The sequence below is a fragment of the Crocodylus siamensis genome, chromosome 5, assembly GCF_052110815.1.
Source record: "Crocodylus siamensis isolate JL-2025a chromosome 5, ASM5211081v1, whole genome shotgun sequence".
Classification (NCBI taxonomy): Eukaryota; Metazoa; Chordata; order Crocodylia; family Crocodylidae; genus Crocodylus; species Crocodylus siamensis.
The window spans coordinates 155,836,675-155,980,853 of NC_143399.1; the positions used below are offsets into that span (position 1 = coordinate 155,836,675).

General features: G+C 43.2%; 1 protein-coding gene across 4 annotated transcripts; it reads left to right on the forward strand.

Moving 5' to 3' along the window:
• Positions 1 to 39,206: 39,206 nt before the first annotated feature.
• On the forward strand, positions 39,207 to 96,052 carry MACC1 (MET transcriptional regulator MACC1). Of its 4 annotated transcripts, none has more exons than XM_090046812.1 (6): positions 39,207 to 39,320; positions 66,137 to 66,275; positions 67,467 to 67,589; positions 71,933 to 73,977; positions 79,058 to 79,246; positions 88,017 to 96,052. In XM_090046812.1, exons 3-6 carry the CDS (start codon positions 67,475 to 67,477, stop codon positions 88,230 to 88,232), a joined length of 2,565 nt encoding a protein of 854 aa, XP_089902938.1. In that variant the 5' UTR covers positions 39,207 to 39,320; positions 66,137 to 66,275; positions 67,467 to 67,474; the 3' UTR covers positions 88,233 to 96,052. The 4 variants fall into 4 exon arrangements, with proteins under 4 accessions (XP_089902938.1, XP_089902939.1, XP_089902940.1 ...); XM_090046813.1 differs by having other exon boundaries at positions 67,470 to 67,589; XM_090046814.1 differs by lacking the exon at positions 66,137 to 66,275.
• The last annotated feature ends 48,127 nt before the right edge of the window (positions 96,053 to 144,179 follow it).

A 144,179-nucleotide genomic window follows, 5' to 3' on the forward strand; every position in this document is an offset into this window, starting at 1 on the left:
AGTGGTGGACAAATTGGGGCGACTGCCCTGGGCCCCGTGCTTTGGGGGGCCCTGTGGTGGAGCTGGGCGGAGTGGCTGAAGTAACTCTGTGCTGCTGCTGCCAGCTTTGCATCCGGCCACTTGCTACAACACCCCCTCTCCGTCACCACCACTACTGCAGCTGATGGTGGCAGCAGCTTCTTTGGGTTCAAGGTGTGCAGGATTGGAGTGGGGGCAGGGCCCCGTATGGGCTGATTTGCCCCAGGCCCTGCACCCTGCTCAGGTCAGCTCTGAAATTAGCCTTTAGCTCAAGACTATAGGTGTGTGCCTTTGCATAAGTTTTATCACAAAGAAATCTGAATGAAATGAACCGAATACAGTTACAAATCTAGAGTCTATGGATGTTTTTACTGTGACTTATTTCAGTTGTAGACTGTTTTCAGTTGTTTATTATTGTATTTACTCAAAAACAAGACAAGGTTTTTTCCTCCCAGTCAGCATGGAGAGAAAACCCCTCGTCTTATATGTGCGTACAAGGAAACCTCTTTAAATACATTATCTATCTCTATCTTAAACTGCTGTGAAAAGCAGCATGTGCTCAGTCTTCTTCACTGGTGTCTCTCCAATCCAACCTTTCTATATGGTCTGTTCCCAATATTCTGTACAAGCCACTGCTTCTAATGTTGGTGTTGCCAGATCTTGTGGGGTGCACTGTGGTGCTACAGGGCATCTCAGGCAGTGACATACTGTGGGTCTCCAGCTCCTGGGGACCAATGCTTCCACTCCTGCTTTCCTTTGCACCAGGAACTCCTCTGCTTCTGCCCCAGCCCTGTTTGGTTACTGTTTCGGCTGGGAAGGAAAACAAAGTCCCAGCACACCAGATGCGGCGGTGGGGTGGCGGCTGGAATTTCCAGCTGGAACAAGTAAGTAAACACCCAACCTGTGGGGCGGGCAGGAGGGTTAAACAACAAATGTGGCCACCACCCACATGATAAGAACTCTGAAGGCCCTGGCTGGCCAGCCCAGGGTCTGTGGCTCCCCCCGTGTTGGTCCGCCGCTGATTTCAGGAGATGTTCCATAGTTTGCTTCTCCTGACAAACACATTGGTCGGTTGCATAGGGGCCCCATGATTTCATAAGAAAGTTGCATCTTCCGAGACCCATGTGCTTAGTAATTATTACTAATTATGAAGTTGATTAAATGCAGCCAACACTGAGCATGACAGTAAAATACATGGACCGTATTAGGCAAACATACTGATAGGAACCTTTTATTTTTATAATGATCATGTTAATTATTTTTATTATAATAATAATTATTATTATGAAAGCATAAAAAACTTAAAAACCTGCTTTTATCAGTTTACACTGTTACAAAAAACTACATCAATTATAGGCCAACAAAACAAAGTATCAAAACTTAAAAACCATTCTTCCATCAACTTTCAAAACTTAGACAAATAAAACCAACAAAAAACACACAGAACATTTACACATTATCCAGCGATACCCATTAATCCACAGGCCTAGATCTTTTCATTTCTTAATGCTGCATTATTCCCTGTTGCCTTCCAAGCTCATCTATTAACACTGATCACCTCTTATCCCATATATGTCTTATCTTGGCTCCTGTCATGCCTTTCCCTAGCCAACCCCTGGCCTGTGGCTATACCTCTGCTGCCTCTCAGGCCTCATCATCTTTTCATCCTCTTACATCTATTACATATCTCCATTCTTCTCTTTTCCATAAATCCATGACTTTCTCTTTACATAGTTCTCTACCCAGTCTCTTCAAGCCGAAACACAAGGTATCTTCTACCAAGAGTTACAGTTGTTACAAGACCAGTAAGTTTCTTGCTTTCCAAAATGTCATGCAGAAGCTCACTAGATCTTTCCTTACTCTTCCTCCGTCCTTCCTCTGGGCCCCAGCCCACATGTTGTACAGAACTGCTTTTAGTGAGTTGGCTTTTAGCACCCAGCTACTATAGGAGTTTCTCTACCTTTTCCCAGACCATTCTGGTGAACTGACATTCCCATATCACATGCTATATGTGTTCTTCCCCATGACATGTTTGTCTGGGTCATTCAGGTTTTCTACATAGTCCCCAACTATAATGGAGTCCCCATCCTGGTACAATCCAATGTGCTAGCAGCCAATCAAGTCTTGGTGATGCTTCTATAAGCTTTTGTCAAACACCTCCTTCCAAATTGTCTGTGCTTCTTCCCCTATGAACCTTCTCACTTTTCTCTGACATAGGCCTTGATGTTTTTACAGCCCACCAACTCTGTTTCAGTTATTGTCTGCATCCTGTACAGATTCACAAATTTTACGATCTTCTCATACATCATCAGCATTATCCAGGCCCAGCTGTGATTGCAAAGCCCTTTTTCCAATATCAACAAGACCCAGCAACAGCCACAGCACTACTTGAATCTTTGGATACTGTGAAGAAGCGAGCATGGGTGAGAGAGTGAGTGTGGGTGAGACAACGGGGAACAGAGAGTGTCGCTTCTGGAACTGCTGCCTTTTTAGGATAGAAGTTGTGAGACAGGTGGAGAGCAGTGGGACACAAGGTCTGAAGGAACTGTGAGAGAAGAGTCTAAGAAAGAAAAGGGAACATCGAGGGATCCTTCAACAGAACCGTGAGGAAACCAGTTGAGCTTATTTGATTTTGGAGGGGACAGGGAGGCGGATTCCCAGAAAGGCTCCAAACGGCATCGGAACATCAGTCTGTAACAAAAGAAAAAGGAGAAACAGAAAATAATCTGGTTTAAAACCAGTGAAAAAGAAAAGACAAGGATTTATATTTAAAACACTGTTTATATTAAGAGACGGGGGTTTTTTGGATCATCAAGAACATTCAAGATTACGTATAAAAGCGACATCTGATTGAAGACTATTTTATTAGTATAAATGAATGAATTGTGCAGAGAGATCTGAGGAGACAAGTTCTCTCAAAGTTAAAAAAGAAAAGAAAAGGAGAAAAAGAAGACTTCTAGGATTGAGATAGTCATTAATACTAAGTTTGGTTACTTTACGTTGTGTCTGTTAAACAGCACCATTGTTTTGTGTATGAAGACTTACAAAGTTAAGACTCTAATAGGCATTTGAAAGGCATGCAATTAACATCTTCTGCCTGACTGTGTGTGGAATTTGAACATATCTGTAAAAGAAAAATAAAGAAAAGTAATTGATCTTAAGCAAATTGCGTTTGAACATCTACTTCAAGTTCTGGTGTCTATACGAGTAAGTGGATTGAATGATATATGATATATACAGCCTGCATGTGAGCCCCATTAAAAAGTTGCGGTAAAAGAAAACTAAAGAAAAATAACCCTCCCAATTAATAACACTTAAAATTAAGATTAATAATAATAACATCAAAGACATGGTAGGAAAGAAAGTCGGGGCATACTGCCAGCTCAGAAAATAGCAGCAGGCACTATGGCTTATGATAAAAGGACATCATAAGCCATCACAACAGATACCTATAGACAACAAAGCTATCTGGACTGCATGGAATCCATAGACTTTATGCACTCAAGCCATCAGGCCTGGAGCCTCCTGAGGAAACTTGGAGCATCAAACCCAGCAGAGGCCGTTAACCCACAAGTCAGCACAAATGCTGGCACTGCCAAATTGGTGGTCAACTCAGAGGGATCCCTTGATAAATGATACAAACAGAAGGTTAAGAAAAAACTAAGAGACACAATGGCTAGTTGTCCAGAATCCTTTCGACTGTCAAACCATTTCACTCTTGCAGAACTGGATGCTGGCCCAGCATCCACAAAGAAGGGCCAAACTGCCGGGAAAGATGTATTCTACTGGAATTCCTCCACCATCTTGGCCTACTGGCCAAACATTGGCTTCTGGATCACTTTTCAACTGTGATGGAGAATGGCCATATTCTACAAATCTGGTGTGAGGCAATGGTGATAGCCCTGACAAAACCAGGAAAACTAGTACATGACCCTGGGAGCTACAGGACCATCTCTTTGCTCTGCACAACCTATACGCTCCTGGAGTGGCTCATCTTTTTAAGAATTATCCCTATCATCAACCTGTCACTCCCCAAGAACAGGCTGGCTCTAGGCTCCATCATAGCTGCTGTGAACAAGTCCTTGCCATCACTACAAAAATCAAGGCTGGTTTTCACCACAAGCTCAAGACTGGGGCTGCCTTCATAGATCTTACATTGGCTTATGATACTGTGTGGAAATATGGACTGATGCTCAAACTGTTCCTGCTGTTGCCATGTGCAAAATTACTCCAGCTGCTGTGGACTTTAATAAGCAACATAAGGATGAAGGTCTACCTAAGAGATGAGGTCAGCACTCCAAGAATACTCAACAATGGCTCCCAAAGGATAGTGTTCTGGCATCGACACTTTTTAACATTTACATGAGTGATATGCCCTATACATCATCGCAGAAATTTATCTAGGCTGAAGATATTGTTTTGACCACACAAGCAAAATCCTTTCAGGATACTGAAGTCACATTGAACTCTGACTTATTAATAGCAGCTGAATACTGTCATAAGTGGAGACTATGACCAACCAAGTCCATCGTCTCTTCATTTCATCTTGACAACTGCACTGAACATAACACCCTCAGCATCACCTTTTCTGGAGAAAAAATACATCACAACTTGACTCCTACCTACCTTGGGGTGACCCTTGACCACTCCCTAGCCTACCATTATCATCTCCAAAAAACTGGCATGAAAACAAAGGCACAAGTGAACATTATCCAAAAGCTTGCCAAGACAAGCTAGGGTGCAAAAGCCACCGTCCTCCATACTTCTGCCATGGCTCCATGCCTCTTAACAGCTGAGTACTGTGCACCCTTCTGGGTCTCAGGTCAACATACCAAACTCATCGACACACAACTCTACTCAGTGATGAGGACTATCTTTGGAACTTTGATATAAACTTCAGTGCAGTGGCTACCAGTATTTTCAAACATTACTCCCCCCTCTATTAGATTGGAGGGGGTTCCCCTGCAGCCAATCCTGCCAACCGGGTGGGGGGGGTTCACAAAGTCCCTTTAATTTCCCTGTAACTCACTCTGTGGTGAGTTAAGTGCTTAAATACCTTTTAAATCAGCACTAAAGACCCAAAGGGACATGTTGCAGAGTGAACCCAGCAGCAGAAATGGATCCAGCAGCAGGAGTAGCACCCATTCCTAGGCTTGGCTCCCTTGTTCTCTCTACTGCCACCAGTAATATAGGCCCAGCTTTCCCCAGTGTGCTAGGGGCAGGTGCTTCTGGGTTGGGCAGTACTGGCATGCAGCAAGGAGAGGGTGCAGGATCTTTTCTCACAGGTGGATATGTGAGCTGAGGTCCCCCTGTGCTGGCATTGGTGTTGGGGGTGGAGAGGGAGGAGGAAGGGGACACATTGAGCTCCAGCCATGTCCAGTGCAGTCTGAGATCATAATAAGCATTGCTACTTCGAACATGTTCTAACTTTTAATAATATGGCACAGTAATGCTACACTCTCAGATAAAACACATGCTAATTATCCTAATGCTCCCTTGAGAGTCAGGTGACTTCATATATGAGAATCCAAATGCTCAGGTTAACACAAAAAATCTGGAGCAAACTAAAGCTCTGGAATTCTACACTAGGGCTCTACCCTGAGACACCCTTCCTGCTCTTCCCTGAATACATTATTTTAGGAACAGCTTAAATCCTTTTCAGAAAAAATAGAATGTATGTTCTGTAAAAACAAGCATACCGGAAACCCTCGCTATTCGCAGGTTTGGCATTCACAGTTTCAAATATTCGCAAATGCCAAACCCGCATTCTAAATACACTTTATACACTTACAGGAGCTCCTCAGGAGCTCCACGTTTGCTGCTGCTGGACTCCCACCGCCACTGCTGGGCTCCCGCTGCCACCACCAGAACCATACCTCCCCCCACCAGCCACCAGGGGCTCTGTGTTCATGAACGCAGTGCCTTATTTGTGGATTTTGCCATCTGCAGGGGATACGAGAACGTATCCCCCATGAATGGCAAGGGTCGCCTGTATTTAAAAAGGTCTGATCCTGAAAGATGCTAAGTGCCCTCTATTCCCACTGACTTCATTGGGAATTGGAAGTGAAAGTGCACAGGATTTGGCAGGACTGGGCTCCCAATTTGCTCATTTATAAGAGGATTTTTGCAGGTTTGAATGCTTCGCTATTGCTGTTGATATTTAGGAATGTGTGCGTGCTTGTCAGTCTGCCAAATGAAGGTATGATCACTATACCAAGGATTCTTCAGTGTTGGCTGCAAGAGACTTTCCAATCATGTATTTTTGTCGTTCTTGGAATAAAAAGCTTTGTATCTAGATTTTCCCCAAATCCTAAACCTGCTGTTCTGTGGAAGGATTCAAGTCATTCTACATGCACACATACACACAGTAATTAGGTACAATTGTAATTACTACCTATATATATTTCAGGGGTGTAATACCCCTTGCTCTCAGAAGCAGCCCTCCATATTTTAAATCTTAGTGATGGACCTGACAAACTCTACTTCCAAATTGTTTATTTAGCATGCTTCAATAAAAATAGCTCTTCCACTGTGATTAACATTGAGAGATCCTTTAAAAGACTTCTAATTCAGTTCGATTTAGTATAATCACCTAAAAGGTGATTAAGATCAGTGTTATTTGAAATAGCCTAAAATTTACTATTAGAATTAACAGCTCCAAGCAGCCAAAAAGGCCAAGCATTCTTACAACAGATTTAACTGTAAAGGCAGGCTGATAAATTCCTCTAACATTAGTAAGGGGTCTGGCCAGTCCCTCCTATCCATCAAGTATTATCAGATGACATACTTCTCCATACAGTTACATCTGGTGACATCCTGGTAGGCCCACTTCCTCCTTTTTTATCATTTATTATTTCATTAAAAACATGATTCATCATTTGAGTCAAAGTGGAGCCAGAGGTATTATGCTAGACTGTATTTCCCAGCTTCCAGATAGTGTCCATGGGAGCTACTATTACAAAAGCCCCCAAACACCTCTGGTCAACATAATTTAATTATTTACCAATGTTAGGCACACTATACCAGTTGATGATGTTACAGTCTTTTTGGCCATCACCTGCAAACAGTTTTTAGGTACTGTAATATTTCCTCTGCCTTCAAAGGAAGTTCTATAGATGGAGTGATAGCAGGCCATAGGCTCTATGCTACCTGTTCTGCATTAAATGTTGTTTGATTGTTTTAAATACAAGTCAGCTCTTTTAGTTAGTGAAAATGTGGGCCTAAAATTGTAAACAGATTAGAAAGGCTATAAATTCCAAAATAATATCAACAAACTAAAGTAAACTATATTTTGAAAATTCAAAAGTGCTTACGGACAATGATTTAACAGCTTCATTCACATTACTGTTATTAGTTCCATATGCAGTGATTAGCATAAGTCCTTCATTTGTTGACTGTAGTACAAAATAATATTTTAATAATTTATTTTTAAATCGTATTTTATTGTTACGGTCTGTAGAAATCCATATTCTTTTCTGTTGATTAAGTGTACTGTGATCCAAATCTTGTATTTTATAGCAAAAGCTTTTCAGCCTTCATAGGAAAAAACTGGCAAAGGAATATCTTCTGGAACAGAATTTATTCCACTATCAAACTAACGTTAGGTTCCAGCTGCTTTTCCCTCCCTCCTGCTCTCTTTTATGTACATGTGCAATAAAGTCCTTTTATAGAAGTTTTTATTGCAAAAGTTTTAAAATATGAATCACTGGTATTTCGTCAGTGGAAACGTGTGTAAAAGATGTTAGAGCTCTCATTTAAAGCTGTGTCTGTTAACCTCAATTTCCACTGTTTATATACAGATCACATTCAATAAGCTCAAGATGCAAATCAGTCTGAAAATAGCTCACCATAGATAAAAATCATTTCATCATATCTTTTGTGAAATATTCCATGTGGCATCTATTACTGTAGAAAAGTATTTCTGCTGACGTCTGATGCTGTAAAGGCAAATTTCCCTTCTGGCTGTACTGCCTTTTCAGATGAAGAAGAAACTAAAGCATTCAGTAGGTCATCAACAAAAACAAGTAAATAATTAAAAAGTTGTATTTTAATATTTCACTTTCTTTTGTTTTTTAGAAACAATAAACATGATACAGATGCCAAGTAGAAGAATGCTACCACTTTAATGAATTTTTGGGCCGTATCAGTTGGAAAGTTTAAATATACAATTGAGAAGAATAGTGGTGAAGACATATTGGGACTGAGCAAATCTGGCTTCAGTTTCCCAGGTCTACTAACATAAGTATGACTTATTATTGTTTAAATTGAGACCTGTGCAAAAAAAAAGCATCAAAACATGACTTTTTGATTAGATAAAAATATTTTGCAAACAAAAAGTTTAATAATTTTTGGTGGTGTGTTTTTTTTTAAAATTTTGGGGCCAAAAAAACTGATTTCACAAATTTCAGGACTAAGAAAAGACACTACAAGTTTCCCTTGCTTTATGTGGGTTCTGTATGTGCAAATTTGCTCTTATGCGATGACCCTTTTTATAATAAAAATTAATTATATGCGAAGTAAATTCACCCTTTTGTGATCAGTGTGGTGGAAGCCCACAGTCAGCTGTTTTGTGTGGTGCACTGTGGGAGTGATGTGCACCAAAATAGTGTCCTGTGTGGATCTGTACTCCTCGCCCATTGTCTGCAACTTGTGTTTCTGTAGTTGCCATCCCCATTATGGTAACATTCACCACAACCCTGTGCTTGTGTGTACTGTCTGCTGTTAGTGAGTACCAAAATTGTCTTGTAAAAGTGGTAGAAATGGCTCTGGAAGTCAGTACAGTCAATATCTTGGAACATATCCCTACTTGTTACATTGTAAAGTGGGTTCCCTTTATGCTAATTCAAGGTATGTGCCATTTTCCAGGAACACATATATAACATAAAGCGAGGGAAACGTTCATTTCTATAACCAAAACAGGACCCTAACATATTCAGCAAAGCCTATGTGGTATCAACAGATTAGGCCCAGGAAATGTAGTAAACTTCATCTGTCCTGAAGTGGGAAGGATGTAGTTGCTTGTGAAACACCAATACACAGGCCACTGCTTCCATGAAGCTCCAACCTATTAATGGTTCTGTCTCTCTCAATGGTTACATGGCTCCCTAAAGGGCTGTGAAGCCACTGGTCACTGTAGCTGTAATTGAATTAAATTTTCATTCCCTAAGGCAGGAACAATATGAAAGGAGTGTGAATACTGCTCCCATTAACAGTAACATAGACGGTTTGCTGATAATGCTAAAAAGAACATGGTACACTAAGTGAATACTTCATTGCCCTGATCATCTTGTCTGGGCCTCCAGAATTTTTTTATTTTATTTTATTTTATTTTAGTGTTGTTACTCTTACCCTTCTCAAAGTGAGTCATTCAGGGCCTTGCTGGTTTCTTCTATGAAGAGAAGAAACCGATGACAGCTCAGATATTTCAATTCCTGTAGAATATACACAAGTTTCTGGGTTTTTAAACACAAGAGAAAAAACAACAGGGGACACATTGCCCAAAGCTTTCTCTTGCTATCTCCTAGCTTTCTGCTTGTGCAATTGCTTGTTCACATTCATGCACATCCTCATGCTCTCTCTCAAGTATTTCATGCTTGCCCCCCTTCTAAAACAGATAATTCCACCAAAGGAAGGGCAGGTGAAGGAAAAATGAGGAGCCAAGGGGAACAGCAGCCATGTGGTCATAAGGTGGTGTCATGGCCATGCCTGGATCATGGTCCTGTACAGAGCCCAGCACTGGACACAGTACCCCAGGTGATGCCTCACCAGGGCTCAGTAGAGCAGAAGAATCACTTCTCTTCATTTGTAAATGACACTCCTGTTTATATAACCCAGTAGATTATTGGCCTTTTTTGGCAACAAGAGCACACTGTTGGCATATATTTAGCTTATGGTCCACTGTAACCCTCAGGTCCTTCTCTGCATAACTGCCTCCTAGTCAATCATTCCCCAGCCTGTTTTATGTGTATGTGACTATTCCATTCCAAGTACAGGGCTTTGCACTTGTCCCTAATGAATCTCAACTGATTAATTGTGGACTACTTCTCCAGAATATCTGCAACTGCACCCAACTTAGCATGTTCCACAAATTTGCTAAGTGTGCACTTGATCCCATAGCCTTAATCAATAATGAAGATATTAAACAATATGGGACCCAGAACAGGCCCCTAGGGAATCCCACCTGATCCCTTCTCTTCATTGACCCATTAACGACTAATCATTTGGTATAGTTATCCAAGCAGTTATGTATCTGTCCTGGAGTACTTTTGTCTAGTCTGTATTTCCTTAGCTTGTGCATGAGACTGTCATGAAAGAGTATTAAAAGCCTTGCTAAAGTCAAGGTATATCACATCCACTGTTCTCCCCCCATCCACAGAGTCTGTCACCTTATCACAGAAGGAAATCAGGTTGGTCAGACATGACTTGTTCTTGGCAACTCCAGTGCTGGTGGTTCTTGATCACCCTGTTCTCCCCTAGGTGCTTCAAAATAGATTCTCTGGGGAGCTGTTCCATGATCTTTCCAGGTATTGATGTCAGACTGATTGGCATATCATTCATTCTTCTTAAAGACAGGCACTATATTTTCCCCTTTTCCAATCAACCAGAACTTCATCTGACCTCCACAAGTTCTTAGAGATGACCCATAATGACTCTGAAATTACTTCAGCCAATTCCTTCAGTACCATAGGGTGTATCCTGTCCAGCCTTGTCAACTTGAAAGCATCTAGCTTCCCTAACTAATCCCTAACCTGTTCTTCTACTACTCTAGGCTGTTTGTCTTCTTTCCTAAATAGTATAGGAGGTACATCTCTTGTCAACCTTTAAGCCCTTCTCCTGACAGATGCCCTGTCCCCTGAATGCCATCTTGGCCACCATCTTGGGACCAGAAATCTCACCATTACCCCCTAATCTTTGCCATTGGAACATCCACCCCTTTGCTCCAGAAGTACTTCTTTTGGGAGGGGTTTGAACCCTTCTAACCAGAAGTCCTGCTCTGTCACATGGTCCATAACATTAGAAGTCCTGCCCCCTGGCCACCATTTTGAGTGCCATGTTGGCCACTATGTTGGTCCCAGAATCACCTGCCACAATTGCATGGCCTGTGAAATCAGAAGGTCCACCCACTCTGCCTCAAAACCTGCCCCCTCACCATCATGTTGGCCTCCATGTTGGTGCTAGAATCCACTGCCCCATCACATGGCCTATGACATCAGAAGGTCTGCCCTTTGACTGGGAAACACCATGCCTCATGCTGCATAGCCTGCCCCAGGATACCAGAAGATCTGCCTCTCCCCCTAGGCCCTGAGATATTGGCACGACTTATCAGGTAGTAAATGGTTGTGACCCCTTTAATGACTTGTCACACCACCCTTCACCAACTGACTGTGGTTTTGGGGCTGTCAGACCTCCAAGAATGGCACCGAACCAATCAGAGCATGTATACGGGTGGGACATAGATTGGAAGCCCCTGGCCTGCCTCTTTTCCAAATCTGGTTCAGAAACCCTCCAAAGCAGGCTGCATGTTTTCTGAGACCATGCTAATGCAGACAGAAGCAAATATGGATTCTTAAACTACACTGGTAAGGCCCTTCATTCCTGCTTTACCACCAAGGCTTTCCAGATGTCTGCTAAGAAAATGATGCTGTAGTGATAGTTCTGAGGAGGGAGAGATTAAGGATAGTAGCCTCCTAGCCCAAGGGTTGCCTGAGATGCCTGAACCAGGGAAGGAAGCCCATTTAAGCATCCACCACATTGGTGAGCTTGATGCCCAGACTTGCAGAGCAGACACTGAGGATTCCAGAGAAGAGGGGTACCTCATGCTGGACCCTGAGCGGGAAGAAGATGTTTATAAGGGAGCAGAGGTCACTGGTGAGTGGCTTTAACTGGGGATGTAGGGCCCTTAGCGGAACTGATGGTAGGGGTTCATAGGTAGTGGGGCAGGAATTAGCTATGAACTCATTAAACAGTGGCTAACTAGTTTTTCCTTTGAAAACCCTCTGCAGCTAGCCTTTCTAATGACACCAGTAAGACAGCAGACCTGTAACTTTGGTATTGGAGACTAGAAGCTATTTTTGTAACAAACATAGGCCCACTGTTTCAGGAGACGCTATTAATTCTCTGGCTTTTAGAAGACAATTAGGAAAAGAACTAACATGTCCTGTTTTGCATCAAGAACATAAAAGGCTCACAGAAGCTCTTATGCATGTTTGTTGAGAGGGAGAGAATTTTTGAAGACTGCATGGCAGTCCAGGGCAAGGAAGCCATGAGTGTGTTAACATCTTTATCAATGACTTGGATGAGGGAGTGGAAAGCACAATGATTAAGTTTGTGGATGACACCAAGCTGGGGGAAATGCAGGCACGTCTGAGGACAGGGTAAGGATCCAGGATGATCTTGACAGACTGGTTCTATGGGTTGAATGCAATTGGATGAGGTTTAACAGGGACAAGTGTCAACTCCTTCATCTGGGTAGGAAGAATCTTCACTATAACTATGCGATGGGTGGTGGTCCACCACATCTGAAAGGGACCTGGGGGTGACAATCAGAGGATGAATATAAGCCAACAGTGCAATGAAGTCACCAGCAGGGCAAATAGAACTCTGGTGTGCATCAGCCAATGTGTTGCCAATAGATCCTCCCCCTCTAGTCAGCACTGGTGAGGCAACAGCTGGAGTACTGTGCCCAGTTTTGGGCACCGCACTTCAAGAAGGATGTGGATAAGCTTGAAAGGGTACAGAGAAGGGCCACCCATATGATTAGATGCCTGGAGGATAGGCCTTATGAGGGGAGACTCCGGGAACTGTGTTTGTTCAGTCTGAGTAAGAGAAGACTGAGAGGTGACTTGATAGCAATTACAATCTCAGTTCATTTTGCTGAAGATGCGAATGTTGGTCTATATGGAGAGGATAAACCTCTGGTACCCTACAATGAATACTTAATTGGGACAAGAAATTATAAATTCCTGCTCCAGAGAAAGGTTTAGCCAGGGTATAGTATAAAACTAGCATAAGCAGTACATTTGATGGAAATAAAGACTGGTTTAAAATGAATTCTCCCTGCTGTCATGTGTTGTTGTTTTAGTCTCTTGGGGAGTGGGGCATGGGTGAATAACCCAAGAGGGTATGGATGGATGTAGATTCTATGGACCTAAAAAATAACAAAAGGTTAGCTGGGGCATTATACTGTACCATTCCTACACAATTAGGGTAAAACAGGGTCCCTTCAAAAGGACATGCTGGAAATCTATGGAAAATTTTGATGGGTAACCGTTTTCAATTAAACAGACCTATAGACTAAAACAGAGTGATTTGTTTATACCTAAGAACATTACAATGGACCTGGTAGGGTGGTACTACACCAAAATTGAACTAATTTAATTCTATCACAATGGCTCTACATTGACCAACCACAGAACTGAACACAAAAATTAGCGCCAGTCAGGATCATGTGTCCCATCACTATGCGAATCAGGCCTCATAAATATACAAAACAGAATCAAAGGCTCAGGCACCACAACTAATCAAACTTGAAACTAAATAAAAAAGACAAAAAAAATCCATCAGGGCATAAAACCTGCAGTTTGGGTTAGAAAAAAACCCCTTTTCTCTGGACGCTAATCTGCTTCAGGGCAAGACCTTGGTATGTAATCATTATTTTTACTTTTTATGCATACAGACAACTTTTTTCTGTTTGATTACACTATATTTTACTTAATATTTCTTTTGGTCTTTATTATAGAGGGCCTATTTATTAGGAAAACATCAAATAACTCTAATTTCCCTTGTGACACCTTCCTCCAGGTGGTAAATCTGCTTGGGAAGAGAGCCAGGTATACAAGGTGTGTTCAAAAAGTATCAAGAACTGAACATGTATTTGTGGTACAAAGTATTGGGTAGGGGGCATGGCTTTGCTGAACATGTCTGGGCATGTTGGGTTTCCTCTAGACAGGTTTGCAGCTCATGGTGGTTCCCCAGTTTTCTGTGGCCAGTGGTTGAAATGAGATTGTTTGTGTCTTGCATCCCCTTTCATTATGTCAGAGTGTCCAGAACAACGCGTGTGCATTAAATTTTGCATGGAAAAAAAAAAATCAGTTGAAAGTGATGAGTGTACTGGACACCCTTCAATATCACGATATGATGAAAATGTGGCAGCAGTTTGCAGTTTGGTTCAAAATGATAGGGGACTGACTGTCTGAGGGACAGCAGAAGAAGTTGGAATTTCTGTTGGTTCTTGTCATTCAATTCTAACTGGCGATTTGGGAATGAAATGACCAGAAAAACGACCAGAAAAGTGGGTGTCTGAATCTTGCATGCTTCACCACGACAACGCACCTGCCCACTCAGCACAGTGTATGATACAATTTTTAGCCAAATTTTAGCCAAACACCATATCCCACAAGTGCTGCAACCTCCATATTCTCCTGATATGGCCCCATGCAACCTTATTTCTCTTCCCTCAACTAACGAAAACCTTGAAAGGAAGATGATTTTGTGATGTGGAAACCATAAAACAAAACGTGACTGAGCAGCTTCTAGCAATTCCACAAATTGCTTATCAGAAGTGCTTCCAACAATGGCAGAAGCATCGGGAGAAGTGTGTGGTGGCAGAAGGAGCATACTTCAAAGGAGATTAAGCTGAAACCCCTGTAAATAAAATATTTTGTTTCCTACAGCAACAGTCTTGATACTTTTTGAACAGCCCTTGTATATTCATTATTTTTACTCTAATGTATATACATGCACTTTTTCGTTTTAGCACACTATCTTACCTGTATTTTTTGCGTGTATTATAGAGGACCTATCTAGAAAAGAAGCAAATATGACAAGAAATTTTACCACAGAAAGGTAAAAATTAATTCTAAAATTGAAGGGTCATCTGTGACTGTGTTAGGTCATAAGACTAGTTGTAACCATTTGTTTCCAAACATAATACTTCTCCCAAAATGGGAAATCAGAACAAACATGTACCTCTATGCCTTTACCCTGTAGTGAAACCTACATTTTTAAAATCAGGATTTTAAAGGAAGGTGTGTGTGAGTGTGTGTGTGGTATTCATTTTCTGAAATCAAGATTTTAAAACTCTGGGGTTTTTTTGAGTAGGTGCTCTTCTACATCTTTTAACAACTAGTTTTGGATATGGTTCTGGGGTTTAATTTTGCCAAGGGCTTTTTAAAGCATTGTGGTTTCTTTCAGACTTGTAGCATTTATATGAAGGTAAGGTTCATTGGGCTGGTTTTGTTTGATATCTTCATCAATGACCTGGAAGATGGCACAGTGTACCCTCAGCAAGTCTGCAGATGACACCAAGCTGGGGGGAACTGTAGATATGCTAGAGGGCAGTGTTTGGGTTCAGAGAGACCTAGACAAATTGGAGGATTAGACCAAAAGAAATCTCATGAGGTTCAGTAAGGATAAGTGCAAAGTCCTGTACTTAGGATGGAACAGTCCCATGCACCAGTACAGGCTGGAGACTCACTGGCTAAGTAGCAGCTCTGCAGAAGAGGACCTGGTAGTTACAGTGGACAATAAGCTGAATATGAGCCAACAGTATGTCTTTGTTGCCAAGAAGGCTAGTGGCATACAGGGCTACATTGGCAGAAGCGTTGCCAGCAGATCAAGGGAAGTAATATTTGCTTCTATTCAGCACCAGTAAGGCCATATCTGGAGTACTGTGTCCAGTTTTGGGCCCCCCACTATAGAAAGGATGTGGGAAAATTGGAGGGAGTCCAGCGGAGAGCAAAAAAAATGGTTAGGGGGCCAGGGCACATGACTTCTGGGAACAGGCTGAGAGAACTGGACTTATTTAGTCTGCAGAAAAGAAGACTGAGGGGGGACTTGATAGCAGCCTTTAACTACCCCAAGGTTGTTCAAAAGAGAATGGAACTAGACTGTTCTCAGTGGTGACAGATGACAGAATAAGAAGCAATGGTTTCAAGTTGCAGCAAAGGAAGCTTAGGTTAGATATTAGGAAAAACCTTCTCACCAGCAGGGTAGTAAATCACTGGAACAGGTTACGTGGAGAGGTTGCGGAATCTCCATCCTTGTAGTTTTTTAAAACCCGGCTAGACAAAGCTTCAGCTGGGATGATCTAGTTGGGGATGGTCCTGCTTCGAGCAGTGTTGAACTAGATGACCTCCTTCGGTTCTTTCCAAGCCTAATTTTCTATGATTCTAGGCTTAGACATTCATTTTGTGGAAAGTGAATTTTCAGTGAAGGCTGAGATATAAATCTTATATTTCCAGAGTGATCTTATGCAATACCACCAAAGAAGGAAGTGGTACTTTGGAGAACCAGTTCCTAGAAAGACTGGAGGGGTGGGAATCAGACCAAAGGTCTCTCACAAGTCTAACACAAAATCATAGAAATGCCTGAGCCTGAGGATTGGCACACCTGAGGAACAGAATGCTAAAAAGAGCACAAAGATACAGCAAAAAAAGAGAAAAGACTGCCTGTTCCTCAGAGGAAAACACACCATGAAACCCTGAGAAAACCACAAGAATTCACAGTTCCAAGGCTGGTGCTGGGAATAAGAAAAACAGGACTGGCTGTGCACACACTTTAGAGAAGTCTCAGAAGGCAATTTTTCATGTTTTTGAAAGACCATGATTATTTTTTTTATTAAAAAGAGGGAATCTTTGTGGGGGCTAGACAGATGCACACACTGCAGAAAGAGCGTACAGTGTGTTTTGAAAGATCATGATTATTGTTGAGGCAAAAGGACAGATGGTAAAGTGATCAACACAGGGTTAAGAAGCCTGCAGGACAAAATGTCAGGGCCTGGTTAAAAATGAGACTCAGAAAAGCCAAATGTCTGAGAAAAAAAAAGTGACCCCCTAGTGATGGCAATTCAGAGGGCCCCACAAATGCTCCCCCTTCTCCTGAACCTGTGGAGTTGGAGAGTGGGGGTGACGGATGCGATTCAGGGAACGCATGTTTCCCTTCCTCCTGAGCCTGTGGAGGCTGTTTGGTCAGATGTAAATATGGTAGGGGCCAGAGGTGGGAGTAACCTATAGCAAGGTTTCGAGCCTGGAGCTATGTAGAGGAATTTTGCTTTTTTGAATCTGGAGTTGGTGCCATTACATATCGCATATGCAGTCAAAAGGACGGGATTAGAGCAAGCTGTAGGATATCTCCACAGTTATGTTGCAGGTTGCAAGCCCACTGGGGTGGCCGTGACACTCCCTAGAGGAACTGCAACTCCTGTCTGTGTCAAACTCTATGGCCTCTCCCTCTAGCTCACTCACCTACCATGCCTTGATCTTACTATCAGGCCTCAGAGTGAGCTTCAATCTGAATAGTTCCCTCCCAGCTTGACTAGGCCCCTGTAGGGCACCTGGAGCCTTAGGGCAAATTGCTTGACTCCTTTCCCTCCCCTACACCATGCCCCAAGCCTTGCAGATGTTACAATATAGTTGTTCTTTCTTTGGGGCCTGAGCTTCCCCAGCCTCCACCCCTTTTAATCTTGCTAGGCCTGTTTGTCTAGAACCACTACGTTGGACCTGGCTTTGAGGCACAAACTTTAATCTATCGCCTTCATTCTTTGGGACCCAGGCTTCTGTCTGCCAGGCCCCTGACTGTACTGTACTCCTCTGGTGCCGGGCCCCTGGTTCCCATCTCACTGTGCCCCTCTTGCCACCAGGCCCTTGGCCCACTTCTGCCTGTGCCCATGGTTTCTCTGGTCTTCCTCTTACTTTTGCCATACTTATAGAATTCCTTTTTATTGTCAACGATGTCCCTGGCCAGCTGCATCTCAAAGCATGTTCTGGCCTTCCAAATTTTCCATCTGCATATAGTTTCATAGTAGTTTGGGGTCAGAAGGGACCTGAACAGATCATATAGTCTGACCCTCCGCCACTGGCCGGAGCACACAGTGGGATCACATGACTCCAGTCAGGTGTTCGTCCAACTTCTTTTTGAATGTACCCAAGGTAGGAATGAGGACCACTTCCCTAGGAAGTTGATTCCAGATCCTAGCCACCCTCACAGTGAAACTGTGCCTCCTAATCTCTAACCTGAACCTATTCTCCAGCAGCTTCTGGCCATTGTTCCTCGTCACCCCAGGTGCTGCTGGGGGGAATAGGACCCCCCCTAACGAGTTTGTAGGTAGCCACCAAATCCCCCCTCAGCCTCCTCTTGCTGAGGCTGGACAGGTTCAGGTCCCTCAGCCTCTCCTTATAGGGCCTGCCCTGCTACCCTCCAACCAAGCGGGTGGTCCTCCTCTGAACCCTCTCAAGGCAGGAAACATGCTTCTTAAAGTGTGGTGCTCAGAACTGGACGCAGTACTCCAATTGTGGCCTGACCAATGTGGCATAGAGGGGGAGTGTCACCTCTCTGGACTGGCTTGAGATGCATCTTTGGATGCATGACAAAGCGCGGCTGGCTTTGCTGGCTGCGGTCTGGCATTGGTAATTCATGTTCATCTTGGAGTCAATGACTCCAAGATCCCATTCCACCTCTGTGCTCACAAGGGGGGAGCTCCCCAGCTTGTATGTATGCTGTGGATTCCTTCTTCCCAGGTGCAGCACCCTGCATTTATCTACATTGAAATCCATCCACCCACTTCTGTAGTCTGTCTAAATCTATTTGCAGCCTCTCTCTCCCTTCGAGCATGCCTACCTCCCCACATCTTGGTGTCATTAGCAAACTTGGACAACGTGTTTTCCACCCCCTCGTCCAAGTTGCCGATGAAGATGTTGAACAGTGTAGGCCCCAGGGCTGAGCCCTGGGGGACCCCACTATTCACATCCCGCCAGGCTGAGTACCACCCGTCCACCACCACTCTCTGGGTGCACCCCATCAACCGATTTTTGACACATCCAACTGTGTAAGTATCAATGCCACAGTCACTCAATTTATTAATGAGAATGGGGTGAGAGACAGTGTCAAAGGCCTTCTTAAATTCCAGAAAGACTACGTCCACGGCAACACCGTGATCCAGGGATTTAGTTACCTGGTAATAAAAGGCCATCAGGTTGGTCTGGCAGGACCTGCCTTTGATGAACCCATGTTGATTTCCCCTGGGCATGATCTCCCCTGCTGGCCCCTCACAGATGTGATCCTTGATAGTTTTTTCGAGGATTTTCCCCAAAACCGATGTGACTGGGTCCTCCTTTCTCATAAATGGGGACCACATTAGCTGGTTTCCAATCTCCAGGCACCTGGCCCGTGGACCATGATCACTCGTGTATCCATCTGATATTCTTATACTTCCCTAGTACTAACACCAAGTTTCCACTTTTTATAGGATTCCTTTTTGTGTTTCACTCATTGAAGATATTGCTGTCTATCCAGGCTGATCTCCTGTTGCACTTCCCACTTTTTCATTGCAGCAAGATAGCTTGCTCCTGTACTCTTAAGAAGGTCTATTAAAAATACAACCTGTTCTCCTGAACTCCTTTTCCCCTTAGACTTGTCTCCCTGGGGATCCTGCTTACTAGTTCCCTGAGCTTATTAAAGTGTCCTTTTCTGAAGTCCAGTGCTCTTTATCCTGCTGCTCTCTTTTCTGCCCCCCCACTTAGGATCTTAAGCTCTATCATTTCATGGTCACAAGACATGTTAACATGAGATGCTGACTGCTCAGTAGCCCAAGACTATTGCACAGTAGTGTTGCATGGCAAAAAGCGTGATGCAACGCTACAAAAAAGCCGTTCATCAGTGCTACTGCACAGTAACTTGAGTTACTGTGCAGTTATTTAGTGCTTGTTTATACACATACTAAATGACTGCACAGTAATGACTGTGCAGTCAGCATCTTGTGTAGATGTGGCCACTGTACCCAATTTACTTCCACCTTCACATCCTCAACCAGTTCCTCCCTGTTTGTGAGCAGGAAGTCAAGCAGGGCTTCCCCCCTTACTGGCCTCTCTACAATCTGTGTCAGAATGTTTTCCCTTATACATGCCAAGAATTTCCTGGATTGCTTGTACACTGCTGAGTTTCAACTGATGTCTTGATAATTACAGTCCCCCATAAGAACCAGGTCCTGCAATGTGGAAGATTCTTTCAGTTATTTAAAGAAGACTTCATCTACCACCTCCTCCGCCTGGTTTGAAGATCTATAGCATACACCTGCCATGACATCCCCTCTGCTGCTCTCCCCTCTGAACTTTACCTAGAGGCTTTCAACAGGTCTACCTTCCACTTCATACTGTACTTTTGAACACGTGTACATCACTTTTGTGATATGGCAACACCTCCTCCTTTTTTACCTTGCCTATCCTTCTTGAACAACCTATACCTATCTATGACTATCTTCTAGTCATGTGAAATATCTCACCATGCCTCCATAATCCATTTACATTATGGACTGCATTACATTATAATCCTGTGCTTCTACTAGGACTTCCAGTTACTCCTGTTGGTTTCCCATACTTCTTACATTAGTGTATAAACACTGTAGGTATCTGACTGTCCTATCATACCCTTTTCCTGAGAATAACATTAAGGCTTCCATTATTGTTTTGCCCTTACTCACTTTTTATCCAGATCCCAAGACTCTTTACCTACCTTTTGTTTCCATCCCCCAGTTAGCCTAGTTGAAAGCCCTCACTAAGACATAGGATTATAAATTTGGTTACAAATTGCTTTGTTGCAATCTAATCTATTCCCATATGTCACCCGAGCTGCCAGCTATTTGAAAGACCACAGATTTCTTTAAAAAACTGGGCTCCACTGACAGGTTCCCGCAAGTGATATATTAGCTACCATGGTTGTCATGTCTTGGTATACCAACAGCCCTCATGAGGATGGATTATAAATGATAAAGAACATTATTCATAATGTTAAAACTGCTTCTGTTTCCATCACACTCTCCCACTTTGATTTCATACACACTTATTTCAGATCTGGGGACTCCCTATACCTACAAGTGAATGGCACTGCCATGGACACAGGTATGGCTCCCCCGTATGCCAACATATCTGTGACAGAACTTGAAGTCCTTTTCCTCCACAACTACCTTCTCATCCCCCTTGTATACCTCACGTACACTGATGAAATTTTCATAATATGGACACATAGAAAGTAATCTTGAGAAATGTCACTAGGTCTTTAACACCTCTCCATCAAGCAAACTCTGTGTTGCAGGGCACTAAGGTGCCTGCTCCTATTAGAGCAGAGGTTGCCCCGGGGGGGGGGACAAAGGGCCGGATAAGAGCCCAGGTGCAGGTTGCCAAGACAACTGGCTAATGAAGGATTGGCCGCACCTGCACCTGGTTAGCTGGCTGGGACCAGACAATTCAGTTCCCTGCTGGCAGCCAGAGGGGAAGGAGCCTCCAGGGAGGAAGTGCCCAGTGATGCAGCAACGGTCTAATATTCTGCACCCAGGGCTAACAGGGCTCCATGAGCTCTGCAGGTATCCTTGCTCACTAGTTACTTAGTGCCAGGGATAAAGTTCGATGCTTTTAAAGAGGCAGAGCTCACCCTTGTCTTTTGTATTATGTCATAGCCCAGGGGCTTGTGTTTTGTTTGTTGTTCCATAACACCGGAGGTTTGGGTGAGGCTATTTAGGGACGGAGGAGACCTCATTGGGGGCTCCCTGCAGCGTGGGGACCCTGGCACCAGAGAGGGTGCAGTGATAAGGGCTGCGGAGAGCCCAGTGCCAAGGGGCGCAGAGACAGGGCTGCAGAGAGCCCAGTGAGGACAAGGGGCCAAATTATAACGAGGACTAGGCAAGACAATGCCAGTACCATCTGCAAGACTTGGGGTGTGGTAAAGAGACAGTTGGAGCCACGCATATAGCCCATAAGGCTGGGTTGTCCAGGGACATCTATTTGAAACGGGACTTATAGGGCCCAGGGAAATCCGTCAGGACCATGCTCAGATAGGCTTAAAGGTAGCATCCCTATATCAATTATTCCAACAAGATGTGGCGGGCAAGAATAGAGGGTGCCCATCAGACCTAACTGGCACGGTCAAGGGGCCTTAGGGGTAACACAGCCATCCTTAAGGACCCCATCCCGTGACACTCTGGAATACTCCATCCAGTAAATTCATTTCCTAGACACAACAGTGAAGATTTTCAGTGGCCACATTGCCACCACACTGAATTAGAAACCAGCTTACTGCCATAGCTACCTTTGCACTACCAGTTTTCACCCTAAGTATGCCACTAAATCCATCATCTACATCCAAGCTCTATGTTACAACCATATCTGCTCTGATCCCATCAACCAGGATGAACACCTTAAGAATCTAGAGCAGGGATTCCTACAGTTACAATACCATTCCAAAACTGTAGCCACTCAGATTAACAAAGCCAGACCCAGACCTTGTTCTGACCTGCTACAATACCTGCAACACAGACAAAAGAATCCCCATGGTCTTCAACTATAGCACCCAGCTTGAACACTTTAGACACATCACTAATGACCTCCAACCCCTCCTGAAAAAGAAGGACTGCTTCAAGGTAGTCATGGGGAATACATCTGTCCAGGCTTACTGGGAGAGGGAGGTAAGGCTGACAACAGAAACTCAGGATTCCTACACTGTCTCTTTTTAGATTTTATATATTGTCTCATCACTTCTGGGAGTGTCAAAGGGCCTTTATCTGCAATCACTTTTGAAGACACTTTCCTCGTTAGAGTCTCTAGAAAGTGAAAAAACCAGGGGCTGCAGTTCAATCAACAAATCAAGTTAGGCACTACACTTTTTTTTCATTTTGCTGCGTGACAAATAATATAGTGGCTAATTAAAACCAAAAGGTTGGCTAAATATTTCAGGTTGACAGAGAGCATTGTGTGCTTGTTAATTTTGTAACTGTACATCGTTCTCACTAAGTGAAGTATAAAGCAAAGCACATATTGTCAACATATTAAAATAAAAACTATTTAAAATATGGCTGGTTATAAAGCAGCAAGCAAAACGTCCAACAAAAAGTGGATTCGCTTCTCCTGGTTGTAGTACTGAGTTGTCTCCACCATCATCTACAAAAAGATGCCAAATGCCATTTTTCTGATTCTGTGAACATTTCTGAGACACCTCATCAACCACAACTGAATCTTTTTTCCCCTGTGTATAAGTCATTCCTTCAGTGCATCCTGGTTTGATGGTTTCCAATGGCTTCATTATTCTGAAGCTTCTGACAGCATACATTGTTTTCTCTGTTGTATAGCTTTTATACATAAGCAGCTTTTGACTAAGTACACAGAAGAAGCCCTCACACAGTCTAAATTCTCCAAACTGGAAAAAAACCTTGAGACAAATATGAGAGATGCCAAGTTCTTCATGTCAGCAGAAAGCTGCTGATGTTCTTCATAATCTACAAAGAATGGTGGTGGCATGCCAAGCATTAATATTCACAGAAGAAAGAGAAAAGCAAAGAAAATCATAACAAAAAATACTAAATTGCATATCTTACCTTGTGTTGCAAGGACGTGTGTTGTAAGAGTGCTGTACAGAATTGTAACAGGGAACCCTAGCCCTGCTACTAGGAGGCAGGGCAGCCCCTTTAAGACCGGAGCCTTCAGAAACACCAAGTACCAGAAGCGCAGGGGTTAAAAGCCCAACCACACAGGCCGGTCAGCTGACCGGAAGGAGATAGGGCTCTGGGCACATATAAACCCCAAGGCTGAGGCTGGCAGGGATTAGTTCTCCAGCAAGCTGCCAGGGGAACGAGTTCCTGCAGGGAAGAACTACCCAGGAGCACTATGGCTGCTGGACAGACTGTTTACATGGCTAATGATGCTCTAAGAGTCTACAAAGTACCCAGGGCTGGGAGGCACTCAATATTCAAGCAGCAGTTTGGGGTTTTAAAGAGGCAGAGTGTGGCTTGCATTACTCATATTATGTTATAGCTCAGGGGCTCATTTACATTGCTGTTTTTCACTGGTGGACCAGACTGAGGCTATTGGGGAAGAGGAGACCTCATATGGGGGCACACTATGGTGTAGTGCTCCAGCGCCAGACAGGGCACAGAGACAGGGCTCTGGTGAACCCAGTGCCAGAGAGGGCGCAGAGACAGGGCTGCAAGGCTAAATCAGAATGAAAGGTGCTACAGTCTTTAGTACCATCTGCAAGCCATGAGCCACTGTGTAGGGGAGGTTCAGAGCAGCGGATAGAAACCCCTGGTGTCGGGGTAGTAAATAGGCAACTTCCCACCTCAGTGACATCATAATTATTGTTCCATCAAGGTGTGGCAGGTGAGGAAGATGGGTGCTTAGCCCAGAAACAAAGGGTCAGGCCAACATTGGGCAGGCCCAGAGATGGCTCCATCACAAAAATAAACTGAAAATATGTCCATAAATGGACAGGTTGACTGCAATTGCATTCAACTGGCTTTGCAAGTACAATACAATCCTAATGTTTTAATGCGACTGAAAAAGTATTATGAAAAATTTACAAGTCCTATTAGTCAGATGAAATGAGTAATCATCACACTTAGAATTGTGAAGGTTGTTTCTGTGAATTTCTGGGAAAGGGGTATGCAAGTATGACTGATTAACACAGACTTCCTCAAAGAGCAAGTGGTTATACATCTGTGATATGACAGTGCCATTGATGTTAGAGTTCACTGTGATTATAAAATGCAGACTGTACATTAGTAGAGATAATCATACAAGTAAAAAGATATTATTTTGTCTAATTCTATGATCCACAATCACTGTGGATATTGCTACCATGTCACCATTAATGTGGCTGCCTTAGTATCAGCAAGAGCAACTGGACTGTAACAAATTCATGAACTACATTGCTAAGGGTATGCTTTGAATTTGACATGCCAGGTCACTATAAAAATAATATCATCCTAAGAGATCTTGAAACTGTTAATCAAATCAATTTTAAAATTACTCAAATGAGATACTATATATACAAAAATATGAAGTATTAAGTACATCAGGCATCTGTTCAAAGAGATGAACTCTCTATATAGAAATATTGGTTTAATTTCTGGAGAATTACCTTGCGCTATGCAATTTGGAGCTTATAAAAGATACTACGGAAGACAAGCAGAGAGAGCTTGAATCTATGGTGGTGGAGCTCAAGTAGAAAAGTTTATCTACCTCTTCGGTTCTGGACTATGTTAAAAGGTTGCAAATGTGGTGAATAATGTATTCAAGGATTTGCAAGTACTAGATAGTTCAGAAGTAGAAAGCTAGTTTCATATTAAAATGACATTTAGTTTACTTCAGTTCATCCAATGAAGCTATAAAGCTATCGGAAGCCAATCCATCAGAAAAGTTTAAAACTTGAAATAGCTGAAATACCTGATTTTCCCCTGAAAAAAATGTATCCAAAATAAATAAATAAATAAATCACATATGGACCAGTGAACCCAGTCACCATATTTGGCAACGGACTTTTATATATTCTAGTATGTAATAAAAATTTGGACATAAAGGATACAAATTATTCAAAACCTTGAAACTCTCACAGCCACTCCAAACCTAACAAACATAAGATCATGACTTCTTATACTTCAGGTGTATATTCCCCATTTTAACCATGATATTTACACCTCATACACAGCATGTAAGCCACATGTCTACATAAAGAAAGATGTTTGAAGTCAGAAATACTGGTCAAATTGAGCACCAGTTGTTTTCCAAAGTGGCAGAATCAATTAAAGTAAATGATTTTGGGGGTACTGACAAACGATACACAGAATCATAGGGTTGATTCTGAAGGGACCTTGAGGGTCATCTGGTTTAATCCTAAAATGAACCAGAAACCTTTAGATCAGAGTGGCCAACCTGTGGCACACATGACACAAGTGGCATAGGCTACTGCTCTGTGTTGTTCTTACTGGGAATCAAACTCACAGGGCCAAATTCACCTTTGTTGTAGTATCTGAAGCTGAGACTGTTCCAACCACTAACACTAAAGCCATATTGGCCCACAGTCTCAGTTCCATCAACCTGGAGTAAACACATCTTTCTTACTGCTTCTCCACAGGGTATATGTTGTTCTTTTGAAAAATCACTTCAAAATTGCTAAGATAATTGTGCACCACACTGAAAGATGTTAGCTTCACAGATCCAATTGCATTACCTTGTAAAATGTTCTCTGAAACTATACATGCCATTTAATAAAAATCTAGGTAGCAAATTATCTTATTTTATCCCCGTCTTGTAGATGTCTACAAATATAAATCAAAATCAATCAATGGATTTTTTAAAAAACCCTACACATGAAAAGGTTTAACTACATTCTAAGGTCAGTGGTACTTGAAAGCAGTTCAGCAGTTCTGCAGCTTGCATCAAAACTATTGAAGATGAGCTCCAGGCTTGTTTATTCTTAACCTGTCATTAACTTTGTAGGACCTGTTTCTATATACATTATCAGAGATGACTTCTGTGTATTCTGAACATGCAAAAATGGCTGCATACAAGCATCACTTCATCCTCGGGCCAGGAAATTTTTTTTTTTTATCATGTAACTCTAAATAATGCAACTTGTTTGAATGCAATTGACCAGAAACTGCCTGACAATATACATTAGTTACTTCCATTATAATAATAAAAGAGCCTCTGCAACCTGTCTCAACCAGTCCTACTTTTGAGGATTTTGCATACATTGTACCAAAAGGGCAGCTCTACACCCCAAAAGAAATGTAATGGAGCTCCTTTGGAATAATATATGGAATAAAATGGTGGCATCTGTGAGGGTGCACATTTCCTCCTGCCTATGGTTGTATTAAGAACTGTATTTTTAAGTGGTTAAACTTCCCAGAGACAAGGGATAAGTACAGACATTCAAGAAGGCCGAGGTGGAAGGGCTCTAACTCTAAATGCCCAAGGTTAGGTCGGGAGCAAACAGAACACATATTAGCCCTTGTGGGGGGCACAGCTCAGAGCCTGCCTGCACAGCCTAAATCCAGCAGGTGTGGGGGGCCTCTCGCATGCAGCCTAGTATGCCCCACAAACTCTCCAGGCTGCCAAAGACTTCTAAATGGAGCCAAATGGCCAAGACACCCCTGATTGGCTGGTGGGGACATCATGGCTATCCATCTGGACGTGATATAACAGCAGCTCATCATGGCATGAGCCCTCATGACCACGAATCACCAGCCATCTGTCCCGCACATGGCCACCAAGTATGTGTGTATCCTGGACATCTGGGCTGTGCGTGTGTTTCATAGGTTCATTGTTGTTAGGGTCGGAAGGGACCTCAATAGATTATCAAATTTGATGCCCAGCCCTGGGGAGGAAAGAGGGCTGGGGTCATATGACCCCAGCCAGGTGTTTCTCCAGTCTCCTCTTAAAGATCCCCAAGGTATGGAAGAGCACAACTTCCCTTGGAAGCCCATTCCAGTTTCTGGCAACCCTTATTGTAAAGAAGTTCTTCCTGATGTACGACTTAAATCTGCTCTCTGTCAGTTTCTGGCCATTGTTCCTGGTTATTCCAAGGGGTGCCCTGGTAAACAGAGCATCTCCTATTTCTTTCTGCCCCCTTCCCCACCCCCACCCCGCCGATGTAAATGGCCACAAGATCCCCTCTCAGCCTTCTCTTGCGCAGGCTGAAGAGATTCAGGTCCCTCAGTCTGTCCTCATAGGGCCTTGCCTGCAGGCCTCCAATTGTATGAGTGACTCTCCTCTGGACCCTCTCAAGGTTATCCACATCCCTCTTGAAGTGCAGCATCCAGAATTGGACACAACTGCGGCCTGACCAATGCCACATGGATGGGAAGTATAACCTCCCTGGCCCTGTTCTTGATGCACCTGCTAATGCATGATAGGATGCTGTTAACTTTTCTCATCACATTGATGGCTCATATTCATCTTGGAGTCAACTATGACTCCGAGATCCCTTTCTGTCACTGTGCTACTGAGAAGATCTTCTTGTAGCCTATTGGTGTGTTGGTGATTCCTTCTCCCTAGATGCAGCACTTTGCACTTGTCTTTGTTGAACTGCATCCTATTCTTTCCTGCCCATTTTTCCAACCTGTCCAGGTCTGCCTGGATTCAATCCCTTCCCACTAGTGTGTTTACTTTACCCCATAATTTCATGTCATTTGGAAATTTGGACAGAGTGCTCTCCATGCCCTCATCCAAGTCCTGATGAAGACACTGAATAGCACAGGTCCAAGGACCAAGCCATGGGGGACCCCACTGCCCACATCTTTTACAGGTCAATACTGACCTCTCCACCACCACTCTCTGGGTGAGACCCTTAAGCCAATTTGCCAGCCACCTGACTGTGTAATCATCTCTGTCACAGCCACTAAGTTTGTTTATGAGAATAGGATGAGATACCGTATTGAAGACCTTCTTAAAATCCAAGTAGATGACATCTACCTCGACTCCTGCCATCTACGCATTTTGTGACGTGGTCATAAAAAGAAACAAGGTTGGTCAGACAGGGTCTACTTGCTATGAACCCGTGCTGGTTGCCCTTGACCGTTATTTTTTCTGCTGGGCTCCTACAAATGTAATCCTTGATAATTTTTTCAAAGGTTTTCCCAAGGATAGAGGTGAGACTAACTGGTCTATAGTTACCCTGATCCTCCTTCCTATCCTTCTTGAAAATAAGGACCACTTTGGCCCTTTTCCAGCCCTCTGGGACCTGACCTAAGCACCATGAGTGCTCAAACAGCTGTCCCAGTGCTCTGCTATCACACTGGCCAATTCCTTCAGCACCCTTGGATGAAGAACATCTGGGCCTGCTGACTTAAACGCATTCAGCCCCTCCAAGTGTCCCTTTATTAGGTCATTGCTGACCACTGGTGAGCTGGTGTTCCTTCTGTGCCTATCTATAACGCAACTGGGAGATGTGTGTGTGTGTGTCCCAGATGCCTTGTGTATATGTGTGTCCCAGATGCCTGGGTTGTGTGTGTGTGTGTGTGTAACTGCTCCCCCTCTGACACACACAGAACCCAGGTGTCCTGGACACTTACACATACACACTCAGAACTCGGGTGTCTGGGGTACAACTGGGCCACTGACTTTCACAAGGCCAATGAGGACAATGCCTGCCTCTTAAGCAACTCCCTGTTCTCTGGGGATTAAGTGCTATGCTCCTGGGGTCTCCCCGCCATTCCTCTTCAGGGCCCCAGCCTGCCCCCTTGTACTGTGGCTCATGAGGCCCTATGCGGGGCAGCTGCACCACTAGAAGGAATACATCAGCTACGGACCAGGCCTGGAACTGTGAACATGCATGACATAAGGATGGGGGAGAGTAGAGCCCCCCGCAGACATGTGTGGCCCTGACCATGCACTATGGTTGGCTGTCAAGAACCATGAAACCCTGGCCAACTGCCTCCACACCTTCATGGACCAGGAGACCTCCCTAGATGAGTAGGGCTGGAGGTTTTGAAGTGTCAGGCCATGGTGCCAGGCCATGGTTCTCCTGCCATGGGCTCCTTTGGTCCTGCATCATGGGCACTACTGCACACAACCCAGGCTGTCTGGGCACTGTCCCCCTTCCCCTTCCCCTCTCCTTCCCTAACCCCTCCAAGAGGCCCACACTGGGGTAAGGGGGAATGAAGTGCCAGGAAGAGAGGTGCCTCAGTTTAAAATGTTGTGGTTGCCAAACTTTTCCTGTGTTTAATAAAGAAAACCGGTTGAATATTGCCCGCAGCTCATAGTTGCATAGTAGCTAGAGGCAGGAGGGACCTGAACAGATCATCTAGCCTGTCTTCCTGCCACAGGCAGGAATGAATGCTGGGTTCACAAGACCCCAGACAGGTGATCATCCAACCTCCTTTTGAATTTGCCCACGGTAGGGGCTAGGTCCACTTCCTTGGGAAGCTGGTTCCAGATTTTGGTCACCCTAACTGTAAAAAATTGCCTTCTGATCTCTTAACCTAAATCTATTCTCCATCAGCTTATTACCATTGTTCCTTGTCACCCCACATGGTGCTGGGGAGAAAAGGGCTCTACCTATTCACTGTTGATCTCCCCTGATGAGTTTGTAGGCAGCCACCAGGTCCCCCCTCAGGCTCCTCTTGCTGAGGCTGAACAGGTTCAGGTCCCTCAGCCTCTCCTCACAGGGCCTGTCCTACTGCCCTCTCACCAAGCGGGCGGCCCTCCTCTGAACCTTCTCCAGGCTGGCCACATCCCTCTTGAAGTGTGGTGCCCAGTACTGGATGCAGTACTCCAACTGCGGCCTGACCAAAGTCGCATAGAGGGGGAGTATCACCTCTCTGGACTGGCTTAATATGCACCTTTTGGATGCATGACAAGGTACGGCTGGCCTTGCTGGCTGCAGTCTGGCACTGGCAGCTCATGTTCATCTTAGAGTCAATAATGACTCCAAGATCCCTTTCTGCCTCTGTGCTTTCAAAAGGGGAACTCCCCAGCCTGTATGTATGCTGTAGATTCCTTCTCTCAAGGTGCAGCACCCGGCATTTGTCTATGCTGAACCCCATCCTATTCTCATCTGCCCACTTCTGTAGTCTGTCTAAATCTATTTGCAGCCTCTCTCTCCCTTCAAGTGTGTCCACCTCGCCCCACATCTTAGTGTCATCAGCAAACTTGGACAGCGTGCTTTCTACCCCCTTGTCCAAGTTGCTGATGAAGATGTTAAACAGTGCAGGCCTGAGGACTGAGCCCTGGGGTACCCCACTGCTCACATCTCACCAGGTTGAGTACAACCCATCCACCACTACTCTCTGGGTGCGCCCCATCAGCCAATTTTTTACCCATCCAACTTTGTAGGCATCAATACCACAGTTTCTTAATTTATTGATGAGGATGGGGTAAGAGACAGTGTCAAAGGCCTTCTTAAAGTCTAGAAGGACTATGTCCATGGCAACACCATCATCCAAGGATTTAGTCACCTGGTCATAAAAGGCAACCAGGTTGATCAGGCAGGACAGAGAAAACAGAGGGGATTTAATAGCAGCCTTCAACTACCTGAAATGGGGTTCAGAAGAGGATGGAGCTAGACTGTTCTCAGTGGTGATAGATGACAGAACAAGGAGCAATGCTCTCAAGTTTCAGCACGGGAAGTTTAGGTCAGATATTAGGAAAAACTCTCTCAATAGGAGGATAGTAAAACATTGGAACAGGTTACCCAGAGAGGTGGTAGAATCTCCATCCGTGAAGGTTTTTAAGACCTGGCTAGACAAAGCTTTGGCTGGGATAATCTGGTTGAGGATGGCCCTGCTTTGAGCAGGGGGTTGGACTAAATGACCTCCTGAGGTCCCTTCCAGCCCTAATTTTCTATGATTTTGGCAAGGCGACATACCCTGCATGGGCTGTAAAGTTCAAGATTGCCCATTTTCACCCTTTTTCCCCCCCCAACATCCTTTACTGGCACTGTACAAAGTCTTTGTCTGGAGGATATTTCAATATGAATATAGATGTCACAAGTGAGAAGGTGCAGAAGCAACACACTGACAAGTGGTTGTTTTGTACTATTATGAATCTATTTCAATATTAAAAAATAGATATATACATCTAGATATGTAGTTTATAAATCTGAGTAAGGTAGAAAGTTGGGATGACTCATGGTGGCAGATACAGTGTGGACAGATACGAGATTTTTTAAGGAATAAGATTATGAAGGAGGTATGAAGCAGATATTTTTTAGAAAGATACGATACAAAGATATGGAGAGAACATCTCCTCTTATTATTTTCCTACATCCAGAGCTGTAACCCTTCAAGAACAGACATAAGCAGAACTATTCTAGTGTTGGAACCAAACCATATGCCAAGTTCAGATCCAAGACTCTAATGCAAACACTCATCTAAATTGAAATTTCATATTTAAGGCTTTATTCCTTCTAAGTGAAAGTGATTTTTCACTCACTAGGTAAATCTACAGAAGTTTTGGTTCATTCACCCCTGAATGTGCTGTCTTCTCTTTCCCTTTCCCCCTGAACTGTAGACTGTTTGAATATGTATAACTGCTCTTAATGAGTACCCACGTATGGATGTAATTTTCTCCCTCTCAGGCAATTTCTCTAATTCACTGAAGGAGACAAAACAAGGGAAGGCTGGAGATATACCTTATAAACTAAGCAGTACAGTACAAAGATCCACTGCTGCTTCATTTGAAATCAAAGGAAAATTATCCTAATTTCAGGAACCAACAATGCCATGAGGTTCTCACTACAAAAAAAAAAAATTTTTTAGAAGTTATATATTGCAGATTCATACAGACCAATTCAGATCATACTGGGATATTTAGATTTCTAGAAACTTTTCTGATTCAATTAATAAATGGCCCAACTGACACTTTCAGGACTCCAACAGTATCTTTTTATGGCAAAATACTGGTGGAATTGATAGATGCATTCCATAGATTAGATTCCAGTTCAGAAAAACACTGCAGTAAGTAATTAAAATTAATTAGGATATTTCTATTCCTAAACTACAACACAGAACTAACTTTAAATGCATACTAAAGTTGCATTGACTTCAGTGGGATAAGGCATGTGGTCAAGAACTTTGCTGAATCCTAATATCAATTTCTGAATACTTATGCAGTTCAACCCAGTTTGCATCAAAGGAACTCAGGGTTTTTTTTCTCTTTACATTGATAGTAGAGGTTTACTTTTTGTGCTGCAGCCATAGCACCTACTCAATAGACCCGTTTATGTAATTAGTGCAGTTTAAAAAAAAAAAAGAAAAGTAATCATAGTCCTGCATTTTATGACTCTGTGATAGACACAGCATAATTTAATGCAGCAACTTTCATTTTTTTGGAACCACTGTTATTATAAATATGATTTAATTATCTAAGGAAAGTAAATGAGCACTCTGTGAGTACTCTGAGTAGTTAATCTATTAAATTGATGTGTATATCGGACCAGTTAATCCTGTCTCTGTTCTTCATTTAGTGCTAATTTTGCATATAATTTAATACATCCTCTTAATGCTATAGAAATTATTAAAACCGTTATTCTAAGAAATTTAGAAATTATAACCTTTATTATTATGAGTTGAAACTAACATTTCAAAGACAATCCTTACAGTGTCTTAACTAAAACACCTACATGATAAATATGACTAATGAACAGTTAAGGTATTAGGTATCTAGCTGTACACAACAGAGTAAGTAAAAAATAATCTCTCATTCCACAGGCAGAAATCTGAGGTTTATTCATTCTAATTAAGTAAATTACAAATTTGCATCAGTGTAACTGACAGCATTATTTGATTAAATATGTCAAGTCATTGCAGAAAGAGACTGGGAATGAGCACTCAAATTCCATTTACAACTTCTCCATTTGCTGACTTTTGGAGAAGTCATATCAATACTGGCTCTGACAATCCCAGAACTCCTGCCAAGAAACAAGCCCGGCCACTTGCCCCTGCTTTATCCATACCCAACAGTTAGACAGTGTAGATGAGTCAGAGTGATTGAGCTCATACACCAACGCTGCTCTTAAGTCTGTCTCAGGCTCTGTAGTGGGGAGTAACGTCCTAATCACTTGCTTTCTATAAATACAAAATTAAAATAATCTGAGGCAGGACAGGTTTATTGATGTTCACCCAAGGTTGTCAACTCCCCCTGCATTTTTATTCCTGACAATCTGCAAACTTTTTATTGACAACCAAACTTCTTACCTGACGTGTTTTACATAATGTAAATGTAACTCTTCTGCTAGGCCCTGAATAAGGACCAGGTTCAAACTTAGGGGTTTAATGCCAATGATAGTAAAAAAAGTTTGGTTGTTAGTAAAAGGTCTGAAGACTTTAGATTTTACACCTTACTGTCCCTACACCAGCAGTCCCCCTACTCACCCAGATATCCCCAACTGCAGCCTGTACTATGCTGTCAGCCTCCCTTTCCCCAGCTTGGCATAGACCTTCACCCACCTCTATGTAGCTCTGTCCTACCCACATACCCCCTCCCTCTCCTGCACAGGGCTATTCAGCCCTGCCTACCTGTGTCCTGGCAGTGTTACAGGCTGGGGACTTGACACAGCACCAGGCATGTGTGGACTGAGTTAAGGAGGCAAAAGGACATTCTTCAAAAAATGGAAGGTGTACCCAAACGAGGAAAACAGAAAAGTTCACACATTCTGGTAGGGAAAGTGTAGAAGTGAAATAAGGCAGGTCAGAAAAGAATTTGAGGAGTATCTAGCAAAAGATGATAAAGTTAAATTTAAAAACTTAAAAATACATCAGAAGCAGAAAGCAAGCTAGAGAATCAGTGGGACCATTAGACGACCAGGGTGTAAAAGGGATGCTAAGGCCATAACAGAGATGCTAAACAAATTCTTTGCATTGGTGTTTACTGCAGAAGATACTGGGGAAATTGTGTACTGTTCTGGTTCCCACATTTCAAAAAGGATATAGAAGAATTAGATAAGGTACAGAACAGGGCAACCACAATGCCTGAAGCAGCTGCCATAGCAGGAAAGATTAAAAAGGCTAGAACTCTTGAGTTTGGAAAGGAGAAGGTTGAGGGAGGATATGACAAGAGGTCTATAAAATCATGAAGGGCATGGATCATGTGAACTGAGAACTAAGGAAGCAAGCACTGAAATTAGTCAAAAATTAATTTAACACTAACAAGAGAGATTCCCCCCCCCCCAACATGTAGTTAACTTGTGGAATTTATTGCCACAGGAGAAGGTGGAGGCAGATATAGTCAGGTTCAAAAAAGGACTGGATAAATTCATGGATGGTGGATCTGTTAATGGCTATTGAACAGAACAGTTGGAAATGGTTTCTCTGGCACTCTAACCCAATAAATGGTGGATACCAGGGAGAGTATCGAATAGGGGATAGATCACTCTAAAGATAACCAGTTTGATGCTCTACCTGTATAGCTTCCCCTTCTCTCACAGCCAGAGACAAGATACTGGGCTAGATGCACCATTATTCTGATCAAGTATGGCACTTCTTATGTTACATTACTGGCATGTTTTTATGGACAGTTCTGTTTATGCTCTATCTACAACCATAACTCTGGAAAAATCTTTTTTTTGTCTTCATTTTGCCTTTCACAAACAAGACGTATATTATATTCAGGGACATGTATGTAAAAAAAAAATACAAGTACAACAATTTTTGACACCTGCTTTTCTAACGTTTAACAGCTCATCCTGCAGACTATTTTTCTGAGACATTTCTACGCATGAAGTAAAGTGGTTTCTTATAGGTCATACATACTGTTCATCGAGAAAGGTATTTTTGCCTGGCTGGGTAGTGTTTATCTATAGGTAAGTCAATATGGAAGCTTTTACCAGTATTATAGTATCATTTAAGAATGTGATTTTTGGCAAAGTTTTGAAACTGGCAAAAGCTCCTAGAGTAGAAGGAGTACTGGCAAAAAAGTGTTTTTGTTGGTGCAGGTTTAGCTCGGGTATTTACAATAATTAATACCGGCAAAAGTACTTTTTTTGCCAAAAAAGCTATGTTGGCAAAGATGTTCTAGTACAGACCTGGCATAAGGGTGATTTTCAACACTTTACCTGTTTTGGTTACTAAATATTATTTTATTGGCCGTCATCTTCAGTGTGTATGAATAAAACATGGTTGCACACAATATATACTCTGCCATAGGCTTTTTTTGTAGGGATTTTTTTTTGCAAGTTGGGGAGAGAAGAAATGTGTTTTGGACTGTATGAGAGAAACATATTTTACCCATGGTAAATATCTGCAGTTACAGTGCTTACTGTTTTTGCCTATATATGCATGAATATACATTTTGCCTATATATGCATGAATAAACAGTGGCATAATGGCCACAAATATTTTTCATGGAAATTGCTGCATAGCTAACCATTATGTGACTTTGAGCTTGCTGAGCCACTTTGTTAAAGTCATGCTTGGCTGGAGGCAACATGTTTTTATTTGTTTATTTTACAGCTAAAGATAAATGGTAGGAACAGCTGAGTAAGTTAGAAAACTAAAATCTACAGTAGTTCCCACTCTTTAGTGCTCATCTGATGGGAATCAAAACAAAGATGAGCTCTTGTCTAAAATGTATTCTCCCTTTAGTTACAAACCACTTGAAGTTGGTGGGGTAGGTTTCCAGGCATAACAAAACATCTCTTTGGCCTTCTGTTGTTAGCTCTAAAGTAGTCTAAAGAAAAAAAAAAGCGATTGCCTATACCATAATTAAAAGCACGGCTGCCACTGCACATGTGTGATTGGCAGAAGGCAGGGGTAGTTTCTGGGAGCTGGCATGGCCAGGCAAGGCAGAGGATGTGGCTTTGTGGCATTGATGTGCTTCCAAAGTAGCACATTTATTCCAGAATACAGCTACTTTTATTCTGGAAGCTAGTGTCCCCACAGACAGCTCTTGCTGAATAGGTATTGCAGAATACTGCATTCTACTTTTTCTGCGGCTGTCAGCTTTCCCAAATAAAGGGGAGGAAACTAACTGGGAGCTGAGTGTTCAGTTCTTGTCACTTAAGTGTTAAATGTGCTTGGTCCCAACTTTCAGGCTATGTGAGCTGGAATTAAGCCCACAGATTCCAGTTTTGTCCTGAAACATCCACCCTGCAACTCTGTGATTGAACTATATAAACCTATCTGAGAACTGAATTGAGCTGCAGTGAAGCAAACTAAACTATGAAAAAATACACTGCCAAATAAATCGGTGACCATCTGCTATTGCTTTTGTCTGCATGTACATGTGGGTTTCCCCATGTACACAAACCCTTTGGTTAATTAAACACAGAAAATAGCTTATTAGCTACCTACATAATACTTAGCATTCCTTAGGGCTAACAACTGAAATAATCTTTACAGAAGATTTTGTTTAGAAAATGAGTCAAACTGTGGAAAACTACAAGAGTCTCATCGACTGGTTTTCAAAATAAAAAAATAGTTTGGGGAGAGCATAGATTTCAGTGATGTCTGGAAACAAGAGCTGACTGGTCAAATCTATTTTTAGAAAGGTACAAAGAATATGGAATCTTTTGAAACACCTACCGGAGACATCTGCAATGTAAACATCCAGCACACAATGATATAAAAACACGAGCCCATTCAGGCATTGTAATGGATTGATAAAAATATGTACATACCTAATAATCATTCACTGCCATGCAGAGGGCCCACACAAAGCCCATACACTACTTACATCCTGTTTTGAGGCTATAAGTAGAACTGAAGTGATGTGCATGCTTTCTTCCCCCCTCAGTCCTCTCTCTGCAGCTTAATTTCGAGATTTAAGGATCAATCCTAACACCATGGGGTAAAGTATGTTTGGATATTTACAGCTCTCATATATTTTGATGGATTTATTAACACACTGAAAAAGATATACTAGTTTGATTAAATAATTTGATTAGTTTTTCTGGAAAGAGACAATATAGGGTCTAAACCTAACATCCTTTCATATACAGAAAAAAGCTATCTTGGATTTAGTAGGATTTTTTTTTAATATATGGAAGAACTGAAAGATTCTTAGGACAGAGATGGCCAATCTGTGCAAGGGTGTCACAGTTGACACAGGAAGCTTCTGTGTGTTATGCAGCAGACTGGGGAAGGGATAGGTAGCAGAGTGGCAGATTGGGCAGGGAGCACAAAGCAGAACATCAGAACAGGCAGGGGGCACAGGGCAGGAAGTAGAAAGCTGAGCAAATAAGGGAAAGAGATGGAGTGGTACTCAAGAAAGCTATGGGGTTAATTTGTAGCACACCAGCCAAGAAAGGTTGGCCCCCACTGTTTTAGGACAAAGATACCTCTATTGTGATGTGTGTAGTAAGGGCAGATTCCTTTTCTTTTTATGGCTATGTCTCAAAGTGACAATCAGAGTGAATCTGATTTAAAAAAGAAATTAAACTTTAAATGGTCTCACTGAGACGCAGGAAAATTGCTCACTGGTGAAGGGAGATACTTTCATCTTAAATGAGGGAGTTTGCCAGCCTTTTAAAACCATTTCAGTAATCTCTGAATATAGTGGAATTAATGAAGTTCTGCTGAGTGAACATGGGCAGAATACCCAGGGCTTCTGTGCACTGTGACTCTGTAACTGTTGATGGAGGACAGTTGATGGACGGGACATGGCTAATGTCCTGCTACCACCTAAAATCCTCCATCAGGTAAAAGGAAGAGGCTTGGTGGGAACAGAAATTCCATTCTCCTGATTCAGAGTGGTCAAATAAAGGAAAGGCTAGGCTCAACACAACAGATTATGCCAGAGACTTCCTGTGTTGCCTGGCTTGGGACAGAGGGTTGTGGGGGTAATTGATGTTTCTGTGTGGTCACTGAACCAAAAATTGGAAAAAGTTGTCCATAACCAAAATATATATTTTTAGTCTTTTTCTTGTCAAAACAAAACAAACTTATTTCCATTTTAGGAATTTACCATTAAAGCAAAATAACGAAGGACTGAAACACTGTTCACAAGAACAAGAAGCAGGATGAGGTGCTTCCACTGTCACTTCTTCCCAATAATACAACAGTGACTGCACTCATTCAGGAGGGAGGCCAGTCTTCTTCTACCTGTCAAACCCACATCTGCCATCTCCTCCCTCTGGGGGGAGATATATTCAACATCTCAGACAGTGTCTGTCTTTCTCGCCCTATTACACCTCTTTTCTATTTGAGGCAAGAACTACAGCCTCCTAGTACAGGAGGCTTTGCTCTCAGTCAGGGATCCCACATGCCAACATAACATATGTTACAAAAAAGGTAGGTGAATTATGTCCTCCATGATTCATGATGAAAACCCCTATGCAGAGACTGTGTAATTGGGCTCTGCATGGGAATAAGGATTTGCTCCAATTGTATAGGTATGTGGCTGATGTGTTCTAACTAGCTATAAAATGTTATGCCTGGATAACATAACTGTTGGTTCCAGAAGCACATGGAGTTAGAAAAACTCTGTTCTCATTCCTTTAGTATCTGTGAACTTCCTCCTCAGTTGTTGACTACAGATTTTGGTGCCGCCCATAGCTCACAATGAATAGCCTCTTTCTGCCTCACAGAGGAATGAGAGATTCAAAAACCAGTTATACAGGTTTGTTCTATTTTGGACATAGCAACTATTGCCTTTCACTCCTATCATTTTAAAGCTAAAGTTTTACCAAAACCCACCCTTTTTTACTCTTCCATATAGTTCTGCAGCATGGTGCACAAAAAACAGAAAGTCAAGAATTTTTCTACACTGAGGACATGCATCCTCTCTTTCTAGAAGGCGAAACTCCAGCTACCACGCAAGCTCTCCCAGTTTCAGGTGTAATCATGGGCAGGCTGAGAGCAATTATGGGAAATGTAGTTTCTTCTTTCCCTACAGTCAGTTCAAACAGGTTGTGCTAAGCACTAGAGAGACTGCAAGTCCCAGAAGGCATTGCTACAAGCCTTGAGCTACACAAGGTGTGTGCTAAGCAGCGAATCTTACCTGTTGCAGTGACATTCCTCAAAGCCAGCACGGAAAGAGGAACTAAATATATCACAGATCTCCCAAACAATGCCATAATCTGGACCTGAAGGAAACCAGTTACTGCCAGTGAGTTTTTAAAATTAAGTTTATTATTATTTATACTTGGGAAGTGGTTGCACCATAGGGTGATAAGGGACTGTTTGCATATTGAGACAGCTGGATTAAATATTGGGAAAAGTTGTGAAATTTTATAGAACCAATCAATCATAAGGGGTTTTCCTTCTATCATGAATCCTATCTAGTGATGCTTTCACTCCCTTGTTAGCTTTCTAGTGGTCATATGCAGAACCCATGGGAATCAATTAAAAGATTCACGTGGTCTTAAACATACTTTGGGTCAGCTGAAAGTTTAGCAAGCCAGTGGTTTGGAGTACCCATTGAGAGACACTGAGCACGCTACTAATCTATATGATTTTAGGAAGAGGCACCCTGGAAGGGCAGCTTTAAAGGAAATAAGTAAATATGAACTTCAAAATCCTTATCCTTCATTAAAGGAAGGAAAGGTTAAAAGCTAAATATTCTCAAAAGCAAAAGATGGGAAACGGTAAGATAATGAAGTCATAACTTAGGCTAGGGACACAAACTAAACATAAATAGGTACAAGCAGTCAGAAGCCAATTCAAGTCCATAACACAACAGAAGTTTCGTGCACATAAATTGCTTTCAAAATTTCCAAAAACTGTTTAAGATAAACTTGGATGGATGTAGCATCAGAATTAACTGATTTCTGTTAATTTAGTTTATTGAACTTCTGACCCAGATCCTCTCCAGATTCAAGTTAACTCACAGCCCTCCCAGCATCCCAGGATGCTTTGCACCTCCCCTGCAAATGCCACCATGAAGCCTGGGTGGGCTAGCCTTGGCCCAAGCTGTTTGCTTCAGCCAAGCAGGGAGGCTTGGTCTAGCACCCCACAGCTTCTGGCTGGAGCCACTGCAGGCATGTGGCTGCATTTCCAGAATCAAAAGTGAATGTCTGTTCACTACGTATCTATTTATCTGTGCAGTTTAGACTAATCTACAAAGATTGAATCAATTCAGCCTTGGGCTTTTTGACCGTCTGTACATGGCCTTAGTGATTCTCAACCAGGTTGCCATGGCACCCTGGAGAGCACTGAAAACTTTTCAAAGCTGCCATAGGGGGCTACACTATGTTAACACAATCAGGTATGCAAACATAATTCACAAGATAAACCCACCAATTTCATATAGGAATACATAGTGCTAAAAACATTCTGACCTGTTGTGGTTGTTCTAAGTTCTTTGCAACAGAAGAATTGTTCTGTTATTTTAAAATATAATGAGCCGAGCTGGTCATTTTTTTTTCATATTTCAGTGAAAAATGTTCCTAAATTTCCCCCTATTTCTTCCAGTCAAAGAGCCAATTACAATTCTATTTAGAACTGCTAAAATTTGAAACACTGAATATTGATGAAAATCTGAAAACAACTGAGACTTCTTTGATTTTTAGACTGGCTTTGATTGTGATCTTTTATGGAAGACTATTGCCCCCATCTCTCAATTTTCAAGAATGAAATAGCTTCCCACTGAGTGGATTTAGGGTTATAGGGATTGTTGTTCTGGATCAGATGGACAGTGGCCAATGCCAGACACTGTTGAGGAAGGTATAAGGCTCTAGGTATACTAAATTGCACAGTCTACTGCTAAAGGGCATTATAAGTGGACATAATGACAGGTGATGCTTCAGGGCATGACATTTTTACCTTAGAAATATTAAAAAATGGATCGACATCTGCAGTTACACTAGTAATAACACAATGATGTCTTTGATCACTGATTGTTTGCCAAGCTAAGAAGAAGTCAGTGGGCATGCCTACATGTGGGCTTTAATGCGCAGTAGCCTATTTTACTGTGCATTAAAGTATCATTTAAAAAATTGTATGATTATGCTAATGCATAGTAAAATAGGCTACTGTGCATTAAGTGTCACTTAAAAACCGTGCACAGTCATTACTATGCAGCCTAATGCACCTTTCTTTATTACTTCACATTGGAGGTACTAAATTTAATGCGCATTAGGGAAAGTGCCTGAATGCACATGTAAATGCACCCAGTATATATTTAAATATGTTGCACTTGAAAATGTAATGTCCTTGTTTCCTTTTTATTATGGGGAAGGATTATTGGAGGATCAAATTGAACTTTTTTTTGTTTTTCAGTTTTGAGTACAATCTTCTACCTTTTATTTTCTTATTTCTTTTTTTCATACTAAATAGTACATCAGATTCCTGGATTCAGACCCCATGCTGGTAAATAAGGTGTGAAGGGTAGGGAGACTGCAGGAGGGGACAAATGGGGAACTTCCACCAGGCTCCATCCCCTGCCTGCTCCCCCAGCCCCTCTGAGCACCCCCAAAGCCCTGCCCACTCTCAGCCCCATCAATGGCTGTCCCACCTGGCCCCAGCATCTTGGCACTTAAAAAAAAAGCACCCTGCACTCACCAGCTACTGCAGTGACTGTTGGGGCCTCTGGGGGCTCATGGCAGAGCCCCACCACACAGTGGGGGCAGCAGAGATCGCCCCCACCCCACCTGGCAGGAGCTGGTGAGTGCAGGGGGGGGGAATCTTTTTAAAGTGCCAGGACACTGGGGTCGGGCAGGGGATGGAGCCTGTTCGATTCGGAGATTTGGCGGTGACCGAATCTCCAAATCAGATTTGGCCAAATCAGTTCGGGACAGTGATTCAAATCACCAAATTGAAACACTGTCCCCTGAATCAGTCGAATCTGAATCCAAAGCAAGTACTAGCCACTTTGCACAGCCCTAAGAATTTACTACAATAAAACCTCTGCCATTGAGTTGCAAGGATGCAGTGTGGGGAATAGTAAGTAATTTATACATTGCAACAGGATAGATGAGGTTACCTAAAAAGAACCAGAACCAAGCACCCAGAACATCTAGTCATCAGCTCCCCAGAAAATTTTTCACCAGTAGAATTCCTATTGCCCAGAAGCAGGCATCTCTCCCTGCCTCCACAGTGGAAAATTCAGAGAGACTGAAGGACAACATGTGATCTCCTCAAAAGTGCCTCTTTCCTGAGGTGTGTGACGCTATAACTGCACTTATACCGTTGTATAATTTGTTCCTTCATTTTTAAAAAAATTCTCCAATAGAGGCCTCCTTGCCTACTTACTACCCTTTTTTATTGCACTTCTCTCTACCTTTTGCTAAGTGTTTTCTGGAACATATTTTCAAGAAGCTGAACTCCAGGGTGAAGGTGGAGCCATTCAATCAATCTTATGGAGCAATCACTTTGTAATATCTTACTACTTATTTTTTCCACTTCTTAATACAGCCTAATATTGTATTTGTTCTTTTGGCTGCACTGCACATTGAGCAAACATTCTTATTAAAATGTCCAAGATGATGCTGAGACTCTGCCTGAGTAGTTGCCGCTAATTCAGAACTCAGTGTGGTTGAGTAATGTAAATTGCTCCTTCCAACAGTGCCTTTCCATGTACTTATCTGCAGTGAATTTAATCTTTTTCTGTGTTGCTCAGTTACCTAGCTTTGTTAAGCTTTTCTGTAGCTACTCAGTTTCCCCTTGTTTTAATACCGGTAAGTAATTTTCTTGTCCAAAAATTTCAGCCTTATCTTTCATGCCCTTTCCCCCAGAGTTTAAAGGCCTATATTATATTATGGTTAGATGAATACCAAGCTCAGCTCATGAGGTACTCTTTTAAACAGGGCCTGGAACCAATAAAGGAAGGCTTTCCCCATATCCTTTGAGAAAATATAGCCCTACTATCACATTCTCTTAAAACAGTAGGGGCTCAATTCTCAGGTGCACTGCAGATGGTTTACCATTTCAGTACCCACTCCAGCACTTCCCCTTCCACCTTGAATTTAGGAAAAACTGTTCACACCCCTGGTTCAAGCTGAAGCAAGTTCATAGATCCTTCAAACTGTAACAGTTTGTAATTCCCCTAAAGGGTCTGTTTATTGGCAGAGATTACCTGAGCACAGCACGTTTAGCCTTGGCTCCCTCTGCCATGTATCTTGGGTTGGGTTAGGAGACTGAGTTGGTTATACCAGATGCATGGCAGCCAAAGATTCACCACAAAGGCCTGGGGACATCTTCAGATAACACTGCAGGGCAGTTCTAACTCTTCTGTGCACTAATACTTTGTCCGGGCTTGTCTATACTGCTTAGGTGGTAAGCATGGGCCTGCTGTAGCGAAGCATGCCCTGCACATTTCTTTCTGATCTGTATTAGACAAATCCAAGAAACAAAGCAAGGAAGCTTCCCTAGAGAGGAACTGACCATGTGTCCAAGACTGATCCTGGGCTTTCTCTCTGGACCATGTTTATTAGAATGGGCTCAAGTTTGCTTTAAGGCAGTGGTCACCAACCAGTGGATCTTAATCCACCAGTAGATCTTGGAGGCTCTTGCGGTAGATCTCAGAGACTCTTGGAGTCGATCTAAGGGATGTGGGGGCTGACTGCTCACGTGAATGCCCCAGCCCAGCAGATCAGTCCATGGGCGAGGGAAGGGGAGGGAACTAGATCAAGGCCCACATGGTGAGGGACAGTGCTGCAGAGGCAGGAGCAGGGGTAAGTTTGGTGGGGCCCCAGCCAGGTGGGACTTACCTGCTGGGGTGGTGTGCCCCAAAATAATTTTTTCTCCCTCTGTCTTGATCTGTCCCCCCCTTCCTTCCTCACAGACTTACCTGCTGGGTGAGGTAGGGGGCAAGGTGGTGGTGGCGATATACAGTAGATCTTGGATTGCTTTTAAATGCCAAAGGTAATCTCCTACTTAAAAAGGTTGGAGACCACTGCTTTAAAGTGACTTCACTACCTTATTTATGAGATTTAATGGTTGGTGGGCAGGATTGAATGGAGGCAGTCTTGGGTTCAAGGACAGAGGCAGCACTGGCATGCCTTCAGTCATCCTCTGTGTAGAAGACCAGCAAAAAGGAAGCTTAAATTCCCCATAGTAGCTATTTTTGTCTTGATTTTGTGGCCACTCTCTCCTTCCCTCTTCTCGGTGTGAGGAGGTTGGGGCTTTACATTTGGGTTGACATCTGTACATCTGTAGCAAATGCCCATCCCAGAGGTAATCATGATGCCCCCTGGTCCTGTTCCACCCATGCCAGTCTGGCTCCCCTTGGGGCCCTCTCCCTTTTACTAACCTGTCATGCTCTGATGTTATACATTTCAGTTAAAAGGGAATCTGTCCTAGGGTTTCCCAAGTCTGGTCTTATTCTTAGGATCATAGGTGCTTGTGGTCATAGCCTTAGGGACTAGTATCACGGGCTCCATCCCCCCCAGTACCCATTCCCAAGCCTCACAGGTAATCTGCTAATACAACTCTGTGCCCTCTAATAGGCCCTTGGCACTGCAGCTTCCCTCAATGTACCCTAGTCCCTTCCCCCGGGTACTGGATCCTCCTGGTCCCCCCAAAGCCCTAGATGTTCTTGCTCTAGTCCCCCCTGGGCACCGGACCTGCCTGGTCCCCCTGGACAGACACTGGATGTTGTCCCCAATTACCTAGTTCTTTCTGAGCTCTATAGCTCTCTCAGGGCCCCAAGCCTATCTGTTCCAAGGCCTGGCCCTCCCAGCAATGGGCTCACCTGCTCCTGTCCCCAGTCTTGGTCTGTTCCTGAGCTCAGTGCTGCTTACCTCAGCTCAGCAGTTATCAGGAGCCCCTCTCACACAGTGGCACTCCAGGGTAGCCTCCTTGACCACTTTAGACCCTAGGCTTATGTGCCTCAAACCCATCTCCCTTCTGATCAGCTGACTCCCTAATTAGCCCAGTCATACCTGCAGGCTGCTTCTTGGGCAGCCTGGGCTCTTCATGTGACAGGGGCTCCAAGCACCCTGACACATCTTGCAGTTTTTCAGTCAGCACACACACACAGCTTTTACAACAGGAGCCCACAGACAAAAGCCTTTCAGCTTATAGCCCTGTTCCACAGTGAGAACAGATCCGTCCTCTGCACTGAATGAGCTCCTGCAGAAAAAGACCCAGAATGCAATTATGTAATTAAGCACATACACATGGAGAGCAAATTAAGGCTGCCCAGCATTTGCAAGTTTAGATTCTTTCTAGCTTCACTGAATGTTCCTCAGCCTCAGGCACATCTGTCTCTCTAACATATCATGGCAATCGCTCCAAGCTAAAACATCACATGACTACATAAGTACTGTAGCCATCTTAGTGTGGTTCTGAGAATGGGCTTACCTGCTCTGCTGAGAGATAGAGAAGGTAATGCATGTATCTGGTAGGGGACGGTAGTATCCATGAAGAAGCATGGTGTTTTTTTAGCATCCTGTCACCTCTGACATAGCTAATAAGCAGTGTAGGCATGCCCCAATAAATTGCTTTTGGGTTTGCCGTAAGTGATGCACTTAAAATGGACTCTTCACTGTTATTAGATTATTTTAGATCTAGAATTCCTCTCATTTTTCTCAATCCCCATTTACTCACTAGCCCCTTCACTTTATCTGTTCTTCAAGTGCATGATAGTCTTGAAAATATTGAATGTAATTTTAAGACACTATTGCCCATAGTATTGGTGCACCTCACCAAGTACCTATGTGTCTTTGGGGAAGTCATTTGATCTCTCTATGCCTGTTTCTGAGAATATAGCAGTATAGAATGATACTCTACCTCACAAGAGAGTTAATGGCAAATTCATTAATGTCTGTGTGAGCTCATGGACTAAGGGGGTGGGAGTTCAGTTAATACTTAGACATGCTTTCACCACGGGCACAAGTTGCAAGGAATTTAGGTTAAGAAATAACATTTTAATCTGTCTTTTACTTGTGATTTCAAACTGTTGCTGTACAGATTCACTAGTAACTTAACCAAGGTAACCAATTTATTTCAGATAGGAATTTGCAAAGGCAAAGCACTATATAGATACAGCTTATTAACATTACCATATTATTGACATTTTAGTTTACTGTCATTCTGGCCTACAACCAAGCTTGTGACTCAGAAGTGACAAACTTTATGTCCTAGGGCCAGTTCTCTGGTACATCCAGTACCAAAAACTGTTGATTTTTTAAAATAAAAGTAAATTATACGTTTCCCAGCATCAGAATGTGTAGTTAAGGGGAAATGTCTTCACCAGTAATGATTTAGAAAATAAATTAGCAATTTTTAAAAATTAATTTATTTACTTGCATATGATCTCATGCAAAACCAAACCTGGGACTCATCAAAATGTTCTCAACCACACCCATGACCTACTAGTCCCAAAGTAATAGGATTGCTCTAAAAGCAGCTGTTTGACAAGCCATCAATAATAAATTTCTCAATATATTCATGGAACTAGTGCAGTTCAGAGAACACAAATTGCTGTACATCATTCAGGTTGAAAGTTCAGCAATGTGAAGATGAGCAGGTTTCCTTTTTAGGTTCAGTTGCTCCTCGTCCTCCCAACTAATATGGTTGAATGTGGACTCCTATCTACACAACCAGAATCATGGTTATTAGCACTCTCTTTTCACCCAACAACCATCAGGCTGAAACTGGACTGAAAGTAGAAATACAGGTGTGAAAGGCTCGTTACTAATTTCCCAAACTTTTTAGTCCACTCCCAGAATTACTCTAGCTGAAGAGGTTTGCAGCCATGTAAATAAGGATAAAACACAGTAGACTAGAATAGAATCTACAGCACGTTAAAAAAAAAATTAAAAATAGTCTCCTAAGAGGGAACGGTTATCATAGAATCATAGAAGTAGGGTCGGAAGGGGCCTTGTAGATCTTCAAGTCCGACCCCCTGCCTGGGCAGGAGAAAAGACTGGACTCAAATGAGTCCAGCCAGGTAGGCATCAAGCCTCTTCTTAAAGATCCCCAGGGTAGAAGCCAGCACCACTTCCCTAGGAAGTTGGTTCCAGCTCCTAGCTGCCCTAACTGTGAAGTAGTTCTTGCGGATGTCTAATCTAAATCTACTCTCTAATAACTTGTGTCCATTGTTCCTTGTCATACCAGGGGGCGCTAGGGGAAACGGTGTCTCCCCTAAACCCTTCTGGTCCCCCCTAGTGAGTTTATAGACAGTCACCAGGTCCCCCCTCAGCCTTCTCTTGTTATATTTTAATTGGAGAATGTTTGCCAGTTCTTTTACAGTGCTTTGAACTACCTATATCTTTAAATAGTTTCTAATATGGGTGCTGCCTGAATTCAGGCAGAAGTGCTCCATTAACTAGGAAAAAATATATATACAAGAAAATTCCTGTGATAATCTACTCCTTGCAGTTCTAAAGCATTTTTGACACCTCAGTGAGGTTTTTGCCACTTGCAGTGAAGCCCTAAACTTGTAATTGAGACAAGACAGCTTAGAATGTCAAACACAGCATTAACTTGCATCCTATAACATCAGTTGTTTCTTAAAATGTGAACTTTTGAACTTGACAAAGGGCCTTGGTACATGGTAATTTCAGGTAGCTTCTGGAGTTCTTAACCCCTGAATTGACTGCATGTTAACACCTTTATGTGGCTTAAAGCACTCATTATTTGGCTCAAAGGTATACTGCTTCAGGACAGGATTATCTCTAATCCGCATAACCTTGCTCCTGTTCCATTAAGGTGTGGCCACTCTCCACAGCTATTCCACCCAAGCTGAAGTCTTCCAGTATCCCAGGATGGTGCAGGGCTGCAGTGTTGCTCTGTCTGGCAGGAGCAGTGGATCTCCTGCTGCTGCCCAGACTGGCTCACTGCTCCCACGAGGCAGAGTTAACACTGCACCCCTGGAATCACCCGGTGACTGTGGTGCCTCCTATGTGACCCCCCACCATGGCCAGCAATCCCCTCCCTCAGCCATGGGTGCCCCAGCCCCTGCATGCATCAGGGCCTGGTATCATCTTGGGTTGCCAGGGATGCTTCAACCACCTTTTACACCCCCAGGTTGAAACAGGCTCAGATTTAGGGGGCTCAAAGTGTTTTTAATCACAGAAAAAACATGCAAGGCAGCAAAGGGTGCTGCCTCCTCCTGGGGCTATGCATAGCTCCTAGTTCTGCTCCTGCTCCCCAAGCCTCTAATGGCAAGTCACAGCTGTGTGGGTAGAGAACAGTCCAAGATGGTTTTTCACTTTAAGGTGTGACTACTCCACTAAGCTGATTAACACTTGTGTGAGTTACAGCAAAGGGTGTAGCAACTCCACTCTCCACAAAGTGAAGTCAATTGTTTGTTTCAAAGGGTGCTTGGCATGAGAGTCAGTAGCAACACTACAAAGCAAAGGAGAGCCACAGAACCTCTATGTCCTGGCAGCTTCTGAGCCGATTTAGAGCTAAATACATATTTTTTCTAGAAAATTATTAGATCTGGTTTTTAAATATATTGTTTACAAGCAGCAAAATATTTTCTTGAATGAAAATGTCTACCTATATGAAGCATTTACTTCTGGCAGCTCTAAACCAATGGTAGTGAATGGCAGGGAAGGTAATGAATAGGGAACTCCAGATATACTCGGTAATGCTCTTCCTCTGAGTTATCCACTCCTACTACTATTGGAGACAGGATATTGGTCTAGATGGACCATTTTTATGGCCCAGTTTGGCACTTCTTATGTTTTTATTTTGCTAAAAGCACGCAAGCAGTCAATAGACTTACGTAGCTGTGGCACCACCATGTAAGCACACTGTTCTTGCTTCGCTCTGACCTCTATGTCTAACTCATGTAATCAATAAATGCAGCATTTTGCCTTATCCCCCTTTATAGGATCTTGCCCTTGATATGCTAAATTGGAATTCAAAGTAACATCCTCCCCTTCCTCCCACCTTCCATGCCTTGATGGAATTATTTAATTTGGCAAAGGGAGGCTGCCCAGAGTGAGCCCTCAGGCAATGACCTAGCATGCAAATCACCTTAAGGGCTAATTTTGTGGATTATGACCTCCCTGTAGCAACATCTATGCCTCACAGGTAGGTGTTGCCATCCAATCGATCTCCTTTGTTGGGGGTCTCAGCCTTCTGAGCTTCCATCCCTTTTCTTTCTCTGGGCCATCTAACCAAGGTCCACTGTGCTGGTCTTGGCTTCTGAGCTTCAGCTCCCACCCTACCCTGTGCTGGGCCCCCTGGCCCCATCTCTGCCCTCCTCTGGCCCCATCTCTGCCCTGGGTTCTCTGGCCCTGGTTTCAACCCTCGCACAGCTATGGGCCACTGGCCTGGTTTCTGCCACTCTCAGCCTTGGGCTCCAACCCTCTCAGCCTCATGTCAGCTATTGCCCCAATCAGGCTTGTGCTCCAGCCATTTCAGCCTCAAGCCTGATATCGTCCCCTTGGGCTTGTGCTCTGGCCCTCTCGGTCTCATGCCAGCTATTGTCCCCTTCGGTCCCGTACCCCATCCTGGCCAGTTTCCAGACCTCACATGCTCTGTAGGCACTAAACAGCTGTGCACCCCTCAGGCACCTCACTGCAGCTCTTCATCGGGCATCTCCTGCCCATTGCTACTGCTGCTGTTCCCAGCTAAACCCAGCCTCTGCACAGCCTGGTTAGAGGAGGCAGGAGTGTGGAGAAGGGGATGCAGTACACATGGCTGCTCCCACACCCTCTTTTGCTAAATCCTGGATTTGCCCCTGTCCTGTGCTATTGGGAAGCTTAAGAGAACCACCAGCTCCTCCAGCTACATCATGCATGGCTTGATCTGTTAGGTGTGCCTCCAAAACATCTTCCAGGTGAGGCCCTAAAGGGAAAATAGGTGGAAGAGCTCTTTTACTTTGAGTCCCACCAGAATTTAGGTGTGAAATAGGCGTCAGCTGCTCAGCAATACCAAGGCATAAGCAGTTTGAGGAATGTCCAGAAGCTGACATAGGGGTACCCAAGCAACTTTATCAGACAGACACTGTAAAGACTTCAGCACTTCCACAGTTAGGAAACAATCTGAGCCCAAAATACTGAGGATCTGGATTTTGGGCTTGGATACCTTCACTTCTAGTTAGGCAGCAATTGGGTAATGATGGAATTTTATAATCTTGCTCCAGCCTCTCATTGATTCAAATGCTATTATTTCTCTCCGATGTAAAGTGCCAGTCACTATAGAACTGAGTTGCATTAATGTCAGTACAATACAGCTGTATGATGCAAAGTAGTGCAATTATTGATATTTCTCTTAAAAACAACTCCTCTTGTTTTATTTTTAATCAAAGCTAATAATACTTATCTCCTGTGACATCTGATTTGAGATTGCTCACTATTGTACATTGAAAATATTATGAATTTTTAAGTTGGCTTGGTACTATTGATTAGTAATGTTATAAGTGGCAGCACATACAAACTAGATTGTTTTCCATTAGATATACCATCTCTCACTGATGTGAATCAGGTGAGACTATAAACAGCACTTACAGATTTAAAAATAAAGAAGATTTTTCTGCTAACTCCCACATGAGAAATGGCTTCTTCATTGACCCATCCACTTATGTACTTATCTGTACATTTGTGTATTTTTGAGGGAATTGATGTTTGTACTAAGACAGGGGCTGCTTGCACAGCAAAAGGCTAGTTCTGTTACTAAAAAATAATATTTTGAGTCTCAAAATCAAGTAATAAACTTATTTTAGACTGCAGGCAAACTGCCCATTTATATCTGTCTTGCTAAATGCTGCAAAGTTAATACATTCATAACTTGAGTGCAAGTTAATACATTCAGTATGCTTTCAGTAATATTCCTCTAATTAAAACAGGCTAAACAAATAAACTGAACTCTCATTTCCCATTGTTGTGATAAATAGTTTGAATTTAGAGTTCTGTGGTTGGGTGTCAGCATGGTATTCTTCTTAGATAGATAAATATCTAGGAGAGAGAAAGCAATGGTGTCAGTGCCATAACAAGCAGAGTTGGTGCCTGGGACAAACCCTGTTGGAAAGGGTGGAGGATTGTACTCATGCAGGGAATTCTGAAACAGTCCCTGGCTGAAAGGCTGCTGCTACCACTGTGTCATCTGCCTGTCTAAGCTGTTGATCTTAAAGTAGCAGCAGCAGCTGGGGACTGTTTAGGAATTCCTGGCATGGGACTACTGCAGTGGCGCAGACTGAAGGGGAAGGGGAAAATTCCAATGCCCCTCCAAACCTGGTGCCTGGGGCAGGTGCCCCTGTCGCTTACCTTTTTTACACTACTAACTCAGATACGCTAATACTTTGTTATGCATATACTCTTCTCTGATCCTAACAGATGGTTCCCTGTCATTGCTATAGGAAAATGAAATCACTTGCCTGTCCCATATTTCAGCCCATTACCCCTGATTCCTGTCAATAGGCTGCAGAAAGAAATTCATCCTCTTACAGTGCAGACTCACTGAGTCCAAGACAGCCTCTTGGCATATACATGTGAATAACTCAGTAAAGCCCAGATCCTGGGAGGAAAATTGCCCTTGTGATTAAGATACTGGACTATAAACCCAGATTTGTGCACACTTCCCAGTTCTAACACAGGTTTCCTATACAGTTTTGGACAAGTCACTTAAGGCCAGATTTTCCAAGTGCCCCTGTAACTTGTCTTTTTTATTATTTAAATACCTAAAACAGCCCTGCTGAAATCTAGCTATTAGCTTCTCCTTGTTTTACAGTTGGGAAACTGAAGCAGAGACACTTTTATCCTTTTCTTGCTGTTTTTCTGCCTTTCCCATTTAGCTTAAGTAGGGGTCTATTCAACTTATGGCAAGACAAAGCAATTTTTGTGGCTTGGTCACAGCATAAAGAGCCAATTTTGTGGGCATTTCTTCGTGGTCCAGCTCCTCACTACTGATTTGTGGAGAGGCATATATCATATAATTTAATAGGAAATTCTGCAGAAAGTAAATGCTATCATAACTAGTTTTTTATTTCTTTTCACTCATCTTCAGACTGCAGCATTGTATTTGATTTCTTAAAAGATGGCACCAAAACATTTTCACTTCACTAACCGGTGCCTTCACTTAGTCTATGTTATTTAGCAGACAGTAACTCTCAGTCACATAATCTATGGCTACAATGATTGTTGTGTTGCCTTTGTATCGCAGTTAACATTGGGACATTCTAAAACAGTGTATTATATGAACACTTTTTAAAGAGGTTTTTCATAGGAAATCATGGCCAATGTAATATTTCCAGGTGAGTGCAGACAACAGTTTTTTTGTGGTTTCTGCAAAAACCTTGAAACTGAGAATTAAATAGACCCCTAACTATAAGCTCTTTAGGGCCAGGACTATTTTACCACATTTGTACAGCATCTTTTGGCTGTAAAATCCTATGAAATTTTATGTCAAGTTTAGCATTCAGCCCAGCTCATGTGATCGCTGTCACCGCAAATTAGCATTTAACCCATTTGTTATCTAACCAATGGCTGTTTTCCAGTAATATGAATTTGGGGACATAAATATGAGCTCATAAACTAATGAAAAGAGTAATTTATTATGGGATAAGACACTGGAAAAGCACCTGAATTTGAACCTTAGACCTGAAAGTCTAGGATGAGGAAGGTTGGATATTGTGTATCCCAATCCAAACTTTGTAGGACTTAGCACTGGTCTTGTCTACACTGCATGCCCAGTGCTTCCAGAAGCATCTCCATTAAATCATATTCTGCCCATCCACTCCTGCTTGCATAAGCCAAACTCAGAAGTGCAGTGGTGAAGTTGCTCTAATGGGGTTCCTTGTAGACACTCTCAAGCACACCAGGGATAAGTCTGGAATGCAGCCATAGACACAACCTGCAGAGAAACTTTATCATTGCATTTCCAGGTTTGGTAAACATAAGTAGATGCCCCTTGCAGTACTTGGGAACATTGTGTAGACATATTCTAGGTTTCTACTTTAAGGCCTAGAAACTCCCCACTTCCCAGAGTGGAAAGGGCAAAATTGAATTGGATTTGAAGAAGCAAAATGAAATTGGGGAGAGAAAAAAAACCAAGTTTCACATTGACTCTAACCACTTTTCATGATCTCTGAGGAGTACCCCAGTAGATCCACTGCTGACTGACATTGTAAACCAACTGTAGGCAGGTCTGGGCTGAGGATACAAGTATCCTCTCTCTAAAATCTCTCCCTATTACACCCCAGACTAGATTTCACTCTAATATATGAGCCTTCTTTATGAATGGGTGTTTCACAGCTGGCAGCTATTTCATGAGCTCATGAAAGAGCCAAACAGCTAAGAAAATTAGGAGGTACCAAATCTCCATACAAATGGCCCTGGACTTTGTCAGATTTCCTCATTTCATACAAATTGTAGGACATCTGGAGGCTTAGAACACATTCTTGCACATGCCTTAGAAGAGAAACCATATTCCTCTTGCAGTTCGGAGAAAGCAATGAAATTCATTTTCTTTCTCCCTTCCAGCCAATTCAGGCACATGATAAAATTTGAGCCTTAATGATTTTGTACCAACTTAAATACCCTTAAGATAAAAACGTAATATTTTCACATGGATAATACAGATTCAGTATACTGAAAGGTAAGAATAGATTCTACACACATTTACCCTAAGTGTTTAACCATTATAGTCAACCGAGTTATGTAAATATTCACAGGATGAAAGGGTCTGACCTAATCTAATTCTGCATTTTATGTTAAAACAAATTAAATAGTTAATCTTTTTAACAAGCTCCTCTGTATATAAAGTAGAAGTAATGGCAATAAAAATTTGTTTTGCACACTGAATTCTAGTCCGGATTCACTAAAAAATTACATTGTCTATGTCTGTACTAAATAAGTACCAAATGTTTTACATGGTGCCATTGATAGCCTACTTACTGACATATCTCACTTCCAAAGCCAGGGACCTAAGACAGTAGCATAAAATATTCTATCAAGTTAAAACACAGATTGTTATGTCCTAAACATTTATGGGAAAAGTTTTTGTGTTTTTTTCAAATTATTAAAGACTCCTAAGTGGCCTGTAAACGTATAACCTTTGGGCTGTGATGTTGTTAGCTCTCACACGGTAAGCTTGGTCAGTCCTGGTCAATACTTTTATGAGAGAGCTCCAAGGATTTTGGCCAGTATTTAGCACATCCAGTACCCTTGGATGTATTACCTAAGTCTGAATAATTATATTCTGCCTACTTAAATTCCTCCTAAGGTTTCATTTTGATGGTATTCTTCATTACTCATCTTAAACTGTTGTGTGCTGCTATTTAGTCATACCTAGTTCATCTATAGCCACCTATCTTAAAAGATCTTACATTTTACAAACATTACTTTAGCTTCTCTGCACCCTTACAGGGTAGTGAACTCATTCCCATTTAAGGGCTATGGAAACTCTCTCCTGCTAAGTGACTTGTGTGAAAACACTAAGTTAGTGGCAAAGTCAGAGATATAATACAGATTTCCTGGCATGAGAGCTGATGAAAATATTTTCAGTGGAACTGCTTTCTGTCGAAAACAGCAGTTTAATTTTGACGGTGAAGATATTAATTTTGTTTAGACTTTTTTAGAAAAACACTGGTGTTAATATATATGTAATATTAAATAGGAGTACATTCAACATAAAAGGAGACCTAAATGAATGTTTTGACATTGTTAAATTGGAATCAGCTTCTCAGAATTTTCATTGTGCAAGAAACTAACATGTTGTCTTTGCATTTGGAGTCAGAGCAGGTAATTCTTTCCAAGAGTTAGAATTTCCCAAAGGATTGGGATTTCAGTTCCTGACTAGCTCTACCTAACATCCATGGTGTCAGCTATTATATAAACTTTGCATAGCTGCTGCATTATGTACCATAGACCGTGTCTACATGAGCATGGGTATGCGGTATATAGCACTGCAGTGTGTGCGTGTAGGGGGAGGAGGTTGATCCTTGGAGATCCCAGGGTCAAAAAAAGCCCATGCCAAAAGAAAGTAGGCCAGGATATGTGGCAGCAGTGCACACCACTCAAAACCAAAGCCTGGACAGCAGCCACCATACTCCTGCAGTAGCATTGCAGCTGTAGTTGCAGCTCCCGGATGCCTTCACGACTCCAGGTAAGGCTCCGCTACCCCACCCTGGGGTTACCTGCCATGCACCAGAGTATGCATGGCATGGGCATTCCCTGGAGACAAGGTGTGCTGCTGCTACTTGTCCCCGGGGAAACAAATGTCCATGTTCATCTGGACGTGGCCATAGTGACTATGTTTGCACTACATGCAAAGTGCTTTGAGATGCTTCAGGTTGAAGTGAGCTGCACGAGATACTTTTAAGGTTTATGGCTAGTTAAGCCAAGGTCTTGCATCCTCTTCCAGAACCAAATCCTGTAAAGTGATCACCACCTACCACTTGTACAGAAATGGAAGCTGAACTTGCTAAGCATCTAGCAAAACACATGGAAGGATGAGACAAAGGGAAAAGGATTGGCTCCAAGTTTTCAGGAGATTGGTGAAGTGCCGAGAGTTGCAGAGAGACAACCATATCTGTGAAGACAGATTTACCACACACAGATATCTTGATAGAGTTCAGGGCTGACTGAAGTTGATAAAAAGTTAGAGACATACTAAAAAGTAGTACCTAAGTCTAAGAATTACTGATCTGAAGCTCTCAGCTTCTCTTCGAGAAGTAATAATTTCAGTCATGATGACAAATAGTAAAGCTTACTGAAGCAGAATGAATGAAATGGAAAACTAGGCAGACATTTTGAGTCAATAGTTATAAGCCATAGCATTCTGGATCTGACTCCTGGAGATTCATTTCAGTTACCTGAAATGCTGATTCACACAGAAATGTAGGCCTAACATCTAACTCCTGTCCAGTATAATCACATTTAGAATATGTGGAGATGGTCAGCCAGGTAATTCTTGCAAGGATGAAGATTTTGTCAATTTAACTGTCTCCCTTCACATGGAAAATAATAATCTTTTACTGCCTCTGGACTATTTCTTTTTATTATTACTATTAAACCAATGTATGTAGTGTCTCTTTTTCTGTCTGGCTGCTGCCTCAAACTCATTCGCTAAGAGCATTCCCTTGCTTGCTCATTCAGTCTTCTCCCATCCCGATTTTTCTGTACTGGGGAGGGAAAAAGGGAGAAAGAAAGAAGAAGATGCAATAACTTTGTAGGTTCCATCCATCTTCTGCTTTCCCCGAAGCTGGGAACCAGCACTTTCTTCCTGGCAGGTGACAGTAGGGTGACCACCTGTCCCTAATTGGGCAGGACAGCCCTGAGATGGGAACATCAAGTACTAATCCTGGGCTGCGTGGCTCCTGGATAACATTTGTCCTGAATTTCCAGTATCATGCAAGTATCCAGGTTTTTTGTTCACCACAGGAAAATGTAGGAAATGGCACATTTCCCCTTGCAGGCTGGCAGAGTTCCAGCAGATGGACAGATCAGCAAGGATGTTTTGGATCCAGGAGCCAGGGTTGCTAGGAAGAGAGTAAAACAGATACCTGCTGGTCTCCCCCAGGAGCTGAGCAGGATGTGTACAGCAATCCAGTGGGTCAATGGCAGGTGAAGTCACAGGTAGGAAAATGGTCAGGGAAGTTTGTGGGTTGTGTCTTGGCAACTTTTCTGCCTGTGAAGTAAAGGCAGTTCATTGGCAGGTGGGGCAGTCTGAGCTATAAAGCTGGTAGCTTGCCTCCTGAACTAGTCTCAGAAGCTGATTCTCTCTCAGCAAAAGTGGAGGGCAAGAAGAGGAAGAAGTCATGTCCTTAAAGTTATCATGCTGCTCTAGCCATTCAGATAGCTTCCCCTGCAAGTGAGGCTGCTGGCAGGAACCACAGGAAACTTGTCATACTGGCATATGGCAATCCAGTTGACATAATACACAGCTATTCAATCAGGGGACATTAGCCCTCCTGCCTCAGGAGATGCTTAGATATTGTGTTTTTGGGATAATGGGGGAAGGAGGGTCGGCACAGAACCAGGGGTGGGGAAGAGGGGAGAATGAGACTTCTGCATGTGGTCCATTTAATTCCTCCCCACTTTTATACAAGAATGAGGGGATCAGCCAGTGAAATGGGAAGGCAATGACATTTAAATATTTAACACAGGTTGTTTTAAAACCCAAACAATCCTTTTATGGTATGAATGGCCTCAGTGATACCATGTGGCCCAGAACTTAGAAGGATTCTAGAAAAAAAAAGAAAGGGAGATTTTCATATGGACAATGATAACAAGTTCAGTCACATTACAGAGGATTTTTTTAAAAAAATTAATAAAAGATATACGCCCTCAGCCTTCAGGCATAAAACCATTACAAGGAGAGGCTTATAAAATATCTTTCCTTTTGGACACATCTTTCATATCTAAAGTAGTGGGTTTTTGCCCTTTCCTTCTCAAGTAACTGGTCAGGCTGTGACCAGAGAGAGAATATTGTACCCAGAGGTACAACAAACAAAACAGGGTACAGTAAACCAAAAACCAAAGGTCTGATAGCAAAAAGAGCGCTGGGCAGTGAAAAAATACACTAAAGCTGTAAGCAATGCTTTTCGCACTAAGTAGCTAAAAATGGAATTCAGAGATTAGTATGTTCCTCATTCAGAAAGAAATTGTCTACTTCACATAAATTACTTTTGACAGAAATAGGGGCCCTTCACTCGTCAAAAGCTTGTATAATTGTTACACAAATGAGAAGCTTCTACTTAAAGCAGGTCCCAATTTTTGGTTTCTAGAAAAAGACTATAGATATTTTTATCTGCTTTTCCATATCACCAGGTTTAGCAGTAATAATTTCATTTTTGTGATTCCCCCTCAAGAAAGAATTGCATTCTCTGCAAACAATGTCAAAAGTATCAACAAAATATCAACACTATTTTTGTCAGTTGTCAGGCTCAATTTTGTGATAGCAAAACTAATGGACAGCTGTCCACAGAGCAGTCTGTTATTAACAGTGTGCAGACAAGTCCTCCAAATGAAACCAGGTCTTCTTATCAAAGAAAAAATGACAACTGAGTATCCTGATCATTAGCACTGCTATAAAGAGCAAACAATGTTACAGCTTTACCTCTCAGGGTGTAACTGTGAATGGAGTTCCCATTGTGATGCTGCATTCATTATGTGCATTTCTGAAGTGTCATTTATAAAACATAGGATTAAACAAGCTCTTCACCTGAAACAGATAAATATACAAAGACAGGCATCACTCTTTCCCTGAAAAGACTATCACTGTCTGTCACCGACAGTATTTGTACTGCAATGTCTTCTTCCTCGTGCCTGTCAAGTGGTCAAAATAGTATTACAGTAATACATATCACATGCAAGCATCAAGGAATAAGAATATGTTGCTCCTTTAAGTTAGGGTTATAAGCCATTTAAGATGATATCCAGTGAGGGTCAAATCCCTTCAAAATGATGGTGGGGCAGCTTTAACTACAGATCATCAAATGAGCTTTAGTTAAAGTATCCCCGCCACCATTTTGAAGTGTGGGGTGCAGAGCACACAAAATGCTGCAGGCGGTCTTATTAGAGAGGCTCCCAAGAGCTGCTTCAAATAAAGTGCCCCTCCACCCCCAGAGCACATGTAAAGACATCCCTTGTGCCTAAAGATTGAACTACCGTTCCATATCTAAGGCAACTGCCTTTCTGCAAGAGATGCCTTTGTACCCTACCAAGCCAGGCCCATAAGGACAAGTCTTTTCTTCTTACAAAAAGGTGCAGTGTGCCCCCCCCCCCCTTAAAAAGATGGATGCAACATGCAGTAGCAGTAATTCAGGGATTAAATCCTTAGTAAACTCCATTAAAAATACACTAATTTGCACTACATTTAGAACATTTTTAAAACAACAATTCCTCAAAAGGACAGTGAGCAACTGAAAGGGTGCCACCTTTATGGATGAATTCCTGCCCTTTCTCCATTACCTCAAGTGCTGTCCTAAAATGCCACATAGTAGGTATAATTCTTGTAGATTTTTGCTGTTCCTGCATCGCTGAACCTGGAGGAATGTTGAAAGCCAAGATGATTTTTTTGTATTCTTTGAGCACTTAAATTAAAAAAGTAATTACTTTTATGTTCAGTGAAATGAGTGACTGTCAGCTTCCTATGAGGCACTAATTTGCTTCTCAGCTCAAGTTTGTGATTTCTAGAAAATGGCACCCTTTTATTCGAGAAGGAGGAGGGGGCCAGGAGGTTTTTTTTTCCTCATCATAACCGAAAAACTGTTGAGCAGTATAAGTGCTTTTGCCAGAATCCTATCTTTAAGAAAGTAAAAGCTCATCAGCATTGTTTCCCAATGATCCTGAAGACCTATACATGTTAAGTTTATCTTTCATATAAAAAAAAATCTTTCATATGGCCTGTCCTTGCAAATCAGCCCTGACAATATCAGTCAGTTACTGCTTGATAAGGCTGTCACTGTTTTTCTCAGAAGCTCATAAATAACATATGGTATCTACCAAGAACCACCAAGGCTCAAGCACCAGCAAAAAATGAAGGCAAAGGTCTCTATTTCTTTGAAGAATGCAAAACAATATGATTGAGGTAATACTATCCAAGCGATATGGATTGCGTTGGGATGCCTCAAGTTCTCACCAATAGTTACTGGTAAGTGAATTGACTTGGGTAGATGTTAAAAGTGAGAGAACTCCTGTAGTTTAATATTTGGAGTGAGTACGGTAGGACAGGAATGCCTGATCTCTAGCCTGCATTCCTTCAAGGGCCCACTGTTAGCTCACATAACCTTTCTACCTGTATTTCCACATCTTTAAGAAAATGTTACTCTTGTGCACCAGAGGGGTATTCTGACAAATAGTTACTGCTTATACAAATGCTTCCTCACAAAAGCCGAAAAACGTAAGAATGCACACAAAATTCCCCGTTGGCTGCCATTCCTCCAACTTGTCTGGAGAATTATGCCATTGATACTTTTGTTTTTAATTTTAACAGATGTTAAGGGACCAGAGAATGACCCCGGTCCTGAAGGTTCCACTGCTCGTGCAGTTTGGGTAACAGGGATTTTGTACAGCACAGCCCATGTTACACCCTCACAAAAGCATTGTAGAATACTGCAATGCAAAGACGCGCCTCTCCTTTTCATCTCTTATAAAATGAATGCGTTAAATGTGGAGGCGTCATATAAAATCAGCTTTTCAAGCTTTTCCAAAATCTGAAGGAGTAGTTGTCTGCTGGGATCAGAACAGATGGGAGTTTGCTATGCATTTTGTCATGTGATGAAGGCCAATTCTTGGTAAGTGAAGGAGGCTAAAATTGGTTTCACAGGCCTACCTAGAAATAGAGGCTTCCTGGTCAACATTATGAGGATCAAAATATACAAATTAAGGAGAGTTCTATTCTGGGTTTCCATATTTTCAGGAGATTTTGGCAATGTCCAGTAAAAGAGTGAAACCAAGGGACCGACTTGTGGTATTGGTTACTCTGCTAATAAAGAAAATTACTCTTCATGTCAACGAATATGAAGTAGATGGAAGTGATACAATTCTTCACTCAAAGTACTGAAATGCTATCAAGGCATGCTCTTTTGTTTTTTGTAAACACCGGTCAGAAACAGAACACCTCAACATTTTATCCAGGGCGCCAGATGCAACACTGACCATTAACTGTAGATTTTAGATTATTACACAATTATGTTCCAGAATCTAAACTTCAATTGAAGTCTCTAGGTCTTCTATTTGTGAAGCTCATCCTGAAAATGTGAACCAGTGAAGCTGATGGAGTGAAGTTTGCCTGAGGGCATATCTGTACTGCAATAAATTTAGCTTATGTAGACTTACCTTAACTAGCATTAAACTAGTTAGATCAATTACTGTTAGCATGTAGCAGTGGTAGCAGAGTTCAGTATAGGCTGACAATGTACTGGAGAAGTTTGGTAGATACTCTTAACTCTCTCTGTACAATAATCATACTAGCTATGAGCTATAGCGTGGACAAACGCTGAATATGCAGAAACTGCTGGCTCATGAGAAATGTGAATTGCTCCATTATTCTCAATGGGCCATGTTATTAATTTTATTAATTAGAACCTCTAAAGATAGGTTCAATTTTGTTAACAATTTAACTGCTGGTTATTTTGATAGAAATGTCAAGCCACTGTGCTTCTCCATCATTGCTGGATGTAGAGCAGGTAATGTGGTAGCAAACAGTGGTAGTAGTTGCCACAAAGTAATGGTAGGATGAAAAATGTAGAATTCAAATCCTGATAGTTTTCTGATGCAGTATCATATTTCCCCTTGCTCAAAATAGTGGACATAAGTAAAGAACAAAAACCTTAACTTTCTACTGGGTGCCAGCCTTGGAAAAGTATCAATCTTCACTTCTCTAACTCCAAAAACATTGTTTCCTATTACATATATAGTGCTTTGGAATATAGTACTATAATTTAGTCCAGTAGCTTAATGGTTACTAAACCAGAGGCACCTATTCACACACTATAAGCTAGAGTCCATGCAAATTGCTGAATTCTAGGAGAGGGACACCAAAGAACAATAAAGGATGACACTAACCCTTGTAAATCATGTTTAATTTAGATCAGTTTTCCATGAGAGAGAGTTTTGCTGTAAAATAGGCTGAGGGTTGTTGGTGACCTGTGTTGACTTCTATGACAATTAGACTCTGCTTTGGAATTTACTTCCTTATTTAATAGAAATTAAGCATTAAGGATAATCAGAGCAGTCATGTAACTTGGGTGAGGCAACAGGGTCGCTGACTTCAGGGAAAAAAAATCTGCCATTGCAGCTATACAATCATGACATAGGTTCAGAAACAACCAGAAGTCACCACTGCCCTTGTGTGATAGCTGCCCTGGGTGCCTGGCCACATTGGCACACCTCTGAATCAGAGCAGAGCATATAAAGTCAGACTGAGATTATTAAATTTGCTTCTCAGTGGGTGGGCCTAATGTATACAGCTGTTCATCAGCCCTTTTAATCCTATATATAATTAGAAATCTATAGAATTGTTTAATAGTCATGGAACCACCAGGTCTGCATTTCCCAGCAGCTCTAAAGGTGACTAGAGCAAGTCATTTCCTTCTTCTCTTCTGTGTCAGATATTCAACCCTTTGTTAAGTCCATGAATTATATTGGATGGTCCAAGGAAAAGTAGCATGATCTGTGTGTAATACATTCTGTAATGTGCTGAAAAGAGCTACTACAGGAAAGCACTGCTGTAACACAATCTGCTTTTGAAAGAAGGCCAAGCAAGGTTAAGGTTGAATGAAAGGCAAGGCACTAGAATCTTGCTGGTTTAGGATGTTGACATTTAAATTAGCCACCACATATCAAAACCCAAGTATTCACTGTTAGGTTTAGGTGCAGTAATTGCAATGGGGGAAGGGTATACTGTTTTTTCCTTTATCACCTTTATTTTAACCACAATTTTCATTGGTAACTAATTTTGAAGAACTTGCAGTTGAGTTCAAAAGGAAGCTGAGGGTTACAACTTCTTGCAAAACACCATTTGCAGAAATGGCTGTTTCCTTCTGAGTTCTCTAGAATCTAATTAACTTCCCACCTTTCTAGAATTTCATGAACTTTCTCATCATCCCTAATGCAGGTTTTTTGTAGTTTTTTTTGTTTGTTTGTTTGGTTTTTTGGTGTCAATGCAGCAAGACTGCTGGAAGCAAAGTCAGCCCTTCACTCCATTTCTTATTGGTCAAGTGATGCACTCAAGCCCTAGCAGCAGGTCTTTTGCCTTCATATGTGTCTTTGCTATTACTCAGGTTCACTCACTGGTCACCTCCATGGGTGATCTCATTTCAACCTCCACACTTCATTTCCTGCTCAGCTCATGCTGACATTATATTAGTCAAATAATCCTTTGAACCATTACGTGTTTGTCGCTTTACATCTTTTCTTGTATTTGCGGTGAATGAATTGTGTAGTTCCTATTTCCTTCTACACATGACTTATTCTGTCCACAGAGGGCCATCTGCCCTTTCCCTCATGCTTCCTGTACTCCTCCCCAGTATGTTTTTCTTTGCATTGACTCCCTCACCTGTCACTTGCAGCCACCCTAGAATGTTTCTCTTTCAGTCTTTTCCCTGAGACAAAAATCTCAGTGTCTTATCTTAAGTAGCTCTTTTGAGAGAAGTGCTTTTCCTTCTGAGTATCTCCTTTTACAACCTTCATGTCATTTTAGAGGTGAATCTTTAGGAGAGAGCCTGTTTTGTTTGCTGTTTTTATTTGCCTTATAAACATCCCATATATGATCCCATTGCATCTATCCTGTCAAAATACTCCCACTGTGCAATGAAGCTCTCTCTCATCTCTCTCCCCAAGGCCTCTTATTTGAAAGGGGTATGGAATGTACAGCAATTAGCCACTGGGCATCTGTCTGTTTTTCAGAGTTGTACCTTGCTCCTTTAAACTTACATCTGGCTTGTATACACTTGTTAAAGCTAAGCAAGGAACCACTAAGGCTGAAACATTTAATGATTTATATTAAATAACTTAAGTAAAGTACTACTTTTAGATCAATTTATATTTACACATGCAATGAATGCTTAATATGCTAATAGTGCAAAGGTGGCACTTCCTGTGCCAAGTGTGGGTTGCGTACAGGTTTTTTTTAAGCTGCTTATTTACAGTTAGCTCATGAATATAGGTGAGAGATTACTTATGTAATTGCCTTCACAATCTGGTCCTTTGTGAATAAGCTCTTGGACTGATAGTTATATATCTGTAAAAACTTAGACTATTTTGACACGACATTTCTCCCAGTCATCACTGGAAGCACTTGTATTCACCAACCACAGTCCTTCTAGCAGAGGCAAGATATGGCATATCTGATTTCAAAACCACAGCACTGAGATTACAGACTGAGTTTTAGTTTCCACTTCACTTCTGGAAGGAGGTTAGCAGTCTATTTTATGAACTGATAGAGCTGGAGACTGATGTTTGAGGTCATTTGAAACTCAGGGTTCCAAACACAAGGTCACTGATTTCTGGTGCAAACACTTCTTGATATAGAAGTGACCAAAATCATGTTAGAACTCACGTGGAAAAGTAATGCAAGCTAGATGAGAGTAATGAGAATTATTTCAATTTAAGGTCCAATATCTCAACAGCCCACGGGGCTAGACAATATGTTTATAATGTTTGTAAATCATTACAAATTATTTTTCTAGCTTTGTTGATTTGCTAGTTAGGAATTTCACAATGTAAGTGGGCCCTAAGTCTAGAACAGAACTTATGAAAGACCTCAAACTAGTCCAGCTTTTCTGTCCCTGTCCTGTAACACCATTGAAAACATATTAAATACAGTCAGGCACTTGCCACGCTCCAGCAGCCTCCTGCATCTCGTGCATCGTCCCCATGCTTAAAAATGGTGGTGGAGTATTTTATTTTATTTACATTTTAAAGTGTATGGATGCTGATACAGGAGACACAGCAGTGCTTTGATTACAGCAGCTCTGAGAGTCATTCTAATTAAAGTTCTGCCCTTCCCCTCCACCCCCAACCTCTGGAGCAGATGTAAAAGTGCCATCAAAGGATAAGTACAGACAGTCAAAAAGCCCAAATCTGAAATGATTCAGTCTTTGCAAGTTAGGCCAGAAGGCCTTTGACACAGTGTCCCACCCAATTCTGGTGAGCAAGCTGAGGGACTGCGGCACTGATGAATGCATGGTCACATGGGTGGCAAACTGGCTCCAGGGGCACACCCAGAGGGTGGTGGTGGACGGGTTGATGTTGAACTGGGAGGGTGTGGGCAGCAGAGTCCCCCAGGGCTCGGTCCTTAGGCCGGTGCTGTTCAACATCTTCATTAGCGACCTGGACGAGGGTGTAGAGAGCACCCTGTTCAAGTTCGCTGATGATACCAAGCTGTGGGGTCAAGTGAATGCACCGGCAGGCAGTGACCGCATCCAGGCAGACCTGGATAGGTTAGAGAAGTGGGCAGATCTGAACAGGATGCGGTTCAACAACGCTAAGTGCAGAGTGCTGCACCTGGGGAGAGGGAACCAGCATTATGGTTATAGGTTAGGGGCTGACCCTCTTGGCAGCACAGAGGCAGAGAGGGATCCTGGAGTCAGGATTGACTCCAGGATGAATATGAGTTGCCAATGCAATGAAGCAATAGACAGAGCCAACTGCACCCTGTCATGCATCAACAGGGGCATCACTAACAGGTCCAGAGAGGTCTTGCTCCCCCTCTATGCAGCGCTGGTCAGGCCACAGCTGGAGTCCTGTGTCCAGCTCTGGGTGCCGCACTTCAAGAAGGACGTGGAAAACCTGGAGAGGGTCCAGAGGAGGCCACTCGTATGGTTGAGGGCCTCCGTGGCCAGCCCTATGAGGAGAGGCTGAGGGACCTGAATCTCTTCAGTCTCCGCAAGAGGAGACTGAGGGGGGATCTTGTGGCTGCCTACAACCTTATCAGGGGCCACCAACAGGGACTCGGGGAAAGTCTGTTCACCAGGGCCCCCCTTGGAGTCACCAGGAACAATGGCCACAAGCTGAGGGAGGATAGGTTTAGGTTGGATATTAGGAAGAACTACTTCATGGTAAGGGTGGCCAGAGCCTGGAATAGGCTTCCCAGAGAGGTGGTGCTCTTACCTTCCCTGGAAATCTTCAGGAGAAGACTGGATAGGCATCTGGCTGGGGTCTTATGACCCCTCCCACCCCCAGTGCTCATTCCTGCCCATGGCAGGGGGTCGGACTAGATGATCTGTCTAGGTCCCTTCTGACTCATTGATTCTATGAGACATTCACTTTTGATTCTGGAAATGCAGCCACATGTCTGCAGTGACCCAGCCCAGAAGCCAGGTTGCGCTAGAGCACACCTCCCCGGGAGCAGATTGCTTGGGCCAAGGCTAGCTCGCCCACCCTGCAAGGGGAAGTTTGAAGGGGAGGTGCAAAGCATCCTGTGATGCTAGAGGACTGTGAGTTAACTTGAATCTGGGACAGAAGTTCAATAAACTAGTTTAATCTAAATCAGTTAAGTGTGATACTACCTCCATCCAGGTTTATCCGAAACTGATTTCGGCCATTTTGAAAAGAGTGCACTGAACTTCTGTAGTGTTACAGATCTGAATCAGTTTCCGATTACTTATACCAGTTTATGTGTAATTTCTGTCCCTAGCCAAAGACTGCAATGAACTAAAGAAATCCAGGAGACCTAACTCCAGAAAATACTTAAAAACATAAGCCTGACTCCCATGTCACGCAAAAGCAATGAAAAGTGAAAAAGAGTCAGGACCTAACTGTCTTCTGTTTTTAAGGTAAGGCCAGGGAGCAATAAAGTGGGGTGGCTTTTCAATTGACAACAAAATGTTAATGCTTCATTGCCTTAGTAGACATGCATGTGGATGATGATTCTTTCCTACAGCTAATGATATACATTAATAATAAACACACCAAATAAAAACTGATTATTTCAACTTGCTATGAAACAAGCTGTCTTTTATGATACTATGTTGGATTCTGAAATGTATGGAAACTGAGTCACAGTAGTGCCAGTGTCCCTGTTAGCATTACTTTAATATAAATGTGATGCTTCCCTTTCCAAAATCAAACACCTAAACATTCAAGGCTCCTATGTTTTTCTAGCCACAGACTAGGGAAAAAGATGTGGGAACAAAGATCTACTTTGAGTAGATGGCAACCTGTAACACTTCAGTCCCCAAAGCAGAGCTGGCTTTAGTATTTTGGCATGGGCCTAGAAACAGTTTTTTACTACTTTCTTAGAACTGGCCAGCACCAGCAGTATTTTATACAGAGGACCAGCCTGAGGACTTGGGGAAAGTTAATAAAACAATAATTTGGGAAACATCATTCATTCCACATAGAAAGGGAACAGATATATCATACCTAATGTAAAGAGAAGGAAGGACCAGAATCTGTTCCCATTCAGGGTAGTATTTCACCAGTATAAGTCTAATGACTATAATGGGGCCAAGTCCCAATTTACACATCTGCTGGCTGAAGGTTAGAGAATCTGATTTTATGTCTGTTCAGAAAAATGGTAGAAGAAGAGTAGAGCAAAGCAGGGAGGAAGATATTTATCTGAAGCTGAATGGAAATGGAAAAATATGGATTTTAATTTTTAATACATTTCCATTCAATCCTATTCCAAACAGAAGTTTGATGCCTATTCAGAGAATAAAAGGTTCATTTTTAAAATAAATGTTTTTACTGGAGACATAGTAAGTGAAAGTTGTTGGAATTTTGTAGCAACTGGGTCCAATTCAGCACAGCACTTATACATAAAACTTACACTACTTAAACAGGGACTTAGGTGCTTTACTGTGGACATTGAAACATTTTTTCTTTTAATATTAGGGCCAAACCCTGCAATGTGATGTATGTAGGCAGACTCAGGAGGAGCCTTAGTATAGGCCCACATTGCAGGGTAAAGACTCATGATTCTCTCTGCAAATGCATACTTCCTAACACATGATACTGTTTCCTAGAAGAAAAGATGTCTGCTAGCAGGACACCTTCCCTTCATGCTGGACAGGTTACACGCAGTAGGTCAGAAGGAGATTTGATTGACTTTGGTGATGGAAAACCTTCAGCAAGAACCAATTTGGCAGGTGTGTTGTTTTGTGTGTGTGTGTGTTTTAATTAAAGCTTACTGCTGCAGTCTTTATTCAGGCAAAGCTCCCACTGACTTCAACCTGCAAGCAAGGACAACTCTGTCCAGAAATACACGCCTTTAAACCAGGGGTGGGAAAAATGTGGCCCATGGGCCAGATGCGGCCCACCAGGCCATTCTATCTGGCCCATATGGCCCCTAAAAAATTTAGAAACTTAATATTTATCTGCCCCTGGTTGCCTGTCGTATGGCCCTCGATGGCTTGCCAAAACTCAGTAAGCAGCCCTTTACAAATCTTTTGGCAAAGGTGCCATATAAGATATGTTCTAGCTAGTTGAAGTTAGCTAACTTAGAATTAAAATAGCAGTAAAGGCCAGATAAACTCAAGCAATAGCTGAGTTTATCTCCAGGCTGCCCTATAGGATTGAACTCAAGTTGCTAACCCATGTTAACTTGAATTTGTTGCTATTTTACTCATAGTTAAAAATTCCATCCTCTTCTGCAGTGTAGACGTTCCTTTCATTTTAGATCCCTTAGATTTGTTTATGGACTCTAGCAAGGGGCATCCTCCATTGATAACAAATGGATGTATTATAATTGCTTGTAAGCAATAAATATCTACTAGCAGTGGTAGGTACCACCGGGGTTAGAGTTTTCTGACAGAAACAGGAAGTAGTAATTGGCTCTCTATGGAACTATCCAAACCTATCCCTCTCCTGTGCTGAAAGAAGCTGACATAGGAAAGAATCTGCTCTACTACTACAGCAGAGGCTTTAGGGAATTTTCCATCTGCAGTATGTTTCTGTTGGAACATGCCATTTATGCAAAAATCTATTTTTTCATGGGAAATATTCAGTTTTGCTAGAAAACCAAAAATAAATCTCCACTGTCATGCAAATAAATAAGGCAGAAGGCCCCTTATTTATTTGCATGAGAACTGCAAATCTTTTCCAACATTTTGCCACCAGAAACTAGAGTGAACCTATTACCTAAACAACAGAGCAAGATTGATGAAGCATGGGCATGTCTACATGTGAAATTAGTGCACATGAATAAACTCTGGACTTTATTGCTCCAGTTTTTTGCTCCTGGGCTTGCTGTTTGGACATGCACCCAGGAGCAAATAACTCCAGAGTTTATTCATGCACAGCTCCTGGAGCCCAGTCATAGCTGCTCTGGCTGGCAGGGGATGCTGAGGGTCAACCTGCCAGCCCGGTGCTGCTCTGTTTGGGCTCAGTGTGCTGCAGAGGGGTGGGCTGGGGCATGAGGGTGTTTCAGTGTGGGGCTAGCCAGTGGGCAACTCCAGCATTGAAGCACTCTTGTGCCCCAGCCAGTCCATCAGCATCTACATTTTGTTTGTTACAAAACAAAAAAAACCCAACTCTGCAGAATGGGAGGATTTATATTTACAAGTCCTACCTTGCTGTAGAGTTTATTAGTTTTGTATGCCCTAATAGGGGTGCACACGTACACACCGAGATGTTTACTGAGCAGTTAAGTCAACTGTGCAGTAAATGCATATAGACACATCGCATAAGCACTAAATGACAGCTGTAGTTCTGTGTTGCAACATCCTTCTGTGCTCACCCATCTTCCATTGTCTTATAGATGAGACTGAATGTGGACTGTCTATATCCATATAGTATAGATATGGGTTCCCCACTCAGGTGTGCTCTATTCTTCAACTAACCACAACTTTGAAGAGAAATATATTTTCAGTTTGTTCCTTTAGAAATGTGGGTGAGTCATTACATAATTATTTTTCAAAATAGTACGGCTCTATTAGGAGGTGCAGCCATTACATGAGCATGGCTAATACGTGCAAACAAACAAACAAAAAAACCCAAAAACAAAAAACCCCCACCAAAAGCAGAGAGACTATTTTTCTGTCTTTTCAGGAGCCAGGCTGAAAGACTGTTATCAAGACAAGTCAAGAATCTTCTTGCTAGGCAGCTGGGAAGCTGAAAATATCCCAATAAGTATTTTTTTCTGCAACTTTTTCCTGTTAACACATTTTATTTCTTGTCCTGATTAGTGACAAAAGTGAAATAAAAAATAAAAATCATGTTTATAGTGAGGGGTTTTTAACTTCAGATTTCAAGAATTACTTAAACTGTAGGGACAGAGGTCCAAATAGTGAAGGGATAATAATGAAAAGCCATGGGCATATAGGGGGGGAAAAAAACAAAACACAAAAAACATATTACCCCCTCCCTCTAAGAGCCAGCTCAGTTTGGGGGTTTTGATCTCTTTATTAAACCTAGCTAAAATGGATACTTTTTTACAGGGTGTGGAGGAAGTAGAGGAGGTGGAACCTCTCCTACTCCTGTTTCTGCTGTTATTCTAGGCATGCAAAAATCATGTATGTAATAATCCAAGTTGGAGGGTACTCAAGGTATGTTTACACCAGGGCTGGGCAATATACAGCCCACAAGACAGACGGATCCAGCCCCCTAGGCAATTTCATCCGGCCCACAGGACCCCTAAGAAATTTAGAAAATATTTATCTGCTCCTGGCTTCCTGTCAAAGATGACAGGAGCCAGGGGCAGTAGGACCCAGGGGGAGCCATCAGCAGGAGGCAGAAGCCCTTCCCCACCCATCCCCAGCCATTTCCCTGCTTTCTTCCCTTAATTTGCTACAGCGCCACGTGGCTCCTGGTTACATGACTAGATGGGAAGCATGGGGCCCCGGCGGTACACGGGCAGTGTGTGCGAGTGAAGGCAGGGTGTGTGCATAGGGGCAGTGTGTGCATGCAGGCGGGGGCAGAGTATGTGTGTGTATATGTGTGTGTCTGCAGGCAGAGGCAGTGTGTGCGTGTATGTGTGTGTTCTTCATAGGACAAGTCCCATATGCACAGCCTACCATACACATGCACCCACACCACCCTTCACACTGCCATACATGCAGGTCCCCAAACACTCCTTCACACACCCCCACCATCCTCCCCTACAGTTTTACCCCCACAAACCCCATTCCCACCCACACCCCACATATCCAGACACACACCCACATGCTCCCTCACCCCACATACCCACACATCCATAACCCCCCACAATATACAAGAGTAAGACTTCATTTTAAGCTATTATATATAATCACCTCTATGTACACTACACAAACACATACAGACCAGGACAAAAATATTTTTGAAATCAAATTAATTAATGTTTTGGGGGTTTGCTTTTTAGAATACAAATTGGTATTGTTCTGGTTCTGAGATGGCAAAACCCCTTGCTGATAGGAGTACTTCTGGGGTCAATGGGAGGGACTTCTGGTGGCAAAGGTCAGGGGTTAGGGGGGGGCCAGACTTCCAGTCACAAGATGGCAACCAGGGACAGGGCACCTGTCAAGGGGCAGGGATACCCATGTGGCCCTCAAAAGCTTGCCAAAATTCAGTAAGCGGCCCTCCGCCCAAAATAATTGCCTGCCCCGGTTTACGTCATAGCAGCTGTAATGTTCCAGCACAGATGCCTCACCCATCTGATCCTGCTCATATGCCATAAATCCAGCATTGGTGAGCTCACTCTACAGTCATCCCTGATGGCTGCTCTGAAACTTGCCAAGGGCCAGGGTCTTGTAAGCAGTTACTGAACAACGATTTGAATGGCTTCACATATGAATTTCTATGCTCAGAGAGTGCAAGTAGGAGCAGTTGGATACAGCTACAGTGCTTCCACAATACAGACACATTCTCAGTTCCTTGTTTAGTTACCAAGTCTTTAATCTTCGCTCAAATTTTAGATCTGGATTTTATATGAACTCTACCAAGGGGCATCCTATATCCATAACAATGGGTACATTTAAACATTTATTGCTCACAAGCAATTTTTATCTAAAAGTGTTCAATCTATAAGTATTGTTTACATAAAGAAGGGTCCCCTTCTGTTGTTTATTCTAAATTTAAAAAGAAAGAGGGTCACAACAAAGAAATATTCTTTTTGGTCGATTCCAAATTAAAAATGAATTGCTCAGGCACTATCAACAAGAACTATACATTGTTACCTTTAAAAGCAACAAATCCTCTGATGGAGAAAAAAATAGAAGTTAATAAAAGAATAACTAAGTTATAGGCACTAGAATGAAAGGAGATTATGAACAATCTCTTAATAATGTTCATGTATTAGTTTCCAGACAAATATGTCAACAGCCTTTCTTAAAGCTCAAAATGGTTATTCATGTTTTAACTGATAAATTTAGCCTGACTTCTGTTAAAGTCAGTTAATGCTAGCTACATTAACTGACTTCAATAGATTTACATCAGAAATGAATTTGGACTGTGGTATTCAATTAGAAAAGAGGCTTTTTCTGGATAGGAATAATTATTTCCATTTTTTAAACAGATGACAAGAATAAACTGGATGTAGATATGGACTGGTCTGATATATTCAAACAGCATACCCACACTGTTTCAGAAACGAATCCTTTCAGGAATGAACTCTCAGATTCCAACCCGTTTGTATCTGACTTAGCTGAATCAAATAGCAGTGAGAAGAAAAATAAACACATTTCTATCTTAAAAGAAGACCCCTATTTGTTCTCTCGAGATTCAAGCAATCGGGATTCTTTTGCTTCCTCAGGTGATGAGTTAGATATTGATTTTCTTCTACAAAGAACTTCAGCAAGGAGATCGGGGAAATCTAAGAGTATTTCAGACTTTTTGGACATTGTTGATGCCAAAAAATTTGATCCTCCTAAAACAGCACCCTCTGTCCAAATTTTAGCTTTGGATAAGCAATGGCTTCAGAATAATCGTGATGCCTACAAGATGGCTTGGTTAAGTCACCGGCAGCTGGCCCGGTCATGTGTTAATTTAGATGTGATGAGTCGTAGTCCAGGATGGGCACAAACACAAGCTACAGATACTCATATAGTCTGTAAGATGAATCATGAAGGGGGTTCAGTGCAACTGCCAAACTCTGATATCACTATTCACATCCCAAAGGGTCATGTATTATCTGAGGACTTCCAAGAGATTGGTTTAAGGGCTATTCTTAGTCCTCCTGCATCACTGAATCATGAACTTTCGAACACTGTGAGCCCACTGTTAGAACTTACATTAAGTAACCTCAACACAATGGAAGCCATTTTACTTGAAATGAAAGTTGCAGCCAAAGTGAAGAATGATCCTTTCAGTCAAGTGATGACTGAAATTGTGTGTTTTTACAGTCCCAATAAAGAAGGACCTTTTGAAAAAATAGACAACTGCTACATTTATGAAGACACAATACAAGTCAAGCTGACAAATCTAAGTCATGTGATGTACATGGTGATTGCAGTACAAACAAACAAAATTCAGTCTTCAGCTGTAACCGTTTGGAATTATATCCATAGAACTGTCTCTGTTGGAATTTATGGGCCCAAACATATTCATCCTTCTTTCACTGCTGTTTTTACAGTTTTTGGTCATAACTATATTCCAGAAAAACTCACCATTTTTGACATTCAAAAAGGTGGGAAGACCATGCCTCCAATTGTGTTTCAGCTGTGGGGAAAAAATACATTTTTACTTGACAAGCCACAAGATCTGAATATTTCTTTGACATCCTGTGATCCCGATTTTGAAGTGAAGGTGCAAAATCAAAGCAAAGGAATTAAAGAAGAACAGTTGAAAGCAGGTACAATGGTCCACAAACAATTTCTATTTTCTGTCCTGGGAATGAAGGAAATATATGCATTTGTTTTCCTTGTTCAGATTAAAATTCCAGACAATACACTAGTGACTGAGTTCCATGTTAGCACTCCTGATCCAGCTCCAAAGTTACCTGGGGTGACCAGTAAGCCAAAGCGTATACAGAAACGCAAAGAGATCAAATCTGCTCCTTTCTTATTTATGTCAACAGTTAAATATCCAAAGTTTCAAGATAAGACTTTGAATATTACCAGCTATGGAGTGGCCTTGAAAACTGTTTTACGTCAAAATAAGGTTGACTACTTACTAGAGTATTTTAAAGGAGACACAATTGCACTTCTTGGCGAAGACAGAGTAAAAGCCATGGGGCAGACTAAAATAAAAGAATGGTATGTGGGTGTTCTTAGAAAGAAGATTGGTCTTGTGCATTGCAAAAACATCAAGGTAATTCTGAAGGAACAAGCTATTGACATTACTGAAAGTGTTCTGGCAACGAGGAATCTTCTTGAGCAAATTGCACTGCCTTTTAAGAAACTGACCTACATCTATTCAGTAGTCCTATCTACAGTATCAGAGAGAGTTTATAACTGGAGAGCCTTGGCTGATGTACTAGGATATTCACATATGTCACTGGATGATTTCAATGAGGTACAAGCAGAGAAAGAGTCAGAAAGAGTTGCTTACGTGGTAAAGAAATTGAAGGAAGACTGCCATTCGAACAGAAGCAAAAGGCAATTTCTTTATGAGCTCGTTATTGTAAGTACTGTTCAGTCAAACTCAGTTATCGGTATTTTGTACTGTTCAAGAACATTTTTTAAAGTAATTAAATGACCCTCATAAGAATTTTATATTTGTATTTTTAAATATTCATACTTACTACAATAGTATTCATCTGAAAAAATGTAAACAGATACTGCACATAAATTAAAATAATATTTTTTTATTTGAACCAAGAAACTTACGTTAATTGATTCAGCCCACAGAAATTCAAATCTGGAAAAATTCAGGAGTTTTGCTCCTAGGCCATGTTTTTTATGGCAAAAGTCCCCCTTAAAAGTAACAGAGGCTGCTTGCAGACATTAAAAGAGAAAGTGCTTTACTGGAAGAAGCAGCGAGTTACTTCAATCTCGTTCTGCAGCATCCGTATAGACTGGGGGCTTCAGAGGGGCTTACTGGTGTTTTTATCTAAACCTGAGCCAATCAGCTATTAGATAAAAGCACCAAAAAAGCCCCATTAAAGCACCCAATCTATACAAATGTCAGGCAAGCTAGGTCCAACTAACGCACTGCCTCTTCTAGGCATGCATGGGGCTCTGCATTGGAGTGCGTGGAGTTTAAAGTAAAGCGCTATTTTTTGGTAAGCAGCCAGAGTTTTTTTGCCACAGAGGAGATGGCATACATGTAAAAGTAATTTTCAAGGAACAAACTATTGACATTATTGAGGACAAAAACTGCTTAACTTGCAACTTTTTATTACCAGTCTCTATCACAGATGTAAACTAGTTACTTAGCAGTGACAATTTTATAATTTCAAACTTTACAAACTTCCTTTGCTACAATCTGGGTGCTTAAGATGAGTTTATGTTTTTAAAGAAAGGAAAGCCTAGACTATCCATTGAAGGCATGATTTTCTATGTAAAGCTGCACATGCCCATCATCTTTATAATACATGATGTTCCTTCCTAAGGAAATGCAAATAAATCATTCCAAGTTTTCTTAGAAGTTGATATTTTCATGGGTGGTATTTGCAAATTTATGAACAAGTTCCGAACAACTTTATCCAATCAAAATGTCTTCAATTCAGGAAGTGCTGTCCTTAAACTTGTCACGTGAGAAGCTTGAATTATTAAATCTCTGTGATCCTCGTGTAACTTACTGCTATAAATGTATGTGATGTGCCTGTGTCTGGGTCTGTTTGCAGCCCATGGACTTAGGCGGTAGAAGGCCAAGGCTAATAGGGCTTAGTCCCCCCAAACTAATTTCACAGCCTCCAGCAACAGTGTCACTGCCACGCCCCAACACCGCAGCACCACGCCCAGTGCCCCCACTGCGCATTCCACCGTCGCCATACATACAGCACCAATGTTTGCTGGCCCCCGCAATGTCCCTTTTAAATGCCTGTGTCCCAAAGCAAATCATATACATGCTGACAACACCCAGACATGTCAACTACAATAGTCTACTTGCAAACTGTTTTAGAGTTGCATAAAAATGAGTGAGCCTTGAATTCAGTTATACTGCTTTTTATTAAAAACAATAAAGGTAAACTAAAGAACCTTTCAAGTGGAGACAGGGTTTTGTAGATCTCATTACTATACAGGGAAAATGTAGAGGTGCCAGGATAATATATTAGAGGATTAACAAGACATCCTGTCTGTAAAGGGTGTGCAACTTCCAGCTATGAAATGCAGATCTGGCTTACTCTGACTTTATAGGAGTCATAGATACTAATATAATATAATCTGTGCCACTTATAGAAAAGCCTTTCTGAAGTTTAAAATTAAATTATCACCATGGCCTTGAGAGACATATTTCAGCGCTGCCCAAGAAAGCATATTTTAAAAATCCATTTATAGCTTGAACAATTTCTTAGATGCACAGCCAAAAAGTATGTTTGTCAGGCACACTGGGCCAAACTTAGCTTTCCATTGCATTGCCTTCCAAGGTGTTTACTCTGGAATGGCACCAGTTAGAGTCTGTATTAAATTTACTGTGAAGGACTTAGGAACTTCAGACAAAATGTGTCATATTAGGCAAAGAGAACCCAAAAAACATGGCAGAATTATCAGTTTTGTTACGTACAGAAAGAGAGCAGTCAGATGTGGGCCTACCACCAGCTCCTTATGAAATAGTATTTTGCAGTAGCTGTCACTACAGCAATACATACAATTATTTAATAGGCAAGACGTGAGGGGGCACTGATATGATCCTTTATTCTAATAATACTTGGATTCACTGTCCTGAATGCCTTGTGTAAAGTGGAAGGGAATGCTACTATAGCCTGAGAATAATGTAGCTATTATGAAACAGATATGATGATTCTGAAAGTTATGGATGATGTGGTGGTAGGAGAAAAAAGGAGAATTCTGTGTCTAGACCCAAAGAGGAAGTCTTTTTCTATAGTCTTTCTTCTGGGTATTCAGGCTGTTTACATGCAACTTGAGAAGGCCTCTTCTCTATCTCATTCAGTAAGAAACATCAAAATGTATTTATAGAGGCAGGAATAGTAAGTTCCTTGTGGAGCAAGCAAGTTTCCTAATGGAGCTTCATTTAGTAATAGGAAGTCCAGTCTAGAAATTTTTACTTAGGCTATACTCCTAAAGATTTCAGTAGAAATAAGCACATCCAGACAAGAAGCATCATTGGTCTGAATCAGATCTATACCTATTAACAAGCAACCTATAGAGGCCAGATTTCATTTAATCCATTAGCCAGCTAAGTGAACTTAGGTGCCTAACTGCAATTCTATTTCTGTTCAAGTCCCTGAAAAATCTATCAATGCATCTACTTTTGTATCACATCATCATCTGGCCCTTAAGACCGTGTCACAAAAAAAGTAGAGGAGGAGGAGAACCCACCCACTTTTTTCCATTAAGTATTTTACAGGGACTCAAGTCAGGTGAAGTAGGATTGCATTTAGGCACAAAAATCAACTTATGTTCCAAATAGGTGGAATAGAATGTGGCCCTAAATGGATTAATTGAGCACATAAATATGTTCTGCAAATTACAGCTCTACAAATAACACCCCAGTAGACAAGAGGAGGCTGACTCCAAGGTAGACTCCATTTTCCTCCAAAGGCCACCCTTTGAGGAAGGGTGATTTTAGCTTGTGGTCTGGGTTCCTTAAGAGCCCTACTGTTAAAACATGCTTACTGGCTGCAAAGAGTATAACCTGTATCTGATCAGTTTTGATCACTTTGGAGGCTGCATTGGTCATTATGTGTCCTGTTCACAACAATGGGGTGGTTGTTGGTATCTGGTGCTGCCACCATTCTCCTATTCAAGGAGGACCTACCATCACCATCTCCTGTGCCCTGATACATGCTAATGACAAACTAACTACCATATTTACTTGCATACCAAACACACCTTTCCCTAAAAAACTAGCTTCCCAAAATCGGGTTGCACCTCTTTAGCAGAGAAGCTGATTTTCTACCCAGCATGGAGAAATTCCTTTTCCTACCTCCAGCATTTACATGGAGGGAGAAGCAGAGTTCAGCAGGGTCAGTGCAGGTGAGTGGTGCACCCCACTTCGATTCTTGCTCCAGTCCACAGTTAAACCAACCACCTGGCAGCAGCAGTGGCACTTCTGTTCAGGCAGCCTGAGGGAGTCACTTGACTTCATGGAATGTTATAATATACCTCATTCCTAATAATCATTCTTCCCTTTACAGGTGTTAATGCCCCTCTCTCCTTTTGCCTTGATGTGCCGCTAAGCAAACTATACTTTCTTCAGCAATGTTGCCATCTGCTTGCTATGCCTGGTCTCCCTTCTATTTCACAGCCCTGTAAACTGTTTTTAGCTCTTTTCAAAATCCTAGTTTCTCCTGTGAAGTCCAGTCTTCAGCAGCAGCTACAGTTTCAGCTGTTGGCTGAGTAACCAGGAGGTAACAGTTCACCCGTGAAAAGGTTAAAACTGTAGCTTTTGACTGATCAGGGAAGGGAGGGTGAGTCACCTGAAGATTAGGCTCTGACCCTGCTATAAACCTGGAAAAAAAAAATCTTTTCCTTCCATTCTGCCTTACAAAAAAACCAAGGCATATGACTTATTTGGAAACATGTGGTATGTAAGAAAATATGGCAGCTGAAGGCCTTTAGAAGTATAATATTAATGGGAATGGGGGAAGTGCCTTGTTTTTCTACCCCTGGTACAGAAAAATCTTTTGATTAAAGAAGTGAAAAATTACTACCACAGAATTGGAGGCCTAAGTAACAGACAGATAATGAGGACCTTTGAGATTAACCTGGGTCTGATTTAGGAAATGCCATAATTTGGCAATTTTCCATAACATGGAAAACTCTTTTTTCAGTTCAACAAAATTTACACATGAAGGATCTGATTTGCTGCAGAACATTTCACTATTTTTGTCAAAAACAAGAACATCTAAAGATCAAAATCTTTTCAATTTCTGGTTTTTGATATTTGTTTGAAAAGTCAATATTTTCCCACAGGGATACAGGTAGCTCAATAAACAGGTATTCACACACATTTCCACCAGCTCTACTCTAACCCAATAAGATTGCAGGCATATTGCATGTATTTGTTTCTGGACTTTACAAGGGGAACTATTTAAATTTGTTTTGTTTCAACAACACATTTTTTTCCATCTCATAGCCTCACATACTTGAATAATGACAGTCAGCAAATTAAGTATACAAAAGGATTAAATGAAAATGCTCTGGCCAATGTGATCAGTGACTTTCTGGAAAAGAAGTGGAATAGGGATAGCAACTTGTTATGATGATACTTTAATTTTTATGTTTCATGTCATATTTTAAGAAGCTAAATTTTATGTCCCAAATTTTATGTTGGAGAAGGATCTTTTCCCTTCAGTATACTCAGCTTGGCAGGCCCCAACTAACATTGGAATGCTGAAGCAACTGGATGCCAAGCTATTTTTATTTTTTTTTGCTTAAGCTTGTGGGCAGCAAATTATTATACAAAAAGCATAAAAACACAGTTATTTATTTGATCCTAAAAATCATATAGCCTTCCTTTAAGCTATGGAAAGATCTAGTATGTAAAGGGATCTAGTACAGAGTTACCAATAAACAGTAGTTAGTTGCTCTTAAATACTGACCAAAAACATTCATTTTAAAAATTGTTGCTGCAGGCCCTTCTGAAGTTAGATTGCCAAGGATTAGTAGCACGTATAACCCAGGACACCGTCATTTTGACCGCAGCTGTCAAGCTTGGCAGATACTGGAGAGAGCTGGCAGAAAGGTTAGCACGACTCACAAAGCAACAAATTGAAGCTTATGAAGTCCCACACCAGGGCAGAAATGGAGAAGTTGCCCCAGAGGTAAGCCTTCAAACTGTCTCCATCACACCCTTACTGAGAGGTTTATAGCATCTTTTCCAAATATGGTCAAAAGCCTTTCTTTCCAATACCTTCCTTCCCCAGTTATTGCCTCCCTACTTAAATTGCAAATTGCTGAGTGCAGGGACTGTCTCTCACCATTTGTGGTACACATTGGCTAGGAATGTCATCTGGGGTCTCTAGGCACTGCTGTGGTCAAATAAAAAGAATTTATTGGGATGTGCAGCTTCTGTCCACTCTAAATCTTTTATTTCCTCCACTATTAAGGCAATCTATTTCTCCCTTTCTCTTTTCTCCCTCCCTCTAATTGATCTTCCTTCTCTTTGTTCATGGGCAGGAGTTCATTTCTAGAGATAAGAATTTCTGTGAAATTCCCGCTGCTAGGAGATCAGCCCGGGAGCCGGAGTGGGCATGCGTTCTAGCATTCTGGCTTGTGAGCTACACGGGAGAGGTCTCCAGCCAGAGAGCATTAGAAGCTGGTCCATAGGCCAACCCTGCCCTTAGGGGGGGCCATTAATTAACAGGAAGGGGCTATCAAAAGGCAGTTTTACAAGAGAAGCATGGCATGGGAGGGAGAAGGAGGAAGAGGAGGAAGGGAGAGCTCTGCCCACTGCAAAGGCTCCCTGACAGCTGGGAGCAATCCCAGCACACAGGGCTGCCCGGCCCCAGAGGGGAACTTTTCCCTTCCTCCTTCTGCCCCACTGCCACGGGAAGAGGGCTCTGTTTGGTGCTGGGGGGGGCTCTTCTCCCTTCTCCTCCCCCCGCCCCCGGCTCTGTATGAGGCTGCCCAGCCTCAGATGGGATTCTTCCCCAAGGCGGGGAGGGGGCATCTGTTCCATAATGGGGGGCTGCAGCCAACCACTGTGGGCTTTTTACCTCCTCCACAAACTGTGCTGCCAGGTGCAGTAGTCTGGGAGCTGACCCTGCCTGTTAAGTCTACGGTGAAAAGGGCATTGAGCACTTCAAGTTTTTCTGCAACGTCTGTCATTAGGTTGCTTCCCCCATTTAAATTTCTCTTCAGTTTCATATATTTACTACTCCCTACAAATACAAAATAAATGGAGATAAACCCTTCACAAAAAGGCGTTTATTTTCTTAAAGTTCATATACCAGTGCATGGTGCAGTATACTGAAATGGAAGACAAAGTAGTTTACAAATACACCTTTTCTATGGTTTTAAATCCAATTAATTTACTGTTTGTAGCAGACACTTGATGGTCAGCTACAGAAAATGAAGTCCCCTCTGTAGCTATCCATTGGATTTAGCATTGGAAAATGTATCATTGGCTGTCCTTTAAAACATGCCTCAAATACTAAGTTTTAAATGCAGGCTACAGAACATGGGTTCTCTACAGAACATGATGGTCGGTCCTCAGACTACTGGCTGGGCACAAGGTATTGCCTCTCCTCCTAATTTCCAGTTGCTGAACTGAATGAAAAACACCTAAAATATGCTCAATACCTGAATGTTTTCTCTGTACCAAACCAGTCTACATGCCCTTAGGATGTTACACACATTTCAAATATGTGGTGAGGTGACCTTCATTACTGTAAGCATGCTGCAGTAGAATTTGAAAGTTCTTTTCTGGGGAAGTATTTCTTGGATTTCCCTGCAGAAACATGTATCATTTTTTTGAGCCTGAAATTTGCCTAAATCTAGGCTTTAAGATTATTCAGGTGTAAGACAAACTGTGAGGGGTTTTTTTTTTTTTTTTGCTTTGAGCTATATTGCTAATTTATATACTTTTAAGTTATATTACTTTCCTTCTCCATTAGCATTACCAAAGAATCAGCACATCCTCAAATTTCATATTTATATTAAACGATTGTACTGAGTGGAATTCAAAATGGACTTTTAGCTTTCTACTTTAACTGATTATATTGTTGTTGCTTCCAAGCAAAACTGCCACCGTGCCAGTGTTGTTGTAAGGTATAATAAACGATTCTTATAGGATTCAATTTCAACAACTGAACTTGCACTTAAGGAAAATGTAATAGTTACCTTGTTCCCATCAAAAGTTTAAGAATGCCTTTTGGATTTTCAAATTTATGATGTTGCTCTCATTTGTGTTGCTGTGCCTGCACTTATACACTGGGGGACGGTGATAAGACACATTTCAAACTTTACACGGAAAACTGTATTTTGCTCACAGCCTGCCATATACATAAAATTACACAATGATCTTATCCTCACTTTGGCTATAGTGACACATTTTGTAAGGAAAGGAGCCAAACATTTTGATGTGGAGCCCACATAAGTGAACAAGATAATATTAAACTGTCACTATAAAACATCAGATAAAATAGCTGCTGCAATGAAATAGCTGTCTGTAGCAGGTTGTCATTTAGCTTTTATATTCCCTGGGGCAAGCTTGTCCCCACAGAAAACAATATCAATAATACCCTCCCTCCCGCCACACACATACCATACAACAAAGAGTTAACTCAAAACCTGAGGTCCTTCTCAAATTTGGAGAGGGCAATCCCAAATTTGTGCTGCCTCCAGCATTGTAACCTTTCTTCTCTCCTCAGCTTCCTTTCTGGAAGCTTTTAACATCCTGTGGGGCCAGGCAATCATCCCTGTCAGCTGGCTCTGTACACCTGAGGAGCTGGGCTCACTCATTAGCCCCCTGCAGCTGGGCTCTTGCCCTGGCCATGCACTCAGTTATACACTGCCTTTCTCAAGAGTAAAGCCCTGGATACACTCTTCCTTTTCTTCAATCCTCCCCACACCCAAAGAATAAGTCTGCATTTGCGTGTGCTGTCCCAAGGTGGTGATGTATCAACAAATCAAAAGGCTTCAGGGACAGGTACAGCTTGTCAACCAGGGACTGGCTTCTCACATGGAATTAAGTCATGTTAAAGGGGCCTGGCCAGTGACCAAACAAAACCAGGCCCCTAGGAGGTAGTAGTGCAGGGCTTCAACTGCCCACTTAATTGTTTGGCATTCCTTTTCTGAGAGACCATACTTCTATTCCTGGGGAAGTAGTTTCTTACTGAGATACAGAATGGGGCATTCTCCATCCTCAAACTTGAGAGAGAACTGTTCCCAGGCCTTTCTCTGAGGCATCTGTTTGCAATATGTATGTTTGATAAGTCCAGGCTGCACAGGACTGGTGGAATGCATAGCAGCTGTTTTACTGCCCTAAGTGGGGTCTGACATTTGGGTGACTACTGAATCCTTTGTGGTACCTCCTTTCTGTGGCAGGTCAGTCAGTGGGGCTGTGATGGCTGTAAACTGTGGGATGAATTGACAATAGTAGCTTGCCAAGCCCAGAAATTACTTCACCTGTTTTTTGGTTGTTGGCACTGGTACTTCCACCAAGGCCTTTACTTTTTTGGCTAGGGGCATGATTTTACCATTGTCCAACATATATCTAGGTGTCTAGTCTCTATGTACCCCAGGTGACATTTAACAGGGTTAGCCATGAGATCAGCCACTCATATCAACTGCAACAATTCTTTTACGTGCTGGAGGTAGTCTACCCACATGTTGGTAAATATTGCCATGTTGTCCAGATAGGCAGCCACATATGCCCGGTGTGGGCAGAGTATTTTTCCCATTAAACATTGGAAGGTTGCTGGGGCTCCATGTAGATTGAAAGGTGAAGTCTTGAAGTGGTAGTGACCCCACGGTGTTGTAAAGGCTGTGATTTCCCCAAACACTGGATCCAAAGGAATTTGCCAATATCTTTTGGTCAAGTCCAGGGTGGTTACGTACTTTGCAGTAGCTATTCCCGTCACAATTTCATCTTTTCTGGGCATGGGATATGCACCACATTTTGAAACTGTTGACTTTGCAGAAGTCAATGCAAAACTGGATAGTGTGGCCAGGCTTTGGCACCAGCATAATTGGCCTACTGTACACACTGGATAATTATTTGATCACCCCTATGTCTAACATCTTCTTAGCTCCTTGTTTTACCATTTCCATCAGTCATGCTAGAATGCTCTAGTTTTCCTTCTGAATTGTGCAGGCTGGCTTGAGGATAACTCAGTGTTTGATTAATGTAGTCTGGCCCAGACTCACTGTAAACACCTCTTAAAAAGCCTTCTAGAAGGCTTTTTATTTCAGCCCATTGAGTCAGGACCAAAGTTTCCCCTAGTATGAGGCCAGCTATCAAATCTGGGAGGGGATTTGGAATCCCCAGGCCACCTTCCAGAAAACACACAGAGACCAGACAAACAACTCAAGCCTTTCAAGGCTTTAGCAGGTTAATGTTGTATATGTGTGAACTCTGCCATTTCCCCACTGGGTAACTTCACAACTTACCTGGCCTACCCTTTACAGAACCTCAAAAGGGCCTAATAATTTCGCCAGTAACTTTCTTGAGGGGGGGGGGGCATAGTAGAACTTGATCCCCTGGCTGGTAGACCCAGAGCTAAGCATATTTATTGTATTGCAGATCTTGCTCCTAACTGGGCCACTTTGAGATTTTTTCTTTGTGAGGGTTCTCACCAGGTCTAATCTTTCCCATACCTTCAAAACACAACTACAGAAAATATAGTTTAGTGTCCCCTGGGCCTGCCAGGACTCTTGCAGGAGGTCTAAAATGCCCCAGGGCTGCCTCCCATACAGCAACTCAATGGGCAAAAGCCCATGGAAGACTGTGGAACCTCTCATATGGTGAACAAGTAGGGCAATACCTGATCCCAATTTTGCAGCTCCTCTGAGACAAATTTCCTTATTGAATGGACCTTCAGTAAGCCCTATACCTCCTGTAGTAACCAGGACATGAAGGCTATGCCTGGCCCATATAAACTTCTATAGGAATGCCCACCTGGGAGAAAACCTGTACTAGCTCAGAGGCCCCCTTTTGTGGTGAAGCCAAGTAGATTGCCACAGCCTTGGAGTAGCAAGTGGCATTGTCAGCCAAGACCAGAATGAACTCAGATCCCCTTGAACTGGGCTCCAGTGGTCCCACCAAGTCCACCCCAACCTACAAAAGGGTATGCCAACCAATAGGATAGGCATCAGTGGGGCCTTACAAGTGAGCCAGGGGACAAGAGGCTGGCACTTGGGGCAGGATGCACAATAATTTTTGATTTCCTGGTATACCCCAGGCCAAAAAAAACCTTACCAGCACTCTATCCTAGGTTTTTTTCCATCCCCATTATACAGCATGTGTCAAATTCAAAACCTGGCTGCAATACTATTTCAGATCCAAAAATTATACCCCTGTGACCTTGTCTTTGATCACTGTCACCAGGGGGTCACCCTGCAACTCAAAACAGGGATCCTGGACTACCAAGCCTGCATCCACTATGGCTCCAATAGCCCATCCTAACTGTCCATACAAAGGAGAATATCCTGGATTCTCTCTTTGATCATGGATGAAATCTTGGCCTTCCCCCACTTGTTTCAGTCCACTCTCCTGATAAGCAGCTAAGGTTCCTTGATCCTCCGGTTCCTTTGGACAGGAGGTCCAAATTACATTGAATCCTGATCCCTTTTCCTGAGCTTTTCCTCTGGCCGGTAAGGGCCTCACACTTGACCTGCCACTGCTCTTGCTATGACCTGGGTCAAAGTCCAGAAAGCTAAGGGTCCAAAAAGGGAAATATCTCCCCTAGTTCTGGTTCTATGAGATTAGGGTTTTATTCATTCTCCAGGCCAATCATATCAGCTTGGCCATCAAGCCCAAATTTCAGCCCAGCACCAAAAGGTAGGCTTGATGGCTGGCTATTGCTGGTCTTACATGTCCTTCCTGTCCACCGATGGTCAGGCTCAGGTGGATTATGGGGTAGGGTTGGGTACACCCATGAATGCAGGTGACGTGCACATTTGTTATCAGCATGTTTGCTGGACTCTCAAACCACTCATGTAGAAACATCTGGGCAGAGCCTAAGCCTATGAGCCCTACTACATGGCTATCCCTGATTTTTAAAGAGGCCATGTATCCCCTCAGGTCTGGGCTCTCCTGCCTCACTTCTGAGACAAAGGCATGAGAATCCATTTCCAGACAGACAGTCCCAATATTGGTGCTCTTTCTCCCTGCATTGGAAACATGTCACTTGAGCCTCTCAAAGTATGCCCCAAGTAGCTTTCTTCTCCAGGGGGCCTACTCAAGGGCTCTCCTCTTGCCTAGGGCCTTGGAGGAGATGGAGGTAATGCCCCTACCAGGATGTCCCTAGAGACCTGGCCTGTTTGCCTGTAGCCCCAGCTTCCTTGGGCCTGGAAGCTGCTGGCTTCCCCAGGGATCCTAGCAGTCTAATTCTGCCCCATGAAGTCCTCTACTTTCCATGTGGCTTCCTCTAGGCTGGCCACCCAATGGTGCTACACCCACCTCTGGGCTTTTACTGGGAAGATAACAGAGAACTGTTCTAAAGTCACTAGTTCCATAATCTCCATAGCCAATCCAGAGTCTGGATTTACCTAGTCACAATATAAATCCTTTAGCTTCTGGGCCATGGCATAGGGCTCTGAATTCTGTCCCAAGTCTCCACTCAAAACTTGAGCCAACAGGCCTCCTGCTTGAGACCCAACTAATCCAGTATGGCCACTTTAAGGGTTTTGTAATTCCAAGCTGAATCTGCTCCCAGGACCTGGCAAGCAGCCCATACTTCTCCAGTTAATAGAGGAGCCACTGTCACAGCCAGTGTATCCTATGGCCACTGATAGGTCTCTGCCACGCACTCAGGAGTTTCAAGGAAAGCCTGTGGTTCATCTGCATGTCCCATCTTGGCAAGGACTCCACCCTCTAACCTTAGGGAACCTAGCAACTCACCAGTGTGGGTGGGGCCCCATTTCGCAACCAACTGCTGTTTCAGGAAGACCTGCAGTTGCTGTTGCTGCTCTGTGGAGCTGCTGTTGTTGGTTTTATTGCTGCTGAAAAAGCTGTTCTTGCTGTAGCCCCTCCAGCTATTTTAAGAGGATTCAGGTCTCCATGGCTGACTTTTTCAAGTTTACTTGCATTCTCTACCACTTGCAGCAGACTGTCACTCAGCTTTAATTTTCCCTGGGGCAAGCTTGAGCCCACAGGAATCAACATCAATACTAAAAAAAAAAATATACAAACAACAAAGGGTTAACTCAAAACCTGTGGTCCTTCCTAGGACCTGGAGAGGGCAACCCCAACTCTGTTATGCCTTCTCAGCACTGCAACTGTACCACTCTCCTCAGCTCCCTCCCTGGGAGCTTTAAACTCTCTCTGGGGCCAGGCAATCACCCCTGTCACCTGGTCCCAAGTGGGCAGGCTATTAGTCAATAACCCCCTGTGGCTGGGCTTAAGCCATGTACCCGAGTACACTGTCCTTGTCTATCAAGGAAGAAACCACCCGAAAAACAACCAGGCTGCACTGTCTCACCGGTTGCTTTTAATGTTTCTATTTGTACATTTTTTTACCACAAACTGATACTAGCTGCTATAATGAGATAGTGTCTATAAAAATAGCAACATATGGTATAGTATATTTTTTATAGGAAGAGCTAGACTGATCTAGTAATTGTATGGAATTTATATAATTTGACAAATATGGACATATTTTGGGTGCCTATATATTATGATCTACCAAATTTGTGGTTTTGCCATTTGTGCACAAACAGAAAATTCACTCAGTTTCCATGAAAAAGCCTGGTCCTCACAGAAAAGCATGGGGACTGCAAAAAGACATGAAATTGGCAGGGAGTGGGGAGAGGGAGAAGACTTGCAAAAGCAGAAGTGTGGAAAGCTCTAGCAGCCTTGTGCCCCAGCCAGCCCCTCTGCAGCATGCTGAGCTGGGTCAGAGCAGGCACGTGCTCTGACCCAGCTCAAAATGCTGTGGTCCCAGGGGCAATAGACTATGGTGTGGATTGCATCAGAGTTTATTGTGTTGCATTAATAGCGTGTGCAGATGCACCCTCACAATCCAAGTCAAATCTGCAGCAGCTGAGGAACCGCAATTTTTATTTGTAAACTAAGCAAAACTGATATGGAAATCCTTCAGTACTTTAAAAGATTTAAGTACAGGTCTGCATCTGCTGTGTACCATCATAATTTAATTGCAATCACTGGAGTTATAACAATTGACCACAGCTGAAGGTCCATCATGGGATGCATAGTTTGGAATACTTCCAAAAAGGATACTGTCAATCTGATTTTTTTTTAAATGAATTTATGATATATCCCCATTTATAATTTAAAAAAAAAGCGAACAGACATGTTTTTATCAAGGTTTTTCTGCTGCTTTGCTGGAGCTTTGTAAAGCCTTTTTAGGGAGTTTCAGCCTTCCTGCTACAGTTGCTAATAAATCCCTTCTTGCAAAGGAAGGTGATGCACACATCAGTTAGCTCCTATCTAAGCAGTGCATAAAGAAGACACCCTAATGCTGATTCATGAGACAGTACAGCTATCAACAGAACTGTAAACCTCAATATATGTGACTGCTGTTGAACAGATGGATGAAAAAACGGAAAGGATTTCACTCTCACCCACTTTTCCATTTTATTGATCATTGCCTTTACTTGCAACTACCCTGGGTAGACTTTTTAGGCAGAAATATAGATTTCTATCTAATAGCATCCCATTAAATGAAAATTCAGCTTCTCACTGCTACATATTTCACCAAAAATGGAATGACTGTAGGAAGCTGACTAAATGGACAGAAATTGTACTTTTACCTGGACATGTTTTATATGAAAACACATTGCGCTCAAGGAGCAAAAGTTAATGTGTTTCCTCTTCTAGGACATTCATTACTATTCCCTTATAATGAATTGCTATTCCCTTGTTGCTTCATTTTCTCCAAATACTTAATCTTTTTTTTTTCCTTGCAGATGATGTGGAAACCTGCATATGATTTTCTATACACATGGGGTGCCCACTATGGCGAGAGCTACAGAGATGTATTACAAGACCTCCAACTGGCTTTGGACAAAATGAAAAACCCTGTGACTAAAGACTGGCGAGCGTTAACTGGCGCTTTGATCCTAGTAAACTGCATGGAAGTCCTAAGGGCAAGTGCTTTCTCAAAGATAAAAGAGGAACCCTGAATCCTCTCAAGGAAGATCTTTTGGAGAATTATCCTGCTGGGTTTTATACTCTTTAATTATTTTTTTTAAGTCTCTGATTTTACAAAAGAAAATGGAACGAGTCCTTTCAGTTTAACTTTTTTTCTGTACAGAAACCTCAACTGCCCAGGGCCAGAAGGGAAAGGTCTGAAGGGCCCTTACTGAAAATGTAAAATATTATGAGAACCACAATGACAAAATGTTTGGATGAATCAGCAAATTCTGACAAAATATTTTGCTGGAATTTTTCTGACCAGTGTTATATGGGGTTTCAGTACCTCTGAAAACCAGTTTACTTATTTTAAATTGGGAACAAAAAAAACCAGAGGCTGATGAAAAGTAGTGGGCACTTCTGAAAAGGGTTCTTAGCTTTGCAGAAAGAGTTTGCTGTTTTGGGGTTATTTTTACACCACCAAGTCTATACATGCATCAGAAATTCTCTAGTCCTTTTCACTTCAAGTGGTACTTTAATCTGCATGTTCCCCTGATGGACTACAGTTAGATGAAAAAGGAGATCTATACAAAGCTGTTATCAGACTGCCAGTCACAATATATGACCTTCTGGGTAATCCACTACCTCTCATATTGCTGTTTTCAAAGAGAGTAGCTTAGCAGGTACAGAAATAGATCCAGAATGCATGAAACCTTATTGTATCTAATTCTCATTTGTGCCATTATTGCAGGCAAGTCAGCTAGTATATTGCCAAAAAGATACAAGTGTTACTCCTACAGTTAAAAGAAAGGAAAATATTTTAGGACCATTTATGATTTGTTTATATAGCAATTCACACTTGCCTGATTCCTACTGATTGTATGCACTAAAATAAACCTGTATAGATCCTTTTCAATAGAAATCTTACCAGTGTGAAGAAGCTTGTAATAAATGCAGCGCCCACACACAGATAACACAGGCTTGGGTGATAGCTCCTGTCTGACCAAATAATCCCTTATTATTGTTAGCTTCTCAACTCAAGAGAATTTTTAAAAACAAGCAAACTTTTGGTGGCTAAATGATAGCTCCAGGAACCAGAGCAAAATATTTTAGAAATCATACAGGAAAGAACAGCTGTCACAGGTAGACCTGAAGGCCCATTAGCAAAGTCAGTTTGTAAAGGGAAACCAGGCAGTGGCCAACCTTTAGGCTAGGGGCAGAAGTTGCACATAAACCGGCATAAGTGATCAGAAACTCGTTTAAACCTGTAACAACAGGAGCTCAGTGCACATACAGCAGTTTCAAAATGCAGTTTGTTTTTTTTTAAATAAACCTGGTTGAATGTAGTATCAGACTTAACTGATTTGGGCCAAACCGGTTTATGCAATGTCTGTCCCAGACCCCTTCCTGGTTCAAGTTAAATCAGAGTCCCACAGCATCCCAGCAAGCTTTCCATCCCTGGGCTGGGCTGTGCTGTCTGGTCCAGAGAGCAGGGCTTCCTAGCTAGAGCAGTGAGGGGTGGCTGACAAGGGAATGGGGGTCAAGCCCAGCTGGGGACAAAGCCCAGTCTACAAGGGAGGGGAGAGGAGGGGACCCCAGCCAGGGTTTGGGGCCAGGGAGAGGAATTAAACACCCCTTCCCCAGCTCAAATTTGCTGCTGGCTGTGACTGTGGAGTACAAATCCCAGAGGCATCCTGAAGCAGGAAGAGGAAATGATGAGCAACCCTGCAGAGTCCCTGTTGCTTTAATCCAGGACTGCAAATCCCAAAGACCTTGGGGGCAGCAGGAAGAGGAAGTGAACACACAGCCCTGGTCTGAGCCACTGCCAGCATGTGGCTGCGTTTCATGAATCAAAGATAAATGTCTGCTCACTTCTGTTTCAATTTAATCTGTGCAGTTTAGACTAACCTGCAAAGACAGCCTCAGGTTTTTGACCGTCTGTACCTAGCCTTAGAACAAAAAAACAATTTCTACCCTTTGAACCTTGCATGATCCTCATACACTCACACTGCAGTTTTGTTTCAGTGTGACTGACACAAAAAAGGGACGCTTTTATTAATCTGGAGAAGAAAAGACTGATGGGGGGTTTAATAGCAGCCTTCGACTACCTGAAGGATGGTTATAAAGAGGATGAGTTAGATTGTTCTCAGTGGTGGTAGATGATCACTAGGAAGGTAATAAAACACTGGAACAGGTTACCAAGAGAGGCTGTGGAATCTCCATCCTTGGTTAGGATGATAGAGATGGGGATGCTCCTGCTCTGAGCAGGGGGTTGGACTAGCTGACCTCCTGAGATCCCTTTCTACCTTCATTTTTTATGATTCTATAAGCACAGAACAAAAGAGCATATTTACATGATAATTCTCTTTCCTCAGGGCATTTTTTTTGACTTTCATTAAACATTCCCTAGTTACGTAGAACATGTGAAAGGAGGCAGGGTGCACTGAAGAGATCTTGATTTAATAGAACTTCTCATGTACTCATGAAAAGTTCTCTACCCATCATTCAAGGCCTGATACTTGCATTGAATTGGCATTTCATAATTCAGTTGGCTTGAGTGCACACCTGATTTGTACCAATGCTAGTGAACTGAGAATCAGGCTTACAGAGCACTAATGAAAATAACATCTTTCTGTGACAAGGAAATAAAAAAAAATGAGAGTTTGAGTTTAAAAGTTACATGTTGTGGCCCTCTGTGTTCTGAGACATTCACATGCACATAATGCCTGCCTTGCAGTGATTCTTCAAGGAACTGGGGAAAGAAGGTGCAACTAAACTTCCCTACTGCTTTGAACTTCTTTGCAGCAGCCAGTCATTGTGTCATGATAACACTAGAGATGGCAATGAACCATTTGCAAACAGAGCTGAAAGAAAGTAAAATTGCACAAGTCTTTCTTTCCCTTGTATTGCCAAAGCATGTGAAAATGCATAAAGTTTCTTCTTAAAGAGGAGAAGAATTACTGCTACATTATAAGCAGCCTGGGACTACCAGGAAGACCTGTAGTTATGCCTTCCAGAATATTTTCTACTGCCAAACATATCACAGTGCAGGAAGTGTTACAGTGCAGCGCCTATTAGACTATGCCTAATGTCTTCGCTGGCAGCTGCGGGAGGAATTTTGCTGCTCCTTACATTCACAAGAATCTGAGCAGACCTGTTACATCGTGCTTTCCACTTCATGATACCTTCTTGCTCTCATGGTTGAATGTACCCATTGGCCACATCCCTTTACTTGAAGTCAAGCCCTGTTCACCACCTCTTTTATACCCTTTGAAAAACCATCAAGTCAGTCCTTATTATTCACTGTCACTTTTGATGCAGCATACCCTATTCCTTTGTGCCAGTTTTTGCACTGCTTACTACTAGTATATATGCTGGTGTGTAATTCCCTCAAGCAATCAGAACAGCACAACATAATGGGCACTTCCCCACTGAGAGAGAGATAGAGAGAGAGCTGCCAGAAACTTTCAGCTGCAAAATGCCTCAATTAGGTTTGCAGATGCTTATTTTTTTTCAACTTTAAAGGCCAACCCATACTCGAAAGGGGATTTTGACAAGCCTTGCACCAGACAGAAATTATATCAATCAAGGAATCACAACAGAGCAGGGGTTGCTTTCATGTTGTGCCTATTATCATACTCCTCTGACTTTAAGACCTGAATCAGCAATGATCTTGCATCCTATTGAACAAAACTTGAAATTGGCCCAGTATATTTAGCAAAATATACTGGCTTACTGAGTCAGTAAGCTCTTAATATACAATATTATGTGATCAGTCCTTTAAGTTTATTTGTTTTCAGGAGGATATTTATAGCTAATGCAGTTACGCAGGACTCTAGGTTCTTGAGTTCTGGTCTTTATTAGCTAATTCCATACTAAGTTTTGTTTTACATTTCTCCTCATGTGAACGAAATATGCACTCATGCAATATTCTGTTTACTTTAGCAGCCTACACTGAATGTAAAAAAAAATATTAAAACCCATATTTTATTTATTGCTTACATACTTAAAACCACAAAATGCCAGTTCTGAGCTGCTACTGAGATCAAATGCAGCTGTTCTCTGCAGCAGTACTGAGCATGGAGAACATGGCCTTGGTAAACACTCTACTCTTAGCCCCTCTTAACGGGATGTAGGAGCAAAGAACTACTGACCCATGAGCTTACATATTTATCTTCCTTGGTCTTCATGAGGAGGGATATAATAGCAACTCCTCCTGTGACTTGGGACATACCCTTGGGAGAGGACAAAGAAAAATATCTGCCTTATAACCGCCCACAATACAATGCATCTTCTGCCTTGACATTTCCAGGTTTCCCCATTTGCCATTGTTGTTGCTGTCTTGTGGAGACAGAAACATTGGACAATTCCTTCCTTTCCACATTCTTCTTTGCAAAAAAAAGAATGTACTCAACCCTTCTCATCTTTGAAGAGACCAGCAAAAAGGTTCAATAATCCACCCCTACTTCCAGTGAGAAGGGTCTTATTAAGGTGTGCAGCCTGCCTATGCCTCTAACATTGGGGAACGCTTCTTGCACTCCTGCAATGACTCTTCATAGAGCAGTCACATCCTAAAGGCCAAAGGGTAAAGAGTAACTCTGCCTCAGTCACCCACCCAGAGTGCAGGTTTTTCCTTTGAATATGGAATCTATTTCCCTCAGTCCACTGCTGTGGCATTCCTGTATCATAGGATTCAGTGGGCCAGTACAGCAGGACAGAATCCTTATTCGAATCCTAATATAGGAAAGGGGTAAAGAGACAAATTATTTGCTCGTACAAACCTCTGTGCATGAACTGAATGGGGAAGAAATGCTTTCTTGATGGTTCCTCTGAAAGCAGATGATTTGGGAATGGACAAAAGATTGCCACATGAAGAAAACATAAGCGAGAGGGTTGGTCCACAACCAACTTCTTAGAAGACATCAACAGTAATAGAATGGGAGCTAGGGTAATAGGGAGGCAAAATTTTGAAATTTAGGGGCATAGTCATCTTGCTTCCTTCTCTCTGGAAACAATGTAGGAAAGCATGGACACGGTGTATTCCAGGGAAGCTATGACAAGGAATGAATCACTCTATATACCGTGCTCATATGCTTTCCATGTAATGCACCCACTTCTGCCACTGTCAGAGACAGGATACTGAGCTAGATGGATGGTTGATCAGACCCACTCTGGCACCTCTTGGGTTCTGATGTTTGCTTTCCTTTCCACGGGGAAAAAGAAAGAGGTTGAGGTTTTATGCATACCTCTTTGGTGATTTACCAAAGGGGTTGGGCTTTGCACAATGCAAGCTTCTAAGCTAATATGAAGGCTTAAGCAACTATGAAGTATTTCAGAGTTTCCTCTAGTAGGCTCTCAAGTCAGGCAAGATCTTCCATGCTAGAAATAGTGTTGTTAAGAGTTATAACCTGTAAGTATCCTGTTCTGAACAAATCCCAGATTGTTTGTTGTCCTTGCATCAGTTCTTACTGACACCTGAATCAAGTAGGTGGATAAAGCTTTGTCATTCTAGTTTGCATTTTGCAGTCACTTTACATAAATGCAAATGTCTATGAAAGGGTCAATGAGTGTATGACGCACACTCTGGGCCTCTTTTCTTCCTTTCACACCACGTTAACTTCATGAACTTACATAAATTTCCTGCCAGTTTATACTAGTATGAGTGTCGAAACAGGATATTCAAGTCAGGGATTTTCTCAACCTTTCTAGATACCTAAAACACAACAAATGTTACTCAGATGCAAGTGATAACCTGTTTCATGTAATATTTCTGTTGCTGTCAGTACAGTTCTGAAAACAAGTACCAGTTACAAATATAAGGCCCTCTGCAGATTACACTTAGTACAGGAAAATTGTGAATTTATTTGTTACCAGTATATTTGTTTATTTTTATCCAAACTTTTTAAAAAGCTTACAGTATATATTTTTAAACATAATAAACAAGGAAAAATAACCTTGTATACTGTAATCTTCTTGAGTCTGCAAACAGCAGGAAGCAACTGCACTGCATCTCAGTGGTTCAACTAAGAAACAAAGTCATCAGTGGACCAGTTGCTACAAATCCTCTTAATAGAAGTATTAAGCAAGGTAATCTGAGTCCAGTCCGAAAGTGTGGTGAACAATTTAACAATTTCAGTAATCAGGTATTCATTTTAAACCTTTTTTTCTGTAAATTTAAATGATCTATGGCATGTGACCACCTCTTCTCAGGACGGAAGTGTAGCAGCAGGGACCACTAATCCCTGCTAGTTGAAGGGTGGGAAGTCAGCAAGAAGTTGCAAGCAAGAGTCAGCTGCAGAGTAAACAAGCAGCCAGAGAAATCTGTAAAGGGCTAAAGAGTAGCAAAGATGGCAGTGGCTACAGCTTAGGGACAGAGGCCAGGATTGCAGCCCTCAAAGCAATTATGGCCAGAGGGATGTGAGCCCCACAAAGAGAGGTCAGAGCCTCAGAGAGTGACTGAAGGTTAGCAGGGGTCAGAGCCCCAGGCCAAGAGACTTTGGGCAGCAGGGGTTGAAGGCCGAGGCGGAGGTTGGGAGGGGTCAGAACCCCAAATCAAGTGGGCCACACGGAACCCAAGGAGGACAGAGTACAGGAAGAGCACCCAGAGCTTACCAGCCTCTGAGGGCAGCCTCCTCTCTTGACTTTTTCCATGAGGCGAGGGTGAGATCCCAAGAGGCTAGAGTGAGAGCAGTGCAGGACTATGGTAGGCACCATGGGGTGTCACAGCTGCCCTCGGAGCCTGTCCTGCTACAGAAATTTAAAGTGGAAAAGTCAAAGGTGAAACATTCACACAGTGGCAGTTTTGAGTACTGCCTATGGGATCTAATGGCCACCTATAAATTTATCAGGGGTGACCACCAGGATCTGGGGGAACGTTTGTTCACCAGAGCACCCCAAGGGATGGTGAGGTTGAACAGTTATAAACTACTGCAAGACCATTTCAGGCTGGATATAAGGAAGACTTTCTTTACTGTCCGAGCCCCCAAGGTCTGGAACAGCCTGCCATCGGAGGTGGTTCAAGTACCTACATTGAACACCTTCAAGAGCAAATTGGATGCTTATATTGCTGGGATCCTATGACCCCAGATGACTTCCTGCCTTCGGGCAGGGGGCTGGACTCGATGATCTTGTGAGGTCCCTTCCAGCCCTAATGTCTATGAAATCTATTCTGATTAAATCAGACAAGAAATCCAGCTTGAGAATGCTGAATTCTTAAACAATTTTACTCATTAGTTGAAAATTTCATTAGCGAATCTAAAGCCATTTTATAATACTTTCCTCCATTGTACACACAAAAGCCTCTATTGCTGTTAATAAAGGAGTTAAAAAAAAACCAACGAAAAACCTTCTAATGGATGGTTTAATAATGCTGCCTATAAAACTAATTATGTGTAACTGGAAAGATCTCCCTTGGGCCATACTTGCAGCACAGTTAAATAGGATTATCAAATATGAAAAGACCTGCAGCTACAAAAAGATGATGTCACAAAGGAGGAGATATCTAGGACACTTTTCTATATAAATCACTAGCCTTAGTTGTAACACCATGGGATCATCTCACAGAAACTGAAAAACAAATTATTTGTATGTCTGTGTTCATCAGCAAATGATCCTGCCTTGTACTATGTGTAGGAGATCTCTGCACCCCATGAACCTGTTTCTGAAATGTGCCAATGCAGTCAGTCACCTGTACCTGTCTGGACCTCTAGCAATTTTAGTGGGGCTCTGGACCCCTGAGTTTCAACTGGACTTTGTTGTAGTGCTGACTGGAAAAGGCAGCTGTTCATCTTACAGTTTTCAGATATGATTTTGTTCATTTTAAAAACAATTTGCTGAGTAGTATCTTTGTAGCTTCTATAAATATACATTCATTTTGATCAGTCTCTTGATTTTTGACAGTGCACTTAAGCTAAGAGGGTTTTTGTTCCTTTGGGAGAGGTCTTTACAGCTGGGATTATGTTTTGAGGGTTAGCTTGTACATAAGGAGCTGGCGAGCGTCATAGCCCAGCCCCTGGCACGGATCTTTGAAAACTCCTGGTGCTCTGGTGTAGTGCCCGAAGACTGGAAGAAGGCCAATGTGGTGCCGATCTTCAAGAAAGGGAGGAGAGTGGATCCGGCTAACTACAGGCCCATTAGCCTGACTTCTATCCTGGGGAAGATCTTAGAAAAGTTTATTAAGGAGGCCATCCTTGAGGGACTGGCCCAGGCTAACATTCTAAGGGACAGCCAGCATGGGTTTGTTGTGGGTAGGTCTTGTTTGACCAATCTCATTTCCTTCTATGACCAGGTGACCTATCACCTGGACAAGGGAGAAGAGATTGAGTACAGCTGGAGTACTGCGTCCAGTTTTGGGCTCCACAATTCAAAAAGGATGTGGAGAAGCTTGAGAGAGTCCAGAGGAGAGCCACGCGCATGATCAGAGGTCAGGAAAACAGATCTTACGATGACAGGCTGAGAGCCATGGGACTCTTTAGCCTGGAAAAGCGCAGGCTCAGGGGTGATCTGATGGCCACCTATAAGTTTATCAGGGGTGACCACCAGGATCTGGGGGAACGTCTGTTCACCAGAGCGCCCCAAGGGATGACGAGGTCGAACGGTCACAAACTCCTGCAAGACCGTTTCAGGCTGGACATAAGGAAGAATTTCTTTACTGTCCGAGCCCCCAAGGTCTGGAACAGTCTGCCAGCGGAGGTGGTTCAAGCACCTACACTGAACACCTTCAAGAGTAAATTGGATGCTTATCTTGCTGGGATCCTATGACCCCAGCTGACTTCCTGCCCTTTGGGTGGGGGGCTGGACTCGATGATCTCCCGAGGTCCTTTCCAGCCCTAATGTCTATGAAGTCTATGAAATCTATGAAAATCTATGAAATAAGCAAGCACTGTTAGCACAGAAACCTACAATGTTAGAATGTAGGATTCATGCTGCTAAGCATGATCAGAGACTAACAGGGTGCATCTACAAGTTGCTGTACGGCAATGTTGCTATGGTGCTGTGCTTTAGTACTTCCTTTCGGTTGTACTAAAGCAAGGCGCAGTAACAGCCTGTACTGTGCTGCGCATGCAGCACATGATTAGATTTCGCTGCTATGTCACTGTAGTGGTGCAATAAAACAGGGGAGTGTGCTGCTACAGCGATGTAGCTGCTGATCACATGTAGACCCACATGATCGCTACATCATCATAGTGCATTGCTGTGTTACATAGGGCAATGTGTAGAGATGCCCACACATTCCTATTAAACATTCACGTAGTGTGATGCTTCCTTTCTTTGGTAATGTAATGTAGAATGAAGTACATAAAGTCTTGTAGCACCATTTCTCCCATGACAGAAAACCAAGAAGCTTCAAGCCATCTTCACTGTCTTTTTCTCTGGCTGAAAATGAGTAGAGGAACAATAGATCTTAGATTATTATTATTAACTATTTGTCCTATGTTAACACACAGAAACCCAATTTAAAATTCAGGATCCCACTGTCCTGAGTGAGTTGCAGATACATGCTAAGAGATAGTCCCTCTACCAAAGAAGTTGCAATCTAAAACTGACAAAACAGTCAAAAGATGGAAGCGGAAACAAAGGCAGAAGAAACTGAAGTAACTAGGGGTTTGCAAAACAGGCTATATTCTATTCGGATTCAGCCTGAATCAGGGACAGCAATTTGATTAGTTGATTCAGATCACTGTCCCAATTCAATTCGGCTGAATCCGAATCTGAAGATTTGATGCTGATTTGGAGAATCAGCAATTCGGCCACAGACACAGCTTTAAATGTTTTTTCTACATACCTCAAGGTACCAGGGACGGCTCATAAATGCTGAGATGGTGGGGCGGATGGAATGTCCCACAGGAGCTTGGGGGGCTCCCACCTCATACTCGGTGGCAAACCTGGAAGTGGATTGGAAGTACTTCTGGCCCACTTCCAAGTGGGACCCTCCAGCTCAGCGATCAGCCACAGAGGGACACTGGGTGCCTCCCCAGACCCAGGAGGCACCAGTCACCAAGCTGGGGAGCTGTTGTGGGGGGGAGGAAGGGGGCAGCGCGTTTCCTGGTGGACCGGAAAGTGGACCAGAAGCTCTGCTGCCAAGTATGCTAGGGACCCCTCCACGCTCCAGTGGGATGCTCCATTTGCCCCACTATCTTAGCATTTACGAGCCACCTGGTACCTTGAGGTATGTAGAAAAAACATTTAAAACTGTGCCTATGTCCAAATCATCGAATCTTTCCAAATCCCTCCAAAATTGATTCAGAAGGTTCTGATTCGATTCAGAGAGATTAAAGGGTCTCCTGATTCAATTCAGGGTATCTCATTCTGTTCTTGTAAATAAACCGACAGGCTGTGCCGTAGATGATTACACAGTGAGGTGGGTGGCAAATTGGCTTAGGAGTTGCACTCAGAGACTGGTGGTGGAGGGGTCTAATATCAACCTGGAAGGATAATGGGCAGTGGAGTCCTGCAAGGCTTGGTCCTTGGACTGGTGCTGTTTAATGTTTTCATCAGTGACTTTGACGAGGGCCTGGAGAGCACCCTGTTCAAGTTCACAGATCATACCAAATTATGGGGCAAAGTTAACATACCAGAGTGTTGGGAATGGATCCAGGTGGATCTGGACAGGTTGGAAAATGGGCAGAATGAAATAGGATGCAGTTCAACAGAGACAAGTGCAAAGTGCTGCACCTGGGCAAAAAGAACCACCAGCACACTTACAGCCTGGGGGATGACCTTCTCAGCAGCAGGAGAGGATCTTGGAGTCATAGCTGACTCCAAGATGAACATGAGTTGTCAATGTGAGGAAGTGATCAATAAGGCTAACCGCACTTTATCATGCATTAGCAGATACATAACAAACAGGTGCGGAGTGATGATGCTTCCCCTCTATGCGGCACTGATCAGGCCACAGTTGGAGTACTGCATCCAGTTTTGGATGCCGCACATCAAGAGGGATGCGGAGAATCTTGAGAGGGTTCAGAGGAGGGTCACTCATATGATCAGAGGCCTGTAGGCAAGGCCCTACAAGGAGAGACCGAGGTACCTAGATCGCTTGAGCCTTCACAAGAGAAAGCTGAGAGATCATTTTGTGGCTGCCTATAAATTCATCAGGAGAGGGCAGCAGGGAATAGGAGAAGCTCTTTATACTAGGACACTCCCTGGAGGAACCAAGAACAATGGCCACAAATTGATGGAGTGCAGATTTAGGTTGGACATTAGAAAGAACTTCTTCACAGCAAGGGTTGCCAGAATCTGGAATGGACTTCCAAGGAAAATGGTGCTCTCCCCTACTTCTTCAAGAGAAGACTGGACAAGCACCGAGCTGGGGTCATCTGACCCCAGCACTCTTTCCTGCCCATGGCAGGGGGTTGGACTTGATGACCTACTGTGGTCCCGACCCTAACATCTATTAATTTGGATTAGAAGATTTGGCCATCAAATCAGGCCAAATCTCCACTGAATTGAATCAGAGACCAAAGCTTCATACAGCCCTAGAAGTAACTTAGTCACGGGCACACAAACAATCAATGGCCGAGTAGGGATAAAAACCAAGATCTAGCAAAACTTGATCCAGGTTCCTATCCACTCAGGAATGTTTCCATTGGGGTTATCTAGCTTACCATTACTATATCTAGTAATCAGTAGCTTCCTGCTTGAGGGGCATTACTCAGAAACCTAACTTGTTAGGTAACTGTGTTTTACAGTCACCTGAAATGAGACATTTAGTTTTCCTCAAAGAAAGAAGGGTGGGGAGCATCTTGGGGTAGAGTGTACGATATTGAGAAGTGCACCCAAGATTTAGTTAGGCAATCAGCAAGTTTGTCTACCGGGAAACAAATACCTACCTAATTAAAGATAAGAGCAATAGTGCAACTGAACTGGGGCAGGAGCCTCTGGTGCTAGCTTTCAGGGGCAGGAAGGCAAAAAATAGTTGCTGCTGCTACCCTGTGTATCACGTCTGCGTTGTTTCATCTGTGAATAAGAGGAATCCCTAGCACATATGACAAATAGATTTTTGGCTATTTCTTATTAGTCACCCGACTAAGGAATGTTTCAGTTTATATTTGGGCATTCCTGCATTGTTAGGCCTATTTAAAAGGTGCCATTTCCAACAGATGGTCGCTTCCAAAATGACCATTATCCATCATGATAAATACTGTTTCCGCACGTGGTTAAACAGAATAAGAGATGTGATACTCTCACTGCATATGAGCCCACCTACCTTCAAACATGGTACCGGCAATTCAAACAGGTTTTCCTCAGCTCCAATTATTTCTGTCCTCAGGGATGGTCATTAACTTAAAATAATGCTTCTCACTCCCTCATCAAGCGTAGAGTGAACTCATTAGATGAAGTGTGTGCAAGCTAAGGCTGCCCTGTCCCTGAATTATCCCAGAAAACGACATAACGAGAGGCTTCACTGTATCTATTAAAATATCTCAAGCAATTCATTGTCCTGTAATCTACTTCCTTTCTGTCATCAAGTAAGCTAAATATGATCATCAAGCTTAGGAACTACAGTATGTAGTTGCACTTTAAGAACAAAATACCAGGCCTGCTAACAAAACATTAAATGTTTTAAAAACCTAACACGCAAAAATCTCCTAGGTTAAAATTCAAAACATTAATTTATTTCTCTCTCTCTTTCTCTCTTCAAAATTCCCCAGTTCCTCTCCTTCATTTTCTCCTCCTCTGTTGTGCACCATTGGGACATAGAATTTATTACAGACTTAGCTGGAATATTTTTGTGGAAGCGCATTGTTGAAATGCTGGCAGCACGTCACTGAGGATATAACACACAAATGCTTAGAGGAAACCAGTATAGTGCACTTTTGTTACTACATGGTAACAAGCAGTGAAATATACGCAGAAAGTAGTTACTGAATTCCCAGATCATTCTGTTTAGTTATGGGCTATCAGACCTACAAGGATATTAGCCATTCTCTCATGGAAATCACAAGTTAATAAGAACCAAAGTGACTTTTCATCATTATGGAGATACCTTCCCCCACCCCCCCCGGTCACAGTGAAAGACACCCTATGTTCTAGAATATGTGGGGACTGCTGCAAAAAAAATTCAACATATTTTGTAAGTATAGACGCATTCAATAGCCATTTTTGCATGCAATTGTCGGACAATTCCTTTAAATACTGCAAATGTAATTCATCCATACATTTTTAAGACAGGAATATGGTGGCTTTCATAAATGATCATGCTCCAATGTTAAAGGCTAGATTCCATTACTGCAAATTCCATGAAATGAATTGATTATGATTTATACCAGTAGAGGCTCTCGCTCAAGCATTACTCTCAACTTTTGTAATGCTTTATGCCAAGATATCTCAAGGCAGTGTAATTATACAGGCTACAGTACCAAACTAACTAAAATCAAAGAAAAAAGTAAGTGCCACTTTGATCCTGTTTTAAACATCAGTGGATCATTAGGACTCTCTGATAGCCCTATGCAGATGAAACCAGAATCTGGAAAGGTCTAAAGATAATTCCAATCAAAATCTGAAAGGACTCTATTATTATTGGTACTGAGTAGTCAACAGAAACCTCAATCACAACTGAGGCCTCAGAGTGCTTAACACTGAAAATTCAGGTTAAAATAAAATCCAGTTGGAAAGAACCCTACGAAGCAAATGGTTCAGGATTCACAGTGAAGGCTGTTAGGAATTATTGCAGTTTCTGATCTACCAGTTATGTGGAAAAGGTCACAGCTGTACATTAATTTACAGCTGTCATATTACTTTATGACATTACTTTATTATTTCATTGCTGTTAGTCATGTGATTCTACAACAGTGTAATCTCATTGTAATTTCATAGTTTCATAGTAGCTAGAGTCGGAAGGGACCTAGGTAGATCATCTAGTCCGACCCCCTGCCTTGGCAGGAAAGAGCACCGGGGTCAGATGACCCCGGCAAGGTGCTCATCTAACTTCCTTTTAAAAATCCCCAGGCTAGGAGCCTGCACCACTTCCCCTGGAAGCTGGTTCCAGGCCCTAGCCGCCCTGACCGTGAAGTAGCGCCTCCTAATATCTAATCTAAACTTACCCTCCGCCAGCTTGTGACCGTTATTCCTGGTCACTCCTGGCAGCGCACGGGGGAACAGGGACTCCCCCAATACCTGCTGATCCCCCCTGACCAGTTTGTAGCAGGCCACAAGGTCCCCCCTTAACCTTCTCTTGTAGAGGCTAAACAGGTTCAGGTCCCGTAACCTCTCCTCATAAGGCTTGCCCTGCTGACCCTTGATCATACGAGTGGCCCTCCTCTGGACTGTTTCCATATCGTCCACGTCCCTCTTGAAGTGTGGCGCCCAGAACTGGACGCAGTACTCCAGCTGCGGCCTGACCAGTGCCGCATAGAGGGGGAGGATCACCTCCCTGGACCTGCTCGAGATGCATCTGTGGATGCATGACAGGGTACGGTTGGCCTTCTTGACTGCCTCCCCACACTGCCGGCCCATGTTCATCGTGGAGTCAATGAAGACTCCAAGATCCTTTTCCGTCTCCGTGCTGGCAAGAGGGGAGTTCCCCAACCTGTAAGTGTGGTGCCGGTTCTTCCTCCCCATGTGCAACACCTTGCACTTATCAGTGTTAAACCCCATCCTATTCTCATCCGCCCACCGTTGCAACCTGTCAAGGTCAGCTTGTAGCCTATTGCACCCTTCTAGTGCACCCACATCCCCCCACATCTTAGTGTCATCAGCAAACTTGAACAGGGTGCTTTCTACCCCGTCATCCAAGTCACTGATGAAGATGTTGAACAGTGCGGGCCCGAGGACCGAGCCCTGCGGAACCCCACTGCCCACGTCCTTCCAGGTCGAGAAGAACCCATCCACTACCACCCTCTGGGTGCGGCCCTCCAAGCAGTTGGCGACCCATTTGACCGTGTGGGCATCGACACCACAGTCTCCCAGCTTTTTGATGAGGACAGGGTGAGTGACAGTGTCGAAAGCCTTCCGGAAGTCCAGAAAAACTACATCCACAGCAACCCCTGCGTCTAATGATTTGGTGACCTGATCGTAAAAGGCCACCAGGTTGGTCTGACAAGACCTGCCACTGATGAACCCATGTTGGTTGCCCCTGAGCATACATTCCCCCGCAAGGCCCTCCTGGATGTGTGCCAGGAGAATTTTTTCAAAGAGCTTACCCGGGATTGAGGTAAGACTAACTGGCCTGTAATTTCCCGGGTCCTCTTTTTTTCCCTTTTTGAAGATAGGGACCACATTGGCCCTCTTCCAGTCCTCCGGCACCTCGCCAGAGCACCACGAATGCTCATAGAGCCGCGCCAGGGGTCCCGCAATGACCTCGGCCAGTTCCTGTAGAACCCTAGGGTGAAGATCGTCCGGACCAGCGGACTTGAACACGTCCAGCCTCTCCAGAAGTACCCTAACTAACTCCTCGCTAACCCCTGGCCCAGGCGTGTTTCTCCTGGGGCCCGAGGGGGGCCCAGCAGGGAGGTGGCTGAACTGGTCCCTACTTAGGAAGACAGAGGCAAAGAAATCGTTAAATATGTTAGCTTTATCATCTGGCATGATGACTAAGTTGCCCATCGTGTCCTGCAGGGGCCCCACATTACCCGGGACCCTCTTTTTACCCCCTATGTATTTGAAGAAGGACTTCTTATTGTCCTTAATTCGGGAAGCTAGTCCTATCTCCATCTCTGCCTTGGCCCTCCTGACTGCCCCCCTACATCCTTGGGCGACTGTAACATAGTCCTTCTTGGTGATGACCCCATCTCTCCATTGGGTATATGCCTCCCTTTTAGCAAGGAGACATTCCCGGATGCTCTTAGTGAGCCATGGGGGTTTATGTGCCCTCCTGCTCCCTTTGACCCTTGTTGGGATTACCTCCCTTTGGGCATGGAGGATCGTCTCCTTAAGGAGCAACCACTCACCTTCGACATCTGATTCCCTTCCCCTCTGGGTCCTCAGCGCTTCCCCAACGATCCTCCTTAGCTTGTTGAAGTCAGCCCTCCTAAAGTCTAGGGCTGTTGCCTTGCTGCAGCCCTTTGCCACCTTACACTGGATGGTGAATTCCAGCAAGCGATGATCACTGTCTCCCAGGTGGCCCATCACCCGCAGCCCCCTCACCAGGTCATCACCCGTGGCCAGCACCAGGTCCAACAAGGCGTCTCCCCTGGTGGGACTGTGCATTTAGACTAGGCAGGAGCACCTCTGTGTGTATGATTCAGAGCAGAAGTCTAGTGGTAAGGGATGAGAAATCTGGAATTTTTTAGTTCTAATTCCAGTTCCATAGTCACTTCCCTCTTTGGCTGAGAGCAAGAAACCTAAGGTTTTACAAAAATATTCATTAGTTTTGGGTGCCACATTGACACTGAGGTCCTTCCTCAACGTGGAAGGACGTGGGCAGTGGGGTTCCGCAGGGCTCGGTCCTTGGTCCACTGCCAGGAGTGACCAGGAATAACGGCAAGCTGGCAGAGGGTAGGTTTAGGCTAGATATCTGGAAGTGCTACTTCACGGTCAGGGCGGCTAGGGTCTGGAACCAACTTCCAGGAGAAGTGGTGCTGGCTCCTACCCTGGGGGGTTTAAGAGGAGGTTGGATGAACACCTTGCTGGGGTCGTTTGACCCCAGTATTCTTTCCTGCCATGGCAGGGGGTCGGACTAGATGATCTACTCAGGTCCCTTCCGACCCTAGAAACTATGAAACCACTACCTCATTTTGGATGTTAGCAGACTTAAGAATGTGGCCCAGTTGTTCAGAATGTAGATACCAAGCTTGCACAACTTCCACTGTAATCAACAGGGGCTGTATGTGCCCAATACTTATAAGAAAAACACCCAAAACCTGACTGGCTTTAGGTGTCAATATATGCACTGAGGTAATTAATTTTAGGTATCCAATTGAGAACTGTTGGCCTGTGTGTCTAAAGTCTGGCACCCAACAACTGTATTCAAAACACTTTAAAACTGCAGTTAGTCTCTACCTGTACAACAACAATAATCAGTGGAGGTGCACAGGGATGCACATGCCTACAGCTGGTCAGGGAGTGCACATACACCCCCTGACTGGCTGTGCTCACTGCTTAGGTGATGGGCAGGGGGGCAGGCAGGAATGCTGGTGCCTGCCCCCGCGAGTGCCAGTTGGGAGTAGCGCTCCTGGAAGTGCCCACAGCCACTTCCAGAAACAGCTGCCGATTTCCCTCTCCCCCCACCCCCTCAGTCAGCAAAACTGGCCATGGCGGGACCACCCCCAGCCACTTACTGATAACTGGGGGGTGGGCACATGCCCCCCCCAACTAAAGTGGCACCAGTCACCCATGAAAATAATTAAGTTTATTTACAATTCACAAGCCTGTTTGGAAGACTGAATACTTGGCCAGATCCACAGACAGGGTAAACTGTTTTCACAGTATGGATGTCAATGGGGTGGGCTAATTTACATCAGCTGAAGACTGGGCCCAAGTTCTCTTTTTTTAAAGCAATCTATTTATATGTATAACCCTTTAAAAGTGTGTGTGTGTGTGTGTGTGTGTGTGTGTGCATGTACATGTGAAGTTTTATTTATATATAAAACTTGAAAAGGTGTATTGCAATCATGCTTCTATTTCAATCAGTTCATGAACAGAATGATCAGTCTACTGCAGCTCCTAAATCAGAAGTGCATTCTGCCACACAGTTAAGGAAGTGGAGACTATCATTGCAATTTTATTGAAAAACTCACCAGGTACTCTGAGATATAATATAAATGTCTCATTAGTTTGCTTAAACTGATTTTATAAGGTTAGATTCCTCTACGATTCCTATATCTCTGACACAACCTAGGTAACCTATCCATTTGATAGTCAGCAGCAGAATGCTCCCCCCCCAGAAAAAAAGCCCCAGGATAATCCCAGAGAATGTCTTTTGACAAACTGTATCTTTCTTATTTAAGTTCCCTAATACAATCATAAAAACAGAGAAGCAGGGCTGGAAGAAACTTCCATAGTCAAATCTGTCCAAGTCAGAATCATCCCTGTTTAAAACCTCCCATACAAATCTGTTGTCTAACTCGGGGCTGGGCAATATTTTTGGGCAGGGTGCCAAAAACAGCTGCAACCTCGATTTCTAAGATTCTAGCATGCCAGGAGCAGATAGTGGGGGACTCAATCCCTGTTGTGGCAGCACAGCCCTGGCCCTTTACCACCATCTGCCCTGAGGCACATGTGCCCACCATGGAGTCTGGGCTGCTCACAGAGGTAGTCTGGAGCCCCAGCCTAGTTCATTGCCAGAGGCAGATGCACACACTCCTTGAGGCAGATGACAGGAAAGGAGCTGGAGCTGCACTGCCACAACAAGGATTGGGCCCCTCATGGCTCCCCTGCTATCCGCCTCAGGGGCTAACATGCCAAGCAAAATACCTTTGCATGCCATGCTCTGGCACATATGCCCCAGTCTAACCTCTTAGCAAAATGACAGTCAAGCTTGACACAACAGAAGACATAACAGCTTAACTTGTCACAGAGAAAAAAGGGGCACCATGGTGGCCAACATATTGCTTCTGTAAATATTGTTAAAATACTTTCTAGAGATTCCAGGAACCTTGTACAGGTTTACATTAATTTGGACCATATTTAAGACTATGATGAAAGGTAAAGGTGCTTAATTAATGTGCTTGGGTGAAGAATGTAGATTGTTATTCTCGCTAAGAGTGAAAGTTGTCCTCTGTGAAGTTTAAGCAGAAAACGTAGGCCGTGTGTAGACTAAATGAGAGGCGTGTGTGCACAACGCTTTAAAGCGGGCTAAATGCTTTTGCACTGCTTTAATGGTGTTGGTGTTTGCATGCCTTGGCAGCGTATTGCACATTAAGTCCAGCCACTATAGGAAATTTGACAGCGTAATGTGCCTTAAATGATTTGGAGTGCAAATCAGTTATGTGCAGCTCCGTGGCTTTGCAGGAAGCCCTTCAGGGAGCCTGGCAGCAGCCTGGGAAAGCAGGCTCTGCCCAAGAAATGCAGCAAGCCTGATCTTTTTTTTTTCCCCCTCCCTGGAGCCTGCTTGCCTCCCTGAGCTGCGTGGGGGCTCAGTGCTTCCCTCCACAGCTGTGGTGCCTCCCAGGATCATCCAAACTGGGTGCCTGCAAATGGACACTGCTGGGGGGAGGGGATGCCACTGCTGCAGAGGGAAACACCAACCTTCTCTCCCCCGCCCTCCCTGCAGCCCAGGGACCATTCTGCCTGCTGGCAGCTCACCCTCCCCTCCTCACCAGAGAGGCAGGTAAGTCAGCGGGGTGTGTGCATGGGGGGGCGGGCGGTAATCAGCCCTAAATTGAAGTGTTGTTTTTAAAAACCCACCGCTTCAATTTAGGGCCCTTGTTTCATCTACACATGTCCATAGGCAACTACTTAAAGCCTATTTGGGACTTGATTAATGCCTGTGCCTGTGCTTAGACAGCCTGTACTGGGATGGATTCACACCTATGTACATCTTCCTTGGTATGTACTTTAGTACTATATTTAGGTTTAAGCTCTTATATTTAGGTTTAAGCTCTTATTACCTCACTCTGTACATTAACATTTAACAGGTATTAGATGAAAGTAGGAATGACTTGCAGGTATTTAGGAAAATGTGCCTACCACTGACTTATGAGGAATAAAGAACAGTGTTAAAATATGCATAGTTCCTAATGCTTTTCATGTTCTTAATTTAGAGGGGGGTGTTGCATAACTTTTTTGGTCATTTAATTATAGTTTAGTTTCACACCATTACAGTAACAGTTGTTCTCTCTAAAGGCAGCTGAAGGATGCCAAGCTGTGCACCCAGCCATATGGCCTTGGGTAAAAATCTCCAGTACAATTAAAAGTAAATGCATAGTTCATTTATTGCATAGTCTGTGCTAGATGGGGATTCAAACCTGCATGGATAGAGAGCAGAAATTGTTGAAACATATCAGGCTAAATTTTCTGCTGATGTGGATGGGCCCAGTGACATCAATGGCATTTTCCTCTGCCAGTAGAGAATTTGGCCAGGTAGACCAATTATTCCCTCATTTATACAAACAAAAAACAGACGTAAATCAACTGATGTCAGTGAGCCACATTCTACATTGCTCAGCATGTTGTGTGCATTTATACCTGTGCAACCTGGATGAAATACGCTACCAGCTGAGAGGAGTAGCATTTTACACCCACTTTGCAAGGTTATAAATAACTCTAAGGTTCAAGGCCAAAGGCTTAACAGCTGTCAAAACCTGATGAGGTGAGAACAGGATCAGGTCCTATGCATAACACTGGCTAAACTGTTAAAAATACCAAGTCAAAGTGTGTGAAAATACTTCTCATTTATTTTTAACACCTCCTATTTTATAATTGCATTGCATCTTTCCTCCAAGGGTTTCAAAGGGCTAAATGACTTGCCCAAGGTCTCACAGCACTACATTGGCAGAACTAAGAACTCATGACTCCTCATACCTGTTCTCCTGTTACTAATCCACTAAGATCAGGGGACTCCACAATCCCCTTAGCTTTCAGCTGGCTGAAGGCAATAAATAGGGGCAATGGAGGTCTGCTGTTGTCTAATGCAGCTTTAGCATGCTTCCCTGCCTGCAGGAGCAGCTGCACCCCATGAGACTGCTCTGCCTCCTTCTGGGCAGGAGAGAGGCTACAGCTGAAGTTCCTGCCTCCTGTTGGTCTATAGTGTTAGCTAAGGGTGGGTGAGATGGGCACCTGGCTTGGGCACCAAGTTAACAGAGGAGCAGGAATTGGCCCTCCTGGAGTCTGTGCTCCAGCACTGCCAGGCTCCAAACTCCAAAACAGGCCCCGATTCCTGTTGCTTTAAGAGCAACAGAGCCAGAATGGGGAGAGCAAGCAGACAGCAGCTCAGCTGGGACTGTTTAGAAATTCCCAGCTGAGTAAGTCTACTTCCCACCCCCCCGCCAGTTTTGTGTGGTTGTATCTATGCTGACCTCAACTAGATTTCCCAAAGTGCTTTGATGAAGGAACTGCACCTTTTCTTTTCTTTTTTTTTTTTTTTTTATATGACTGGGGCTCAGGTCCTCCCAGTCTCCTTAAGAAACAGCAGGAATTAAGCTCGCGCTCTCTTGGCTACTTGACAGAACTTTTTGGCACTAACCACTTAACAGACAATTCCAGATATCTTAGATCAATGCAGAGTTTATATGACACAGGATATAAAACAGAGAAAATCCCAAACAAAACAAAAAGACAATAAGTGAAATAGAAAGCTTGACAAAAAGGCAATAATAGAAACTCAACTAGACAGGCATTAGCTCCAGTTCTACAAGAGAGTGATTAACCAGAGAAGTATTAACAACCCCCCCTCCCTTCCCCTTCAGCATCTTCCAGTAATATGGATTTCATGCTTCAGCCAGCTATGGCCCTCATGCTAGACAATGCAACTGAATCCTCAGTCCCAACCAGCATCTGCTCCCTTTTGCCCTTCACATCAGGTTCTCTGGCCAAACTGAACTACACTTGCCACAGGACAGGATGTGTGAAAGGACCATTAAGAAAGCTTTTTAAACTCTTTTAATCTCTGAGGCTCAATCTGATGCCCAGTGGGTGCATCTACATGTGCAAGTACCCTGACACAAACTTCAGCTCAGTTTGCACCAGTCAGCTGCTCCCAGGCATAGAGTTTACATGTGTGCTCAGGTTCACAGCAATTCAAGCCAGGGTAGGGCAGCCTCTAGCTGGTAGGCAGCCTGGGGGGGTCAGCCCTGAACTCCAGGTGGTAGCATCAGGCAGCAGAGGGGCTGGCCAGGATAGAAGAGTGTTACCAGCGCAGGGCTAGCTGGCAGGCAGCCCCTGCATTGTAGCATCCTGACAGCCCTAGTCACTGTCTACATGTGTTGTGGTGGTATAAATTACTCCACCCTAGGATAGTACTTGTCCTGGGCAGTACTACCCTATAGTGGAGTTAACTAATTTACCACACCCTAATATGGGCATATGTGTAGACAGTGAAGCTTTACTGTGTAGCTAATTAATCAATTCCACAATAAAGCGCACATGTAGATGTGTAATGTAAGTCTCACAAAGCTTGATGAGAATACATTATGAAATGCCAGCTACTCCAGTTAATGTTAGATGCCAACACTGTCGAAGCATCTAAGGTTGCTTTCTCTGCTTATATCATTAAACAATGAACATATCCAAAAAGATTTTCACATACTATATTTAGTCATATTTTAACTAGAGTAGAACATTTTAAACAATGTATTTCTTCTTTAGGCAATACTGCAGGAATCTCAGGATTTAAAAAAAAGACAGAGACCATTGACATTTTCCACTAAATGCCATAAGCTTCCTAATGGGACCAAAATAATTAGCTGAGTTTCATGACTAAGAATTGCTTACCTTCAATTTTGGCAGTGAGTCAGGAGCAAGAGACACACCTGACTGCTACCAGTATCTCTAGAAAGGACTTCAAGTACTTTGACCTAGTTTAACTGAAGTTAAACCTAACTCTACAGGAACTACCTCTGTGCTTGTGGTGATGTCTTGCATTGGGTCAGATCCTAGTCCCCGCTCCACTACAGGAAGGCAGCAAATAATTCTGCCTAGCCATCTACACATCAATTCCACGATGGGTAACCTATGTGTATTAGACAGACAGCTGTCATATTGACTCTGCATCCATCCTCCTCCCCTAGCTCCTGGCTTCTAATACTTGGTGCATTGTTTCAAGAAATGGCTTGTGCCTGGGATGTCTCTGTACTGTGGCTGTTTTTAATCGTTGCACTGGATCCATGGGAGCTGAGGGATGCTTTTAGAACAGCTAGGACACCGCTTTAAATATATACTCATAGACTCTGTGACTGGCTAAAAACTAACAGATAAATACGTTGAGTGAGGATCCAGAATGATTTAGATAAACTGGAGAAATAGCCAAATCAATGAGATAATATTCAACCAGGACAAGTGCAAAATCCTGCACTTAGGATTCAGTAATTGGATGCACAAATACAGACCAAAGAATGATCGACTAGTATTGCAGTGAAGGACCTGGGAATTACAGTGGACCATAAGCTGAATATGAGCTACCAATGTGCTCGTGTCCAAAAAAAAGACCAACAGCATAATAGTGGGTTGTATTAACAGCAGTTTCACTTGCAAATCAAGGGAAGTGATTCTTCTCATTGCCACTGGTGAGGCCTCATGTGGAATACTGTGTCTAGTTTTGCAACCAGAATGATTGGGGGTAAGGAGCAGCTGCCAGATCAGGAGAGACTAAAAAGGCTAGGACTCTTCAGTTTGGAAAGAAGAAGGCTGAGGGGTATATGATAGAGATCAATAAAATCATGAAGGGTAGAAACAAAATGAATAGGAGACTTATATGCCAAGTCTCAGAATCACTAGAACTAGGGGGCATGCACTGAAATTAGCAGGAAACAGGTTTAAAACTAACAAGAGAAAGTACTAGTTTATGCAGCACATTGTTACTTTGTGGAACTTATTGCCACAGGAGGCTATAGAGGCAGACAGTATAGTCAGAATCAAAAAGCAACTAGACAAATTCATGGATGATAGTTCTATTAATACCAGTTAAACAGAACAGTTGGAGATGTTTCCTCTGGCAGCTCTAAATCAATGACAGTGGATGCCAGTAAGAATAATGAACAGGATGGATCACTCTAGATATACCTGGTTCAATGCTCTCTCTCAAGTATCCACTCCTGCCACTGTCAAAGACAGGACATTAGTATGGCTGGACCATTAGTCTGACCCAATGTAATGCTTCTTATGTTCTTACTGGAAAAGAGAAGACTAAGGTGAAATTCGGTAACAGTCTTCAAATTTACAAGGACAAGTTTAAAGAGGATGGAAATATATTATTTTCTTTGGCCAAAAGGGAGAGGAGTGGTGGCCTAAAATTACATCAGAAGAAATTTAGGTTAGGGATTAGGAAGGACTTTCTCACTATGAGGATGGTTAAGCATTGGAACAGGCTACCTAGACATGTTGTGAGATCTCTGTCCCTGGAAACTCTCAAGAGCAGGTTAGACAGACACATGACTGGGATGATCTTGACTTGAACAGGGTCTAGATTAGATTATGTCCCTTCCGCCCTGCTTTCCTATGATTAAGTTGCAACAAAAAAAATTTAAGTTAGATAGCAGGAGAAACTTTCTCACTGGGAGGGTAATAAAACACTGGAACAGGTTACCCAGAGAAGTTATGGAATCTCTGTCCCTGGACATTTTTAAGACCTGGCTAGACAAAGCCTTGGCTGGGATGATCTAGTTGGGGATGGTCCTGGTTTGAGCAGGGAGTTGGACTATATAACTTCCCGAGGCCCCTTTCAACCTCTGGTCACTTCCAACATTCTGTTCACTAGGGCACCTCTTGGAGTAACAAGGAACAATGGTCACAAATTGACAGAGACCAGATTTAGGCTAGATATCAGGAAAAACGTCTTCACGGTAAGGGTAGCCAAAATTTGGAATGGGCTTCCAAGGGAGGTGGTGCTCTCCCTACCTTTGGGGTCTTTAAGAGAAGGATGGATAGGCATCTGACCCCAGCACTCTTTCCTGCCTATGCAGGGGGTCAGACTTGATGATCTGTTGAGGTCCCTTCTGACCCTAGTATCTATGAATCCTAATTTTCTATGATCCTATGAACAGTTACATAACACTCCATACACAAAATCCACTGTACCCCTTTCTTCTCCTTCTCTGAGATGTTCCCAATCTTCCCTATGTTAAGTGCAATCTATGATCAGGCTTAGATGTCTCTAATCTTTGTTCCCCTTCCAAATCGCAATCTTCCCATTTCTGAGAGTAAGATAATAAATTAAACCATGGTTTGTTTTTTTTTAATCTGTCCACCTATATAGTAACATTCAGTGCTGAATCTAAAAACTATTCTGCTTTATACGTCTCTAATGTTTCCCTTGTCAATAAGTATTAATTATGGGGGCAAGTTGAATACCACAGTAAAATAATCTGAGTTTTGTGGAATTTTTAAACCAATGAATTTTGACTGGGTTTGCGTCTTGCTTGTTTGGCTAGAATTCTGGGTGAAAGCAAGAGGTTTAATGGCAATTATGTTTGCCAAAATAGTAGGGCTGTGTGAAATTTTGCTGGGTGTTTCATTTTGATGCTGTTTTGACTCATTTAAAGCCTGAAACAGCAAAATTGAAATAAAACAAAAGGCTTCAAAACAGCCTCAAAGCAAAATGAGGGCAGTCAAAATGTTTTGAAAGTTTTTAAATGTTTCAAGTTTCAAAGCTGGGCTTGCTTGCAGAAAAACAGAAACTAAGAAGAGGGAGGGAGAAGAGGCGGGAAGGACTGCTAAAATGAAGGTCATTGCAACTAAAACTGTAGTTGATTTGTTTATGGAGAAGAGAAAAAAACTGCAAATCTGAACAATAATTCAGATATTCACAAGTTCAGTAAATAAACACAATTCTGCTAAATAATATATTTTTTAAACACCTAGTTATGAGATTCACATACTTGCTATATTATTCTGTGAAGGGTGCCCCCTCAATTTACCCAACACTTCAAAATATTTTACAATCTTTTTAATCTTAGTAGTCAGAATATTTTACATCATTCTATGTATTCACAACCAACCACCTAAAGAAATAACCACCCTGTCCCCACCCCCACACAGTTAAGCATAAATGTTACTTATTTAAAAATTTCACTTAAGTAGATCATTTCTTCACACATCAGTTGATCGCACTAAGTAAAAATGGATGGTCTTGAATGATGTAATCTTACCAAGAACTCTTAGACCTTATTTAAAACTATTGGAAGAACAGAAAATAATATTATAGCATAAATATTGATGGAAACTATGGTTATAGTATATTCACCATTAACCTACTTTAAAAAGATAACCAGATTCATGTTTAGCTACAAGAATATACATCTAGCTGTATTTCAAGATGAAGTAAATTAGATATGCTGATTCCAATCCATCTCTGGCATAATTCCATCGAAGATAATTCCACTGTTAGTTCAATTGAAGCTGATGAGTGATTAAATTTAGCCTTTGATTTGTTTTCACTATTTCAGACCCTTTTAAAATTCCTCTCACTGTTGCTAAGCATGGATATGAATCTAAGAATCTTTTATCAATTTCTAATTTGACAGGAGCACTCGTTCTCACCTCTGGCAGGGAGATGCATTAAAAAAAAAACCTCAGCATGAACAGAGTCTAGTCTCAGCAGAGACCACTAACAGTGTATGAAAATGTGTGTAATGGTTTTATGATACACACAGTATTCCCTGGAGAGATGAAGTGAGAGAAGCAGTGCTCTCTGAAGTGTATTTATATTGCATTTTAGGACTGCTGGACTTGTATATTATTTCATTAGATAGTACTTTATTCAGTGACTTGCTTATCTGTTCAGAATTCTGAATTGAGTTGTCTGCAATTTTTTGTTTTCCTGCCAGTCTCTCTGACAATGCAGAATATAAACCACATTTTTCCATCCTCACCAAGATTTGCAATCATATTTTGTGGCATGTTGCCAGATGTGCTAAATTAATAGGTCTTGCTGGTAATGTAGGTAATATTGCAAGTTTTCGGCCTAGCAATGATGTTTTTTTTTTCTGAAAGCAAAGCACAAATGTTACTGTAAACTCCACTCCCTTTGCCAAGAAAATCCAAGTGATCTTTCATCCTTCTGTGATATAGAATAAATTCAAAATAAAGTCATGAGCTAAGAAATGTTCTAGGTTGTAAATGCTTTGAGCCCCTTTAAGGAAAAGGCAATAGAAAAGTTCATTTGAAATGAAAGGCTACATTTTTCTCATCCCAGAAGAGATTGTGTAAAATCTTGGAGCTCATGAATACAGGTTCACATTGCTTTAGCTTAACCAGATACAATGTGAAACCCCCAAATGAAGATCTATTTCAATGTACAGTGATGCTGAATACTCAACAGAATATATATTGTGTAATTGTATCTCAGGTACAAAACTATCCACTTTATCAGAAAAGTGAAATGGGAAGTCATAGGAAAGGATTTTCACCAATATGCCGTGGAGCAATGCTCAAATGAGGCTTCAGAACTTAAGGTTAGAGAACTACCAAATCACAATTTCATCTTTTTCATGGAAAATGCAAAATCATAAATTTTCCATGAAAAATCGTGGGCTCTACAATTTTGGTGGGCTCAACGAAGGAAAAAAAAACTTCCTGGCAAACAGAGAAAACGGTGGGTGGGAAGCCCTGCAGTCTTAAAGCATGGGAAGGAAGAAGTAGGGGAGAGGGAGCAAATCAGAAGCTGAGCCTGTGACGTAGGCTCAGTAGAGGATCCAGTCCAGGACCAGTCAGGGAAGCAAGAGAATTTTGGTGCCATTTTTTAAGCAGGTAGAAGCATGCTGCTGCAGAATAATGAGCCTGAGGAGGACTGAGCAGGGATGAACACCAAGAAGATATCCTCCAAGACAGCCCAATACATTTAAGCTCTAGACCACATAAAGCAGTAACCTTCAGGGACCTTGCACGCAGATGGAGGCAGACTGTTCTGTACTACCTACATTGTGACTCTAGATGTGTTGACCAAGACAAGCACAGATTGACTCTGAGTCCAAGGTGCACATGAAGTGAAAGACTTGCAGAGGCTGACATTCAGAGCAAGAAATAAACAACTGTGTTTTTGCTCTTTGAAAGGACCATGGAAAAAAACTTGGCAAAGCAAGAGGTGGTATTTACCCTCATAGAGGCTTCCGCGGTGGTGAACATCTCACTGGAGAAACTTGATCACCTGAAGTTAAGGGACTACCTGAACCAAAATGTGCCAAATGCTCTTAGTTTTCCATGTGCCAACAAGCTTCACCAAACTATCTCCCTGCAGTGATTGCTTTGCATGTACAGTCCATTAAGTCTACATTGGTAAAGTATGCATCTTGTTCCACTGTGGCTGATGAAGCCACCAACCCCCAAGATAACTATCTTCTGCCCATTTTATTTGTACCTGGGAGCTGGACAGACTGAAACCTAAATACTTTTCAAACAGAGCTGGTCCACCTGACATCTGTCAAGTTTTCTACCATGTCTCAGGCTATGAGGAAGGCAATTTTCAAGTATGGCTTAGAATTTAACAAGTACTCAGCATTTGACTGAAAGTGACATGTACATGTGCAAGGCTTTCTCTGATGTGCTCCAAAGAATGCTGCCCAGTGCAGTTCATGTCACCTGCAATGCACACATTCTGTCTTTAGTAAGTGATACCTGGTGCGCGCAGTTCCCTGATGCTGATAGTTTGGTGTTGCCCTTCAAGAAAGCCTTCAGGCACTGTCCATACTGTAAGGTCCAGTACAGGAAGTCCCTCATCAGTCAAAGTGGGGACTCACATGCCATGTTACTGCCACCAGAGCCTGTGCTCACAAGATAGAATTTGCGGGTCAGTGTGGTTCGTTACTACACCAAGCATATCCAGTACTATTAGCAGTCTGTGAGTGAAGAGCTGGAAATCACATCCAGCATACAATGCATGCTTAAGCTTCATGATTTCCCAGAACAGGGAAACATTTAAGATCAAGTGAAGTTGTGGTGGAAAATGCCACCTGATTCATGGAACTTCTAACATGGTTTGAAGGCCAGCAGGCTGTGAGCCACCATGCATACAACAAGCTGATGGATTTAATAAGTTGGGTCAAAGACATGGCATCAGAAGAACTGTAAAGCTGTCCTCATGAAAGCTAGAGGAGAAGGGACCTGTTCCAAGCAATAGCTGTGAAGCTGAACCAGTGCTGCATGTATGAGCCTTCACTGGCACCATAGTTCAGCAACTGGCTGCCTCCTTCCCTAGTGCTGTAAGCATTTGGGATCCCAACAGATGTCTGTTCTGAATTGTGACCCTCAGCTTCTGAAATCAGTTTCTGGATGGCAGAAAGATCATGACAAGGTACGTGGTGCTTATGTGAACTTTGTCAGAGTGCCAGTCTGTGGGCTGGCCAGGGCTCACAGGGAGGAAAGACCCCCCGCTGGGGAACCCCCCAATCTTGCTCACCCCAACTAAGCAACTGTGGATCCAAAGCTTCCTGGCAGGGAGTTAGCTGAGCCATGAGTGTCATGTAGGCATGGAGAACTGCTCCATGGGACACTACAATATGTGGCCAGGAGGTAGTTGGCCCAAGGCACAGGCTCAACACGGGGGCGTCTGCATCATGAGACCATGTGGGATCAGGCTGCACCCCACCTCAAGAAGCCCTAAGTGCTGAAGGGAAGAGCTGGGTGTGGTGAACATCATTGCCCTGCCCATTGCATCATTCAAACTGTTTTGGTTGAAGTGTTGCTCCATTACCATTTTGTTAGTTTAAAAGGCTGTAGTCATAGCCCTGTGTGTGGCTGCAAGAAAAGGCCTTAATGTGGGAGGAAACTGCACCATCATCACATCAGGACACCATCAAGGCTGATGTATAATAGGGGAAAGGTGTGGGGTGTAGGGGAGGAGCCCCACTGAGGAAGTGCCAGCTGAGTGACTCAGGGTTCTAGAGAGACCAGTGAACAACACCTCCGAGTAAAACCCCATACAAGAACAAGTCATGGTGGGCAAGCAGACCCTGGTGTGACATAATAAAAAAGGCAGGGCACATCATCGGTGTTGTGGTGATCATTAGCCTGTCACAGTGCCATCTCAGATACAGAGGATGTCAGCAGCTACTGCTGCTGATGCTGCATGCTAGGGTTTAACATCTATTATGAAGTGCCTGTCAGGGTTAGTATTGAGGAAACTCTTTTTTACAATGCCCTTTAATAAAGTATAGTCCTGGTATTAGTTATAATTCATGTTGTGTGTAGCTTTAATTTCATAAGACAATTCAGTTCAGAGTTTAATTGAATGCTTAGATTGCTTTAAAATGTTTCCATTAACAACTTCCACTGGCTTAATCCCCCAGTGGAAACATTATTAATCAATTAAACCTCAGTTTTGGGCAGTCTGCAAGGAGGGGTGGGACTCCTAGGGCTCCTCAGCTAATCTGAGGTGTGGATAAGCCCATGAAAATGGCCTCACTGTCATTTTCTGCCTGCAAAAATTGACTTCTTGCTTCCTCAATTCGAGGAGACCCCGATTTATGAGTTAGTCTTCAGTAGCACTGCTTTGCAGGGAACAGCATTTCTTCTTAATAATAACAACATTGGCTTTTTTCTGTAGTGCTTTGCATCCATCTATCTCAAAAGTATTTCCAAAGCATTTATCATTTTTCCACTTACTTCACATTGTTCTGTTTCAGTTTCCCCATTTGTATCTCACCCCTGGTTTTCCAACATGCAAGTGACAAAGCAAGTAAGAACAGAACCCAATCCTCCTGAATACCAATCCAACAGTGAACCACTATTCACTTCAGTTCCTTATCCTTTTATTTATTGATTGATTTTATAAGGAAGGTCTTCAGTTTAGGAAAAACAGTAGCTTAAACAGAGGTAGATGAGAGGGGCACCACCAGTGGGTACCAAGGTAGGAGGGATGCTGGAATCATCCCCTGTCACTGCCAGAGTCTGCACTACAGCAGCATTCCCATGCTGGGAACTCCAGAACAGACCCTGGATGCTGCTGATCTAAAACCAACAGCTGGAGTAGGCAGAGCATGTGGTACTGGCAGAAGCAGCTCAGGTAGGGACAGTTTAGGAGTTCCTAGCATGGGTAAAACTAATGGCCCCCACTCCTGTCCCACACTTAGAACTGTACACTCGTCCCTTCCCCCCAGCTCTCCCACAGGTTTTGCTCCAGGTGCCAATTCTGCCTGTTACACCACTGAGAAGAACATTCTATAAAAATCCGTACATTGGAAATATGAACCATTTACCAGACAACTTGCAATCCTGCAGTCTTACTGCCCAGGTGTAGATACCCAATGACATTTAAATTAATTCATGCGCTGATATTTATTTAATGCATGCACATCTTAGTTAATAAAAAACAGTATTGTTCTTAATCCATGATCCATAAGAAGTAGCTGAAAATTATGAGTATAGGTTGGGGCCGTGGACCACCTACATGGACCATGCTAGAAACAAAGAATGGACTCAAGTGTGTTTCTATGGCAGCTGACTGTTACTTAAAGTGATGGAAGCACTTCAAATGAAAACCAAAGCAGTACTGAAAATAGGAGATGCTTTTAACCTACAAACCATAGGTGTTCCAAGCACGTAATAGCACAGCAAGGCTTTATTTTTTTTAAAACCTTTTCTTTTTTTTTAAATCCTTAACATTTCCCCATTCCCTGCCCCTCACCTCCCCAAATGATTCACACACCCAGCCTCTGGGCCCAAACGAGCCTTCATCAAAAGGCTGCCATGCATTTCTAGTTAATGGGAATGTAGATTCCCTACTAAATTTATTTTACACCTTGTATTTTGAACTTGAGATAGCTGGAGAGTCCTCCTAAAGAATTCTTCTATGCAGAATCCTACTGTTCCCTACGCCTGGTTTCTGCTCTCTCTTCTGTGCTGCCAGGCATAAAGATGGGAGGGTACAATTTAAGAAAATAGTGATGTCTGGATGGAGGCAAAGACAGAAAGGCAGGGAGTACGTGGACAGAGGACAGAGTAAGATGGGCATGATAATATGTGGTAGGACTGTGCAAAGCTTTGGGTGCTGATTCGATTTAGAGGAAATATTGGCCCAATTTGGTGGCCAAATCTCTGAATTCCAATTGAATCAGGAGACCAATTAAAAGGTCCGAATTGATTCAAAGCCCTCCAGATTGATTTGGAAAAGATTCAGAGAGATTCAGAGATTCAGGCAGCCCCTGCTCGCTGCCACAGGGAGCTGGACCTGGACTCCATGTTGGTAAGTAGGGGGCAGGGGAGCGGGGGGGCTGGAGGAGAGGGGAAAGGACCATGGGGGGTGCCAGGCCCCATCCCAGTGTCCCAGCCCCAGCTCCCAGCCCTTAAAAAAAAGCCCCTATTCTCCAACTGCTGCCAAATTGGGGAGGGCAGTCCTTGCTGCTCCCCACTGCCCCACACCACATGGGAGGCTCTGCCATGAGCCTCCTGAACCCTGCCTACCTTCTATCTCCCTCCCCCGCAAAGGCTGCCCCACCAACCCTCGCTCCCAGTTCTTCAAAAAAAAATTGCCCCCATTCACCGGCTGCTGCAGTGGCCTCAGGGCTTCTTAGGGCACTGAATCTATTTGGCCAAATCTAATTCCGGACAGTGATTCAAATCACCGAATTGAATCTGTGTCCCCCCAAATCTACTGAATCCAAATCCAAAATGAATACCAGCCACTGGTTACCAAATTTAAAGTTGCTACAGTCTTAGTAGACTATTAGTTCTCAGTCTCTACCTGGAGATATTATGTTGCTAGTAATTATAGTATTTGATTAGTTAGAAGAGAATGATGCTGTGTGTACATTGGGTTTGGCAATAGCTTGTTCCAATGAGAAGGATGCACTACAGATTCCGGATGTTACAAAAATGTGGTTTCTGTTACTGCAAAATAGCAGTTCAAGCAGCTGTAACATGCTGTATTTAAATAGTTCAGATAAAATTTTATATACTTTTAAAAAAACTGGTGAAGAAAGACAATGCCTGCGTTGATGATCACAGAAAACTGCATCTCTCTGAAAAGAAACCAAAAAAAAAAAAATGCAAAAAATCTTTAGAAAAGAACATTGTCTGATAAATTGGAAGGTATTTGAAAAACTGATGTTTACTTCCTAACCAGGGTGCCACAGCAACCTGGAGTGCCTTAAGATCTTTTCAAGGGTGCCACCCAATGCTAGCATTGTTAGGTGTGTGCACATGATTCATGAGATAAACCCAGAGATTTCCAAGTAGAACCTATAGTGTCAAAAACGTTCCAATTTGTGATCTTTCTGAGTTCTTTGCAACAGAAGAATTGCTCAATTATCTTTCTGTAGTCAAAACATAAGTGAAAAAAGAGCTCGCATTTTCCAAGGGGCACCTTGAGTCTAAAAGAGGTTGAGAACCACTGATCTCATAAAACACCTATGATGACAGCTACACAGAAACATGTATTAGCCTGCAGTACAACATTACTGGAATATTTCAGTTAATGAAGCAGAAGAGAAAGTTTTAACTGAAACATTATGAGATTTTAATAAATTGGCCTTGATAATAATACCTATACTCTGCTTAAAGAGATTAGAGACTGCAAAGAAAATGATTAATTATATTGCTAATAATACATCTAGTCCAAAAATAGGAAACTAACTTAGGTTTCTAAGTGCATATTTAGGTACCTGGAGTAGAATTGTCAAAAGTGGCTACATTAATTAGGAATCAATGTATATTTTAATCAAGCATCAGCAAAACACTGCTTTAATGCAACTAAAATGATGCCTAGTATTTAAAAAAAACAAAGATTAAAAGCTAAACTGTGATTTTATTTAGAAGTACTAAAAAGTGTTAATTTACAGTACTAATAATAAGATTGGAAGTGTTGTACTTATTTCTGTCATCTAAAAAAGAGTGCCCAACCAAAATAATGTATTTGTTGAATGAACAGCAATATTTGGAAGTGAAGTTACTAGAAGTTAGTGTAAGAAATTCAAAGCCCTTTGGTATGTACAGTTACATTAGCTGTCAGTGTTGTTCCCTATCTGATCTCACTGGAACACACCCCCCTCCAATACACATAGCCAAGGATTCTACCTTTCGCTGGTAAAAAAATGCAAATTCTCTGATTAAAACCACAAAATCCATGATTAAAATGAAAGGCCACTAATATATGCATACATACATACATATGTATGTATGTGTCTGTATATGTATGTATGTGTGTGTATATGTGCACACACACACGCACACGCACCCCTATCTATTTATCTAGCTAGGTATTTAGGTATCAGTTGAACACAATCTTTTCTTGATATATTACAATTTTAAAGCAATTTGGAAGCCTACCAGTGCCTCAATCACTATAATAAAATAAATTCTAAATACTTATACATTTTGGTATTTGATTTTTTTGTACTATGGGAAATCAGAGCCCCCTGCCCTCTTAGCTCACAGAACACAGTGACCCCTCACTCCCAGGCCACAGCCCCCCAGCTCTTTTGGTGCCCCTCGCTCCCCACCCCCACTGCCCCTCCCAGCCCTTTTGGTGCCCCTCATTTCCCCCACACTGCCCCTCCCAGCCTTTCTGGTGCCCCTTGCTCTCCTCCCACACCCCTGAATCCCTGCTTGTGCTCCTTGCCCCCACCCACAGGCCCCTACCCCACCCCCGCCCTGCTGGAAGGGGCCCCCAGCTGCCAGGACTACAGGGCCAGGGTCCTAGGTCCACAGCCTCTTGTCCCCCGCAGCAGTGCCCAAGCCCCAGCTGCTGCCCACAGGAGGCATCAGCTGTTGCAGTGGAGTGGAGCTTGATTCCCCTTCCCCTGCTGAGGGCTTGGGCAGCAGGTGGGGCTGGCTTCCCACCACTGTGCACTCTCCCAGGTGAGATAAGGGGGATCCATGCCCCCCAGATCTGTGCGTGGGGTGGGGGTGGGCTACCTGCTGTGGGCTCAGGCTCCCTGCCCTGCTGTCCTCCTCTGGGCCCTCCACAGCCTAGTGCAACTCGGTGCGGCAAGACAGAGCGGGACAGCACAGGGAAGCTTGTTGCTGCTGTGAGCTCTGCACTGCCCTGGAGAGAGGCATCATCTGCCTGCACTGCTGCCCCTGCTGCTGCTGCAGGAGCAGAGGACACCTCACCAGGGCAACATGGAGATCTCATCAGCAATGAACTTCCCCACATGGCCCCACTCTGCCCTGCTGCAGAAGCTGCTCTCTAGGCCGCCTGGAAGCCACGTGCATATATACATGCACATGGTGCCCCCTGCCTGGCCGCCCTCGTTTCTCTACCCCCAGCCCCTTACAGGCCGTAACTTTGCCAGCCTGCAGAGAGCTCTTTGCAAAAGTGCAAAAGCCATAGATTTCTCCATTAAAATGAAAAATCCACATTTTCCTAGGGTAAAGGAAAATCCATGTTTTTCTCCATTTTTCTTTGAGAAACAGAAAACCCGGATCCCTATACATAATTCCACGCTAGTCACATGAGCTTCCTGTACCTTATCTTACCAGCATGTAAAACTGTACAATCAATGAGTGCAAGCATTTCCAATAACAATGGTTAAAAAGGGGGGCAAGTCCATATTACCAAATCTTTATTCTTTCACACACAATAGTGTTACTACAGGAGCTATATAGAACTTTAGCTCTCATTCATTACTCATTGTGATAGCCAGGCTGTCCAATTAGTGAATTACCCACCTTTTACCCAGGGGTATGGCAGGGGGGACCCAATCATCTACCTGGCAAAGGCTTGGGATCTTGACACAGTTGCATCTCCTAAGTGGCATACTGTTGAAATAGGCTCCTTTCCTGAGCCAGGTGCATTTCTATAAAGATGAATGAGACCCTTTCTATAGAGGTGGCAGGCATCTCCTGCATGCGACTGGGGGACACTGCCTTTTTTGGTAGGCTGTTTGCATGGCACAGTTTTCCCTTCTTTGGGAAGGCATGCAAGGAGGGATTTTGAAATAGGTGGGGTTGTATTAGAGATGTGGCGAAGCTCTCTTTCATAGGCCCTAGAAGTTTATTTTCATTTCAACTAAAATTTGGATAAGGCCACATAGTGGTCTGCAAGAAATTTGAAGGCTGGCAGGTTTACATTGGTTCAAGAAATTTGGGAACCATTTATGTAAAGTAATAGGAAATATTATGCTGCATATTTTGTTGACCAAGAATTGTCTCAGTCATTGGATCTGGTTTAACAGTGGAAGGATAATACCCACCAATCTTTCTATTCTGAACTAATTTTTCAGACTTTATCATTGTAACAGCAGTTTCCTTTCAAGGGAAAAATATCCCCGGAAGGGTTTTTGGTATAACATAGCAGTTTGAATGAAAACAAATCTATGGGCAATTGTGTGCTGTGTAAGGAGGCACCAGGAAAATGAATAGACAGTGTATTAGGCATGCACCAAGAATTTTAAAAGTCGCTCTCTTCATAGTTTTTCATTAAGTTATCTGTAAGTTGGGACACACCCACACACAAAATCACTCTTCTTGGCTTCAAGAATTTGGGTCCTCAGGTAATGTTGTATTGGTAGCCATTTATTTTTGCTCAAACAGCTGATACAAATCTATCATACGTGGGTGCTTTGACAGGTTTCTTTTTTTAACAAATTGGTTCTTAATTCAAACTTTCTAGAGATTCGTTTATTCACATTGAAACTATAAATACTACTGACACTTTGGACTCCTGGGTAGTATTTTTGACCAGTATATGATTACTTTACAATCTTTAGCATATGTATATATCCTATAAGATAGGAAGTGCTGTTATCTCCACTTTCCAGATAGAGACCTGAATGACTTGACTTACCCTAGTCACTCAGACCACTGGCTCATACTCCTGCTCTGCCATATGCTGTTTCTATCAATATCATGGCAGTGGTACAAGATGAGCAGATCTTGCCCTGCTATTTCAATGATTGTCATTGGATGGAGTAGAGGTCTGCTTTTGTCAATTTTAATTTAGTTTTTCATTTCTAAACAGGATCAAATGACATTTCCCTAGCAGTTCTTCTCTATAGATTTTTCTAGTCCACCATTCTGGAATGGTAGCAAAGGCCAAAGATAAACCAAAGTGGGAAATAAAAGTTTCTGTATGCTATTGATAAACCTTGTGGGTTTAGGTAAGTGACTTCACCTTTCTTCTGCTCTCTCTCTTCCCCTGAAAAATGGCTGGAATACTGCACCAAGTAACAACAATTCTGAAGATTTAGGCTGGGATTCAAGAAAGCACTTGACATTATGTAAAAACAATTTTAGCTAATAAAAACCTCTAGCTGTCAACATAGTATGTTCCATTAAGCTGTCAGCTTTTAAATTTTACAAAGTATATAACAAAAGATGGAATCAGCAAAGCTTCTGGAAAAAAAAAATCACCTGTTATCTGCAATATTTAAGATTGGGGAAACTATTTGTCCAAACATAGTTTGCTTAGGAGAACATGTGGCTGGTGAACAAACTATGAAAACATTAATTTTACTTGCAAGGTCATGAAGAATGTAATTAGAGTTACTCATTTCACTGTTAATAAAAGCAGCAGAAACCTAAAAACACAAGGCTCTTCTGGTTTAGACTTGTGCATTATCTGTGGCCACAGAGAAATTAAAATTAGCACAGAAACATAGGACTAGGAGTGTCCTGAGTCATCAGCTTCATTCCCCTACATTTGCAGGTTACCATTTACACAAGGACTTCACAAGTTGCCATTTCAAACTGTCATAACCAGCTAAGAGGCACAAAACCAGCAACATCAAGAACACCCTGCTATATGATGTTGGGGAAAAACACAGGACGGAATGACAATAGAAAAGTAACCGGTTAGTACATGGCTTAGGAGACCTTGCCATCTACTATACGTGACAGCTGAAATTATGTCTGTGTGATAAAAAGGTGCTTGCTGAAGACTCTATGAAGATTAGACCAAGTGCTTTTCTGTATTTGTTTAGATATTAAGCTATATGTTGTTGCTAAGAGCCTAATTAAAGTGTAAGATGTAGTAAGGCCTTGTATAAAGTAAGGCCTAATAAATTTAGCAAAACGTTGAAGTAGTAAGGCCCTGTGGCATAGTTAAAATTAACCTTATCACAGGAATGCAAGACTTGTACTGCTATTGGTCAGTCTAAGTACAGTTGAAGTAAAAAGAATCTGAGTGGTTGTACATTATCCGTACCATTCAGAAGCTATAAATTGGCTGGAATATCTGGAAATCATTCTGAAGGAAGATACAGCTCTGTGAAAAGGATGTTAGCTGTTGGCCTGGATCAGTAGGCCCGTGGACCTCGAGGAGCCCAAGAACTGAATTTCAGGGTCCTTGCCGGTACCTCAGACAGCGCTGATCGGGGACGCCTGACTTCACTGAACTTTGTAGAAAGAGCAACTTGCTGTACATCAGGCATCAGAAGGGACTGCCGATAAGTTGCCAAGGCAAATTGTTTTTGTCTGTCATTGTCTGTCTTGTTACTACGCGTAGATGTGTTTTTGTTGAGTCAATAAACCTTTCTTACCTTTCTACCCCCAACCATACTCTCAATCCTGAACCTTCTGCAGGCAGCTGGGACACTACAGAAGAAAACAAAAACTAACCCTAAAGAGCTCATGCAGACAAGTGTGGTCAAACAGCATGTGGTGTTGCAAACATGTTTGCAGTGCCACATACTGTACAGTTTGGTATTCTCCGCATGTTTTTTTTATCCCTGGATATCCAGGGGTAAAAAAAACAAACAAAAAAAAACACCATGGAAAAAAACCTTGGTGCAATGCACACTTGGCCAGCACATGCTGCTGAAAAGTGGAGCCGGGCCACCTGGAGCTGCACTGCGGATGCCGGCCAGGCTCCACATGGCAGAATCACCATGGCTGCAGCCCCAGGACCCCAGGTAAAGCTGCTGGGCTGAGCCCAGTGCTGGCTCCAGCCTCTGTTACCGCACCCAGGGCAACCTGCCATGCACCAAAGCATGAGTGGCATGGGTGTTCCCTGAGGACACAGTTGTGGTGCAAGGTGTACTGGTGCTACTTGTGCCCAGGGAACTAAATGCCCACCCACGTCTGGACGCACCCAAAAGGTCTTGCCAATATGACCTGAGGTGAAAATTCCTTCCTGCCGCCTGATATAGTGATTGTTGTGACCTGAGCTGGACTGAGTTTTCTAAGTAGTGGCAGAAGGATCAACACATTCCAGTCAAAGACTCCCAGCCTCAGCTGTGGCCAATGTCCAATGCTTTATAGAAAGGTAAAGTCAGAGGGGAAAAAATAAAGAAGTCAAACATAAAAACCAGTAGCATTCATGGAATTATATTCACATGTGTGTTTGCATATGTGATGGAAAATCCTTTCTGGCACCTAAAGGTAACTTAGCAGAAATCCTGAATCTTGACAATGTCAGGCACCTACTGCAAGAGGGAGTTCTCTTTATACCCCAACATTTGTTCTGAATATCCTTGCTTCCATACTTCCATATCACATGCTGATTGCTGAACTAAGAACTCCCTATTCTGTCTGTCTCTCTCATAGAGATATCAAGTGTGATCTTAAAAGCACGAGAATCTTTCTGCCTACTCGTATTTACTGGAATTGAAACCCATCCAAGCTGCTGAACCCCACCCAGAACTCTATAATGATGCTATTTGACAAAGATCCTATAGCAAAAACTGGCAAATTCAAGTTTCCCCATAACGTACAATGAACCAAGAGTCCAAGATGCATGATTTTTAATTCTAGGGTTGACAATAATTTCCCCTGTACCCTCAGAACTATACCTGGGAAAAATTATTGTCAATTAGTAAATTTACTGTGAGAGAGTTTCTGGATGGACAGTAAGATGATTCATCAGCATGGGTCAAGATAATTGTTTTGGCAGGAAAATAAATGGAATGTCATTCTTCATTTAAAAGCTAACCTAAATAAGCAAAAAGGGGTTAAATAATTTGAAAACTAAAGGTTTTTGGATCAGTCTGAAATTATTTTAATTGTGGTTGTAGGGGTAGGCATGGGGATGATAGTAGCAGTATTTTGCTGAGGGGGGTGGGAATAGTTTGACTTGAATTTTGTTTTTTAGTTTTCAGATTAGCCACCAAATTGAACATCCCAAATTGATATGTGTAATAATGGATAGTCTTCCTATTTTAATTACCCTATCTGTAAAACATGGATAATATTAAATTTCTTCCTGGGAATTTCTGAAAATTAAAGTTAATTTAGCACCTACTAGTAAGTGTATAGTATTGCTATAATTTAGTATATTTGGGTGTGTACAGAAGTTGCTTTTTTCACTATTTAAAGTACTTTATTGCTGTGACTTAACAGAAGTGTATGACTTTACAAAGCATGAAAAAAAGGTGCAGTGCTTTAAATTAACCCTTGTTAAATGAAGTATTAAATTTGAACCACTGTATTTTACGGTATTTTAGCAACCTACAGTGCTTTAAATAATTTCTGTACGCTGGTTAAATTTCTGTCCAGTAGAGAAGCCCCAGAAAGCTGTGCATCACTCCATGTTTCTTAGCCTGGAAAGTGCAGGGAGACTCAGCGACACTCCCTCCCCCCATGAAACGCTGCACTTCAGTCATGTTTAAGAGCTCTGCAACTTTATAGTGCTATAAAAAGTGCTCTAAATTACAGTGCTGTAAAACATACTCAGAGCACTTCTGTGCACACCCTTTGATTACTTTATCATGATAGGATCAGACCAGAATGCATAGGGCAGAACATCAGCATCAACAGCATCGTCTGTATTTACTTGGTAAATAAGATATGGAACATGTATGTGACATGCTGTCTCTTGAATCCCTGAAAGTATACTCAATACAGGCCAGATATAAAACCCAGCTAATGCAACCAGCATCCATCCGACTTTGAGCAAAATATAGGTATCAGGTTTGGTTTCCACAGTCATGATTACATACAGGATTAAATAATTTGGAAAAACTGCTTTGACTCCTTCTACAGATTGCAGTTAAAAAGTTTAAACTGTGACTGTAGAAAATGTTACAAAACACAAGCCACTTTACCAAAGGATGGACCATTAGGATTTTCTCTCCTCCCCTCCCCGCCCAATTGCAGGGTTTTTTAATGATAATTTAAAGCAATTTTTATTTTTAACTTGCAAGAACTTATTCTTCTAGAAATTGCTTCATACCATCCTTTCTCTGCTGGCATGTTGCCTTGTATTTCAGTGCAGTATAGGAATTATTGTCTCATTTTCTTGTATACCTGTCTGTCTGAATCCATCCAGAGGTGAATTAAGATTTACTGGAGCCCTGGGCAAACAGAAAATTAGAGCCTTCCCCCCCCCCACCCCCCATTATAAATATTAATGTATGGACTCCAGGAGAAGAGGGAGGGTGCTCTTCGCCTCCTGGTGCTGCTGCTCTCTCCTGCCCCTGGAAGCTTTGTACAGCTCAGCCCAGGTGGCTCATCAGGTGGCCCCAGGGGCTTATGCCACTGCCCTCCCCTCAGCACCCCCAACCTCTCTCCCCCGCTCAGTGTTGCCACCCACCCCAGCCCATGTCCGTTCCCTTTCCCCCCCCAGCTCCTGGACCAGGCCTGACCCATCCCCCCAGGCAGACTCAGTGTGTCCAGAGCCAGTGGGGGAGCCCTGCCCCTCACCATCCCTCACTGGGCTGATCACCCCCACAACCCCATCCCCAGCCAGGCCTTTGCATCTGGGTTCCACCTCAGCCCTTCCCTCCAGTGGCCCCAGGCACTTTCACCACCATCACCTCAGGACCTCCTGCTCACCCATCCTCCCCTCAACATGGTCACCGCACCCTGCCCCTCCATCTCCAAGCCTGGCCTCCCTAGGGCACTGTGAGCACTGCAGGGCTGGGGTGTTGGGTCCACCCAAGCCAGGGCCCGAAACTCCCCTTGGCCCCAGAACCTTCTTTTTCCCCTCTCCTTTTATTTATTTATTTATTTTGGTTTCAAACACAGTGCCTCAGCTCTGCCAGCCCCCTCCACCCCGAGTCCCATGGGCAGACCAGTGTGCACTTGTCCTCACCCACCCCAAACCATGGAGCTGTACACAGGGAAGGTGGAGCTGGGAGTGGGGCATGGCCACACACTCAGCCCCATCTCCACACAAGGCCCTAGCCCTTGGAGCAGCCCCTCATGTCTCCTGGGCCTAGAGGAGGCACCTGGGACCCCCCAGAGCTGCACTTGTCCCTCCCAGCCACACAGCTGCTCCAAAAACAGCTTGTCCCATACCAGCTTCTGCCTCGTGTGTATGTCTGGCATGATCCAGCAGCAGCACTGGTTCTGCATGCCCACAACAACCGCCTGGGTGTGCCCTGTCCTCTTCCCCACTCCCAGGGGCCTAACACCGTGCTATGGGGTCTGAAGCATAAGGACGGGTGCTGCAGGGTGGGTAGCTCCATGCAGCTGCCACTGACCCCTGCCTGGTACCACACCCAGTGCTGGGGCCAGGTCTCCCTGTGCACTCAGGGGCTCTGGGCTGGGGAAGGAAAGAAAACAGCGCTGTTTTCTCCATGGTCTTCCACCTGTGAGGATGGAGGTTTTGCTGCCACTGTCGGTGGGAGCCTGTTAGAGACCTGTGGCAGCCAGTTCTGCTCCCTGCACTGGGGTTTCCAGAGGTAGTGGTACCTTCTCTGCATCCCAGTTGCTGTCTCCAGGGATGCCTTGAGGCTCCTCATTTTGCTCTGCCCAGGTGCAAAGGCACATCAGCACCTGCCTGGGAAAAGCACATCTAGCTCCCAGTAGCCCCAAGCTGCAACCCTTACATTGGGGGTGGGGGTGAATTGGCAGGGGCCCCTGGGCCTGGGCCTTGCTGACCTGTGTGTTAATCTGCCTATGTATCCATCTATCATCTCATTTTATACTAAGCTCGTAGTAACAAATGGAACAAAAAGATGGTTCTGTAGGACCTAAAACAATAGGTCTTTGTTCACAACAGAGCAGCATACCTACAGGCTGAGGAACTCCCTTCTCATCAGCACAGAGGCAGAAGAGGATATGGGACTCATTATAGACTCCAAGATGAACATGGGCTGCCAGTGTGGGGATGCAGTCAGGAAGGCTAACCACACCTTGTCATACATCCACAGATGCATCACAAGCAAGTTCAAGGAGGTGATCCTCCCCCTCTATATAACATTGGTCAGGCCACAGTTGGAGTACTGCGTCCAGTTCTGGGCGCTGCACTTTAGTAGGGATGTAGACAACAGAGAGGGTCCAGAGGAGGGCCACTTGCATGATCAGGGGGCATCAGGGCAAGCCCCCTGGTGAGGGGGCTACGGGTGCTCAACCACCTGGGTGACAGTGATAATCGCCTGCTGGAATTCACCATCCAGCGCAAGGTGGCAAAGGCATGCAGTCCGGCAGCGGCCCTAGATTTTAGAAGGGCAAACTTCAACGAGCTAAGGAAGATAGTTGGAGAAGTGCTGAGGTCCCGGAGGGGAGGGGAGCCAGGTGTCCAAGGAGAGTGATCGCTCCTTAAGGAGATGATCCACCAAGCCCAAAGGAAGGTTATCTCAACGAGGATCAAAGGGAGCAGGAGAGCACACAAGCCTCCATGGCTCACCAAAAGCATCCGGGAATGTCTCCTTGCTAAAAAGGAGGCTTACACCCAATGGAAAGAAGGGGTCATAACCAGGGAGGGCTATTCTGTAGTTGCTCGGGGATGTAGGGTGGTAGTTAGGAAGGCCAAGGCAGAGATGGAACTGGGATTAGCTTCCCAGATTAAGGACAATAACAAGTCCTTTTTTAAATACATAGGGGGTAAAAAGAAGGTCCCGGGTAATGTGGGGCCCTTGCAGGACATGTTGGGGAAACTCAGTCGTCACACCACACAGTAAAACTAACATGTTTAATGATTTCTTTGCCTCTGTCTTCCTAAGTAGGGATCAGAACAGCCACCTCCCTGCTGGGCCCCCCTCGGGCCCCAGGGGAGGCACACCTGGGCCACGGGTTAGCGAGGATTTAGTTAGGGAGCTTCTGGAGGGGTTGGACGTATTCAAGTCAGCCGGCCCGGATGATCTCCACCCTAGAGTTCTAAAGGAACTGGTCTAGGTCATTGCAAGTCCCCTGGCACGACTTTACGAGCATTCGTGGTGCTCTGGTGAGGTACCGGAGGACTGGAAGAGGGCCAACGTGGTTCCCATCTTCAAAAAAGGCAGGAAGGAGGACCCGGGAAACTATAGGCTGGTTAGTCTCACCTCGATCCTAGGCAAGCTGTTTGAGAAAATTATGCTGGCACACATCCAGGAGGGGCCAGTAGGGGACTGCATGTTTAGGGGCAACCAGCATGGGTTCATCAGTGGAAGGTCCTGTCAGACCAACCTGGTGGCCTTTTACGATCAGATCACCAGATCATTAGACGCAGGGGTAGCAGTGGACATAGTCTTCCTGGACTTCCGGAAGGCTTTTAACACTGTCTCTCACCCCGTTCTCATTAAGAAACTGGGGGGCTGTGGTGTAGACACCCACACAGTCAAATGGGTCGCCAAGTGGCTGGAGGGCCGCACCCAGAGGGTGGTAGTGGATGGGTCCTTCTCAACCTGGAAGGACGTGGGCAGTGCTGCTCAGTCCTCAGGCCCGCACTGTTCAACATCTTCATCAGCGATTTGGATGAGGGGGTAAAAAGCACCCTGTTCAAATTTGCTGATGCCACTAAGATGTGGGGGGATGTGGGTACATTGGAAGGATGCAACAGCCTACAATCAGACCTCGACAGGTTACAAGGGTTGGCGGACGAGAATAGGATGGGTTTCAACATAGACAAGTGCAAGGTGATGCACCTCGGGAGGAACAACCGGCACCATACCTACAGGTTGGGGAACTCCCCTCTTATCGGCACGGAGGCGGAAAGGGATCTGGGGGTCATCATTGACTCCAAGATGAACATGGGCCGGCAGTGTGGAGAGGCAGTCAGGAAGGCCAACCGCACCTTGGCATGCATCCACAGATGCATCTTGAGCAGGTCCAAGGAGGTGATCCTCCCCCTCTATGCGGCACTGGTCAGGCCACAGCTGGAGTATTGCATCCAATTCTGGGTGCCGCACTTCAAGAGGGATGTCGACAGCATGGAGAGGGCCACTTGTATGATCAGGGGACAACAGGGCAGGCCCTATGAGGACAGGCTGCGGGACCTGAACCTGTTCAGCCTCCAAAAGAGAAGGCTGAGGGGGGATCTTGTGGCCTGTTATAAACTAGTCAGGAGGGATCAGCAGGCATTCGGGAAGTCACTATTTCCCTGAGCACGGCCAGGAGTGACCAGGAATAACGATCACAAGCTGGCAGAGGGTAGGTTTAGGTCAGATATCAGGAGGCGCTACTTCACAGTCAGGGCGGCTAGGGTCTGGATCCAGCTTCCAAGAGAAGTGGTGCAGGCTCCTACCCTGGGGGTGTTTAAGAGGAGGTTAGATGAACATCTTGCTGGGGTCGTTTGACCCCAGTACTCTTTCCTGCCATGGCAGGGGGTCGGACTAGATGATCTGCTCAGGTCCCTTCCAACCCTACAAACTATGAAACTATGAAACATACAGTGCTATGAATAAAAGTGACATCTTTTCAGTCTAAGTACATCACAAGAATGTTATGGCTTGGATTGCAGTTGACACTGGAATTTGAAGAGCAATCTCAGCGTCCTTGCTAATGCTCAGCTCCCACATAAGCATTACTCATAGATACATTTTCTATCATATCCATTTGGCAAAGACACTCTTCTGCTGCAGGACAACCAAAACTAAGTTATACATGCATTTATCACCTCTTTCCTCAACTAAAATATACCGGGAATTGAAGCATTCAGCAATTAGGAAATTTCAACCAGTACAGAAAGTTGAACCGCATCCTACTGTAGACAACCTCAAGCACATTAAATCTATTTTCTACCTCCATAGAACATCAAATCAAGTTCATAATTTTTGTCTTTTATCTTCAATGCACACAGTGGCTTGGACCACGAGTATCTAAAGGATTATCTACTACTTAGGGGTAATAATATTGTTTTTTGTGATACTGGAATTCTGTACAATGAAGAGCAGTGCTCAGAGCAGGAGACAAAGCTTTCTCACTGCCTGTTTTAAGATATCAATTGTGCTTTGGCCTTCCTGGCTTCATCCCTGCATAACCAAGTAATGCTCTTATTCTCCTCCCTATTTATTGTCCAAGTTTCCACTTCTTATAAGCTTACTTTTGGTGACTTAGTTTACTAAAGAGTTCCCTGCTAAGCCAAGCTGGTCTTCTGCCACACTTGCTAGTTTTCCTGCACATCAGGATGGTTTGTTCCTGTACTCTCAGTAAGGCTTCTTCAAACAATAGCCTGGTGTCCTGGACTTTTCTTTCCCTTAGACTGGCTTCCCAGGGGACCCTGCCCAGGAGTTCCCTACACAAGCTAAAGTCTGTTTTCTGAAGTCCAGGGTCCTTACTTTGCTGCTCTTCATCCTTCCTTTCCTCAGGATCCTGTTCTCAACCATCTCGTGGTCACTGCTGCCCAAGTTGCTATCCACTACTACATTCCCCACCAACTCTTCCCTGTTTGTGAGCAACAGGTCAAGAAGAGCATGGCCCCTAGTTGGCCACTCCACCACTTGCACCAGGAAATTGTCCCCAACACTTCAAAAACTTCCTGGATTGCCTGCGCACTGCTGTATTGCCCTCCCAGCAGATGTCAAGGTGACTGAAGTCCCACATGAGAACAAAGGCTTGCGATTGGGAAATGTCTGCTAGCTGTTCGAAGAAAGCCTCATCCACCACTTCCTCCTGGTCTGGTGGTCCTTAGCAGACCCTCACCACAACATCACCCTTGTTGCTCTTCCCTTTAACCTTGACCCAGAGACTTTCAGCAGGCCTATCTCCAGTTTCATACTGGAGCTCTGAGCAACCAGATGGCTCTTTTACATAAAGTGCAACTCCTCCTCTTCTCCCCTGAATGTCCTTCCTGAACAGTTTATACCGGGGTGGACAAAATGCAGCCCATGGGCCAGATGCGGCCTGCCAGGCCATTCTATCTGGCCCGTGGGGCCCCTAAAACATTTAGAAAATTAATATTTATCTGCCCCTGGCTGTCATGCGGACATCGATGGTTCGCCAAAACTCAGTAAGTGGCCCTCTGCCCAAAATAATTGCCCACCCCTGGTTTGTACCCATCCATGGCAGTGCTCCAGTCATGAGAGCTATCCCACCAAGTCTCTCTTGTTCCAATCATGTCAGTTCTGTGACTGTGCAAGGACTTCCAATTCTTCCTGCTCGTTTCCCAGGCTCCGTGCATTCGTGTACAGGCACCTGAGGTAACTAGTGGATTGCCCTGATGTCTCAGAAAGTATGAGAATACCTCCCACTCCTGCTTCCTCTTCCTCCAGCTCTCCCATGTCTCCACTTACTTCTGGGTGTGAGGGGGCCAAGGCCCCAGGGGGCCAGGGTCAGGCGAGGAACCCCGGAGTTCCGCCCAACTTCCGGGGCCCGACCCGGAAGTTTGGCCGGGGGCGTAGCGCTTCCCGGAACTCGGACCGGGCCGGACCGGGACTGGCCCGGGAGAATAAAAGGAGCCCACCTACCCCAAGCAGAGGAGGACTGAGGCTCCAGCCGGAGCCTGCACCGGGAGCTGTGGAGCCGGGAGTGGTGGAGCCGGGAGCCACGCGGCAGGAGCCGACGGCAGCAAAGCCGGGAGCCGCGGAGCCGGGAGCCACGCGGCAGGAGCCGACGGCAGCGAAGCTGGGAGCCGGCGGCAGCGAAGCCGGGAGCCGCGGAGCCGGGAGCCGCGGAGCCGGGAGCCACACGTCAGGAGCCGGCGGCAGCGAAGCTGGGAGCCACGGAGCCGGGAGCCACGGAGCCGGGAGCCGGCGGCAGCGAAGCCGGGAGCCGCGGAGCTGGGAGCCATGCGGCAGGAGCCGGCGGCAGCGAAGCCGGGAGCCGCGGAGCCGGGAGCCACGCGGCAGGAGCCGGCGGCAGCGAAGCCGGGAGCCATGTGGCAGGAGCCGGCGGCAGCGAAGCCGGGAGCCACGCGGCAGGAGCCGGCGGCAGCGAAGCCGGGAGCCACGCGGCAGGAGCCGGCGGCAGCGAAGCCGGGAGCCACGCGGCAGGAGCCGGCGGCGGCGGCACGGGCAGGAGCTGCGGAGCCCAGGACCGCACCGCAGGAGCCAGCGGAGCCGGGAGCAGTGGGGCCCGAGGCGGTAGCGACTCGAGACGACGAACTGGTAACAAGGGGGCCGGCGGCAGCCGCGCCGGAGGGGACCGGAACGGGAGGTTCTGATGGAGGGACCCTTCTCCAGCGGCTGCGGGCAGTTTGGCCGTGGAAGAAGACCCGCGGGCAGGGAGGTAAGCCTCGCAACCCCCCCGGGTCTCGAGAGACAGTCAATAGGGGTACGGACACCCCAGACCCATAGGAGCTAGCTGCACCTGGATAGGCCAGGTGCTGTAAGGACTCCTGAAGAGGGTCCTGCAGTGCGAGGGTGGTACCCCACTGCAGGACTGGGACACGGACAAGGGAGCCCCCTGATGGAGGCTAATCCTGGAGGACCGGGCGAGGGTGTAGGGGAGGAGGAGCCCTCAGGACCCCTGGACCTTGGAGATGAGTACCCCATCCGGACCGCCAGCTTCCCCGTACGGGTGAACCCCCCATATTACATCAAGACGTGGCAGGCGAGATCGGCGGAAGCAGGAACGGCCCGTCGCGTACCCCCTCCTCTCCAGGGGCCGTCTGGGGATAGGGGGACTCACGGTAGGTGACGCACCCCATTCCCTCACACTGGGCTTTGGTCTTCATCCCCTGATTAGCCTAGTTTAAAGTCCTTCTCACTAGATTTGCAGGCCTGTCTGCAAAGATGCTCTTCCCTGTCTTGGTCAGGTGGATCCCATCTTCCCAGGAATCCTTCTTCTTGGAACATGAAAAATCCTTCTTCTCAACATGTCATCTGAGAATGCTAGATCAATAAAACAAATGTATGGGATTTTCCTTTTTCATTATGAAAACCTTTTGAAGTCTAGGAGGGGAATTTCTGGTAAACGAACCAACCAATCTTGAAAACAGACTTGAATTTTAGAATGCCAAACAGCCTCATAGTCAGAAGACTCATCTGAGATGTGGAAATCCCAAGTGAAATTATACACCAGCCCCACCACACCCCAGGCAAGTCCCTTGGCCAGACTATAGTGGGGTTTAACTCTTGTTTGTATAAAAACAAAAAAAATTTGGGGGGAGTTTATCCTAGCGCAGAACAGGAAATTTTTTTGAAGTCTGAAAGTTTTATAGGACTGTTTCTTCATCCCAACTAAGGCTTCTAGCACATAATCAAACCTTATGGCTGCAGCCCTCTTGTGTCTGCCAGTGCTACATTTCCAGTCCAATTTCAAACTTTCTACCTACTCAGTTTTTCCTGTTTGCAGCCAAATTCCCAAGGTTATTGTGGATCCATCTACATGAGGCATTTACTGCAGAGTTGCTTAATTAGCTAGCTCCACAGTAAAGTGTCACCATCTATACCAGTGGTGCTATTAGACCAGAGTAGACTAATCAACTCTGCTGTAGGACAGTACTGCCCAACCCAAGTACTATTCTACAGTGGAATTATTTACTTCACTATAACACATATACAGGTGGTGATGAGATGGCCAGGGCATGAGGGTGTTACACTACAGGGCTGCCTGCCAGCTAGCCCCAGCCAGCCCCTCTGCAGCACATTGAGCCAAGACAGCTTCAGGCTAGCAGGCTACCACAGTGCACCCTACCAGCCAAGGCTGCCTCACCCTGGCTCAACTTCCTGTGGTCCTGAGTGCATGTGTAAGTGCAGTGACCAGGAGAAATAAACTCTGGCATGAACTCTCTGGAGTTTATTGTGGTGCATTAATATCACATGTAGATGTGCCCTGTGTAGAGCAGTGGTATCAAACATCTGACTCATCAGTAGGATCTGTCCCACAAAGGTATATCATCTGGGCCATAGGGCTTCTTGCCATGGTTGGGGTTGAGGTAGCTGCAGAGAAGTGTATCTCCTCTTGAGTAGCTAGCAGAAGAAGCAGAGCCAAGTCTCAAATCCAAAGTTTTCAGGAATTCAAATCAGTTGGCAGTCCATATTGTTTGCCAGCACTCTGGGAGTCGATGTGTCCTCCTCTCCTCTTAATATTATGTTAAATTTATCATTTAAAATCACTGCTAATGATGAAAATCAGTGGAAGTTGGGGAGCAGTGGTATCAACTTCTTGGCTGCCATCAGGGAACGTCCCAACAACTGATTTGAGTCTAAGACCCCTGGGTGCAGAGCAGTTTGCTGTTATCATGGGTTCCAATGGACAGCGAAGATCTGCTACTCTAACCCTTCTTAAAACTACACCAAATGTTGATCCTGTCATTCTGCCCATCTTCTGCAATATAACAGTCTTTTTAGTACAGTAATAAACCATAAAGACATACATAAAACAAATCCCTCCCTTCATCCTGGCTGTACTATGGATAAGTGCTTTCTGGATAAATCATTTAGAGCTTGATTTTCAGAGGTATTGAGAAACTGATCCCCTTGACTTCAGCTAGGTTTGCAGTGAATGTAAACACGATAGTTTGTCTGTAACTCAGGAATCCCTGGATGGCTTGTGGTCACTATCCTCAGGTAAAACACTGCACAGAAAAAAGTCCAACTCTTGAAGCAAACACTTTGTCCCTAAAACTAGGAGAGAAGCCAAATCATGCACATTTATATGTCACTAGAACACGGGTTTTCAACCTGTGTCCATGGAACCCTGAGGTTCTGTGACAGGTCATCGGGAGCTTCACAAAAAGACGGGGAACACGGCAGAATAATGATATGAAAGCATTCTATAACCTTTGGAAGTTTGAAAACTGCTGCACTAGTGGAAAAAAGAATGATCATTGCAAGGTAGGTCATATTCCCTCCCCCCAGTCACCTTCAAGTCATTAAAGAAAAGGCCATAATTACAGATCACTTAGCAGTTGAGATCGATTCCCTGCCAGCTAAGCAAGATTTGAACACTTAACCTCTGACATAAATTAGAAAAAGTTGCATTCCTTCTACTGTATCCTGACACCAGTGTGTTACAGGGATACCACTGTATATTTAAAAAAAAAAAATCAATGAAGTTATACTCGAGTTTGAATAATAGTATAAAATATTCTTTACAGATAACTACTTGAACTTTTGGTAGAATAAACATTATTTATAAATCCAGCCAGCAAACATGAACAATTCAAAATGCTTTAATTATGGTGGATGACACAGTAACTCAACGCTAGTATTGCTAAAGATTCAGCAGTCTTAACTAACTAGCAATGCAAAGCAAAAAACCAAACAAAACCCTGGAATTTAAATTTCTATTTTTCTCTATTTGTTTTTTTTTTTTTTTCCCCTCAGAGAAGTGTGATTCATCTCATTACCAGTGCAACTTTGTTGACCCCTACAATATAGCTGGTAGAAGTTTTTGAGAAGCTAAATGAGTAGTACAGTCTTATACAGAGTCATCTGCTCAGCTTTGTGCGGCAAGAAGTTTGTGAATGGGATGCAGCTATATCACTGTATTCTGTGCATGATTCAAGGGCCAAAAGTTAATGGGAGTTTGGGGGGGGGGGGTTGTTTTTACCAACTTAAATAGGATCTGGAATCCTTCTTGCCCTCAAAGAGCAAAATTTATTTCCTCCCCATGTTACTCTGCTTAACTAAATGGCCTAGCATGTCATCTTATCATTCTTTTAATTTTGTTGGAGCCTTTATGACAGAGTAACTTTTCTGATTCATTCATAAATTTTTCTGCAGTTGGATTTTGTTTAAAGTTTGCACATAATGGTAATGGCAAAAAACAGAGGGAGCATTTTATAAAAGAAAAAAAGAAAACACACTGAATCTAAAGGGATATCCAGATTTTTTGTCAAATTAATCCTTGCTGTAAGAATATGGTATAATTCAGGAGCCTGCCTGTTCTATATAGCCAGTAGTCATGGTCACAGAAACCTACTCTTAAATGCAAGTATAACTTGAATCAAATATATTTAGTGTTACTCAGCTAATACACAGTACCTGAATTCATCTTACCCTGCAGAAGAAGTGGGAGCATGCTTCAGTGATCCTAGAAGCAGTTTATGTTGAGCAGCATGAGTCACATCACAGTAACAGACAATCACTGCAAAAATAAATAAATAAATAAATAAATAAATAAAATCTAATGTTTAGCCTAGAGGCTCATATTGTCTATTAATAGCTTTTTAGCCACATGTAGGTATGGACAACTGAAGCTTCTAAGCAGATTCAGATTAATAAATCAGAAGAATAGAATATTAAATGTTGGTTAAGCCACAATGAGCTTTAAATGTTTCAGTTTAACTGCATCATTTAGCTCACTTCACAATTCCTTAGCACGCTCAATTTGCAAAGGCAAACATAACAAAAATTCACCCTTCTTTTTTCTTTCAGAGGACATTTAGCTTTCTAAGAGTATTGCATTCAGATGACAATTTGACTTACAAGTCTTCAAAATGGTCATAAAAATAAAGGTGGACCCACAATAGGAAGAGAGTGCCTCCGATTCCAGTAGCCTCATTGTACTTGAACATACACCAAGGACATTTAGGAAAATGCATTCCTCCTCCTTGCCTCAGAACGCATCAGCCATGTTCACACTGGCATCAAGAATCATCAAAGCCATGCACACTCACTCTGTTTACCCCTAACCCCACAATTAGGTGGGGTATGGATGGCTTAGATGGGTCCTGAGGAGAGAAGACACAGGTGACAGGCACTATGCCACACATTTAGGAATGCTTTAAGCCATTTACACTGCCAAATTGTCAGTGACCCAAAACATCTTGGGTTCCCAAAAAAGCTAGTGTAATGACTTATCATTTAGCTAGTAAAAAAAAAAAAAAATCATTTTCTTGGGTTAAACCAGACTATATCAGTAGCATAACCAGGGGTGGGCAACAGGACCTGGTTGCTGATTTTGAGAGGATATAAGAATAGTGACCACTGTCCCTGGCAGCTTGGCTACAGTCACTTCCCCAGCTGTCACTGCTTCCCAGGGGGCACATCTAGAAGACATGCTACTGAGCAGTAGTTACTATGCATTTATTACTTGTATAATCAAGTACTAAATAAATACACAGTAACTGGAGTCACTAGCAAATGACTTTTTAGTGACACTACTGCGCTATAGCCTAATAATACTGTGCAGTTAATGTCTTGCGTAGACATGCCCAGGGTGCAGAAACTGCACGTTACACTCCTGCTTCATATAGCATATTTCCTGGATCTTCCACTGCCTTGCTGTATATGCTTTGAGCAAATCAGAAAATTCTGAGCCTCCATGTACCTTTGCAAAATGCAGCTGATATTACTTGTGTCACAGGAGTCTTATGAGATTCATAATAGTGGCCACAAGTTATTCAGCTCAGTGCAAGAATCAAAGTTGAAATTCTAAAGGTTTGCATTATAGAGGAGACTGGAATAGGGAATCGTAATGGTCTGGCCTGGCTTAAAAGAGTATATATGAATCACAGTGTTTTGTGATGAAAGATAAAATGAAAATGACTTGAAAGATGCTATATAAACAGTTTAAAATGATATGCTTATTATATCTTTAGAGCTGTTAAAAGTCTTTATTTCTTTTGGACTGAGGTATTCTGAACTAAATTTGCGATATAATGCAAGTAAAAATTTCTCATTTTCCTTCCTCTGTTTCCATTTATACATATTGCAAGAATCAGCATACCTTCTTCATAAACCAATAGCTTGGATTAGACTGATAAAGGGAAAATCTCCATATGCTCCACTGTTAAGTTTAAATGGTTTGTGTAACATCATTATACATGTAGCTTTGTAATGTCCATATTTGTTCAGAGCCCAGATAAAAGGAGCCCCATACATCATGGGGGCACTTTGACACTCTCATAATGTAAATGTTTATTAATATACATACATCCAAAGAAAATAAAATCTGACCCTTCCCTACCCCATCCCAAAAAATTCCTGAAAACACAGTTTTTAGGTAAAACATATTTTTTTTGGTTTAACCAAGCTTTCAAACTATTGATACATGAATTTTCTAAAGTGTTGCTGAGCAAAGGAGATAGTTGTATATTCTCCTATAAAATATATCAGCTTTAGCTGCAATACTTCAGAAACAGTTGTGCTGCTTAGTGGGAGCATCTACACCAATTATTTAGTGAGGAGCTGACTAACTAGCTCCGCAGTAAATTGTCAGCATCTACACCTGCAGTACTATTAGGCCAGTGTAAACTTATTAACTCTACTGTAGGATAGTGCTGCCCAACACAAGTACAATTCTATGGTGGAGTTATTTACTCCACCACAATGCATGTGTAGAGTGACCAGAGCTGGCTGGGGCACGAGGGTGCTACAGAGCATGGCTGCCTGTCAGCTATCCCCACATTGTAGCATTCCCCTGGCCCAACCAGCCCCTCCACAACATGCTGAGCCAGGGCGAAGCAGCTCTGGACTGGCAGGCTGATCCCTGGTACCCCCTGCCAGCCAGGGCTACTCCACACTGGCTCAATGTGCTGTGGTCCTAGGCATATGTTTCTAGGTGCAACATTTACACAATAAACTGTGATGCAAACTGCACTGGAGTTTATTGTGTCAAATTAATTCCATATGTAGATGCACCCACTGGGCCTTTCATTTGTGATACCAGATGCCATGTGACCTGGCTGCTAAATTAACTCACTCCGTTTGAGTAAGTACCCTGCTTGACCATTGATACCAATTTAACACTCTTGCAAACCAAATCTGGGACATTGTTTATGGGGTGTAGGTTGTAGCAATGCTCATTTAAGGACATAGGCAGACAAAGTTCTTTGGGTATATTGGATTTGCCCAAAGAACCTTGCCTGCTTCTAGGATATTTTGGTTTTTAATGCAACTCTTTCACACGTGCTGCTCTTTAACACTGGAATTTTCTGTAAGTCTAACTCAAATCTACACCAGTCATGGTCACAAAGACTTTTTAGTTTCTAGGATTTTTTTTAAATAACCGTCTTGATAAGACTGTTATTTGTCATTTTTAATTGCCAGAAGGTATGATACACCCTGAGGTTTGAGAGTGAGGAGGAAGCCCTTTTTTGGCAATAAGGTTCCACTTAGTATATCAGTAGGTATTCTGGCAGCCTACAAGTGTTCTGTCATTGATGTTTAAAATCCAGTATAACTCCATGAAATTATTCCCAGTTTATTTCAGGCATTTTGATCTGGTCTCCAGTGCTTGGTTGCATATAATCCCATGGCTGGAACTCAACTGAAATGAAACTGTGCAAACAAAAAGGATGGAGGCATAAGGACAGCCTCTGATGGAAGTATAGGTTATGAACAATGGAGTCAACAGCTTAATAGAATCCAGATATAGCTGCTGCTGAGTGACACTCTGTATGCCAAGTTTTTACTCTTAGAGTGATTATTTATACTGTGAAGTAGTCATTTGAAAACATGGGGATTTACAGTATATTGCAGATAACAGCAACAAAATATTCAATGTAGTTATAACACAAACCATCTCAAAGTACAAAGTTAGAACTCTGGTTTACAGCTATAAACATCTTTTTGCCCTCTTTGTATAATGATCTTTGCTTTAAGTTCAGAAATACAGTTATTCATGTAAGACTACTGAAATGTGCATCATTGGTACCAGTTAAGAATTTTCACCGATTTTTGCATTTTACACAGTTCCAGAATTAATTTCCAAGGGGATCAGGCAGCGGGAAAAGGGTGTACTTCCAAAATAATGCATGCCGTCCTGAGGTGCTAGTTATCTTCAGCCCCATTCCCCTCCTCTGCTTTGTATAAAGCTTTTGGATTCCAAACTCTGATTATTATCTCCCTGGTGACAGTCTCTCTCAACATGTTTTAATGGCAGCTTTGTTGGCAGTTGTGGCATTGCCTGAGGGTTTGTTTTGGGCTGTTCTCTTTTCCTGTCCTCATGGACACTTTTTGCATTTTAGTCACCTTCACTTTAAGGTTCTTCCTGGAAGTTTTTATTGTTTCAGAATGAAGTTTTTTATACAGGCTTACCTCAAACCCTTTAAAATACCTGCCTAGGGATTTACTGATGAGGTTCAATCTGTCACCAAAACCAAGCCATGCCTACTCACACTGTACATCCCTAATCCTACAATTAGGCAGTATGGATGGCTTAGAGCAATCCTAAGGAGAGAAGACAGATGAGTAGCATTAGAGAACATACTTAAAGCTGTGTTAAGCCATCTATACTACCTAACTGCCAGCCTTTGGCTTGTGCAGAGCTGAAGCAAGTTGTCAGGACTTTATTCTCAGGAAGCTCTGCAGAGAGCAATATGGTTGGGCCCTAGGCACCAGCATGTTTTGGCATATATTTAAAGTGCAGTGATAGAGCCACATTTTGGCATCAATTCTATTGTCTTCTAGGGAAACAGTTAAAACAGATCATATTTTTTAGCATCCATGCATACATCATACAGTTAGATATCTTCTTCAAATAAGACACAATTATCTTCCTGCAAATTTATGCAACTACCTGTCCACTGTCATAATTAGAAATACAATTAATTTACCCTGGGGTAACCGATACAGAATTTTGGTTACAGATGCCAAATACGGTAATTTTTCAGTTTGGAT

What these genes read in the sequence shown, in the direction of transcription:
- MACC1 (XM_090046812.1), top strand. Translation starts at nt 67,475, where the DNA reads ATGTCTGCTAGCAGGACACCTTCCCTTCATGCTGGACAGGTTACACGC. An exon ending in TTCTTTATGAGCTCGTTATT is followed by an intron (nt 73,978 to 79,057) that starts GTAAGTACTGTT and finishes TTGTTGCTGCAG; the next exon opens with GCCCTTCTGAAGTTAGATTG. An exon ending in ATGGAGAAGTTGCCCCAGAG is followed by an intron (nt 79,247 to 88,016) that starts GTAAGCCTTCAA and finishes TTTTCCTTGCAG; the next exon opens with ATGATGTGGAAACCTGCATA.